General features: G+C 36.4%; 13 protein-coding genes, 2 long non-coding RNA genes, 1 other non-coding gene and 2 pseudogenes across 16 annotated transcripts in view; 8 read left to right on the top strand and 10 right to left on the bottom strand.

Annotated features, from left to right (window-relative positions):
* TT10 (Laccase/Diphenol oxidase family protein) overlaps positions 1-1,963 on the top strand; it is a 3,524-nt gene extending 1,561 nt beyond the window's left edge. Inside the window, exons 5-7 of the mRNA XM_089619625.1 lie at positions 57-474; positions 825-1,363; positions 1,830-1,963. Of these exons, the coding sequence (XP_089475751.1) occupies positions 57-474; positions 825-1,363; positions 1,830-1,963 (1,091 nt within the window). The remainder of the gene's footprint in view (positions 1-56; positions 475-824; positions 1,364-1,829) is intronic.
* A 5,527-nt stretch (positions 1,964-7,490) lies between these two features.
* On the top strand, positions 7,491-7,575 carry TRNAM-CAU (transfer RNA methionine (anticodon CAU)). The gene is given in 2 exon segments: positions 7,491-7,528; positions 7,540-7,575. It is a non-coding gene; the product is annotated as a tRNA-Met (tRNA).
* Positions 7,576-31,581: 24,006 nt separating this feature from the next.
* Positions 31,582-36,997, top strand: LOC149391225 (gibberellin 20 oxidase 2-like). Its single transcript, XM_089621348.1, has 3 exons — positions 31,582-32,242; positions 34,437-34,758; positions 36,391-36,997. The coding sequence occupies exons 1-3, from the start codon at positions 31,683-31,685 to the stop codon at positions 36,667-36,669; spliced, it is 1,161 nt and encodes a 386-aa protein (XP_089477474.1). The 5' UTR covers positions 31,582-31,682; the 3' UTR covers positions 36,670-36,997.
* A 14,088-nt stretch (positions 36,998-51,085) lies between these two features.
* Positions 51,086-54,246, top strand: PDIL5-2 (PDI-like 5-2). Its single transcript, XM_089618962.1, has 5 exons — positions 51,086-51,364; positions 51,688-51,791; positions 51,889-52,259; positions 52,732-53,036; positions 53,674-54,246. The coding sequence occupies exons 1-5, from the start codon at positions 51,146-51,148 to the stop codon at positions 54,016-54,018; spliced, it is 1,344 nt and encodes a 447-aa protein (XP_089475088.1). The 5' UTR covers positions 51,086-51,145; the 3' UTR covers positions 54,019-54,246.
* A 123-nt stretch (positions 54,247-54,369) lies between these two features.
* On the bottom strand, positions 54,370-57,345 carry LOC149391223 (Protease-associated (PA) RING/U-box zinc finger family protein). Its single transcript, XM_089618963.1, has 4 exons — positions 56,895-57,345; positions 56,331-56,558; positions 55,568-55,972; positions 54,370-55,190 (listed from the first exon to the last, which is right to left on the bottom strand). The coding sequence occupies exons 1-4, from the start codon at positions 57,022-57,024 to the stop codon at positions 54,625-54,627; spliced, it is 1,329 nt and encodes a 442-aa protein (XP_089475089.1). The 5' UTR covers positions 57,025-57,345; the 3' UTR covers positions 54,370-54,624.
* An 11,147-nt stretch (positions 57,346-68,492) lies between these two features.
* LOC149391222 (secreted RxLR effector protein 161 pseudogene) lies at positions 68,493-69,218 on the bottom strand (annotated as a pseudogene).
* Positions 69,219-69,258: 40 nt separating this feature from the next.
* LOC149391221 (uncharacterized) lies at positions 69,259-72,330 on the bottom strand. Its single transcript, XM_089619959.1, has 5 exons — positions 71,304-72,330; positions 71,086-71,201; positions 70,854-70,980; positions 70,405-70,504; positions 69,259-70,288 (listed from the first exon to the last, which is right to left on the bottom strand). The coding sequence occupies exons 1-5, from the start codon at positions 72,328-72,330 to the stop codon at positions 69,259-69,261; spliced, it is 2,400 nt and encodes a 799-aa protein (XP_089476085.1).
* A 1,746-nt stretch (positions 72,331-74,076) lies between these two features.
* LOC149391220 (uncharacterized) lies at positions 74,077-75,106 on the bottom strand. Its single transcript, XR_016300311.1, has 3 exons — positions 75,041-75,106; positions 74,619-74,953; positions 74,077-74,516 (listed from the first exon to the last, which is right to left on the bottom strand). It is a non-coding gene; the product is annotated as an uncharacterized LOC149391220 (long non-coding RNA).
* Positions 75,107-79,885: 4,779 nt separating this feature from the next.
* Positions 79,886-80,779, top strand: LOC149391219 (uncharacterized). Its single transcript, XM_089619958.1, has one exon. It carries the CDS (start codon positions 79,886-79,888, stop codon positions 80,777-80,779), a length of 894 nt encoding a protein of 297 aa, XP_089476084.1.
* A 4,224-nt stretch (positions 80,780-85,003) lies between these two features.
* On the bottom strand, positions 85,004-87,411 carry FUT13 (fucosyltransferase 13). The gene is made up of 3 exons (XM_089618508.1): positions 86,789-87,411; positions 85,959-86,132; positions 85,004-85,693 (listed from the first exon to the last, which is right to left on the bottom strand). The coding sequence occupies exons 1-3, from the start codon at positions 87,263-87,265 to the stop codon at positions 85,124-85,126; spliced, it is 1,221 nt and encodes a 406-aa protein (XP_089474634.1). The 5' UTR covers positions 87,266-87,411; the 3' UTR covers positions 85,004-85,123.
* Positions 87,412-87,674: 263 nt separating this feature from the next.
* Positions 87,675-90,255, bottom strand: LOC149391217 (Intron maturase, type II family protein). The gene has a single exon (XM_089621368.1). The coding sequence runs from the start codon at positions 89,996-89,998 to the stop codon at positions 87,857-87,859; it is 2,142 nt and encodes a 713-aa protein (XP_089477494.1). The 5' UTR covers positions 89,999-90,255; the 3' UTR covers positions 87,675-87,856.
* Positions 90,256-90,924: 669 nt separating this feature from the next.
* On the top strand, positions 90,925-93,289 carry LOC149391216 (E3 ubiquitin-protein ligase RNF170-like protein). The gene is made up of 5 exons (XM_089618945.1): positions 90,925-91,216; positions 91,936-92,138; positions 92,230-92,331; positions 92,693-92,744; positions 92,835-93,289. The coding sequence occupies exons 1-5, from the start codon at positions 91,126-91,128 to the stop codon at positions 92,954-92,956; spliced, it is 570 nt and encodes a 189-aa protein (XP_089475071.1). The 5' UTR covers positions 90,925-91,125; the 3' UTR covers positions 92,957-93,289.
* LOC149391215 (uncharacterized) lies at positions 93,162-98,915 on the bottom strand. Its single transcript, XM_089618944.1, has 11 exons — positions 98,466-98,915; positions 98,245-98,366; positions 97,471-97,864; positions 97,240-97,346; positions 96,080-96,851; positions 95,504-95,962; positions 95,231-95,419; positions 94,876-95,103; positions 94,468-94,798; positions 94,195-94,393; positions 93,162-94,111 (listed from the first exon to the last, which is right to left on the bottom strand). Exons 1-11 carry the CDS (start codon positions 98,649-98,651, stop codon positions 93,637-93,639), a joined length of 3,462 nt encoding a protein of 1,153 aa, XP_089475070.1. The 5' UTR covers positions 98,652-98,915; the 3' UTR covers positions 93,162-93,636.
* A 1,912-nt stretch (positions 98,916-100,827) lies between these two features.
* On the top strand, positions 100,828-102,923 carry LOC149391214 (L-gulonolactone oxidase 3 pseudogene; annotated as a pseudogene).
* Positions 102,924-107,749: 4,826 nt separating this feature from the next.
* LOC149391213 (plant UBX domain-containing protein 7-like) lies at positions 107,750-109,500 on the bottom strand. The gene is made up of 5 exons (XM_089621386.1): positions 109,424-109,500; positions 109,244-109,312; positions 108,835-108,980; positions 108,304-108,406; positions 107,750-108,019 (listed from the first exon to the last, which is right to left on the bottom strand). The coding sequence occupies exons 3-5, from the start codon at positions 108,877-108,879 to the stop codon at positions 107,904-107,906; spliced, it is 264 nt and encodes an 87-aa protein (XP_089477512.1). The 5' UTR covers positions 108,880-108,980; positions 109,244-109,312; positions 109,424-109,500; the 3' UTR covers positions 107,750-107,903.
* Positions 109,501-127,144: 17,644 nt separating this feature from the next.
* On the bottom strand, positions 127,145-128,122 carry LOC149391212 (uncharacterized). Its single transcript, XM_089618748.1, has one exon. The coding sequence runs from the start codon at positions 128,077-128,079 to the stop codon at positions 127,348-127,350; it is 732 nt and encodes a 243-aa protein (XP_089474874.1). The 5' UTR covers positions 128,080-128,122; the 3' UTR covers positions 127,145-127,347.
* Positions 128,123-139,598: 11,476 nt separating this feature from the next.
* Positions 139,599-140,507, top strand: LOC149391211 (uncharacterized). The gene is made up of 3 exons (XR_016300339.1): positions 139,599-139,880; positions 140,148-140,272; positions 140,372-140,507. It is a non-coding gene; the product is annotated as an uncharacterized LOC149391211 (long non-coding RNA).
* A 2,489-nt stretch (positions 140,508-142,996) lies between these two features.
* The window catches only part of ABCG25 (ATP-binding cassette family G25), a 6,374-nt gene continuing 5,191 nt past the window's right edge, over positions 142,997-144,179 (bottom strand). Inside the window, exon 3 of the mRNA XM_089620757.1 lies at positions 142,997-144,179. This exon is cut by the window's right edge and continues 438 nt beyond it. Within this exon, the coding sequence (XP_089476883.1) occupies positions 143,578-144,179 (602 nt within the window). The 3' untranslated portion in view covers positions 142,997-143,577.

Below are 144,179 nucleotides of genomic sequence, written 5' to 3'. Positions count from 1 at the left end.
TTTAGGCTCTCACGTATAACCTTTTTAAAGCATACTTCTAAGATTTCTTGTTGCAGACACTTTCAGGCTACAAGTCGATCCCAACAAAACCTATTTGTTCAGAATGATCAACGCAGCGGTGAACACCATTCTCTTCTTCGCCGTCGCCGGACACAACCTCACGGTGGTCGGAGCTGACGCAAGCTACACCAAGCCGTTGACTTCACGTTACGTTACGATAGCCCCGGGACAGACGATAGACGCCCTTTTGACCACCGACCAAACCTCCGGGCTCTACTATATGGCAGCTAGGGCTTATTCTAGCGGAGCCAACGTTCCCTTTGATAACACCACCACAACGGCTATATTGGAATACAAATCAGGACCGCCAAAGCAAGCCCTAGCAACTCCATCGTTACCGTATCTTCCTTTCTACAACGACACAAAATCGGCCTTCGACTTTGTCACACAACTCAGAGGCAAAGGCAAAGGGAGGTGGGGATCGCCCCCTCGAACTTTTAAATAATTAAAACTCATTGATATTTTATAGAGGAAATGACGGTATAAATACTTAATAATATCTTTTATTTTATAAAAAAATAGCAAAATAGCCAACACAAATATATTCATTCTTTTTTTTTTCAAAAATAGTTCACGTTTGAATCGTGGTAGCTGCAAACAAAAAACGAGCATATAAGTGTATAAAATCGAAAACATTTAAATTTTATGTCGTAATTTACTATGAAGTGCCTTTAAGCATTTAAAATTTATGCCTGACTCCGTTTTAACCGAAAGTATTAAGTGTGTAAATACCTTTTTTTTTTAATATAATTTGTGACCGTCAGGATCAAAGTGCCTTTAAACTTGACGACGAAGATATTCTCCACCGTGTCGATAAACACGTTTCCATGCCCTAGAAACCGCACGTGCCAGGGACCCAATGGAACTCGTTTGGCCGCGAGTATGAACAACGTGAGCTTTACGCAACCCATGTCCGTGGACGTCTTGGAGGCTTACTATTACCACATCAATGGCGTTTTCAAGAAGAATTTCCCGAGATTCCCGCCATATTTGTTCAACTTCACAGGTGATTTTCTGCCTTTGGAGCTTCAGATACCGGAACGAGAGAGGAAAACTAGGGTTTTGGGTTTACAATACGGATCGGCTGTGGAGATTGTGTTTCAAGGGACGAATTTGGTGGCTGCGCTTGACCATCCCATGCATCTCCATGGATTCAGCTTCTTTGTGGTTGGTTATGGGTTCCGTAATTTTGATGAAGAGAGGGACACATTAGGGTACAATCTTGTTGATCCTCCAATGTTGAACACTGTGATTGTACCTATAAAGGGCTGGGCAGCAGTGAGATTCGTTGCTCACAATCCAGGTAAATAATCAAACTCTTTAACTGATTTTCAAAGATATATGTGATTGGGTGTTCTTTTAATTATATATACCTCTTAATTTTGAATTATTTTTAAAAAAATATTGACTATATTTACAATTTATCAGTTTTCAAATAATCATATTTACATACGTTGGCCGACCTTCAATGCAAGGAAGGAAATCATAGCATTTTTACTGTTTTAATATTTAAATTTCCATAGTCTTTTTCTTCAAACTTGTTATACTTGTCCAACCAAGGATAGATCAATCAATAAAGAACTTACATTTATTTTTCCTGCGTCTCAAACATATAATAAATAAATTTGATATTTTTGACGTATTTTTTCTCACCACTTTTTTTTATTTCCCTCATAAAACTACGTATCAAACTAGCTGGCTAGCTATATCAAATGTATGAACATTACTCATAACTGGTTTTTTTTTTTTTCAACCCAACATCTTATTAGGAGTTTGGTTTATGCATTGCCACTTAGAGCGCCATGTTACTTGGGGAATGGATACTGTTTTCATTGTGAAGAATGGAAAACATCCCAACGCCAAGCTATTACCTCCTCCTCCAGATATGCCACCGTGTTATTAGCTATATATACGTATATATATATATATATATATATATATATATATATATAAATATGTGTGTGTATGTGTGTGTCAACATTCTATTATATAGTATACAAAAGAGAACTGCATGTGAAGTTTTTGGTAAGTAGCAGTTGATTATGCTTCTCAGCTGCCTCACTTATTAAGGTCCGTCTAAGGTATGAACTTTACGCAGTGGCGAATATATTTAATATCATTTAAGACCAATAGCAAGTTAGAGGAAATGTGATAATAAGTTAAAATGTTGTTTCCCGCTGTGTGTGTATATATATATATATATATATATATATATATATATATATATATATATATATATATATAAAATAATATTATATTACCCATATTATTAAGCATATACCGTTGGATACAAGTTACAATGTTGGCTCAATCTCTCTCTACTTTTCTCTCTCTCTCTAGTTTGTTACGTTTGGTATGGTATCAGTGCGAGTTTCTTGAAATCGAGCTTCGAGCAACAATGGCGTTTTCGACTGGATCTCCAATCTCCAACGATCCTCATGGACAAGCTTCCTCAACAAAGATACAGATCTATCAGAATCTCGTTCCACACATCATTAATCCGCTCAGTCTCCGACTAGATCGGAACAATTTCCAGTTTTTTAGTACTCAAGTAGTCTCCACAGCTCGAGCTCATGGACTTGAAGGCTTCCTTCTCGGAACTCTTCCATGTCCTCCTCAGTCTCTGCAAGTCACCAACGTCAATGGCGATTCGACCTCAGCGTCAAATCCAGAGTATGTCATCTGGCTTCGACACGACCAATTCCTTCTCAGCTGGCTTTTCGCATCGATTTCGGAGAGCATGCTAGGTCATGTCAAATGATGTGTCAATTCAGCGTCATGGTTTGGTCCACACTTGGCCAAATCTTTCAGACGACTTCAAGGCACGAGTTATGCAATTGCGATTCGCATCGCAAACAATGAAGAAAGGAAATCTGAGTATCGATGAGTATATACTCAAAATGAAGACGACCGTTGACAATCTGAGCTGTGCTGGCTTAGTAATCAGAGATGATGATCTGATCATCTATGTGCTTAGAGGATTAGGATCGGAGTACAAATCAGTAGTTGTGAATCTCACGAGTAGATCTGATTTCCTGTCACTACCTGAAGTTCAATTTGCACTCCAGTCACATGATATGCGAATCGAAACACAAAACTCTGCAGTCTCAACAAATCCTTTTGGAGCTCCAATGGGGAATGTGGCTCAGAGATGAGGTCGAGGTAACTATACTGGCCAGAACAACCGAGGACGTGGCCGTGGGAGATCTGGAGGATGCGACTACAATTGATCTATACCTACTTTTCAGCTGTGTGGCAGAGTTGGTCATCTAGTGGTGAAGTGCTTTCATCGTTTTTACCTGGCTTTCCAAGGCCCGACTCCACAAGGATCCTCATCTAAAGGCATGTATTCACAAGGCCATAATGGCTCCCAAGCACGAGGAACGTCTCCAACACAGGCATACGTGGCAACAAGTCAAGATGATCAAGCCAACCAGGAGTGGTTCCTTGACAGTGGAGCCACAAACCATGTGACCTCAGACCTCTCCAACATCAATCTTCAGGCTGCCTACAAGGGTAAGAACAAGTTCATAGTAGGTAATGGCTCGTCTTTAGCTATCTTACATACAGGAGATTCAACTTTAAAGGTCAATCAAAACAATTTACTGCTAAAAAAACATCCTACATGTCCCTAACATCACAAAGAACCTTTTAAGTATCTCTCAATTCACAAAACACAACAATGTGCCGATTGAGTTCTATGATGATAAATGTCTTATTAAGGACAAGGATTCGAGGAGAGTCTTGCTGGTAGCAGCGCTTAAAAAGATGGCATGTATCAGCTTGATCTCTCACAACTGGATGTCCCTCTCAAGCCAAATCTTCATGCCTTTGTTACTTCTCTCAATGGAAGCCTGTTTTCTGATTGTAGTCATGTCTCAAAACATTCAAAATCTCATGTGTGTAATCATTCTAGTGTATGGAATTGTACAAATAAAAATAGGTCTACAACAAAGTCAGAGTCTAGGTTTGAGTCAAATGTGTGCAATACCTCAAATAATTCTAGTGTCACTGATGTAAACACTTGGCATAAACGTCTTGGTCACACATCAAAACCTATTCTTTGTACTGTTCTCAAAGCTATAAATTGCAACACGGATGTCAATAAACTCTTATTTTGTTCTGATTGTGCTATTGGCAATCTTCACCAATTTCATTTTTCCAAAGTTGAAACACATACACAAGCACCTTTTGATCTCATTCACTCTGATTTGTGGGTTCCTTCACCTGATATGTCTTTAGATGGTTACAAATATTACATCCATTTTGTAGATGACTACACAAGATTTACCCTGATTTTTCGCATAAAAACCAAAAATGAAACCTGTGCCATAGTTACCAGATTCAACTCCTACATAGAAAGACATTTCAATACCAAAATCAAAGCCATACAGACTGACTGAGGTGAGGAATACAGATCCCTCGTACCTATCCTTCAAAAACTTGGCTTAACATTTAGACACCCATGCCCACACACACATCAACAACATGGAAAAGCTGAAAGAAAACACCAACACATTACTGAAATGGGTCTCACTTTCCTTGCCACAGCCCAAGTTTTATATAAATTCTAGTGGGATGCATTTGTCACATCACTCTACACCATAAACAGGCTACCATCAAAATCCTTACACAACAAGTCTCCCTTTGAACTTCTCCATAAACACAAACCATGCTATAATTTTCTGAAGGTTTTTGGATGTGCATGCTATCCATATTTGAGACCCTACAACCAAAATAAATTCAGGTTTAAGTCAGCAATGTGTGTGTTCCTTGGGTACAATCATTTTCACAAAGGGTACAGGTGTCTTCATGCTTCTGGGAGATTGTATATTGCTCATTGTGTGCTTTTTGATGAGTCAAATTTTCCTTATAATGATTAGTTTTCACAGCAAGTAACTAGAACCAGCTGAGTGTCCACTGGTTCAATACCTGATCCCATTTTTGTTGCTCCAAACAGGTCAAGTCCTTTTCAGAAAGTCACAAGTCCTGATCATACCCAGAGTCCAATACAATCTCCCTTAGTCACATGCCAACAACACACCACATACAATACCTCAAATAGTCACACCTGACACCTCTCAGACACACCACACTCAAGACACCCTGAACACATCTGATAACACTTTACAAATTGTTCTACCTTTTACCACATCCACTGCCCTACCCCACCTACACACATAACCATTACTCACAATGTCCCTCAACAATCACACACACAACCAAATTCACACCACATGCTCACTCGAACAAAAATTAGATCTCTAAAACTAAGAATCTTTAATGTTGAATCATCTATGTGTGATATAGTTGAAGAACCCATTACTGTTTATGATGCTTTGACTAACCCTCAGTGGAAAGCTGCTATGGATGTTGAGTTCAATGCCTTGTAGAAGAATCAGACCTTGTCTCTAGTACCTGCAGATCAAGCAACATTGTCTCTAACAAATGGATCTTCAAAGTGAAGCATAATTCAGATGGGTCGTTGAACAAACTAAACGCACATCTAGTGGCTAGAGGCTTTGAGCAAACTGCTGGTGTGGATTTCTTTGAGACTTATAGACCGGTGGTGAAGCCATCTACGCTGAAAATAATTTTCAGTCTAGATGTGACTTATGGCTGGGATATCAAGCAGTTAGATGTTAACAATGCATTCCTCAATGGCATTCTACATGAAGAGGTGTTCACCTATCAACCAGATGGCTTCATTGACAAGTCAAAGCCAGATCATATTTGCAAGCTTCACAAAGCTCTATATGGGCTAAAACAGACATCAAGAGCTTGGTATGATCAACTCAACACAGCTTTACTGGAATGGGGCTTCAAAAATTCAGTTTCAGACATATCACTCTTCATATACAAGAAAGATAAAATCTGCATTTATCTACTTGTATATGTTGATGATATACTGGTAACTAGCAATGATCAAGATCTAATAGCCAAGGCCATCTCAGACCTCGACAAGTCATTCAAACTGAAGAGTCTTGAGTCAGTTAGATTCTTTCTTGGATTTGAAGCAACAGAGATGACACAGGCCTCAACCTAACTCAAAAGAAGTACCTCATAGATCTCTTGGCAAGGACAAACATGAGTGGTGCAAATCCAAGTCCTACACATATGTTTTCAAGTGCCAAACTCTATAAAGAAGATGGAGAGCTGTTTGAACATCCATCTCTGTACAGAAGCACCATTGTCTCATTGCATTACCTGACCATGACAAGGCCAGACATCTCGTTTGCTGTAAACAAGCTGAGCCAATACCTTCAAGCTCCCACAGTAACACCTTAGGTAGCATGCAAGAGGCTACTCAGGTACTTGGCTGGCACTCCAACACAGGGTCTACGTTTCACAATAACTCCAACTCTGAATCTCACACCTTCGCTGATGCTGACTATGCATCCAACCTTGACGATAGAAGGTCAACAACTGGAGTGTGTGTATTCCTTGGCCCAAACCTCATCTCATGGTTCTCGAAGAAGCAAGAGGTAGTGTCAAGAAATTCTACAGAGTCAGAGTATCGTGCCTTAGCAACAACAACAACATAAATTATATGGCTTCAGTCACTCTTCAAAGAGCTTGGAGTCCAACTTGATCAAGGTCTTGCGGTGATCTGGTATGACAACATGGGAGCTAAGTCTTTGGCTGCAAATTCTGTGTTTCATGCCGGGACAAAACAACATCGAAGTCGACGTCCATTTCATCAGAGAAAAGGTGGCGTCTAGTGTAGTTGAAGTTCGATATGTCCCCACAATTGAGCAGATAGTTGACATCTTCACAAAACCACTTACCATACCTCAGTTTGCTTTCTTGTCTGACAAACTAAACATGATCTTGCACCATGTATAGTTTGAGGGGGTGTATTAAGCATATATCATAGGATACAAGTTAGTTAGAGTTGGACGGCTGAGATTAGACTAAGCTGTTTGTATTTATATCGAACAGTGTATGTGCAATCAATCAAGTCAAGTCAATACAATTCAGTTGGCTCTCTCTCTCGTCACTTTGTTACATATATATATATATATATATATATATATATATATATATATATATATATATATATATATATATAACATTGTTTTGGCGCATCAAATTTGATCATGATCAGCACTAGTCTTTTGGAACAAATAAAAAATAAATGATCATGATCAGCTCGTCCGTTCATCAAATTATACACCTCATGAAATGTTTTTTTTAATAAAGAAGATACTCTTTTTTTCTCTTATATAGTCACCGTATGTTTTTTTTACAAACTAAATTATTAATTATTATGATATATACCTAACAGATCCTCACTTTCAGTGATTTAGTCACTATTGTATTTATGTTATGATAAAATGTTTGTCACTACTTACGGGAAGTTTGAACTGTTAATAAAATGCGTTTATATTTGGTAAACCTATAAAAATATTACTAAAAACAACAAGAGCGGGGTGGTGGCGCAGTTGGTTAGCGCGTAGGTCTCATAGCTACTGAGTTATCCTGAGGTCGAGAGTTCGAGCCTCTCTCACCCCAATGAAACTTTTACATTTTACTTTTTGTTTTCTATATACGGTGTAAGGATTGGGCTTGATCTCCAAGCTTTTGGCTATATTATATTCAAAACAAATTTAGTTATATAAATATATGGGTTTTTCTTAAAATTCTTACACTTGCGTCTAAAATAGTTCAAATCCTAGAAATGTTATCTCTCAAGAGTCTCTTACTCAGGTCCAATCCCACAAATTAAAGACACTTGTCGTGTAAACAATAATAATAATATGAAAATTTTACATTTTACTTTTTGTTTGCTATCTGAATTTGTATTGCCACTAATTGTTTTGAGTTGATTTCGCATTGATATATTGTAATTTTGTAAGTCTCGGTAAAATATAAATTATAAATTGGTTCATTAATAAAATCAAATGATTACCATCGCACGGTATTTACATCTACACGACATAATACGAAGTGATAATAAATAAATAAAAATCGAAATTTCTTACCATAAAGTACCAGCGATTCACTAGCAAATCTCACAAAGTCGATCTCATAAAAAAATCAACGAATAACTTTATTATCACGCCCCGACGAGTCATTTATTTACCATGCAAACTTGTGGTCAATAGAAAGCTAACTCCTGAAAGATTATATGTCAAGTAGTAGTTATAAAATAACTGCCCACTAACATGAATCAAGCAGTAGTTACAAAATAACATGATCTTTAAACTCGCTTCTATAAAAGACAATATGAAACAACTAAAAAAATGGACGATCTCACAACGTTAAAAGTTTCACCAATCACACAACCCATCAACCGATTTTTCTCTAATTTATATTCATTTACGTTTATAGACAATATTTCTTATATATTCGATGTGTTTGACCCTTTTTGTTCTCGATACTTGTGATATGACAAGTGTTCTAACATTTTTGCATGTTAACATTCGGTGATTATTTTTGTACAAGTTTTATTTTTTATTTTTTTAATCTTTATTTAACAAGGGGTATAATTCATGTCCCTAAAATAAAATGCTCGTCTCTAGTATTTTTATTCGTTAATTTTGGTAAATAGCGGTAAATAACTAATTTATTAAAATTAACGAAATATCGACTAATTATTTAAAATCAAGTTTACAATTGATTAAATAGAAACATTTCCCAAAAAAAAAAATGGTTTTCTTTCTGCAGATCTAGATCTAGATCTACTATTTTTTTCCCCTTGACCGATTCCGGCGACGATTCCGGTCGCAGCTGGACGTCTCTCGGTCCCGGGGGAGGAGGTGCGAATCGTTACCGGAGGTAGAAAGACGACAACGGAGCTTGGCAGTGTTGCTGCAGGTTTGTCGACGATGGTTTCGTGTCGTGGCTCGTCAGCTATGGCAGTTGTGCGGTGTGGGTCTTTGGTGACGGCGCCGACGATGCCGCTGCATGATTCCTCGATGACGGCATCGGTGCGGCGATAATCCTCGGTGGCGGAGCTGTGGCGTAGCTTCCCGGAGCCGGCGACGGGGACTCTGCGGTGTGGTTTCGATGATGCTGTGGCGAGGCTTCTCGGCAACGGGGACAATGTTGATAAGCTTTTCAAGGTTGTCTATCAAACTTCGGTGACGTATTTCATTTTTATTTCGAGTTTTTTTGTTTTAAAAGGATTTGTGACTCTTTTATTTTGTTGTTGCATTTTGTTTGGTTTGGTTTATTTTGGAGACGGATTAGCCGTCGTCTACTATCCCGTTGTGGATTTCCTGTTAGGTTTTGTTCTATACAGGTTGAAGATGCATCTTCTTCGTGGTCATCGGACCGAGATTGAGTGGATCTTTCCATCAACCAATTTTGGTTTTGTTGAAAAAGCCCTATGTGTGCTCGATTATTGTGCTCGTCGTTCTTCCTCTTGTCGGAAGCATGCACAAAACGTGCGATTACTGGAACTTAGTGTTAGTTTCACTTCGACTTAGGTTTGAGGTGTTTCATATACTAAGATATTCTTCTCTTGTATTGATAAGTTTTTACCAAATTTTAATGAAAAATCCGTGACATTCAAAAAAATAGAAAGCCCAACATTTAATGGGCAATGGGGAGGGAAAATGAAACTGTAGAACTGAGTATAAAATTCAAAAATGTATTGATAGGCATAGGATATATGGAAATTAGAAATACGAGTCAGCCGTATTTATGGAAATAATGTAGGCTGGTCCCATAGCTAATTTTGGTGAATTTTCCATGACATGATAACGAGCCGCTACGTGTTAAGGGGCATATTACAATCAGTCCCTATCTGTCGTACTTTAGGAAAACAACAAAATAACATACTTTCCATTTTAAGATAAATATACATTATATATATAGCTGGCACCTATGCTAGCCATCAAATTAATTGGTCCCACTTTACAAATTAATTATAATATTTTTTTTAGTAATGAACAGAGAGATTTTATTTCATCTAAATATTTTTTGTATTATTAATAAAAAATAATAGTTTTTGTATATTAATAAGAAAGATTTTTATTCTCTTAATTTTTTTTTTATAAAATGATATAATTAGTATTTGATTATTTAAAATAAATATATATATTAATTTTTTTTATTAAATCTGAGGCTGCCGCATATTTTTCAGCAAATACAACAATCTAAATACCGTCGGTGGAACTAAAATATATTATTAGATATTGTTGTCGTCGTTTAAATTATAAGTATGATTTCAAAAGATATTAAATATTTATACCCTCCACTTCCTCCTAATTTTATGACTAAATAATTTTTTTATATGACGTTTTCTTTGTAATATATAGTTCATAAACTAACTAATTAAGAAAATCTTACTCTATGATGTTGAGTATATATCTTGAAATCTTATTCTAATAAAATTTGTAGGTCATGACGTCCAGATAATAATAATAATAATAATAATAATAATAATAATAATAATAATAATAATAATAATAATAATAATAATAATAATAATAATAATAATAATCTCATGTTTTGGAAATAGCAAACATTTACAAACTTTTGGAAAAATAGCCAAACAGCCTATGTGAAATAAGTGATAGCTAATAAAAATTACTTTTATGATATTAGTTTTTTAAATTCGTCACTTTATCTCTCTTGGTTTTGAATTCGTCACTTTCTCTCTCTCACTTTCTTTCCTACATTTTTTTTTCATAAAAACTTCAAAAATCCAAATATATCTCATATGAAGTCGAAATTGAGTGATTTCAAATCCTACGGATTCGGGGCGTCGAGATCTTCAAAAATAGATCCATTGTGTTTGATAAAAAAAAATCATATTTAATGCGTCATGTTTACGTGTGTTTGTAATGACTTTTCCAGAAATATTCAATAAATTTCCATTTATTTTCAGATGATTTCCGAAAATTTTCAGTTATTTCCATATCTAAGATAGTAACGTGACTTTTCTATATCTATGGCATTAAAAATAATTTTCATCCAACACAATGGGTGGTATTTTTGAAGATCTCGGCGCCACACTCAATTTCGAGTTCATATGAGATAGATATGTATTTTTGAAGTTTGGATGGAAAAAAAATGTTTGAAAAAAGTAGGAGAGAGAAAGCGACGAATTCAAAAACAAAAGAGAGAGAGAAAGTGACGAATCTAAAAAAATCGTTAAATTGATTTAAGGACACTTTTGGAATTTTAACCAACTACCCAAATTGCCACTCCATACATTTGACTATTTTCACATAACTTTCTAAACGTTGGCTAAATCTTAAACGTTAAGATTAAGATAGCTTAGTCGGTTACAAATTTCTAATAATAAATTAAGCGAAGTGCTTTTAAGGGATTAACACTTGTATATCGTGGAATGTCCACTAGCATCCTGAAAGGCATTTTGGTGGGAAACTTGAAATTCCTTGATGGACGATGAAACAACTCTCTTCTTAGGTAGGTTTGACCTCGATGATGATCGTGAGATTATGAAAATTTCATTCTGCTCCTACTCGTCAAAGATCCTATATTGGCATTATACGAAGAATGGCAAGTTCTCAGTGAAAAATGGATACCAGGTGATTAGTGATTGGTTCGAAAGAAGGCGAGTGATTAGTGAGTGGAGTTGTGGTGTAAGGACGTTTGGAGACTAAAGACCGAACCAAAGATTCACCTTTTTTTCTATAGCGGGTATGGCTAGAATCGGTTCGGTTCGATTTAAATTTAGCCCGTTTTAATAATCGAAACTAATTTTTAATTTTCAAATTTGTTGACCAATAATTACACTGAATTGGTACAAAACCAAAATTCGGTTATCCAAATTTTTAGTTAACTGATTTAAAAAAACCGATATCCAATTTAAAAATCGGTTATACAAAAATTTGGTTATTCGGTTCAAAAAATTTATTTTCTTACAAATTTGTATAAAGTTAGAAAACAAATATAGTTAATAACTTACATAAGTGTATCTGGTTGAAAAAGGTTTTAGGTTATACGTTTCAAAACTAGTTATCCGACTTTAAAACTCGTTCTCCGATTTATTAAAAAAACTCTTGGCTATATAACCGAAAACTAAATTTTTGGATATTCAAAATTGATAATCGATCCAGTTTCATAAATCGGATTCGGTTAACCTTACCAAATTAACTGTTCGATGACATGACATTGTATTTTTGATGACGTGAAATAGAATTTTGGTTCCAGATCCTTTTGTTATTAGTATAATCGATTTTTGGTTAATTTGTGTACACCCTTAATGAAAGGTGTGTAGAAATTGGGTCCATCCCCTTGAAAATCTTCAATAGCTTGGAAGAAACCTGTACGTACGTATGAACTCCTTTTTTGTGATAATGTTCGCGATTGCTTCAGGTGTCTAGACCGCAAAAGACCTAAGATTCTAGAAGATCATGGTTCAATCATATTGTATGTCGGTGGTTGAGCTGATCAAGAATCCGACCCCTCGGTTCAACGAGGCTGGCTTCTTGATCGACATGATACATCCTTGAGGAGTTTTTTTCCCTTATTTTATTGACTTTTATTACATACCGCATTTATTGTAATTGTATTGATTATACTCTTGCTAAGAGAGCCCTATTGTTTGATGAATTTGTGGTCCGGGAAGAGGTTGTTCCCAAATATTGTGTTGATTTTGTTTTGGCTGAGGTGTCTAGTTGATGTTTCTCCTTGGTTTTGTCCACATACCATAAATAACAACTTCTGCAATAAATTCAAATTTAGGCTTATATGTGATGTCTATTAAATCGATATCAACCTTTGTCCAAGTAACTAATAGTTACCACCGGAAACTGGAAATGGTCGCCGAAGGAACTTGTAGAGTGGACCAGAGAGTTCCTTGAAACTTATGGGAATGCCAACTTCGAAGGACAACGGGCACATGGCTTCGGAGTGGTCTCCGCCGAAACACGGGATCACCACCAGTGACGGAGCCAGCTAAGGCCTAAGCCTCCCCTCAAATTTTTTTTTTTCACTTTTTGCCCATTTTAAAAAAAAAATTACATTTTTTTCCCTTGAAAATTTATACTTTTGGCCCAATTTTTATAAATTTTTTACAATCAAGCCCCCCTGAATTTTTTTTTTCAAATTAGCCCCCCTTATGGGCTTTTCTGGCTCCGTCACTGATTAGTGTCGACGCATGCATTGATATGAGAAGAAGGCGCTTTCGCACTAGGTGTGTACTTTAGAAAATTGTTTAGAAAACTTGGAGGAATTTTTAAAAAAAAATCACATCGATTCATGCGAACTAAAATTTTGAAGATTTTAAAAAGAAACAAAAGCATTTAAGAAAAATATGAAGATTGCATATTGAACACTTCATGAGAAGTACTTAACCAAAATTGAAAATACGAATTTAAAACAAAACATAACAGCAAATATACTAAAACATAATCCAAAATATCTAAATCTCAACCAAAATATAAAACTCTTTGAAACTTCGAAGTAAATGAAAATAAAAACCTTTAAAAATTATTTCTTAATAACTCGTAGCGGAAGACTTATTTCTTAATAACGAAAACAAAACTTTAAACTTTATTTCTTAATAACTTGTAGCGGAAGACTTAATTCGTGAATGGAAACCATGACCCAACCCTCTCGCTATCGACGCCGCTAGTCCGTCCTGCTCAGTTCCTTGTAAGATATTTACCTACAACACAAACGTATATTTTTTTTCGAAGAGATGAGCTTACGCTCAGCGAGAATAATATAAAGCTCACAAAATAAAAAGAGTAATGCAATGCATGAACCGGTTATTAGTATTTAAAAACTAAACGGTGACCTGATCTTTCTTTTCTTGATTCTATCAACTTTTAATTCGGGGTGCCCCTAGGTTAGTCGTACCTATTTCAGTGCACACTTTAGAGACGAAGATATGGGGTTGCAAGGTCCCACACTTCGCTCTATCTTATAAACTTATTAAGGCCTTGGCCCGAGAAATTTCTCCATTTGGGCCCGTAAGTCGGCTCGAGAAATTCTCCTTAAGACCTCCGTAGCTCGAGGCGGTACGACTCCCTTGCTTATCTTTATCTTTTCACTTTTTATTTTCGTTACATGCACGAATGACGTGAGACATAAAATATACATGATAACATGACTAGAAAAATAACATGATATAAGTATTCTAATTTATAACATATCATACTATATCATATCATCACATAGCATACCATACTATATCATATCATAAACTCAGCATATCATAACATATCGTTCATAAATTTTCATACCATACCATATCATATCATATCATTACATAACATACTATACTATATCATATCATAAACTCCGCATACATAACATATCATTCATAATTTATCATATCATGCCATACCACACATATGTCAACAATCAAACAATAACAATTTCAAAAAATATTATAAACTCATTCAGATCGTATAATACTTAATATATTTTTGAACTAATCTGTGTTGCAATGAGATTATTCTCACCTTGACAAAACGGGAATAAAGCTCTTTGGGTCGAAGACGGATTGGAAGCTCTACTTGACTCGAAACCTAATCGGGGATCAGCTAAGAAAAGGATTCAAGACATACTTTAGATTCTGGAAGTTTTCAGAAACGACATTCAACGTGAAATAACGAAAATACCCTTGGTTATTAGGGTTTCGGTGAAAAACTAAAACTCTGAGAAAACTTATGTGAAAATTTCAGTACGTATAAAACATAATTTTGATCACTTTTTGTAAAGGAACCACGACCAAAATAATATTTTAACTATTTATTAAAAATAAAATAAGTGCTAAAATCTAATTTTAAAATTTTTGCCAAAAACTGTCTGCGCACCGTTTTTAAAATAATCATAAAATATTATGTATTTCATAAAAAATATTTTCCGATTAAAGGTTTAGATAAAAGACATTTAAACCTAGTTTTTCAATAAAGAATCAACTCAAAACCAAATTTGTTGAATAAACAGTAAGCGTTTAAAGTCTGAAAATCAAAAATAGGTCTCAGGTCTGTGCACTGATTTGAAAATAATCGGAAAATATTATGTATTTCATGAAAATATTTTTCGATTAAAGATTTAGATAGAAGACACTTAAATCTAACATTTCCAAAAAGAATCAACGCAAAACCATTTTTGTTGAAACCAGGGCAAGTGTTTTAAAAAACCGTTTTCAATAAATCCGAACCAGATAGAAGAGAAAGCATACCTAATTAGGGCTACGAATTTCCAAACAGAGAGAGTAATAAGGGAGGGAGAGCAGAGAAGAAGCGTTAAAAAAAAGGATGAGATGCTTATATATGGTTTAATTAAACCCTAAAAGCCCAAACCATAAAAGTTCAAACCCTAATCCTATTTCTAAACATAATTTATTAAATATTACTTTATATATATATATATATAAACACACACGTATATAAACCATATATAATATATAATCTATAATTTTTATATAATTTATACATAAATAACCTATATTATAAACATATTCCCAATATACCAACTCTTCACTAATTATATATTATATATAACTATATAACAATTATATATACATATCACAAGCCCATACTATATATATATATATATATATATATATATATATATATCACAACCGCACTATCTTTATATATATAAATAAAAGAGATATATATTAAATCTACTAAAATACTAAAAAGAAGATTTCAACAATATTTAAAAAAATTCCGGGGTTTCACACTCTCCTCCTCTCGTTGAAGCGTTTGCCGATTTCCTCGAAGTGGTTCGTGCGGTCAAGAGAGGGGTTATTCCTATGCCGGAGCTTGGTACAATCTTGAACCATATTAAGGCAAGACTTTTGTACTTTCTACATTTTTGTATTATTTTTCTTCCTCGATCTTGTAATGTTGTCGCCCACAATTTGGCTCGTTCGACTTTTAATGTCGACTAGGGTGTACGTTGGATGGGGCTTGTCCCACCTTTTGCCATGCAAGAGGTTTTACGAGATCAAAAAGCTTTGTTGTAACATTTAAATGAGGGTTTTAATGTATTTGCTCGTGGAGCCGCCCACATTTACTAAAAAAAACCAATAGTCGAACTTTGTCCAAGTAACTAATAGTCTAATAGTGATACAAAGCAAAACTTAAAAAAAAAATTGAACATTCTCACTGAAAAATGACATTAATTGTTTTTTTTTTTAGATTGGTAGGTCTTCTATGTCCTTATCAATTTTTTTTTTTTTTTTATTTTAGGAATGCCTCATATTTAACACACAAAACTAGCATTGATTAAGACAAAAACATATACAGGAGTAGGGATGGCAATTTGACCCGTTACCCGCGTTCCGGCCCGTTACCCGATTTATTCGGGTCGGGTAATACCCGTTCTTTTTGGGTAAACGGGTGATACCCGTTAAGGTTTTAACGGGTCCGGGTACGGGTAACGGAATAGCCATCCCGTACCCGGTTACCCGGGACCCGACCCGTTAACTTTTAAATATTTAAAAATATAATAAATCATATGTTTACATAATTAGATGATATATTTTAAACATTGTTTTTAAAAATATAATAAATCATATGTTTACCTAAAGATGATATATTATTTTTAAACTTTATATTATTGATAGATTTTTATTTTATAAACGGGTAAGCGGGTCTACCTGACCCGCTACCCTTTTTTTAAACCGGGTAAACGGGTAACGGGTCTAACATTTTTAACCCGTTTACCTGGCGGGTATCCCCGTTACCCGGCCCGTTTCAAAATCCGGGTAAACGGGTCCGGGTAACGGGTAAAAAATTATAGCGGGTACGGATAACGGAATAGGTGTACCCGATCTTACCCGTACCCGTTGCCATCCCTATACAGGAGCATAGATGTCTACGCTAAAAAAATGGAGCAAACGTATCAATTTTTCATTCTAATTGGAACTTTTATTATAAAAATATATCAATATTGATATATTACACATTTTTTAGTTAAATATAGGACGGATTAAGTGTATAGCTTATATTAATCTATCTCTTTTACACTTTTGGCCTTATTATTATTTTATTTGAAAAACTAGTCAATTTCAAATGACAACATTTCAATATTCCTAAAATACACATTACCTAAAACTAAAACCTAAACTGAACTAAGCAAATGTAATTCGCTCAGACATAAACTAAAACCTAAAAGGCATTTAATGTTCGATTCCAAAGAGATGTTACAAAGTATTTGTTCTTGCGTTTTTGTAATAGTTCATATTATCAATTGTAATAGTAAATACTACTAACAGTAATAGTTAATGATATGAACCATAATAGTATTATTAACCGTAATGGCCGATATAATATTAACAAAAAATAATTAATACTATTAACGGTTTGTGGTATATTTTGTTCTTTAGCAAATTGTTTCATCTCTCGCGTTTTTGTTATGATTTATATTTATTAATCACGGTGATAGTTAATATATGGTTAAGAGTTTGTTATCTATTATTTTGTTTTGCACATTGTTTATGTGAGAAAATGGCAAGCTAATATTTTAATTAAGGGCTACAAAGCTGTTATCAACATTTGATACATTGAAAAAAAATTAATTAAGAAAATAGCTAACTTAAATGTTTGACAATGCTAAATAGCCAATGTTTGGTAAATCTTAGGTAAATAGCCACTGCATTTTATTTACAAGCGCAATTTTACAAGATACCCATATATATTATTCTCGCCCAAACGTTGGCTATTTAAATGAATTTGATAAATCATCACTTTTAACACGATTAAGTCAACTAAATAATTAATTTCTAAATGTAAACACATACACAATTCAAATTTAAATTAATGATTGACAAAAATATTCAAATAAAAACGTAGAATAAATGTGTTAATATATGTTAATTTGTGTCAATAATTGTAAATATTATGTAAATATCTGTAAACACGTATAAATGTAAACTGCGATTATTTAAAGAACACAAAATCAGAAAAATAACTGTTCTGTATATTTTGGACATTGATATGCTAACAGGAATCCACGAAATAATGTAGAAATAACTGTTTTCTATATTTTTGAAAATATAAGAGAGAATTTAAAATTCAAATTTAAAAAAAATTGCCTTAAATAAATTGCTGAATTAATAATCAAAATTTAAATGAAAATTCGGAAATAAAAAAGAGGGACAAACATGAAAAACATAAAATTTCCTGATAGGACCACGTCATCTTTGTGGTTATTTATCTAAGAATTACGAAACGTTGACTATTTAACAATGTCAAACATTTAAGCTGACTATTTTCCTAATAGACCCTTAAAAAACATTCGCTACATAAAATATGAGATTCACAATAATGACACAAAGAGTAACACATAGTGGTTAATATTATTAAATGTAACCAAAATGCTTAATAATATTAACTATGCAATTTTACAATTCATTGGATTTAGTAGAATTATTTTGTTTGGTGTTAATAATTTTTTCAAGCACCAAAGTATATATTGGATAAAGAAGAGAATGTAAGTAAAGCACCAAAATAATAACTCAAAAGGCATTTTGGAAATATAATATAACATAATTAGCTATACACTTAAAATAAAATTACGGTTAGACTATTGCCCCCTTAAAAAGTGACTAATCACCTATAATTCTCTTAAATATATTGTGTTGAAATAGTATATATATATATATATATATATATATATATATATATGTGGTACTGAAAATGATGTCCTAGTCTATTCTAATTTAATATTACATTAAGTACAATTATTCATATCCTAAGTGTCACTCTGCGTGTGTTCAATTTCGAGAAAAAAATATTACATCAATAATAAAATTATTTAGATACCCTTTATATATATATATATATATATATATATATATATATATATATATCTATATATATAACAAATATTTTACCATAACAAGCGAAATTTTGCCGTTCCAATTTAGCTTGCCGAGGGATATTAGGTTATGATGTATTGTTAGCCGTTTGTTTAGTTTTAGTTAAATTCGTTGCCCTTCCAACAGATCAATAGCCTACTTTATGTAAATACTATGTAAAACATACTCATAATAATCAGTTGAATCAATACGTCAAATATTTAACTCATCTCTTCATGATCTCTTTTCTCTATTTCCCTCTCAAGTGTGTTATTTCCGTTCATCTTAAGATCTTTATACAATGAATATCATGGTTACGTATAATTTAAATATTCTTAGCCGACATATTCATAGTTTAATTAGCGTAAAAAAAAAAACAGAATTGTTTCCGTACAAAAATACTTAATTATCATATATGTAGTCTTCTAAATTCTAACATAAAGCTTGAATAAAATAAAAATAGTAGTTGCTACTTACGAGCAATTGATTGAAATTGATAAAATATATCTGAACTCGTTTTAATTTTGAAACTTGTCGTAAACTCTGCGCAATGATCATATATGTACAAGTTCATTTTAATTTACGTCCTCGATAGGCGATATTCACCTCTCACAACTCTAATAACAAGAAGTGTACTATTCGAAACAGCCAATTTATGCCAGGCAAGTTGCATATGTGTGTGTGTGTGTGTATATATATATATCTATCGGTGGTTACAGATCGACGTCATAATGTCATTGGTGTGCGACTCGCACTTTATGGCATGATCATGACATTTTTCCTACGTCATTATATTAATGTATTGAGCCAAGTATTGTTTGACTAATTCGGAGACGGAAAATTATCCATATATACATGGGACCGAGACTCGTTTAAAAAAAAAAAATACATGGGACCGAGACTAGGGTCATGAGCAGTACTTGTTCACGTGCATGACACATGAATTCCCATTGGGGTTTGCATGCAATAACGGACGTAATAGTAGGGACGAGAGATCTTGAAGTAGACGCATAGGCCAATGAGAGGCGTTTCTTTTTGGGAAAACGATCAAAAGAGGAAAATCCAAACCCAACCCCACTCACATAGCCAAACTACTATTTTTATTTGGTCTAACAATAGTATTCCGGTGTGCTATTTTTGGGTATGGCATTTTGGCGGGGTTTGGTGTATTTTCAAGTTAAGTGTAATATATGGATATTCAACATTGTGTTGGGACAAGGAATTTAACAGGTTACGTTTTCAAATTCATTTATATATCTTGTCTCCTTCGAAGATTCTAGGCACCATATAATTTATTGCTGCCCCGCCTTGATTTGTCTAACTCCCTATCATGATATTAGTTTTAGCTAATAATTTCGGGTTTAATCAATTCCTCCCTCGATTATATTCACTAAGAGCTTGGCTGGCACATAAACAAATAGTATTATGTCGGGTAATTCAAAAGTAAACTATACATTGAGAAACTACGACCCGTCTATGCATGTATCTTCGCTGTACCAGTCTTCATGGGTGAGAGAGGAAAATTTTAGGAACGCTGGTTCGTTGAGAGAACTTTTGCGAAAAGAGAAAAAAAATAATTCCACGAAAAATATATACTTCTATTGAAACCTTAGTTAACAATATATTTGGCAAAGAACCATGGCTTATTTACTTTTAGCTCGATAGTATATATCAATCATTTGAACATACATATTCTTATTGCTTTTCTGAAATATCGTAAATTTTTTTTATATTATTTTATACTGCAAATCAGCTATATAAAAGTAATACTATGTGAAGACGATGATATTCTACATAACATTTATGATATCGCTCCAAAATAAACCAACTTTTTGCGCTTCTGCTTTTCTTCCACGAGGAAACGACACGTACATGTAACACTAGTACACGAGTCGAGTCTTACGTGTTATAATAATACACTTTGAAATTGTTTCCTCAATCATGAATACTATACAGTCAATCTTATCCCCTAGAATGTAAAGTTTTGTATAACGAACCTGTATTTAAAAAAAAAAATGATATTTTTAGAGATGACCAACTAGGTAAATTATATTATGATAATAAGATCATCATCAATTTCTTATAGGAATTTGACTTATATATAATATTTAAGGAATTCAAATTCTCATGGAATTTCGAGTTCGGATTAATTTGGAGTATAAACAGTAAGCAAATATAAACATCGACCTCAAATCAAATAGAGAATGTGAATGAACGGAAATAAAGAATGGAAAAAGAATTGAGCTCGATTAAAGTATTTACGTAAAAAATGATTAAATCAGATGCCGATTTAAACTTTACAAGCATGTATTTATTTTATACCACGATTATTAATAAAACAATCACACCATTCAAATCGTAAAGGGCTTGATCTTGTTACGTCTTTATTAATTTTGTTCGTTTCTTCTAGCTTGCGTGCTTTGAATCAAAGTTTCGCGCTTCAAGTCGAGTTTGGTTTGACCCAATTGAATTTTTTTCTTGGTCAATCTTCATCCTAGTGTAATTCGCCCAATGCCTTGTTTGAGACCCTTTTTGTTGATCAATGAGGAAGTCCTATACTAAAAAAATCTATGATATCATACTATCTTAACAATTTAGGTTAAGATAATTTCTAATAATTAACTTTAGAAACGGAATAACAACATCATATGCAACATTTGGGGCAACATTTTACAATATAACATGTCTAAATATTTTTTTCCAACTTAATTTGCATAAAATTCCAACATTATCGATTTTGGTGAAGTTGTACTAGTCCTACTTTTTCTCTTTATAAAATCATGATTGTTTAATTATTCTTAATTTTTTTCGCAATTGGTCATTTATATAGTTAAATTATTGTCATGAAAATCATATTCTCCCTTATTTTGGGTTCAATTCGAGAAATTAGTCCGGTTAGTGATCGAGTATTAATTTTAGTCCTTGCTGATATGAAAATTGAAATGATATGTACACTTGCATCGTGGAAAAATCTCTATACATCTTTATTTTTTTTTTTTTTTTTTTTTTTTATACAAGCTTGGTTAGTTAGGTTTTTAAATTAGTTAATTTAAGTTATGAATTAGGATTTTAAATCTTGCAATTAGTACTTTTAATCATATTTTTTCATAATTATGAATTTAAATTAAGTAATTAGGATTATATTATTTCATTAATTAGGAGTCCTACTAGGTTTAGATGTTAATTAGCTCGTTAAGAAAAGTCCGCTTTTAATCATTGGCCTACTCATGAATGAGAAAGCAGCTTTCAACCAAAATACTAGCTTTTCGGTGAAAATCTATTGCTCGTTGTTTTTAGCAAACACACGAATAAAACACTGCTCACGCAATTTAAACACACTATCAATTCCGAGAACACGGCTCTCAGATCCAAATCCCGGAATGTATCATATTTTCAGAGAGAGTGAGTATTTATTTCCACAGGTTTCAGAAGGTACAAGACATGAAGATGGTATGAAGAAGAAGCCGTACAGTCAAAATCCTTCTTAATCAGTTATTTATACTTAAACATGTTGTACACTACAAAAGCACAATTGATATTTAACAAGCTGTTAGCATATAGGTAGATCGGAAATGCTTTGTAAGAGCCAATTACGTTAGGGAGATAGATACATACGAATATGAAGCAAGATCACAGCAATCAAATTTGAATCTAGTGTGATCATGTAGGCCACTATCATATTGTAACCTAGCTCTCTCTCGTCCATCAATTCCAGCAATGTCGCATTCTTGTCCAAATTAATTTGCTCGCTCCACCTACACTAACAAGTCAATCACATCCACGTGGCCTCTATTTTGGTTTAATCTAGATACTAGCATCCACCAAATAAGACGCCAAATATGCCAGCGTGGATAATTTTTTTAAAAATTAAAAGAGTGCCAACGTGGATAATATATATGTTTATAAAGTGAAGATTTTCATTGACACATACGTCATTTAATTTGTCATTACCACTTATGTTGTGTTTCGACTTTCTATGCGATTCAAGTGATAATCTAGTTTAGCATTTGATGTTTGGTTGCGATTACCATAGATATAGAATAGAAAGCTATTCGTTCGGGAAAAAAATAGAGGGCTATTATATTAAAAGGTATTGTAGTAAATAGTCATTAGTGAATATTGATTTTCAAATTAGAGTTGATAAAGACCACATCACTTTCATGGTTACTATGTCACATTTTCAAAGTAGCAGAATACATAACAAAAACGGAATGAATGATTACTATCTCACAATGATACTAATTAATAATTGTGAAATCTCGCCCCCTCTTTCTCACATATATTCTTCGCCTCGGCCATGGCTAGGGTAGGCCAAAGTTCTCCACCAAGGCCCCCTAGCGGGGCTTAGGTTTTTGCCCATGCCCTTAGTCGGGCCTAGGTCTCCGCCCTGATCCAGTGTCGGGCCTGAGTCTCAGCCAAAGGCCCTGGTCAGCATCCATCTCTGCCCTACATGAGCTCCTTTCCCAATATGGCTCCGAGCCATCAATGGACCTCCCTTCGACCACAAATGGTTCACATGACCACCAAAACTGCCATAGCACTTTCAAAACACTATAAATACCATTCTTCCCACCCTTTAGAATTAGGTTAAAAAATTCACAAGAAAACCCATGCCAAACCACTCTCACATAATAAAGAAACACAAAAGAGGAACAATATTTTTCTTCTTTTCTCTCCAGAAATGAAGAAGAAACGTCTCCTCTCTCTCACGCAATCAATAGAAACTCTATCACCCCAAAACACAAAAGAGGAATAATTATCTTCATTTCTTTGTAAAATTGAAGGATAACTACTCTCTGCCTCTCTCTTTACATCTTCTCCAACGTACAAAGGCTAGAACTATGCTCCCTCTAATAAAATGTCCAATAATTTGAGAAATCTAATTTTCATGTTCATCACTTAGTAAGATGAACATATACACTCTCTCTATCTTTTATATCCATTTCAATCCAGGAAAAGGAACAACATGGAGGCCCATCACCACCACCGACTCGATTGAGCTTTCTAGAGGACCGTCGAAGGGCCTAGTCATTCGGGTCCAACCCTAGCTCGCTACGAATTTCTTGCTCTCGAAGAAGGCCAAATCCCCCATCTTTTTCCTTGTTACTTTTCTCAAGGACCGTTAGAGTTAGACGACCATTCGTCTTGGGACTGACAAGAAAAATGACTACCAACACTTCACCTTGACACGGGGGCTCGTAAATGTTACCCGGAAAATTACTTTAACATTTTTGCGCTAGAATGAGAGATTTCGAGAACAACCACACGAATTTTCCGCTGGCCACTATTTTCTCTCTGTGAGGAAAACTCAATACTCCATCGAAGGGATCCTCAAGAACTGCGTAACCTCAATGGGAAATTTCTACGTCGACGAGCCATATTCTCGCCTCGATAAGCCATGCCTCTGTTCGTAGTATTTTTTCAATTAATCAAAGAATTTTGAAAAACTTTTTATACGAGTTCATGAAGCTCGTAACGAAAAATTACCAAATACGCCATTTTCGTGTTTAATGTGGAAAATTACCACCACCTCCTTGGAGAAAAAGAGAGCCACCACCTCTAAAAAAAGAACAAGAAGCGACAAGTACTCAATGCAGTACTTGAAAAATGAATTTCCCTACCGAGCAAGGAGTCGAGGAAGCTCAAGGTACTCAGGCCCTCGCAAGATGTTGCTACACCGACTACCTCAAAGAAAGTCAAGGCCGACATTTTTTTGGGTAATGTTGGTCAGCACAGATTTCGATCCACGTCTACTGAGCCGATGAGCAATTGGACTAGGAGACGAAGTGGATGAGGTCATCTCAGATCCGAGGCACACAGAGAAGAAGTCCAGAGTCAAAAATTACCTAGAATCAGGTACCAAAAATGACATCATTTCTCTTCTTTCTAATAACTTAGACATCTTTGCATGATCTCAAGCCGATATGATAGGGATAGATCCTGAGCTAGCATGTCATAGGCTGAATATAGATACAAAAGAAAAACCCATTAGGCAAAAAAGAAGAGCATTAAACAATGAAAAATATACTGCTTTGAAAGAAGAAGTGGATAAGCTAATTTCGAATAGATCGATCGGGAAAACTAAATATCTGACCTAGGTAGCCAATAAGAAATCAAATGGCAAATGGAAAACTTGCATAGATTTCACAGGTCTAAATAAAGTTTACCCTAAAGATAGTTTCCCCATGTCGATGATAGACTAATTGGTCGACGCCACGACAAGGCACAGACTTCTTAGTTTTATGTATGCATATTCAGGCTGTAACCAAATGACCATGTATGATCCCGACCAAGATCACACAACATTCATAATGGATCGATGGCTATACTATTACATAGTGATGCCCTTAGAACTAAAGAACGCCGGAGCAACATATCAAAGATTAGTATATAGGATGTTCGCTGACCTTCTCGAGATCACGATGGAAGCATACATCGATGACCTATTAGTCAAAAGTTGAAAAATATGTGAACATACTGAGAATCTAAAAAGATGTTTCTATATATCACAACAATTTCACATGAAGTTTAATCCTTTAAAATGCACTTTCAACATTTCTGCACGAAAATTTTTAGGTTTCATTGTCCAAGAAAGAGGGATCAGGGTAAACCCCGACAAGATAACAACACTCCTGGATAAGAAGTCGCCCCGAAACATTAAGGAGGTACAAAAGTTGAGCGGCTGCATTGCAACTTTAAGTCGTTTCATATCCAGGTCAACTTATCGGAGCGTTCATTTCTTCAACGCCTTAAGAGGGTCAATTTTTTTTTAATGGAGCGAGCAATGCAACCAAGATTTCTAGGCATTAAAAGAACACCTCAGCTGGCCCCTAACCTTAAGAAAGGTTCAAGACGGAGAGCCCCTAGAAATCTACATGGAGGTCTCATAACACGCAGTAAGCTCGGCGCTCATCAAGATTGAGGGAAAACATCAACTACCAGTATATTATACCTCGAGGCGGCTAAATGATGCCGAGGAAAGATATCTAGAGCTTGAAAAGTTGGCCTTCACTCTTGTCACAACTTCTTGGAAGTTAAAACATCAATGTGCTCACAAATTTCTCACTCCGCCAAGTACTACAAAAGTTGGACGTCTCAGGAAGACTCATGAAGTGGACTATTGATCTGACTCAATATGACATACAATTTAAGCCCAGACCTTCCATCAAAGGCCAAACAGTGGTAAAATTCATAGCCGAGTTCACATATCAGCCCATGGAGTATCCAACATGAAATGCATGTAGATGGATAAGCTAATGTAAAAGGGGCGGGAGTCGAAATCACATTCTCGGAACCAGACGGTCATAAGGTAATATTTGCTTTAAAATTCACTTTCAATGCGTCGAATAATGAACCCGAGTACGAGGCTATGATACATGGTCTCTAGATTGCTAAAATTTAGAAATGAAAAATTAAAAAAACTACTCGAACTCCCAGCTCATAATTAATCAAATAAAAAACGAATTTCACGCAAAAGTCGAAAAGATGTCGCTTTACGATAAAAAAGATCAAAACCTCATCAAGGAGTTTGAGTTATGCTAGATTACCCAAATCCTGAGAGCCATGAACGAAGAGACCGATGCATTGGCAAAGCTTGCCACTCAAAGCTCCACCTCAGACTCCATACCGGTCATCTAGGTACAATACTCGAGCATAGAGGAAGACGACTTAGTGTTTCAGATAGGAAGAGAAAAGTCATGGAAGAATCCGATCAAAAAATATATGAAAAATGGCACACTAATGGATGACAAAGGAGAAACCCGATCACTCAAGTTTCGATCTGCGTGATATGCAGTGGATGAGGATACCCTCTACAAAAGAGGCTTGACAAGTCCGCTCCTCAGGTGTCTTGACAAAAATGAAGCATAGTATACACTCCGAGAAATCCATGAAGGAATTTGTGGAAGCCACATCGGAGCTAAGGCGCTAGCTTAGAAAATCCTCAGACAAGGCCTATATTGGCCAACCTTGAAAAATGATGCACGGGATATGGTACAAAGATGCACCAAATGCCAGAAAAGTTCTCAAAAATTCCGAGACTCCTTCTGTCACCACTCATCTCCTTAACTTTCTCTATGCCATTCGCTGGATGAGGATAGATCTCATCGCAGCATTACCAGCAAGAAAATGAGGATGCAGGTACACCATTGTATTTTTCAAAATGGGTCGCAGTCGATCCATTGAATAAAATAAATGCCTACTGCATTGAAAAATGTGTTGGAAAAATATCATAAGAAGATTCGGATCTCCAATCAAAATGATTCATTTCATATCTTTTGTGAAAAATATGATAATATCAAAGTTTTTTCTACACCAGTCCGATCACACTCCAACGGATTAGTGGAAGCAGTCAACAGAACCATCAAGCACGGTTTGAAGAACAAATTGTACGACCACAAATGAGAATGGGTAGAAATACTTCCAAAAGTGCTATGGTCATACCGAACCACAAGCCACTCCACAATTGGCAAAACACATTTCTCTCTTGTATACGGTTCCGACGCTGTTATTCCGACAGATGTCATAATTTAGACCATCCGAAGAGAAAATTACTTGACAGAAGTAAACATCCAAAACCTAAAAACTAATCTCGATCTACTAGAAAAAAAACTAGAAAAAACTCGACTAAGAAATCTAACTAACCAACAAAGAATTGCTCGGCCCTTTAACAAGTAAGTTCGACCCCGAAGGTTCACGGCTGGTGACAAAATCCTCAGTAAAGTCTTCCTACACACCAAAGTCCCACAAGATGGAGCACTTGGGGCTAATAGGGAAGGGCTATACGTCATCAAAGAAGATTTCGGGAACGTGGCATATCGACTACAAAGTCTGAACGGAGAAGAGGAAAAGAACCCTTGGAACGTCGAGCGCCTCCAAAAATTCTACATTTAAATAGGTCATAAATATTTGTCTTTCCCAAAGCAGCATGGCCGCAAGTTTGTTCTTCCTATACCAAAAACTGGCCTTGGCTGCAGCTTTGTTTGTTTTTCTTGTCATAACTATGTTACAAATCTTAATGAAGATGATATCAATCGTATTATTCCATAGTACGTGCGTTCTATTCATTCAAGAAAGTATTTCATTAAATTCTTTAATTTCAGCTTGTTTTACTGTTTACTTCTTAAAAAAATAAGTAAAACAAGAAGGGTGGAAACTATACCTCGGAACTTCCGATCCGAGTATTGGAATTTTTTTTAAACTTGTTTAGCCCGCTTGCTATCATTTAGATTTTTTAAATTTTTTTTTTTTCGCATCTTGGAATTTTAAATTCCATTTTTTCTAAGTATATTACGTTCACTCTAATTACCTTTATATAGTTTATTCATTATCTGAAACTTTCTCTTAGAATAAAGTAAGACTCTTCGAAACTCCCGATTAAAATAAGAGGTTATATTATCAAAATAAACTTAAAAGTCAAGGCTTGATTATAAAGTTAAATACCGAACAAAATAAGGATCCGCCAATGGATCAATTGTGATAAACTCGAGCGGGTTACAAAAATAATTATTAAAAAAAAAAGAGTCCGATCATGGACCTATTGCTTAAAACCCTTTCAAGTTAATTCAAAAACAAAATACCAAAAAAATACATAAACTTTCTCCAATCTTCATTCTGCCGCCGCCTCAGGCTCCTTCTATGGCACCTCATCGGTAGATTCAAACTCATCATCGGTAGAGTCTGACTGTTTCATTGATTTACGCCGTGAAGTGATCGTTGCGCATATTGTGATACTCCTCGGAGGTTGGTGTTCCTCCACGGCAACAGCCCGAGCAGATAGAAGGTCGGCCTGATGTTTCGCCTCGAGGTCCAAGCGAATCTTTGCCACCTCAGCCCGAGCAACATCTCTCTCCTTTAGGTAGCGATCGTTCTTGCTCCTCAGCAAGTTGAGCTCGATACCAACTGTGGTAGTCAAGCTCACTAAGTTGGCCTAGACCTGTAAACCAAAACCAGGTCAGATGATGATAAGATAAAAGCGAAATACAACGAAAATGAGAATACAAGGATTACTGAGGCCGAAGTCTCGGCAGCAGTGACCAAGCAGTCCACATGCATCTCAATGTCATCAGCTTACAGATGATCATTCAAAAACTTTCACGTCGGCACCAAGTGCTCTTTGACTCCGGAAGGCTCAAAAACCTCTTTTCCACGAGAAGGCTTGGAAGACTCCGCCGCTTTGGTCGGAGCCAAAGTCGCGGATTTAGACGGACGTTGGCGTTTGGGATTACTTAGAACCATGGCAGGAACATATCTCTTCTTCGTCATCTCTGCAAGAAGTCCAAAAAAAACCACATTAGGACGACAATGCTAATATATTCCAATAAGCAAAAGTGAAAAATCACGATCGAATAACACTTACTTGAATAAGGATAACATAAAGGTGGAATGCTCCTCTTCCGACAAATCAAAAATCTCGGAGAGATCTAGGATGTCTTTCTCGACGTATTGAGGTAGAGAACCTGCAATAAAAGACTCAAGTATAAATAAATGCCAAAAGTCGAACATTCAAAGCAAAAGAAAATCCTAGGGAGCAACAAGTTCAAAAAACTCGGAAACAATCGGGCATTGGTCAAAACCATAAGCTCTCTCTACCCAGAAGAAATAGTCCTTCCAATTCTTTTGACTACTGGGAAGGCGCTCCACTGTCTTCTCAGACTCCTGATGAGCACGAGCATAGTACCAGCCATGTTGGTTTGGGACTCGATTTCAGACTATAGAAAGAGAAAAAAATTCCAATCTCGGAGGCGTATCATAAAATTTTTCCCATAAATCCATCATCCCGACAAAGATCTTATAGACGTTGGACACGATCTGGGTTGGAGCACATCCAAGCTTGTTTGGGAACTGGGAAATCAGCGGATGCACATGCAGTCCCCCAATCACTTTTAAAATTGTTTTGTTAAAAGCAACTTTGCTTGGAAGGGGATTGCATGCCCTCTCATGCTCCTCAGGGATTGACAAAATGATATCGTCAGGAATGTCAAATTGCCACTGGATACCCTTGAGATATTTCTCATTGACCCTCGAAGTGGCAGGTCGTGGCCGACCACTGGCCCTCTTTCCTTTCAAATCACTCTTCCTTGGAACTCGTCCCATGAGTATCTATGCCAATACTGCAACAACTAGTCCTGACTTGTTCAAATTTCGGACACGCTCCATGAACAGGCTCCACTCATGTAGCCAGAATAGTCTCATTTCTCGGCAAGGTACTCGGAGGACTCTCGGACCTCGCCACAACGATAGATGTGCCAGACTCTAATGACATTTCTCTGTAATATAGCGAGGAAAGATATAAATCTTGTTCTAGAGCACTTTATTCATGAGCTCGGGATGTAATGGAGGCCGATGATACACTTCAGATAGGGCATTCGCAAAAGCACCGGGAAAATATCCCGGGGTCAGGATCCGTCCTTCGAACTACTCGAGGGTCAAATTTTAGGTTTGGACGTGCAAAAACCCCTCATTTCTTAGAAACTACTAATCAAAACTGCGACGCTTAAAAAATGGAAATTATATGGGATCCGAGAATCAAAATTACATATAATTTTTTTTTTATCCGTACGAATTTTCTAAGGAAAACCAAGCAAAGAACCAACAAGCAATGAACATAACGGTAAACTACAAGGAGTAGAAACTTACCCAGATAATTGCATGATGAATACAGGTCACAGATTCGTAGGTTCATAAAAAATCGCGACCGAGAAGCTCAAAGACGAAGCACATGCTCAAAATCCTAGAAAAGGCGAGAAATGATTTTAAAATTCTGAAGAAAGCTATATATACCCGAGATAGACGGTCAAGATTATAGTGTGTCAAAGAAGCCTTGTCAATCAAACGGTAAAGACAAAAGGTCACGATGATTCGAAAGCAAAATGAACAAAATGACGATGTGTCGTTCTCTCGACCTCAATAGGTACAAACAAACCATAGTCGAAATAAATCGGGAAGGAAAATAGTAAAAGTGTTCGAAATATAACTGAATTAAAAATCATACCATATAGTTCCTTACCATTTTTACTAATATACTAAGAAACTGGAAGTGTGCAGTTACTCATATAAATTGCATGAATCTGAACACCTGCTCGGCAGCACCGAGAACAGAAGGAATCCAGCCCCGAGCTCGAGTCAAATAGGCCCGAGAGCTTATGAAGGTTAAGGAACGATCCGTTCATCAGGCAAGAATGAACCCAATCGAGCAAAACTTCGAAGATAAGAGAAACTGATAGGTTAAAGACTAGTCAAAACAAAACAAACACATGTAAATAAATTAAAACCAAAGCAAATGGCACACCTCAACGGTTACATGCCGAGCAAAGAGGAATAACCACCCATTACACACGTACTCGACCCAAAATCCCTATAAATAGAGAAGAAGCTAGTTGAACAAAGGTCGGCACATTTTTACACACACACAAACACTTATCATAAACTTCACTTATCGTTCAGCATCCTCGTTTATTTTATCTCTTTTATTAGATTCGTCTGTATTTCGAGATAATCTTGTGTAAGACGCTCGGAGTTTTCGGAACTGTGTTATCGGAATCAAGTGCTCTTCATGAGACATTTGTTATAATAATTTTGTCTGTCAACAATAATATATATATATATATATATATATGTAGAGAGAGAGAGAGAGAGAGAGAGAGAGAATTATTCAATTGCTAATTACATGATCAAGGAATAGTATTAATTATTTGAATACAAGTACGACAACTAGCACTAATCAACCTTTTAAATTAACATGCAAAACAAAGCAACACTCATAACAATTTTCTTTTCCCCTTCTCTTCTATAAATATTTGCCTCTGTTTCCCAAACCAATTACCAACAATAACTCGAACAGATTTACATCTCCCAAAAAAAATAAAAGATAAAAATGTCTCTTCTCATGAGTCCCTCAACAACTACGGCAACGACGACTAACCCTTCTTCTTCTTCTTCTCCGGCAACTCAACTCGAAACCCAGTCTCTGGTGTTCGACTCAAACCTTCTCCAAAAACAGCACAGCCTCCCAAACCAGTTCGTGTGGCCGAACAGCGACCTGAGCTCCGACCGAGTGACTGACGAGCTCAACGAGCCCCTCGTCGACCTCCGCTCCGACGCCGCGCCGGAGCTAGTCCGCCGGGCGTGCCTCCGCCACGGCTTCTTCCAGGTGATCAACCACGGCGTTGACCAGGAACTCATCCGCGCCGCGCACAGAGAGATGGACGCCATTTTTGGGCTCCCTCTGAGCTCCAAGCTCGCCGCCCGACGCAAGCCCGGCAGCCTCGCCGGCTACTCCGGCGCCCACGCCGACCGCTACTCCACCAAGCTGCCATGGAAGGAGACCTTCTCGTTTCCGTACTTTCAAACTGACGCCGGAAAGGGTTCGGACCAATCCACGGAGGTTGTTGATTACTTCGACTCCGTTCTCGGCCAGGAGTTTGAAACTACCGGGTACGAGTTTACTTTTTTTTTTTTTTTTTTTTTTTTTTTTTTTTTTTTCACTTTCAGTTATATATTTTAACGTGCCTTGTATTAGTAATGATCGAGTAAAAATTAAGTTTTTTTTTTTAGAAATTACATAAATAAGAGTTGATGAGTATAGTCAAACTTAGGTGTCTATATATTACTTTATTAACAGGATAAGTTAAAAAGAGTGATTAATTAATTTAGATCCTTCCAAATTATGTTGAAGTTTGAAAAGATTTTAAAATATGTGGGATATGATATATTCACTAGGATGAAAATTATGTCACATATGTGTTGTTAAAAACTGCACCAACTTTTGGACTATACGTACACTTCATCATAACTTTTTTCAGAATTTTAATTATTCTTGATTAAATTTGATTTTAAATTTTTTTATTAAAATTAATTTTTAAACGAAATCCTAATATATTTTTTTTATTGACATTCGTTAAATTATTTAAAAAACCCTAAAAATACCCTACAAAAAACCTATAATATTAATGTACCTTATACTAGAGATATATATATATATATATATATATATATATATATATATGTGTGTATATTTATAATTTTGTGTAATGATATATTTTTATCAGCAGTATGATGTAAGAGCTGTTGATGTGAGTACAATTTATTTTTTTAGTAAAGTAAATTTTTTATTACTACATTAATCTTGAACACAATTTTTTTATTAGTGAGTAATTAATTAAGATCTTTCCCAATTGATACGTTTAAGTTTAAAAAAGACTAAAGAATATGCGATGATTAGTATATTCAGATGGATGATATTACGTCATAAAGACTAGAGAGTAAGTATGTGATGATTAGTATATTCACATGGACGATATTACGTCATATGTGTTGTTATAAATTGCACTTTGGGACTATATGTATAGATTAGTTATATTATTTAACCTTTTCAAAATATACATGGCTTTCCGTCCATTAAATATGGTATTTCGGTTAATCTTAATTAATTTCACTATTTAATTTTAGTTTAATATTGATTTTAACTGTAATAATTTAAAAAATGATATACATCGGTTAACCTATTTATTATTAGGACTATAAAATACTAAAAATACCCTACAATCCTATTATTGTAATGCGCCTTGTGTTTTGAATTTATATGTATAATAATTAGATCAGGAGAGTATATATATATATATATATATATATATATATATATATATATATTCAACAGTAAGATATTAGAGATGATAATTTGTGTATAATTAGATTTTTTTTTAAATTAATTACTTAATAATACAATAAGTAAAAAATGAGTGATTAATTAATTGAGCTCTTTCGAAACTCATTTGATGAAGTTTGAAAACATGTTACACATAATGTGTTGTTTTGAATTGCATCAATTTTTGGACTATATGTACATATTAGTTTATTAACTTTTCCAAAATGTACACGGTTTTCTTTCCAACGGGCTTTTCCTATAAATGGTTTCTGTCGAGTTATATTTTCTTTTTATGGGAAAATAATCACATGACATCTTACTCTGGTGTACAGTAAATTTTTTTTTTTTTTTTTTTTTTCCCCCCCAAAGAATCTGGTGTACTTCGATGTGGTTTTTTTTTTTTTTTTTCCTTACCATTAATTATTTTTTGTAGTGAAAGTTACCACCAAATTAGCTTAGGTTAGGTATACTGTGTAAGACTACTTATTCCAAGTTCCAACCAAACGACAAATATCACGTGATTGGACTATTTGGTGAAAGATGTTTTAACTGCTTTTACCTGGAAAATTGGCCCCATTTGGATTACATATTTCTGGACATGACTTGGGTCTTGATTCATTTCTTTATTTCTATCTTTATGTTTTTCGTAAGAGACAAATCATTCCCCCACTATCAAGTCCGACCCGCTTGTGGCTAGGCTGTTCCACAGTCCACTACAATATTAATCAATCAATGCGACAAATATATATTGTTAATTCATGATAATAATAATGAATAACTCGTAAACAAATGGGGACATTTTCCCAAACCATTAACCTAGTAATACCCTAATTTACATATATAGAGATTGGACACCTATCACGTGCTAAATGAATTAATAGCCTACATTAAATCATTCAGATAACTTGTGAACAAAAGAAAGATTATGAATGCTTTAATAATGAATTAATAGCCTATATTAAAGCATATGGAAAATTTCAACAGGAGGGTTTACCAAAAGTATTGCAAGGCAATGAGGGAATTGTCTTTGGTGATAATGGAAGTGTTGGGGGTGAGTTTGGGAGTGGATAGGCTCTTCTTCAGGAAGTTTTTCGAAGATAGCCACTCAATAATGAGATGCAATTTCTATCCGCCTTGCAACAACTCGGGCCTCACTCTCGGGACCGGGCCCCACTCTGACCCGACCTCGTTGACCATTCTTCACCAAGACCAAGTCGGAGGCCTCGAGGTCTTTGTCAACAACAAATGGAACTCCGTCCGCCCTAGGGCCGATGCTCTAGTCGTCAACATCGGCGACACTTTTGTGGTAATTCAAATACTTCAAATTGCATTCAAAAATTTTACATTTTGTATTATTATTATTACTTAAAACCATTTCCAGTGACTATAAAATTATGTTCATGTAGCATTTCAATCATAGATTAATTTTACTTACTATTATATGACCATCTCTACCTATAAAACTATGTTCATAAAGTATTTGATGAAAGGGGTACTATGTTGCAAATACATGATTCATCGCTGTTTAAAAAAAATAAATACAAAGTCATCAAACGTTTATGCGGAATATTGTCTCTCATTAAACACATAGACCAATAATATCATGGTTAAATAATTTACGTACTGTACTTTGATTATAATACGTCATCATACATTTACGCTAGCTATGAAAAAAAAGAGTTACGGATTAATATATAATATATTTCTCATCTTCCTGATGATCAATGTAGTGTTTGATGAAAGTATACTCTGGATCATATATAATCATATCATATATTTTGTTGCATTGGGCACAGTCAAATATACAAATCATGATAAAGAAAAAAAAATGAATAAATGTGAAAAAATATGGTCATGGTACGTACTTGTAGGTCCATGCACTTGTGAATGATTTCAAACTGATGAGATGAGTACTTAACTTTTATACTTTATAAAGCATTGAAAAGACTAAGTGATAAGTAATCACATATGTACAGTTGATGAACTCAAGTTAATTAGAGACTGTAGATGTTTAGAAAAAGATGAACAAAGGGTTTTACGAACGACAAAAATATTATGTCTTAAACTGATTCCCATCTCATTATGTCGTTTTTTGGCGCTTTTTGAATAGCTTATAGATATCCTCTACTTACTTTTTCTTGCTACAAGGACTTGCATATATGTTTCCATTTAGCTATTGGCTCTTTCTGAGTTGTAAATAGTATTTCTCAGATTTATTGTTGTTTTATTTTCTCTCCGCAACATTTTAGAAAAGGCTATATAAGAGATAGCCTGATCTTGTTTTTTTTTTTTTTGGAGTTTACTCTCATCAGTGCGATGACACAAATCATCTTTATTTCATGTAAACAAAATAATTAAATCAAATCAATCAAAAAGTTAATGAAATGAGCAAATTAATACATATAATAACTCAGTTGTAAAGAAAAATACTTGACTCAGGGTTTTTTTTTTTTAAACCTAAATAATCACCTTGCCGCCAAATAAAAAAATAATAAAAGTTAATTTAGCAAAATAGTCAATTTAAACGTTGAGAATTACTAAATAGCCAAGATTCGGTAAATATTAAGTAAATAACCAATTTTATATATTTACAAACGTAAATAATCACTGCCATATTAAGTCACGTCATCATTTATGGTTATTTACTTAATATTTACCAAACTTTGATTATTTAGCATTATCAAACGTTTAAGATGACTATTTTTTTAATTTTTTTAAATTATATAATATGATGTGACGTGCTTGAAGTAAACGTTTCGTTTTTACCATCACCGGTAACTATTAAATGATACATTAAATAGCATACACATCAAGGCCGCTTTTTACTCATTTTTATTCATCTAAAAGTACTTCAAAATTAGGTCAACTATTCATTTATGTTTAACGATCGTCTATAATCTTTTTTAACAGTTCAAAATTATAATATATGTATGCACAGGCTTTGTCAAACGGGAGGTACAAGAGTTGCTTACACAGAGCAGTGGTGAACCGGGAAAGAATTCGAAGGTCATTGGTGTTCTTTGTGAGCCCAAGAGAGGACAGAGTGGTGAGACCACCAAAAGACCTCGTTTCATGCAGCCAAAGGGTGTACCCTGATTTCACGTGGTCTGATTTGTTGCACTTCACTCAAAACCACTACAGAGCTGACGTGTCCACTCTCCAGACCTTCATCCATTGGCTCCGAACCTCCAAACCCTCCTCCCACGCCTCTACCTAATAATAATAATAATAATAATAATGGATCCTCTCTTTCTCTTCTATTATTGTTGCAATTATATGTATATCTAGTACTTCAACGTCCTACTACCACGTTTGTGCTGTCTATGGCCATAATAGTCCAATCTCATGTTACAACCTAGTTTCTCCGTTTTAGGCTCTTCTCACTTTGTCACCTTCATTTTGCATAGTTTAATTTTTTTTTGTTTTTTTTTTTGCACTGTTTCATTTTTGTCTTTATAATAAGAATATTGTTTTTTTTTTTTTTTTTGGGAAATAGTGATAAGAATATTGTTAGCTCTATATAATACATATCTATGTGGTCAAATCGAATGTGATGTTCTAAGGTTGAGAAAATAATAAAATGAATTCCTCTCTATGAACGCTAATTATAATAACATATTCTGGGATGAAACTCTATGCTGTTTAATATTCCCTAGCTTAAGTTATAAACTATGAGCAAAGCGGTCCGTGTTAAACCACCTCCAAATCCAAAATAATAATCAGGTACGTAAATCCTTTTTGAATGAATTTTATTGATAAATAATCAAATTAATTACGACGCTGTAATTTCGAGTCATATATAATGGACTAATAATATTAAGTCATTATACTTATATGATATATGTATTGGAAAAGAAATTAAGAGAGATTTTACTAGGGTTTTTGAAAGATATAGTATTGATTGCTTTCTATTAAAGAGCTGTGACTGTACTGGCCCCTGAACTTTTAAAATTATAATTTGTACTCTAAACTTAAAGAAAAAAAATATATATTTATATGGAGCAAAATTATATGAATCTTTTGTTTTCAATTTTACCACTTTAATTTTTAATTTTTTTTTTTTATCCATGAATGTAATTCTCAGTCCGCCACTTCAATTCCTGATGGCTGCTATATTTTGTTTGCACAATTATTGCTGCTAAACTATGTTCATACTTTGTAGGCGAAGTATTAATAATTGTTTGGAAGTGGAGTACTGTTTGGCGTTTGATTTTATTGGAGAGGACAAGAGAAGATATAATTATCTTTATGGCCAAAACAAATTGGTCTCAAACATGTCTCCTTTCTTTTAAGTCTATCCAAAACATATCTGTGATCATATCTAAATCAGATATGTGATAGGTGAAAAATGATTCACGGCAAAAGGAAATTACAAATTCAAAGATACTAGAATAAACTCCAGCTGGATAATGTTTTGGGAACATCAACAGCATAAAATATAAAATAAAACTTGATGGTGAGAGGGTTTTTAACCAAGTCCTTGGCCTTTTCTTGTGACTGAAGTCTTGTATGTTGGATTTGATCGTAATGGCCACGGGTAAGCATTTCACAACATTAAAAACCACTAAACTGTATTATAGCATGTCCAACTAAAAAAAAAGTCCTCATATTGCAATTACAACAATAAATCAAAATCTAATTTAATATTTCATGGGTTCAAAACGCTCCTAGACCCTGGAGCTTATATGGTTCCTAAAAACACCGCATTGTGTACGACAAATTTTGAAATCCGTAGTACAACCTTATAATTCATGATCTTGCACGACGGAGTTTATATGTAAAAATTGACGAGTTTAAATTTTTAAGTGATCCCCGTTGCAGCGGGACACGCTTGTATGATAATTTCACAAGTGTCGTACAAGAATTAGACATTATATGCCTCCCGACGCGGCAAGCTTATATTCTTCCATGGCCAAAATGACAAAGTTGTCAATATATATATAATATATATATATATATATATATATTGTTCGGTAAATTTCATAGATGATATCGAGGTTGGTTTTGCGCCCGTTTTGATATTCTAAGAAACTCTAATAATGAGCAAAAGAAAAACGGGAAAACAATCGCAAAGCATCGTATAATTAATTTCATTTAATTATAATAGTATGATTTTTCTCTGCGTCTTTCAAGCTTATATATTTAATTTCATTTGATCTCGTACAAGATTCCTACGTGGTGTTGAATAAGAAAATAGACAACAAGGAAAGAGAAGATTTGAGAGTAGAGAGAGATAGAGATTTGAGATAACTGAATTGAGATTGAACGAATCTAGTCTAAATCAGGAATGAATTCTCATTAGTCTGATCGTCGTTACAAACAATGTTATATATGGTTACAAGTAAAGCCTTAGCGTGCAAGTAACGTAAACTAAGTAACAAACTAGTAACAGAATAACTGCCTACTGCTGACTAGGCTTGTACACGTGGACTCTCGACTACGTGGACTCTCGACTTATGTTCACACGCCCCCGTGAACTGGACGGCCGTCGTGAAGACCAAGTCTGGTGCAGAGCATGTGAAAGCGACTTTCAGGAAGCGGTTTGGTGAAGAGATCGGCGAGTTGATCCTCAGTAGGGATGAAGCGAATCTCAACAGCTTTGGTGGACACCAAGTCACGAATGAAATGAACATCGACCTCTATATGCTTGGTGCGCTCATGGTACACAGGGTTTGAAGCTAACGAGCCAGCACCTTGGTTGTCACACCAGATGACTGCAGTAGGGGATGAGAGAGGGACGTGCAGCTCATTGAGAAGAGATGAAAGCCAGAGAATCTCGGTCGAGGTCTGAGCCAGTGCGCAATATTCAGACTCAGCACTGGAGCGAGAGACAACCTTTTGTTTGCGAGCCGACCAAACAACAAGATTGCCACCAAAGATGACTACATAGCCTGATGTGGACCGGCGATCATCAGGGCAGCCAGCATAATCAGCATCAAAGAAAGCTTCAAGGCACATGCGTGTTGAGGGAGTGAAAGACAAACCAACGTCCAGGGTGCCTTGGACATAACGCAGAACACGCTTACATGTCTTCCAATGAGCTGAGGTTGGAGCTTTCAAGTACTGACTGAGCTTGTTCACAGCAAAGGAGATGTCAGGTCTGGTCAGAGTCAGATACTGAAGTCCACATATGAGGCTTCGATAGGCCGTGATAGATTCACACTCAGGACTACCATCAGCAGCCACAAGCGATTTTGAGGACAGCATAAGTGTGGGGCAAGGTTTGCATGTTGTCATGTTGGCACGTGCAATGAGAGCTTGAGCATACTTGGATTGAGTGAGTCGAAGGCCAGACTGATCTCGTTTGGATTCAAAACCAAGGAAGTGGCTCGTGGACCTGAGGGAGCCAAGAGACTTGAGAGCAAAAACACCATTTAGGTCACTTATGACTTGCTCAATCACAGTGTTATCACTTCCTGTTATCAGTATATCATCAACATAAACCAGCAGATAAAGGACTACCTTGTCCGTGAAGTAATAGAATAGAGATGTGTCTGACTTGCTGTTTTGGAATCCCCAGCTGAGCAGATAGTCTCGAAGCTTGTCATACCAAGCCCTTGGAGCTTGTTTAAGACCATATAGTGCCTTGAGCAGTTTGCATACATGAGTTGGCCGTGACTGATCAGTGAATCATGCTGGTTGATACATATAAACAGTCTCATGTAAATCGCCATTTAAGAAGGCATTATTGACATCAATTTGTTGAATGTCCCAGTTATTCGAGACAGCTAAGGTTAGAATCACACGAACTGTAGGCTGTTTGATCACAGGACTGAAAGTCTCAAAGTAATCAATGCCTTCAGTCTGCTGAAAACCTTTAGCGACCAATCGAGCCTTGAACTTGTTGACTGATCCATCTGGTTTGAATTTGACCTTGAAGACCCATTGTTGTCCACTACAGACATGTGTGGTGAGGCATGGACTAGTACCCAGGTGTTGTTATTGGATAGTGCATGAAGTTCCTCATCCATGGCAGCTTTCCACTTGGGATCAGCAATAGCATCTGGGACTGTGGTAGGAGTGTCTAGAGAATCTGGGATAGGAGCTGGAATGAGTGCTTGGAAGGCTTTTGGTTTGAATATTGATGCTTTGGCTCTAGTGATCATAGGATGAGTGGAGTTTTCAGAGGCTCTAAAGATGGGAGGGATGGTTGGTGGCTGATAGAGAATGAGCTCTCTGTTGGTGTTTGAGGATAGGTCAGGGTCATCAAGATCTACATGGATTGAAGTTTGAGAGGTGTAGGTTGTTTGTGACTCAGGGGGCAATGGTGTTTCTGATGCATCTTGGTTTGTGTGTGATATCTGCTGACTTGGAGGGGGTGGTGTATAGGTGGGATATTGAGTGGTCAGTGATGGTGTGGGTATGGGGATTTGAACAGGATAGTTGTGGTTATTGGTATTTGTAGTAGGTTTGAGTTGGAGCTGTGGGAATCCTAGTGAGTAAGGGTAGCAGGTTTCATCAAAAACTACACTGCTTCCTATATACACACGTCCAGATTTGTGTAAGCATTTATATCCCTTGTGTTTGTCACTATAGCCAATAAAAACACACTGATCTGACCTGAAAGCCAACTTATGATTGTTGTAGTCTCTGAGATGAGGATAACATGCACAGCCATATATCTTCAGAGTGTTGATGTTGAACTGCTTGTGATGCACTAGCTCATAGGGAGTTTTGCAGCACTGAAGATGGTAGGCGATTGAGCAGAAATACAGCTGTTGAGAAGGCATTCCACCAGTGCTGAAGTGGCATTGAGCTTTCAGAGAGTAAGGTCAGTCCGAGCTCCACTATAAGTCTGTGTTTGCGCTCAACTCTTCCATTTTGAGGGTGAGTATGTGGACAGGGATGCCTGAACTGTATGCCAAGTTGTGTCAGCACTGATGAAAGGGATCTGAATTCTCCACCCCAGTCAGTTTGCAGGCATTTCAGTTTGGTTGAGAACTGTCTTTCAGCTAGTGTCAGAAAGTTGAGGAAGGCCTGCTTGGCATCAGCTTTTGTTTTCAGTGGATAAATCCAGGTATATCTTGTGCAGTCATCTACTACAGCCAGATAGTACTTGTATCCCTCAACAGATACCATTGGAGCTGGACCCCAGAGATCAGCATGAACCAGTTCTAAGACCTGTTGTGCATGTGAGTTTGATCTTGGATATGACAGATGATGAGACTTTCCAATATGACATGCTTTGCAAAAATCTGTATCTTTAACTTTGCAAATTGGAATTCCAGTCTGTTTTATTACATGATCAAACACTTTTAGACAGGGATGTCCTAGCCTCTTGTGCCATAGATTTGCTGCACTATTATTTGACTCCTTACTAGTTTGACTATCAGTACAAGGACTAGTTTCAGGATGACATATAACAGTATCTGCACTATCTATGATTTCAGCTACATTGCCTTGACATCTTGAACAGTTCTTCACTGGATGACCTTTGACTTGATTTTCTTCAAGCTTTGACAGATCCAAGCTGTAGAGATCATCCTTGAGAGTACCTGTGAGAAGTACTCGCTTCGAGCTCTTGTCCTTTATCCGACATCCATCACAGTAAAATTCAGCAACCACATCATTATCTCTTGTGAACTTTGAAACACTGACCAAATTATTAGTAATATGTGGAACATGTAGAATGTTTTTCAGTAACAGAGATTTTGCAGAATTAGTAGCAAGTTTTGAGTTACCAATATGCAGTATAGGGATTGAGTTTCCATTACCAACAACCACTTTCTCTTTGCCTTTGTAGCTCTCTGACACGGCAAGATTGTTGCGGTTGGAGGTGATGTGATTGGTAGCACCACTGTCTATGTACCAAGCTTGATCATCAGTCCCATTCTAAGTAGCAACCAAGGTTGTTGGCTCATTCTGAGTAGTCACACTGGTCTGAGAGTTTGGCTGGTATTCATGATCAAAGCGATACCAACACCAGAGGCAAGGTGACCTGTCCGAGCACAGATCTGACACGTTGGACGATTTCCTCTGCCTCCACGGCCTCGATTCATGAGGTTCCATCTCAAAACCAATTGGTAATGAGAGGAGTAACCCATGACCTTTATAAGCTCTTGTTATTTTCCATTCACTTTCGATGTGGGATTCCTAACACGCCCCCTCAAGATGGCGGCTCTTTGCGTTCGCTCATCTTGGGCCGAATCCCAACGATTGGATCGGATACCCGTTTGGGCTTAATGGGCTCTGATACCAAGAGAAGATTTGAGAGTAGAGAGAGAGAGAGAGATTTGAGAGAACTGAATTGAGATTGAACGAATCTAGTCTCAATCAGGAATGAATTCTCATTAGTCTGATCGTCGTTACAAACAATGTTATATATGGTTACAAGTAAAGCCTTAGCGTGCAAGTAATGCAAACTAAGTAACAAACTAGTAACAGAATAACTGCCTACTGCTGACTAGGCTTGTACACGTGGACTCTCGACTTATGTTCACAAGGAAGATGGTTGAGGAATAAAAGCATACACGAGCTAAAACAAGGGTCAACAATCCTTATGACACGATGCTTTTTAAGTCTATTGATGTATCAACATAAGCTATGAACGAAATAACTTTGATATTGTTTCAATATGCTTGATGACATCATAAAGAACTAAAGGAGGAATTTGTGTCAAGATCATATAATCAACAATTCAAGGGCATATAAAGTCGAATATCGAATGTTGATGAAGGTAAAAGAAGTGGATTTATTGGAAACAATGTGCAGCTAGCTCACTATATTGATTTGCACTACAATATGTTGAAAATCCGACGTGATTCTTTGTTGACAAGTCTTGACTAAGTTAAAATTTTAGTCGCAACATTTATAGAATTAGCCAAGCGCAATATTTATTGGGGCTAATCCGTAAATGGTTGGTGTTAAAAAAACCAGGAATACAAGATATACAAAAAAACGAATGGCTACTTCATTTCTAACATAAATAGTGCTCGATTTTTCATCTTTTTTAATCAACTTGCATACTTTGAGAAGATGGAGCTCTTATACAAATATATATATATATATATATATATATATATATATATATATATATAATAAATAAGTGGTCTGCCTAATTCCAAATACAAATAGAAGCAATAGTTATTTTTGTATACATGAAGATGTATGACATACAATGAGAAGTATGCAAATAAAATTTAAAATATATAAAGTATTTGGAGAATAGGATGATCTAAAAAAATCATGTTTTATTCCCAAACTTAATTATTTGTACTTCTAGAGTCCACTTCTTCCCTTTACTACGAGTGAACGGGAAAATGTAAAAACTACTATTAAAGCAGCCCAAGCGAGATTTACTATATATTCATGTGAGTTGTGCCATCAATCTCTTTAAATTAATAATTGTTCACTAATAATAGTAGAAATTTTACCGCGTAGACAAGGGAGGGGGGAGGGTTGATCAATTGATGAACGAATTCAAATACAATTGATACAAATGTTTTAATTAGAAAATTTATAGGAAAACTCACCTTATTATAAAAAAAAAACATAGGACGAAGAAAAACTTTAGAACATATGTAATAAAAAAAAGTCGCAACACATTTTGGGCACAAATGCCTTAGGGCGGCTGATTACCAAATACATGTTTTGACAAAAACTTTTTGCAGTACATGTTAAGAGTTATTCCAAAATATGACTGTTTATAAAGTTTTTTTTTTTTTTTTACCAAAATTCAATAAATGTTATTTTTTTTAATTTCAAAACTATGATTAAGTTTGTCAATAGATATCGATTTATTGTCAATAAATACACTTATTTATTGACAAGATTGTCAATAAATGATCATACTTTTGGAATAAAAATCATTTATTGGATTTTGGTCAAAAACTTTCTACATAGTCATAGTTTTGGAATAATCCCTACATGTTATGAGCAAAAAATTTGGGCTTGACAAATGGGGTATAAATTTGACCAATTGTGCATATCAAAGTTTGAAATTTCATTTTTGACGTCTTTTCGAACCTTCTGATTTACGAAAAACCGACACGTCGATGAAAAATCGAATGAAAAAAATGTGGAGAAAGACAACTGATATGCCATTTTCAAATTTCGTTTTCCATGAAAAACTGACACGCCGATAGAAAACCAAACGAAAATAATGGTTGTGTTTGGTTGAGATTAAAAACCCCTGTTTTTGTTTTTAGAAAAAACTAAACTGCTTATCCGGTGTTTGGTAAAACTGTTTTTACAAAAAACTTCGAAAGCGATTTTAGATTTTGTACATGAGATGAAAAAGCAAGGATTTTTAGCTTTTAAAAAAAGTGTTTTTAAGTTTGCTATATAAATTACTGTTATATCCTCGCACAAAATATTATTCATATATATATATAAATAAGCATATTAATAATTATTATTTAATTATTAAGAACATGTCTATTTTAGTCTTTTTACTATAATATATTTATTTTACCAAACGCTAAATCAGTTTTTGTTATCAGCAATAACTGTTTTATAAACAGTTTACCAAACACCTTGTCAGTTTTTGAAAAAAAACAGTTTTTTTCAAAAACCGAATCTAAAAGCACTTTTTTAAAAAATAAAGTTATGTCAAACGGGGTCAATGTTGATTTTTATATTAAAAATTCTCGATTTATAGATTTTATATTAAAACTATATTATAGGGAATTCCCTTCCGAATTTTTAGGCATTTGAGATCATGAAATTAATACATAATATTATAGGCTACTTTGATGTGGCCCAAAAAAAAAATTGGGCCCATGGATTTGAGACATAAAAAATTTATTAAAAGAAGATAAAAACCCATACATGAGGAAGTTTTTAATTTTGGACACCGTGAGAGCAAAGGGAAGGAAGACAAAGTCTTCACCTGCTCCATCACCTTCTCTCTCGAGCAGAGAGCCACGTAGATAGATAGAATAGAAGAGAACAATAAAATTTCGTCCTGACGCATATGACATATACATTCACACGGCAAAGAGACCAAAAGGATGAATATGAAACTTCATGCTCTCTCTCTGGTTGGAGCCACACAAAAAAAAAAAAAAAAGAGAACAAATTTATTACTCTTCTTCAACACGAGCCCAGCACTGGAAGAAGAGGAAAAAAAAGCTTATTTTACTCCATTCATATACAAACACTCACAAAAGCACAAAAAAGAGAAAAGGGAAAGTCTTCTCTCACACATTTCTCTCCAGCAAAGCAAGACAAAAAACCACAAAAAGGTTTCCTCAAGAAAGACACATGCGTACAGGAAGGAAATTGAAAGTCGCTCAAGCCCTCCGTTTTCTCCGATTTTCTTTGATGTTCGACGAAACAGAAGAGTTTTGTTTTTGCTTTTAATGAAACGAAAAAGACCAGTCGTTTTTCACTCGAGCGACGTGTCGTTTCTCCGAAATTTGAACGAAAAATGGCGGCGAAACAAGAAATGGTCTATTCGTCGGCCGCCAGTTCGGCGCCGGAGAAATTCGCTGGAGATAAACAAAAATATCACTAGTAATAATCAAACTATCCATATAAATGATAACGACTTGTGTTCTAAAAATCACAATTTGTAAATCCCTGATTTTATACTTGTTGATATATGAAAATTATACACTTGATTAAAAAAATGGGCTGATTTTGGCGAAAGCATGTCCAGATGAAAGAAATATTTGTATTGGAGTGAAGTGCTTTAATATAATCTATAAAATATAATAAGTGCAAATCCGAAAACACTGTTCATAAGGTTTTACCCAATTAAAAGAGGACACGTCAGCCACCTCGAATTTACTTTTCACAACTTTTATCCACAGTTTCAATACGAATCGTTTTATTTGTAACCGTGTTTGTACGGTTTCGTTGCAAACATCGCTTCACCTCTTTCTTTCTCGTCTCTTTCTTCTTCGATGCTCCTCGCCGGCAGCGAAACTGTAGCGACTCGAAATTTAAACTTAATGTTGTAAATTAAGTTGATCAAAATGACGAGAAAATTATGGCATTAATTTTCTAAGAATCATTTCCATCATTTTTGGGTTGGAATAACACATTAGTTTAAATATATTAAGGTAAGGAGAAATCTCGGAATGAAAGGAAGGATTTATCGAGTTCATCTCGAGTAATAAATTATTTTTTTGAGGAAATATTCCGGAGATAATTTAAGAAGATAAATTCTCAAAGACGAGAATTATTTTCGAGAAACCTTAAATATATTTGAATTAATCGAGAACGTACGAGAAAATTCTCGGTTTGAAGCTCTAAATTAAATGTTCGTTCAGTTACGGTTGAAGTCACAAAGTTTTGTGACAAGGATGTAATCGTCATGTTTTTCTGGGCTCATTTGAAAGAAAACTTGAGTTCTGGGCCAGTTTAATGGAAAAGGAAAGTACAAGGGGTTTATTTGCAAAAACAATTTGAAGAATTCTTCTACATTCTTCTTCTCCTTTCCTTTTTCTTCTTCTTCGATTCACTTCTTCTCCTCCTCATTTTCGCTCACGCCACCTGCAAAAGAGAGCAGAGAAAAGAAGAAAAAAAAACACCACCGAGAAACCTTATCATCCCGTCCACCATCACCCTTCCCTCATCTTCTTCTTCACTCTTCTTCCTCAGCTCTTCCTCGCGCGACCCAGCCCCGACACCGAGCATCGCCCCGCCGAGGAAAGGAAATCGCCGCGAGCTCACCGTGGCCGCCGCCCGAGAAAGAACCACCGGGATAGAGAGAACACACCCCGGAGAGTCCAAATCCACGAAAGAATTGGGTAAGAAATCAAAACCCAAGATTGATTTTGTGAAATCTAGGGTTTGAAAGTGAATTTGGGATTTTTGAGTTTCTTGAGTGATTTCGGGAAATTAACTGGTTTTGGATATTGATTAGACTCGGTTGGTAATGTTTATTGCTTAAAGTTATGAATTTGAGATGGATTGATTGGAATTTTCTTTGGATTTTTGGACGTGACGTGGTTTGGCCGTGAGTTTTGGCCGTGTGATGTTGATCTGATATTCTGATTTTGGGTAGTTAATGATTCGAGAATGAGAATGAATGTTATGGATTATTGTTTATCTGAGTTGAGTTTCAAGTTTGTATAGGAATTTTGGTTTGATGAATCGTTTGGCTTTCGTTTGTGAGTCTTATTTGTCAAGGGTCTAGGGTCGTCTTAGGCGGGCTACGCAGAGCCCACAACGGCTGGTCGAGACGGCGAGGACGTGGCCGAGAAACGACGGAGCTATAGCGCGAGTGTCGACGAGGCGAGAACGAACAAGACCGGGAGAACGTCGAGTGGATACGGCGTTTCGGTTTTGGCTCGGAGGCTCGCGAAGCATCCGTTTAGGATTAGCGAGTTATTTATTTATTATGTTGTAATTTACAGAGTTAAAGTTATTTTGTACGAATCGGTTCGAGTTAGTACGTTAGTACGTTTTATTTGTTTGAAAGTCGGTTTCGATGCAAGTTGGAAAGAGGAAAAAATAGTAGATTATTCGTTATTATTATTAAGCTCGTTTAAGGATTTTAAGAGTTAAGACTCGATTGTGATTTAACGTTTGATTTCTCGGTTACTCGAGCTTAGTAATAATAAGATTTGATATTTCGTTTGGAATTCGGAAAAGAGAAGAACGAGGCTTGCTTATTGGGATTATTTCTCGGTTTTGAGATTGATCGTAGTTTCTCGTTCGAGTTTACACTTTCTCGTATCGTTTGAAGTTTTGTTCTAAGAACTTGGTTTCCTTATAAGTGGATATGTCTTTGGGTTATACGATTATTAAATCGTACGTTTGAGTTTGAGTATTGTGGATTACTCGTAGGATTCTGATTCAAGATCGGTTTGATTTATCGTGATAGGACTCGAGACTGAAAGTCGTTTAGAGGGTTCACGGAGTAAGTGAACGTCTGGATTCTCGGTATTAGTGAACGTTCAGGTTCACAGGACGAGCGAACGTCTCGTGGAAGAGCGACATTGACGCTTACTCTCGAGGTAGGTTATTATAACCCTTCTCTCCTGATTTTATGGTTTGGCCTCAAGTATATATTATTTTCGAAATGAAAATGTTTGTGAACGTGCCACGTAACCTAGAACCGTTTTTAGAAAATGTGGCGGAACTTCAACTCGGGATATCCGATTATGAAGTTGAGAATATTTTCGATATTATACATATATCCCGTATTTACGAAAGAAAAGTTTCGTATATCCTGGACAAGCCGGTTTCACACACATGTTTACGGTGCGGAGAGTGCACCTTGTTCTGATCAGAGGACTGCCACGGGTTAAGTTGGCAGGCGGCTCAGGAGATAGTACACGTTTTAGAAGTATCCAGGGACACATTTAAATTTCTGTCATTTACATTTCTGCAATTTACATTTCTGCAAGGTATACTTGTACGTGTATGGTGATTTACACGTGACAAGAATATTATTATTATACCGTAAGTATTATTTTCGAAAATCATTTTAAAAATCAAACCATTACTATAGCACCTACTGGGTCTCAGGCTCATCCCTATTTCTTCAAATTTTTCTTATAATCAGGATGTGAGAAGGAGAAGGGTTAGGAAGACCTCGGGATTAAGTGTGGTCGAGAGTTTGAAGGTTTTCGCTGGATAGTCTATCAAGTGTCGAAGGTTGGTTTTATATTTCCGTTTTCTTTCTTTTATCTTTGGACTTGTAAAGTAATCAACTGAGTATGCACCGTGGGTTAGTTATGTAAAGTTTATTAGTGTTTCATTTTTATATTCAATAATCACGCCTCATCTTTTCCCGGGGCGTGACAGAAACATTTTATCATATATAATTATATACCTAATTCGAATCGGAACTGTACGCCAATCCTGTGTGTGTGATAGGCTCCCGCTTTTGTGTTTGTGGATGAAATCGATGCGATCGCGGGACGACATGCAAGGAAGGATCCACGAAGACGGGCTACATTCGAGGCTTTGACAGCACAAATCGACGGAGAGTAAGTGTACCACTGTAAAAATAAATCGAAATTCTGAAGTCTATTGATACATAAAAGAAAAGATTAGAAAATTGTAATTAATTTTTATCTATAAGAAAAATGGAAACTTCACCATGTACAAAACAAGAACAAGAACATTACTTGAAAACGAACATAGAGAATTCCAATAAAATCTTTTTTTTAATATATTTTTTTTATTAATAATTGGTTTTCTTCCTCTTATCTCAAATACTACACTAAATATTTGAGCCAAGAACTCACTAAGAACATAGAGGAAATGTTTGTAATAGTTGTGTAAGATATAGAGAAAATATCATATGTAACTCTTGTGTTTAATGTAATTGGACAACTATTCTCATAATTTCTAGAAATATCAGATGTATCTTTTAGTATCACTATCAATATCAAATCTATAGTAAAAAAATTTATTGACATAAATAGTAAATACCACTTTTTATAACTTTTTTTGTTTGTTTTTTTAATAATTTTTGTATGAAAGACCGAAATATTCTTAATGTAATATATCTTAATTTAAAATAATTTTAAAAAGATTACTTCTTATTTTGTGCTCATAAATTAACTTCTCCAAAGATATTTTTAGTCCTTTTCAAACAAAAATTTATTACAAAAATCAACAAAAAACTATAAAAAAAAAAGGGTGGTATCTGCGTCAATAATTTTTTTAAGGTATAAGTTTGATGTTATGGTTATGCTAAGTGATCTGATATTTGTAGAAAGTATGAGAATAGTCGTCGCATTTTAATTAAACGATAAATATGATATTTTCTTAAGATATTATCCTATGTTTATTTACAATTATGTCCTTACTCTTAATTAATCTAATTTGTACCCATGTATTTTTATTTTTCCAAATTTATAACATATTATGTTAGTTTTACTTAAGGGGCATGTTAGTTTTACTTAAGGGGCAATTAGACCAGTAACTCAATAGCTCACCCTTCTTTTTAAAAGTAGCCCAACTTTCATTTTATTATAAAAAAAAACCCACTAAGTCGAAATTAATTAATTAACTGAACATTTAATTTAATTACTTCGGCTTGGTGAACCATTTCTCTAATAAAATGAAACTTGAGATAATTCATTAAAAGGAGATAAAAGATTGGCTAGTTGCAACGAATACTTGTTTAATTAATGATTGCAGTGCCATTTTTAGAGAAATTATAAAATAATGTATAGATTGACATAAATTTGAAAAAAGAGAATATATTTTTTTTACAATTAATATTGTTTTGCATAAATTCAAAAGTTTTTATTTTACATGATTAAAAATTAATAAGATTATTTTGCAGAAAAAAGAAAGTAAAATGAAGATATTAATATTATTTGACTAGTATATTTCTAAACAAGCAGTATCCCGCGTATTATTGCGGAATAATTAGTATATTTTAATCTGGAGGAAGAAATATATGGAGACATGTTAAGAAATATTTAGGTTTGAAAAAAATAAATTAAATTTTTTTTGGAGATATTTTTATCTTTTTAATTTAAAAAAAAATTGGATAGAATGTATTTAGGGTCCAATTTTTTTAAAAAAATAAGTAAAAAAAAATACTATTTATTGAACAAGTATTTGTGTCAGAAGATCAATTCTCAACTTTATATAAATGTGCCATAAATAAATATGAAAAAAAGGTAAAATCAAAAGATTGTTGGAGGTTGAAAATGTCAAAACTAAGACTCAAAACTCAGGAGAGAGTTGTCGTTTTAGCGGGTAACAGAAATAGGAAGGAAATATAAATTGATAATTTATTACGGTCCTACAGAGAGTGAGAGGGAGAGAGAGAGATGAAGAAAAATGGAGTGTCACGGTGGTGGTGGTGTGTGCTTGTGGCAGTTATAATCCAAATCAACGGCGGTGCTTCGTCGGAGCATCAATGGACGGCGGATGGGAAGGTGTTGGAGCTGGACGATTCCAATTTCGATTCAGCGATCTCGTCCTTGGATTACGTCTTGGTCGATTTCTACGCTCCCTGGTGTGGTCATTGTAAACGCCTCTCTCCTCAGGTCCCTCTCTTTCTCTCGATCGATATCACTGTATTTTTCTTCCTAAAAATGCTTGTTTTAGGGTTTGTGTCACTGTTTTGGTCTCTTGATCCGTAAACATTCTCCAATTTTTAAATTTAGGCAATATAACCCAATATATTAAGAATAAAAATTGGCGGTATCTTAAGTTCGGCGTCGAAGTTCAAAACTTAATTCTAGTTCAGTGATATGATCCGATCTATTTCACAGTTGGTTGAATTCAAAAACTGTCTTCAAAACTTGCTTACTTCACAGATTAATTTTGTGCAATGATGTGTTGATGTTGGATTTATTTCTAATCGCAGTTAGATTTAGCAGCGCCTGCGTTAGCCGCTCTAAAGCAGCCAATAGTTATAGCAAAAGTAGACGCTGACAAATACTCCCGTTTCGCTAAGAAATACGAAATCGAGTATGTTCTTCATTTCCCAATCTCATTTGTATTGAGAAATTTTGATTGACTTTGATGGGAATTTATGTTACCTAATACTGAGATTTTCATGGAATAGTGGATTTCCTACCCTGAAGCTCTTCATACACGGCGTCCCGTTAGACTACAATGGTCCGAGGAAAGCGGATCTTCTTGTTCGTTATTTGAAGAAATTCGTGGCTCCGGATGTTTCCGTACTTGATTCGGACGCTGCCATCAGTAGCTTCGTCGAGGCAGCTGGAACTTCGTTTCCTATTTATGTTGGTTTTGGATTGGACGAGTCAGTGATATCGGATTCGGCCATGAAGTACAAGAAGAAGGCCTGGTTTGCGGTGGCAAAGGATTTCTCGGAAGACGCGATGCTTTTGTATGATTTCGACAAGTCTCCTGCTTTGCTGGTCCTTCATCCAAGTTACAAAGAGCAGCATGTTTTTTACGGTCCTTTTGAAGGTTTGTTTGGGTTTTTTTTTCATTGCCAGTCTTTGTTTCTTCAATCACTTTCATTCCCGTATTTGGAAACTCACGTTGGAATCACCACCTGCATATTAAGGATGATATAAGATATAAGTCCGATGAGCTTCTAGAGCAGATCTTAACTTCAACGAATCTTCATGTGCACAGTGTAATTATACCCTGAAAAGACCCAACCTTTAGCCAAAAAGGGGAGAAATAATAAATTAATGTACAAAAGAGTTGACAACTCTACTCTCTAAGTCTCGAAAGCATCTGACAGGAATTGTTCAGTGTGACCTCTGGTTATCTTTCTCCTAGCAAAATACTGCCGCTATTTATAAAGTAATGACAGCAAAAGTTATAGTTCTATGCAAACGCTTTGGCTAAAAATAATTATGTCCTCTGGATCAATGCCATTATCTAATTACATAGATTAGCAACTGCCGATAACTTTTTTCTTCATGTGCAGCGGAGTTTTTGGAAGGTTTTATAAAGCACAACCTTTTTCCTCTAGCTGTGCCCATAACTTTCGACACGTTAAAACTATTGGGTGACGATGAAAGGAAAATAGTTTTGACAATTGTGGAGGACGAGGAGGAAGAGAATACCAAGGTCCTTGTCAAGATATTGAAGTCCGCTGCTTCTGCAAATCAAGACCTTGTGTTTGGTTACGTAGGCATTAAACAGTGGGAACGATTCGCCGGTCCATTCGTGACTGATAAATCAAATCTGCCAAAGATGGTCGTTTGGGACCGAGAAGAAGAGTACCTTACTGTAAGTCCATTGATATTAATCACCACCATTGGCATTCCTTTTCTTATTTATATTCGTTATTATATGTCTCATGATCAGGGATATCTGAAACCTGTTTGCTTATATTAGGCTTCTCAAGACGTTAGGATTAGTAGCTGGTTGTAATCTGATACCAATACACTCTTTGGGCATAGAAGTTTCTTCATCTTATTTTTAACGGTGTTAGAAACTTAGATGTGGAGGATATTGTAGTAAAAAGTAGATAGTTAGGGGTCAAATTAAAATACTTAGAAGTTAAGTATAGCCTATAAACAAGAAGAATTAGTATAAAATAGAATCATCATGAAAATTGTTTTGAGAGATTAGTCGGAAGAAGAGATTCTTTAGAACACATACCCCTCTCGAATATCCCATATCTCCCTTGTGCTTTCTTTCGTTTATATTTTCAACAACACTAAATACACCAGTCAGCTGTAAGATTTTGTTAGTAGATATAAAATCTACACACTTTGTGTCACTCAATTGCTTTCCAGTCTGAACATCACATGGCTAAAGAGCCATTTTAGAGTGTCTCACTTGTTGCTCCGTATGTTCTCTCGTGATAGCATGAAGAGAAAAAGAAACTCGTCGTATCAACTAAGTTTTGGTTTCATTATAGGTCAACGGCACTGAAAGCTTGCGCGGCGATGATCAAGCAACACGAGTGTCACGTTTTCTCGAAGGTTACAGAGAAGGAAAAACGATCAAGGCAAAGATGGGCGGCCCATCAGTGCTCGGCTATATAAACTCACTGATTGGGCTGAGGAGTATATTTATCGTTGTTTTCATTATCGCAATGATCACGCTTATACAGACCATCAGAGGTGGTGGTGACGATAATGATGATGATGACAATGATGGTGAACCTCGGAGGTTCGAAACTCCAGCTCGGGCGGACCTATCGAGTGGTTTCATCTCCGGCCCTATCGCCAGCGAGCAGAGTTCTGGCTTGAAAGAAGACTGATTATAAGCCTTTTTCATGGAATTATCTGGCAGTTTGGAACCGGGAAAATACCTTACAAGAGCGTTCATACCAAGTTCACAATGCTGATTATCGTGTTTTTGCTTTCTCCAGATTATATATTTTTGTCTACTTTTGCTTGGCTTCGTTTATTTATGTATAGCATAGAATCATTTAACACCATGTTATCTCTTAGATGTCAATTTCATGTTTATTATCTTTGTTATTTCACCCTACGATTATGCCTCCTTATTAGTCCATAGAAATGGGTTGTAGAGTGTTGCAATAATAAATAAATAAATCGTCGAAGTCACAGAAATTACCTTTTAGGTTAGAAACTGAACTATATTCATGAAAAACGATCAAAACGACAACCACGTTACTCTAAAACTCCATCAAGCTTACATATACACACAACTTAAAGAGGAACCCAAAACTATGGCATTCTTACAGTGTAAATAATAATGTACACACGAGCAGGCACGTCAACTTTCTTTAAATCAATAAATTAAAAAAAAAAAACTTAAATCCAAACATCAATTTTCCTTAAAAGGGTTGAATCCATGTCAGTCCACTATATATATAACAGAGCTCTCGACTTATAACACCTCAAGGTTCGGGTAGAGAATGAGCTGAAGCAAAAGGAGAAAAACTCGCCGCGGACTCGCTGCACCGCAGCGGGTTTTGATGATGGCTTGAAGAGGCAGTGAAAGGCGGCGAGGCCTGGCTAGGGCTCGGGATGTACGGCGACAAGTATCTCGAGTTAAGAGGTGACAAAGAAGGGTATCCAATGGAATATCCCGAGACCAAATGAGATCCGCGTGATCTCTGTGACGACGCGTATTGGAGGTCCATCGAGTTTCGGCTTGCGTCCAAGTGAGGCGAGTTATGGTAGGACGACCTGAGAGACGACTGGTGAAGATAGGAAGTGCCCGCGAGGGACTGTGGACGGGAATGAGATGGCGAGCGTCCGATCTGTATGGCTGATGATGATGTCAGCGATCGGGCCGAAGACAAGAACGATGAGGACGCCAGAGAGGCTGGGGTGGATGAGAGCAGAGGGGTCGACTCTGAAGCCGGTGGGTCCCCCGTGACGGTCCTTGCGTCACGCTTGCACACTGGGCAAAACGTTCTCCATGATGTCAGCCACGAGTCCACGCACATAGCGTGGAATTCTGCAGAAAAAGTAAAAGAAAAACCCATAACTTATATTGATTAGACTGATATGAACCTTCAAAATTCATCGTTGAACCGATACAAAATACAAAGATAATTGGGTATTCGAGAGAATTTCGCCTCCCTAGTCCACCATAATTCTATCTATTTATAGACTAAGATATCATCAATTACGCACAAATCACCCCCCTTAACTAATCGCTAAGTATTACAATTAGCCCAGATCATGGTGTGAGTGAGCTCTAGCATCGAGTACACGACAGTGATGACATGTTCCGGGTCATATCTTTCTCTATATTTCATGGTACAGAATACGAAAAGGGTAACAAGTAGTGATACTGATAGAAAAGTCTCAAAAAGAACATGAAAAGCTTACTGTGACGACACGGGAGAATCCTGAGCTTCTCTCCAACACTGTAATCTTCAAGGCATATAGCACATGTCGATGATGTGCAATTATCTTCCAGAACAGCCGTGAATACAAGACTCGGCAGAGCTCCTACTAAGCGACTGCTCATCCCATGAAACTCACGAACGCGAGAAGCTCGAGGCCTCTCTCGTCGTATCCGATGCCTGCGAACGAAGAAGCATGTGGCGAGGACCGCGGACATGGCGAGCAAGGATATGAACGATATTGCCATGATCGACCACGCTGAGTTCTCAAAGCTCGGGACTAGCCACAGTTTAATGTCCGGGAGACCCGCGTACCTCTTTAGTCTGGATCCCGAAGCTCTGGATATGAAGACAGCATGTATTTTTATTCCAGCTGAACTTCCTGCCACTGAAGTCGCCACAAGATATATAAGATAATCATAATAGATTTCCATGTCCATGACGTGTACTAATTTTATGAACTTGAAACCTCTATTCAGTTGTTAATTTTAGTTATATCAAATATCAATAACCTCATTAAAAGCTAATCCTGGCTGTCAACTTTTTTTTTTTTTTAATCATAGGAAAGTAAAAACTTCAAGCATCTGGTAATATTCTAGGGCTTGATCCATTAAACTGATTTTGAGAACCGAAAGAATGCTTCTTCGATTGCTCATCTCTCATGATAACATAAAACTTCCAGCACTATAAGAGACCAAAAAACAAATAAATGGCACAATAATAAGCAAAAGAGTTTGTGTAATTACTTGAAACCAAGCTTCCATCGGCGTTGTCATATATAATTGCAGCTTTGAAGCCTGCGTTCTGTGCTATTCGAACTTTATCCTCGAAACTACACCCTCCTCTGCTTATCAATACAAAAGGCAAGCTTCCATTAATGACCAGCTTGTCTTCATTACTCAACGCCGAGCATGCATCGATAGGCTCGGCCAAATACAAAACCCCACACTCCCCCGAGCCTTTTATCGCCGGAGCTGAAACAATTAATAAAAACACCATTATTACCCTCAGAGATCAGTAACTTATAACACCGCAGACAAATTTTTCATTATTCAGCTATGTTTGAGCCAACAACCGAAGAAAAATAGCAAATTTCATAGAAATCTCGAGAGATACGCTTATACTTGTTCAAATAGTCCTGAATGAAACAAGCAAACAAAAAAAAAAACGAGAATTGAAGGATATTTCAAACACTTGTCCATCTCAATAAAAGATTTGAATTTTCTTCAAGTCCACCAGAGAATTCGTTGTCCAACAAGACGAATATCATCATCCTAAAGTGAAACAAGCTCAGCAGAACCAAAACTCACCGAAATTGGCTTCAGTGTCGTCGAAGGAGAGAGTGACATTGTTTCCCATCAACACGACATTCGAAAACGCCACCGAACAGACACTCAACAGAATCGTCAACGATAGAACGACCGAATCCATTCTTCCCATTCCTGTTAACTCTCTCGCGGAAAATAAGATAAAAATACCGAAAATAAAAGCAAAAAATATATATCTGAAGTATATCGAATCACGGATTCGATTCGCCGACAAAAAGAGAAAACTCTAGGGTTTCAGGCGGGGAATGGAAACATCAGCTTCCATCGCTCGAGGATTTTAGTTGATTCCAAATATCCTTTTTATTTGATTCCGAGACTTCCTAGCAATAGAATTCTAGATCTTTTTCCGCGAAATAATAAAGGGATAAGAAAGAAACTATTGGAGTAAATAATTGTTTTTTATATCACGTAATTATTAATACCCAAAGAGCTTTTTTTTTCTCAATGACACAATTTTAGGGCTATACCTATATTCCCTATTAATGCTGCGTTTATTCTCATATTTATTTAGAAATATTTTGTCTGAATTAAGTTTAATTATATCCAGTTGTGTCACACCGCCTTCCCGAAATAATATGATAATAATAACTAAAATTAAAAATATAACAGGTATGCATGTCCAGGAGAGATTTCTAAGGAAATCTTATCCCTGTGCTATTAAGATATTAATAATATGCAAATTATTGTATTGAGATATGAGTTGTTATTGCTTTGTAAAATATGATATAATATGACCAAGTTGACCGAGTGAAGACGGTGTGGTGAGAAACAAATAGCCTTCAATTTATGGACGATATTTGATCTTTAACTTCCTTTGGAGTTTATCATCCGATTATCTTTGATTTTTATTACTTTGGTCCCATTGCTTCTTTAAAGTTTAAACTGCGTATGGGGAAAGAGTCTCACGGTTACAAATATAATGCCAAAAAATAGATATATCAATGTGATTACTCTTAAATGATTACATTCTCAATACTTTAAATTAAAATTTAATAAATAAAAAATAATTAAAAAATATGACTTTTTACACATATTGGTACAAAAAATACTTCAATTGAAATATTTTTTGTATTTAATTTTTTTTTTTATAATTTAATGATCACAAAAACAAAGTTAAAAATCATTTTTCATTTGATCAGTGAAGTTATAAAAATTAAAATAGAAAGATAAAAAGTGAAAATTTTGAAAAGTTTGAAGTAGAAAAAAATTCGTTTGAAGGATTTGAAAAAATTATTGACATTCTCTCTTCTTTTTTACATGAATGCCGATAACATTTTGAATTTTTTTAAAAAAATTATTTAATAAATTTTCAAAGAATATTTCAAAATCGTTTGAAGGTTTATTGGTATTCATGTCAATAAAAAGACAATAAATCTTCAAACAAATTTTCAAACTTTTTTTTTTTGGCAGATTTCCGGAAGTATTAACTACATACGAAGTCTTGGAGGGAGTAGAATCCGAAAGAGCGTTGATATGGACATAAACATCTCGTTCTCTCTCTCTCTCTCTCTCTCTCTCTCTCTCTTCGTCTCCACGTAGATTCTTCTTCTTCTTCTTCATTATTTTTCGTTCTTCTCCACCATAAACCAAGGATTGAAATGCCGACGGCCGATTTCGTGCCGATGGCCTCAAAAAACGGAAATAGCGGTGATCGATGGGAATTGCGACGGAAAAAATGCGGAAATTTGCTTACAAAATGCCGACGGAAATTGCGGTGCCGACGGAAATTTCGATAAAATACGGAAATTGCCACGGAAATAATGTTGCAGGATAGTTTATAAAAATAACACATATGTTTTTAAATATGTTTGTTTGTTTAGAATAAAAAAAAATTAGCTGCATATAAATATATCTAAGATTTAGTTTTTCTTTGTATTATTGTGATTTTTTTATTGTATATAATAATTATATTTATATGATAATTATCATATGCTATTTATTAGGGACACTTATTTTTGCTTTCTTGTTTTTTTTTTTTCCTAACAATTAAGGTATGTATTTTACTATAGGTATAGGGTCATTGGGCTTTTATGATTATTATTATTATGGGATTATTCCTAAACTATGACCTTCACAATAGTTTTGGACCAAAATCCAATATCTCTAATTTAATCCAAAAACATGACTTGCTTTTTTACACAATTACGTTTTTATCCTTTTATTTCTTTCAATTTTTTCTCATTGATTCTCTATTTCTCCTTTCTCTCGCTCCACCATTTTTTTCCCTCTTCTACTCAGCCATCTTTGAAAACAACAGATGATTCACTTCACAAGCGTTGACGCGAAATCAAAAGAGGAAGAACACCGCCAAGAGGATTGAGCTCTCTCCGTCGAAGCTTATCGATGTCTCGAAATCGGAATCAAAGCTCGCAACTTTTGAAATCAGGATCGAAGCTCACCACGCCGCGGGAGAAAACGCATCACCATGTTCGTTTCGAAGCTCGCCGCGCCGTTGTACAACGATTTCTGTTCTTATTAGGGTTTTGATTTAGAGTTGGTCTCGTGAGATTTATGTATATTTATTTGTTTATTTATCTGAAATGGCTTTGATTTGTTGAATTCCTGTGGTCTTTGAAGTTAAAAAAACAATGAAAGAACGATTCTTGGAAGCATGGAAAATCTGGAAAAAAATTCTTAAAATTTCTGGGAATCGTTGAAGATTTATTGACATTGTTGCATTTTTATTGACATTAATGTCAATAAATCTTCAACGGTTCTGGGAAAATTCTTTGAAGATTTATTGACATCAATGTCAATAAAAATGCAATTTTATTGACACAATGTCAATAAATCTTCACAGTTTTTTTATTTTTTTTTTGTTATGATTTTAAATGTTTATAAAGGAATTTTAAACGTTTAAAATATGAAATTAACATCCCGATTACACTCTTTTTATGCAGTAATGGGTGATATTTTCGTGTATGTCAAGCAAAGTGGTACATGGGTTAAACCATGTGTATACAAGGAGGGTGCATCGTTTGTACTTGTGCTTTCGGATGGTTTTGAGTACAACCATCTCATGGATGCCGTGTATGCTGAGATGGGGCTCTTACCGTCCACTCATTCCATTGTGATCAAATATGAGACACCATTTTCGGCATTGCCAATAAAGATTACAAACGATAGCCACGTCAAATAAGTTCCAATGTGACTTTTTATTGACATTAATACAAATAAGTTCCAATGTTTATTGACATTAATATAAATAAAAAAAGAACAGGAATTAATTATTTTTCAATAACTCACTGTGACTTTTTATTGACATTAATACAAATAAGTTCCAATGTTTATTGACATTAATATAAATAAAAAAGAACATGAATTAATTATTTTTCAATAACTCACTGTGACTTTTTATTGACATTAATACAAATAAGTTCCATTTATTTATTGATATTAATATAAATAAATAAATAAGAACATGCTCATGTAAACATTGGAACTTATTTGTGTTAATGTCAATAAAAAGTCACAGTGAGTTATTGAAAAATAATTAATTCATGTTCTTTTTTATTTATATTAATGTCAATAAACATTGGAACTTATTTGTATTAATGTCAATAAAAATTCACAGTGAGTTATTGAAAAATAATTAATTCATGTTCTTTTTTTTTTTTATTTATATTAATGTCAATAAACTTTGGAACTTATTTGTATTAATGTCAATAAAAAGTCACAGTGAGTTATTGAAAAATAATTAATTCCTGTTCTTTTTTATTTATTTATATCAATGTCAATAAACATTGTTTGTTTATATTATTTATAACAAGATGATAATTTGACATGGAAATGTCTCGGCTCCTCAAATACAAGTAACTTTTGATGTGGCTATCGTTTGTAATCTTTATTGGCAATGCCGAAAATGGTGTCTCATATTTAACCACAATGGAATGAGTGGACGGTAAGAGCCCCATCTCAGCATACACGGCGTCCATGAGATGGTTGTACTCAAAACCATCCGAAAACACAAGTACAAACGATGCACCCTCCTTGTATACACATTGTTTAACCCATGTACCACTATGTTTGACATACACTAAAATATCACTCATTACTGCATAAAAAGAGTGTAATCGGGATGTTAATTTCATATTTTAAACGTTTAAAATTCCTTTATAAACATTTAAAATCATAACAAAAAAAAAATAAAAAAACTGTGAAGATTTATTGACATTGATGTCAATAAAATTTCATTTTTATTGACATTGATTCAATAAATCTTCAAAGAATTTTCCCAGAACCGTTGAAGATTTATTGACATTAATGTCAATAAAAATGCAACAATGTCAATAAATCTTCAACGAATCCCAGAAATTTTAAGAATTTTTTCCAGATTTTCCATGCTTCCAAGAATCGTTCTTTCATTGTTTTAACTTCAAAGACCACAGGAAGTTCAACAAATCAAAGCCATTTCAGATAAATAAACAAATAAATATACATAAATCTCACGAGACCAACTCTAAATAAAAACCCTAATAAGAACAGAAATCGTTGTACAAGGCGCGGCGAGCTTCGAAACGAACATGGTGATGCGTTTTCTCCCGCGGCGTGGTGAGCTTCGATCCTGATTTCAAAAGTTGCGAGCTTTGATTCCGATTTCGAGACATCGATAAGCTTCGACGGAGAGAGCTCAATCCTCTTGGCGGTGTTCTTCCTCTTTTGATTTCGCGTCAACGCTTGTGAAGTGAATCATCTGTTGTTTTCAAAGATGGCTGAGTAGAAGAGGGAAAAAAATGTTGGAGCGAGAGAAAGGAGAAATAGAGAATCAATGAGAAATAATTGAAAGAAATAAAAGGATAAAAACGTAATTGTGTAAAAAAGCAAGTCATGTTTTTTGATTAAATTAGAGATATTGGATTTTGGTCCAAAACTATTGTGAATGTCATAGTTTAGGAATAATCCCTATTATTATTGGACATTTTCATTTGGGCTTTTACTTAAGCCCTTTATGCTTTATTAGATTGTAGGGTTTGTATATCTTCTTCTTCTTCAATACAGAGCTGCCATTTCAAATAACGCAGGTCGACACCAAGGTATGGACAAACTTCGGACATGCCGGAAAAGTGGCGCCGAAATCGCCGAAATTTTGTTGAATCTTCACTGCGATGGTCGTCAAATGGACGGCGTGACGGGAAAATCGTCGATGTTGCGCGAGTCGCCTCTTCGGTCCACGGCGAGTTTTTTTAGAGTTTCTGTTCTGAATATGTTGCCGAAATGACGAGACGCAATTTATACGACATGCCCACGCATTTTCGACGACAAAATTACCCGAAACGACAAAACGTAATTTTTTTTCCAGACTCCTCCAAATCTCGCGAGGCCGACGTCATTTCGCCATCATTTCTCGGCAATTTAAACCTTGCCAAAAACGACGAAAAAACCCCAAAACTCAATCTCAAACCCTAAAACTAAAGTCATGACCAATAAACCTAAATAGTCGTCGGTAAATGGAGAGAAGCTCGTAATTGTTGATATTCGTTTTGCTTTGAATTTTGAATCCATATCCAAATTTTCCAAGTAAAAAAAAAACGTAATTTCGACAATGTAAATTAATCAAATAGATTATTGACGACCACGTAAATAAACTAAACAGACGAAATATAAATATAAAAATAAAAAGGTATTCCATTGAGGGTAATTTTGTTCCAACAAATATAAAGAGGTCATACTTTTGGATTCATTTTGAAATATTGGATTTTGGTCTAAAAAAATTAAGGATGACATAATTTAGGAATAATTTTTATATCAATTGTTTCGGTACTCACAAGAATATGCCGAACAGACTCGGTAAATATAGCGATCATGAAAGCCAAATTATTCTTATATTAGACAAATCTCAATACAAGAAGTATAAATTATAGAATTTTCAATATAAAAGTGAAATAAAGATGAAAAGCATATGCAGCGTAAGTGTAGCAAATGAGTGTATTATTTTCTTGTTGAGATCCTATGGTTTTTTTTTTTTTTTTTTTTTTTTTTTATAGAAGGATGACATGTTTAGACGTGAGTTGATCAGTTTTCACGTATTTGAAGTTTATTTCGTAGATGTTTACATAGTGTGTGAGAGGTAACCACTCTGATCTTCTTGCATATCTAATAACCGGTCATTCGGACCTTAACGTATGGTCCCGCTCGTTCTCTGCTTATTTGCACCTCAAACGATCTTGCTCGATGCTTTGTGGTTGTTCGGTGTTCCAAATGAGGACGATAATATTTCTCCTCACAACAATATACATATTAATTTCAAATAAAATAAAATAAAAAATTGAAAGTATCACTAATTATGGTTAATACTTACTAATGATGAACATGCACAATAAAAAATAACAACAAAAAAATAACAAAAATTGAATACGATGATCCTATGTCAGATCATATTTAACACCATATACATGTGTTTTTTGAATGTGTGGTTGATTTCGAATAGTGGAAGGACAAAAAAACACTTTATACTTGGAGCAATTATTTGACTTTTTTTAAAATACTCACAATGATTCATGGAGAGATCCGTGGAATCGCAACCCATTGATTATAAATTATTTAACTTTTTTCAATTCGTTTATTTTTAACCTCTTCATTTCCTATATTTGAGGAATGAATATATACAGATGGTTTTAAATGCTATATATGTGATTAGTCCAGTTGACTTTAATCCCTGAAGGTACGAAGGGCTTTCAAAGATGTGCGAATTTAGCTATCAAAGATGTTTATAATTGCAGTATTGATTTTTTTTCGGGCGTGATTTTGCTGGAGTGTTGGGTATATTCGGACTTCTCGATGATATTCTTGTTCTGCTGATATTCTTCCTTCACATTGCTACCGTTTATCGTTCTTTCCTCCATCGACTTCACGGTTCTTTCACAATCCAATTTCCTTTTAGTTGAGTGTTATTGTAGTGCTTAGTATTATTCACTCGAATAAGCACACTTTCCAAGTATATTAAAATTTGTCACTTACATTAAACAGAACAGAAGTGCAGTCTAATACTTAAACAAAGCAAATCACAACAAAAAAAACACTAAAACACTAAAACAAACCGACGACAACATTGTAGTCTCATTTTATATATACAAGTATACCACACAAAATCATGCCACAAATAAGAATCAATAAATCTATACACAGTGAATAAATCAAGACAATATTGATGAGTTCCTAGTACCAGGGTCTATGAACATGAGCAAGAAGAGCTGCCCCGATCCGCTGCGGAGATGTCTCAGCAAGTTCTCTTCCTTTGATTCCGTTTCCTCCGAGAAAGACTCCTCTCACGGCCAAATACACCGTGTGAGAAACCCTTTTGCAAATGGGGTCATTGGCTTGCAAGCTTTTTCCATCGTATTCGCCTATATATGCATCTTCCCGCGTAGCTTTTCCACTTACTTATCGTCCTCTATGGAGCTCATAATTGTTTTAACGATTTCTGATAAACCAGCATCTTCAACTGTGTCTACTAGGATAGATATGCGCTTTGTGCATCCTGATGTTCTTTCATCCATTTATTGTGGACACGCTATCAAGTTCTCACTGACGAGCATTTGACGAAGGATCGCATAAAAACTAGAATAAGCACAATCGCATTGCATAAGGAGGTAATTTCACGAATAGTATACATGCTATAAGCTTACCATGTAGAAAAGACAATATTCTTCTGAAGCTGATGTTGGACACCTCTTAGCCTAGCAAGATTGAGTTCAAGAGTCCCGGGAAGGAATTCCAAGCTCATCCCAACTACTTCACTAACTAGCTTTAGCAAATCTAGCCTAATCAACAGGAATATCTATTAATGAGATTCTTAGCCGAATTCGTGTTATTTCCATTAGAGAAATCGAGGGAATAGAACTTTAGCCCACTCAACCGACTTTATTGATTTTTTTGGAAATTTCTTGGAAAGCCAACCATTGGCTCTTCACTCCATCGGTCTGCACAACCATATTCAACAATTCAGCTTTATTTTCTTGTTCACACAACTTTTTGCCCTTAATGAGTCAGTTACCAGTTGTGTTGGTCGCAAAGAATATTCGTGAGCTTGTTTTTCCACCGACTAAGAAGCTGCATCCAGTTCAGAGAGTGATAGGTAGAGCCTCCGAGGAGATTTCATCACTTGTCACAGAAGAGAGTAAATTTGCGTGGCCGTGTCACTTATCCTCTGCCATTGCCTTCACTCTCGAAATCCATTCCTTCATGATTGGAAGGGAGGTCGGAGCATTACTGGAGATCCATGCCTGTTTGAGAAGGCATTTTTCAAGTACTCCAACCCCGCATTTCCCTTGATCAGTGGCTCTATCATTCTAAGATGAGCTTTGCTGATTTCTACCTTAAGTTTCTGTTTAGAGAATATGGGGTCAATTATAATAAAATGTAATGCTTCAACAATGAGAAATTCTACGAAAAGAGAATCACAGGAATCTATTCTAGAACAAAGTGTAGACCCTTAGTTATTGCGAGGGCACGCGAAGCTTTTGATTCATCTTCAACTTGAAGAATATCTCCAAGCTCTTTCAAAAACTTATTGTGGCTAGTCCTTATATCAATGTTGACTAGGTAAGCAAACTTTTATTTTGTAGACCTAAAAATTATCAAAATATCAAGACTAGACCCATTAGTTTAATAATATCCGAAATTGGAATTTTGGACACTTTTCAAACAAAAATGCCCCTAAAAGTCCATATATATATATATATATATATATATATATATATATATATATATATATATATAAAGCATCGGATTTTGGCGAATTTCATCGGATTTTGGCAGAGATCTTGGGCTGAACATGAGCCAGAAGAGCTGCCCCCAATCCGCCGCAGAGATGTCTAAGCAAGTTCTCTTCCTTTGATTTCGTTTCCTCCGAGAAAGACTCTTCTCGCGGCCAAATACACCGTGTGAGAAACCCTTTTGAAAATGGGGTCATTGGCTTGCAGGCTTTTTCCATCATATTCGCCTATATATGCATCTTCTCGCGTAGCTTTTCCACGTACTTATTGTCCTCTATGGAGCTTATAATTGTTTCAAAAGATTTCTGATAAACCAACATCTACTAGGAAAGAGAGGCGCTTTGTGCATCCTGATGTTCTTTCATCCATTTCTTGTGGACACGTTATCAAGTTCTCTCTGACGAGCATTTGACGAAGGATCGCATAAAAACTTGAATAAGCACAATCGCATTGCATAAGGAGGTAATTTCACAAATGGTGTACATGCTATAAGCTTACCATGTAGAAACAACAATATTCTTCTGAAGCTGATGTTGGACACCTCTTAGCCTAGCAAGATTGAGTTCAAGAGCCCCGTGAAGGAATTCCAAGCTCAGCCCAACTACTTCACTAACTAGCTTTAGCAACTCAAGCCTAATCAACATGAATATCTAATAATGGAAGTCTTAGCGAATTCATGTTAGTTCAATAGACAAATCGAGGGAATACAATTTTAGCCCGCTCAACCGACTTTATTGATTCGTTTGGAAATTTCCTGGAAAGCTAATCATTGGTTCTTCTCTCCATCGATCTGCACAACCATATTCAAGAATTCAACTTTAGTTTCTTGTTCACACAACTTTTTGCCCTTAACGAGTCAGTTACCAACTGTGTTGGTCGAAAAGAATATCCGTGAGCTCGTTTTGCCACCGACTAAGAAGTTGCATCCAGTTCGGAGAGTGATGGGTAGAGCCTCCAAGGAGATTTCATCACTTGTCACAGAAGAGAGCAAATTTGCGTGGTCGTGTCACTCATCCTCTGCCATTGCCTTCACTCTCGAAATCCATTCCCTCATGATTGGAAGGGAGGTCGGAGCATTACTGGGAGATCTATGCATTTTTCAAGTACTCCAACTCCGCATTTCCCTTGATCAGTGGTTTCATCATTCTAAGACGAGCTTTGCTGATTTCCACCTTAAGTTTCTGTTTAGAGAATATGGGGTCAATTATAAGAAAATGTAATGCTTAAGCAATGAGAAATTCTACCAAAAGAGAATCACCTAAATCTGTTTTAGAACAAAGCGTAGACCCTTAGTTATTGTAAGGGCACGCGAAGCTTTTGATTCATCTTCAGCTTGAAGATTATCTCCCAACTCTTTCAAAAACTTATTGTGGCTAGTCCTTATATCAATGCTGACTAGGTAAGCAAAATTTCATTTTGTACACCTAAAAATTATCAAAATATCAAGACTAGACCCATTAGTTTAATAATATCCGAAATTAGAATTTTGGACACTTTACAAACAAAAATGCCCCTGAAAGTCTATATATATATAATATATATATAAAGCATTGGATTTCATCGGATTATATCGGATTTTGGCGGATTTCATCGGATTTTGGAGGAGATCTTGGGCTGAAGGTCGTCGAAAAAATCCGATGAATCTCATCGGAGATCATCGCATTTTATCGGATTCCGATGAAATCCGATGAGATTCATCGGATTTTTTCAAGTCTTTTTTAGAAACTCTAACAATGGAACCTTCCCAAAAACGATACGAAATTCCCTAAATCGAACCTTGTGATGAAGAGGGAGAGAGAGATGAAGAGGGTTTGAAATGAGAGAGGAAAAAGAGTTATTTGAATTTCAGGGGCATTTTTGTCTGAAAAGTGTCCAAAAATTCAATTTTAGATATTATTAAACTAATGAATCTAGTATTAGTATTGATATTTTGATAATTTTTAAGTCTACAAAATGAAATTTCTCTATTGTAAAGACCATTAAGGACAATTTTGTAATAAATAGAAAAAATTGTGGTGGTGGAGAATAAATTCCAAAAGATGAGATAAATGTGTCGTGGGTATTTCTGAGGCCGTGGCAAATATATAATGACTCAAATGAGCAAATAAGGATTTTTACTCATTAAAATTCCCTCAAATCAATCGTCCCTTTTTATTGGCGTTAAGTTAACACAACATTTATTTATTTATTTTCGCAAACCTAATCACAGGAACACGGATTTTGGCTTCGAAGAAAGTGATGGAATCAGAGAAAATGTGTATCGTTGTTTGTCCCGTATTTGAGGCCAAATACAGCTACTACGTTTACATGGTTGATGTTTCAGAAGAAGACGGGGTAGCTGAATGGCCTGAAATTGCCTCGGTACGGATTGACCGCTATGCTCCAGTTGATATGGCCTTCACCGTCAGCGACTCCACTCTTTACATGTTCGGTGGTATCGCCAACAACAGTTATCAAACCGAAGCATTTGCTTATCCTCTGTTGTTCGGCTCTTGCACCACCATCGAGCCCTTCGAAGCCGGTGTGCAACCCATATCGCCCATGCACTCGCTCAAGTGCGAACCTCGTGCGGTGACGATGGATGGAAAAATCTGCGTGTTCTTATTAAACCCTAGCTACGAGAGAGAGAACCAGAGGATTCGAGATTGGATCGAGAAGATGAAAAAGAAGAATGAATTTCATTAATTGAAAAGGAAGTACAACTGATACTTAAATAGTAGCGCATAACTAATTTTCCGACTAAAAAGAACAAAACAAACAAATGAAAACAATACACGTGTCCGCGTACAGTGTAAAGCAAAAGAAAACCGAGATTAATAAAACGACACCGTATAACAATAAATCCTCAAATCCTCAATACTCCCCCTCAAGCGAATACATCCTTGAGATGAAGCTTGGACAAGGACAAACGTAGTTGTGGAGAGGATAACGGCTTCGTAAACATATCAGCTAATTGAGGCTGAGACCTGACCGGCAAGAGCTTAAAAGTTCCTTCATTCACATGATCTCTGACAAAGTGCAAATCAATCTCCAAATGCTTTGTCCGCTCATGAAAAGAAGGATTCTCAGCAATATGAATAGCCGACTTGTTGTCACAATACAACACTGACTTAGGTGAAGCTTCAATTTGGAAATCTCTAAGCAGTTGATGCAGCCATATAATCTCGCTTGTAGCTGAAGCCATCGCCCTATACTCAGCCTCTGCAGAAGAGCGAGCCACCGTTGACTGTTTCTTAGCTTTCCAAGAGACCAAAGAATCTCTAATGAACATACAAAATCCTGTAACTGATCTCCGAGTGTCCTTGCATGTTCCCCAATCAGCATCCACAAAACCTCTCAATTGTGTTGAAGACTGAGAGGAGTAGAACAGACCAAGCCCTGGATTGGCTTTGATATATCTGAGCAAATGATGTGCAGCTCGAAGATGTTCATCAGTTGGAGCGTGAAGGAACTGACTCAAGGCATGCACGACAAAAGTAATATACGGTCTTGTAATGGTTAGGTATAAGAGTCGACCAACCAGACTTCTATAATGCTTTGAATCTGGCAAAGGAATGCCATTCTCAGCAATTAGAACATTCCTTGTATCCATCGGAGTATGCAGTGGCTTTGACTCTATGAACCCATAGTCTTCAAGTAACTGCAAGGGCTATCAGCATTTTCACTGTTACCAGTTTGGCAACTGGAGAAAATGTGTTGATAAAGTCTACTCCTTCTTTCTGGTTGTAGCCCTTAGCGACCAGTCTTGCTTTGTGTCTTGCAAGAGAACCATCGGCATTGAACTTGTTGGTGTAAATCCAACGACAACCAATAGCTTTCTTGTGTGCAGGCAATGGAACTATGGTCCAGGTGTTGTTGTCCTTCATCGCTTGAAGTTCCTCATTCATGGCATTCCTCCAATGTGCATGTGAAGCTGCTTGATGGTAAAACTTTGGTTCCGGACATGTTGAGACTGCCAAACAAAAAGCCAAATATGAAGGAGATAACTGATCATATGTTATAACCTTAGATATGTGATGAGGTGATGTTAGTTTGCCACCTGATTGAGTGATGGTAACACCACAGTGATAATCTTGTAAATATGTAGGTGGTTGTTTAACCCTTTGTGGTCTCATAGGAGCCAATTTGGTAGCAGGTGGACTCCTATGTGATGGACTGTGATGTGGTTGATCAGTGATAGTATCATCCTGGTCCAGTCCTCTATCATTATCTTCCAGTCCTTCATTATTATCACCAAGATCATCATCACCTTCATTATCTTCTGTGTGACTAATGGCAGGTTCACTGTGATCGTCTGCATTATCATACTCAATAGAAGGATTATAGACAGGACTAATGGAAGGTAAAACAAGATCAGGAAATGGATCAAATTGCTGGTCTTGTTCAGAGAGATTATGAAAGGGAAAAACATTTTCATGAAAGATAACATCACGAGAGATGAAAACACTTCTGGTTTTAATATCAAGCAAACGATAACCTTTGTAATCCGGAGGATAACCAATGAACACACATTGCCTTGCTCTAGGGGCAAACTTGGTTCTATGGTTTTTCAAAGTGGAAGCAAAAGCTAAACAACCAAACACACGCAGGAAATCATAGTTGACAGGGTGATTGTACAGCAATTCATAAGGAGTTTTATTATCTAACAAGGGAGTAGGAGTCCTATTGATGAGGAAAACAGAAGTCAAAACACAATCAGACCAAAAATCAGCAGGTAACTTGGATTGAAAATAAAGAGCACGAGAGACATTTAATAAATGTTGGTGCTTCCTTTCTACCACAGAATTCTGCTGAGGAGTCTCAATACAGGAATATTGGTGAAAAATTCCTTGTTTTGCAAAGTACTGTTCAAAGACCAATTCCTTTGCATTGTCAGACCTGAAATGTTTAATCTTGGCAGAAAATTGGTTATCAATCAAGGCACAAAAACGAGGCAAAATGATGTGAACATCTGATTTATTCCTCAACAAGAATATCCAACAGAATCTTGTACAATCATCAACAAGGGTAAGGAAAAATCTGTGGCCATTTCTAGAGATAACAGAATAGGGCCCCCAGATATCACAATGAACTAAATCAAAAGGCTTATCACAACGTTTATTATGAGAAACAAAAGGAAGCCTCTTCTGTTTAGCTTAAGGACAAACATAACAAGGTTCATTTCTGTCAGATGAAGAAAAAAGAAGTTTGTTCTTGATAGTATCAAGACATTTGTAGGAGAGATGACCAAGACGTCTATGCCACACTTGATCAGACACTTTGTTGATGAAGGCAATGGTATGGCTTTGATCAGTGAGAACATAGAGGTCTTGGTGATTTTCACCCCTGCCAATCGTCTTCTTGTGATACATATCCTGTATGGTGAAACCATGATCAGTAAAACAAACAGATAAATGAGTCTTGCTAGTCAAAGAACTGATGGATATAAGGTTGAATCTGAAACTAGGAACAAGAAGAACATCTCTTAGAATGAGATTATTGTTGATGCGGATATCACCATGAAAATGCACCGGGATAGAAGTATGGTTTGGTAGAGTGACATTGGAATTCTGTAAAGGCTTAAGGCTCATAAAAACTGAATGATCAGAACAAATATGTTTAGTAGCACCAGTATCAAGAATCCACATCTTGTGATATTTGTCAGAAGAAATTTGAGAACAACTGTGACAAAGATAACCTGGTGTGTAAGATGTCATGTTGACTTCTCCTGACTTAGACTGGGGCGTTGCCGAAGAGGTGAGCCTGGTTGAGAGAAGATTGATGAGCTGATGGCATTGGTCGCTTGAAAAACCTTCCATTGCCTTTGCTGCTTCATTCACGCTGTCATTCACTTGAACACCTTCAACCGAATTGGCTTGGCCTCTGACTCGTGGTTTGTACCCTGGTGGATAGCCGTGAAGCTTGTAACACTTGTCAGCGGTGTGTCCAATCATCTTACAGTGAGTGCAGGTAGGTTTCTCCTTCTTGTTGTTGAACTTCTTCTGGTCTTGGGCAACATTCATCGCCATGGTGCTTGATTGATCAAGATTTCCAACCATTTCTGTTTGGATTGACCTTTGCTTTTCCTCCTGAGTGATAAGTGCAAAGACTTTGTTGATTGGTGGAATAGGGTCCATTAGAAGAACTTGACCTCTTGCTTGAGCGTAATTCTCATTTAGCCCCATGAGAAATTGCATGACATATTCTGAGTGCAAGAAAGCCGCCAATTCTTTTGCTCCTCCACATTTGCATTCGCATTTGCAGCATGGTCTGAAATTACTCAGTTCTTCCCAAACAGATTTCAGTTTCGTGTAGTACAGGCCAACTGACTTCTGATCCTGAAGGCAATGTACAAATTCCCTTCGCAACTCAAAGATTCTCGGCGCATTGCTCTGAGAAAACCTTTCTTCCAGATCTTTCCATATTTCCATCGCTGTATCTGCAAACAACAAGCTTGATGAAATTTCTTTCGATACACAATTGAGAATCCATGAGAGGACAATCTTGTTGTTGCGATTCCACTGTTGATGAGCCTTCACTTCTTCCGGCGGTGGTCTGACGAGTGATCCGTCTATGAATCCGATCTTGTTCTTCACATCCAGCGCTATCTTCATCGATCTACTCCAAGAGATGTAGTTATCTCCAGTAAGAGCTTGTGATACGAGAACTGAGCTGGTAGTGTCAGAATGGTGGAGATAGTACGGATCTAAAAGATCGTCATCCATAGACCTATGAGGTACTTTCTTGGAATCTTCTCCAGTCGGCGTTGTTCTTTCGGACTCCATGAGAGCAGATCTTCAAAGAAAACTTGTGACCGATAATGGAGACGATCGTAGCTTGGATTGTCTGACTAATACGCGAATAGCTCTGATACCATATTAAACCCTAGCTACGAGAGAGAGAACCAGAGGATTCGAGATTGGATCGAGAAGATGAAAAAGAAGAATGAATTTCATTAATTGAAAAGGAAGTACAACTGATACTTAAATAGTAGCGCATAACTACTTTTCCGACTAAAAAGAACAAAACAAACAAATGAAAACAATACACGTGTCCGTGTACAGTGTAAAGCAAAAGAAAACCGAGATTAATAAAACGACACCGTATAACAATAAATCCTCAAATCCTCAATAGTTCTCCACCAAGATACAGCGCGACGCGTTGAATTTCGAGCTGTATAATCCCAAAACCGATGAATGGTTGACAATGCCCAATCCTCCGATCGTCACCCCTTCCTCGATCATTGATCTGACCTACTATTACACCGTGGGTTCGCAGCTGGTTATACGCGTCACGGACAGGGGTGTGGTAGTTTTACGTGGCAAGACTCGCACGCTCAAGAGCAGCGCGTACTCCTTCGATATTGGATCATTCGAGTGGCGCTCCTGCGATTTTCCTTCTCTCGGTGATGGGATCGGCCTTCCGTCCATCTGCGTCGAAGACCGCGGCTTGCTGATCTCGACGCGCTTGGAAATCTCCGACGCCGAGACGAAGGCCGAGGCACGAGTGGCATGGGAATTCTTCGATCAATGCGGGAAGGGTGAGAAAGAGTTTTATGGCGTTGAGCGTGATATCGTCGGATTGCGGAACAAGAAAAAGGAGGAGAGGCTGAAGGTGTGCGTGGTCGGAGTTGGAGGGCCTCCGATCACTGTTTATGATTCTCCCGAGCCCGAGCTCGACCCCGTTCCTCTTCTCGCCATTGATTTGGTATTGGTCGGTGCTGAAACCACCCTCACTGTCCTTAAATCACACGTCTTTCACTTGGATCCCACTATCTACACTTACGAGAGTCGCGTTCTCGGTGTTTTTCCTATCTAGTCTCATCGTCTAGCTTGCTTACTTTGCCTGTTTCTTGGGCTTGTCTGAGTGCCAAGCTTTAACATCTATATTGCTTGTAATTATGGAGAGTTTAGTTATGCTTTTTCATTTTGCCGAATTCAGTAGCAATTGATAGACCATCGGTAAACAAATATTTGACTGCAAGGCCAATTTTCACAAGGAAAGGTGCAGAACTGAGATCTTAAAAATCTATGGGTTTGAGAAATTCTGGATAAGCAATATCATTAGTTACTCTTCCAGATTTTAATTTAACTTGTTTTTACCCTTTTGAGTTCCTTCGTAGACTACATGTCTTGGCGGGAGGGTTCTGTGTACTTGAACCCTATACTGATTCAGAAGAGGGTGGTAGAGTCAGAGGAGGGAACTGATGATGATGATGATGATGAGTCCTCACAATAATACCAGATCTTACTTCTTGTGACATCACTTGTAAAATGTTTTGTAATTTATATACATGTAGCCCGTTTAAGCCTGATTATATTTATTTTCCCTTAGAAACTTTTGTGTTTCCTTTATTTTAATCTCAAGGATCTGCCACAAGCGTAGGAGGCTTATTCTCGTTTTGGTTGCTCTAGTCTGGTGTAGATTTTAACAGGTTAGATGGCACAAAGATCGAGAATGAGATTAAGGTCGAATCTATGTCCGAGTCGAATAAACACTCATTATGCAACATGGATTGTTCGATTGAGGCCTCAGTAGATTCATCAATTCCTAAGTCAGGTGTATCCAGACGTGTTAGTGCAATCGGACTGGTAACAAAGTTGAGGTGCGTTTTGTTCATTCTATACTGGATTCCGTTCGTCTCCAAAAACTTACTACAAAGTGAAAACTGGTTAACCGTATAAGCTGATTTGCCACACAAATTTTTCTTTGGCTATGTGCTAAGTTGTTTGGCTTGGTCAAGCCTATTGGATTATTTTCTTAACTTTGGAAAAAATAGGGACCTTTTTCCACAAAGGCGGCGCGAACGAAGTTGACAACCCCACTTAACTTTTTGAAGGAGTAGCGAAACTGAATCGCACACGACCTGCGAAATGTAGAAATCCGAGGCTCGCCCAGAGTTACTCAGAGCCTGGTGAAGGGCAGAGAATCGTTAAAAAAAAAAAAAAAAAAAAGACGAGTCTCAGATCAGCAATACATAGCACCAATATGTATTTGTGTAAGCGATGCATACTCGAAGAAGTGCAGGAAGTCACAGTGCAGCGAATGGCCACAGGAAGACAATTTACGGCCCGAGGAATGATGTGAGAAGCCGAGCTCCAGAAATTTTCCAAATGACAGACCACGAGCGGGACTGGAGATCAGCACTCTTTTTGTAGACTTTGCTGTCCCATTTTCGTCTTTACACTTTCCACACCGACCCCACATTCATATTTTCCCATCTGCTTCCCCGGGTAAGCACTTACCACTGGGAAGATGTTTCACTTTTATGGTCAGCTGCTTCTTATGATGCGCATAATAGTATAAATGAGCTTCTGGAAGGTCGCTACAAACACCACATTCAGTTTTCTGCATTGCACCGTCTCTATCAGTGATAAAGCTTCAAACATGTATCAAGTATTTACCCAAAAAGCATATTGAATAATGACTACAAACCTTATCGAGTAAGTTCTCCTGGAGGAATTTTCGGAAAGGGACCTCAAAATTCTTGTAAAACATAATGAGCAATTACAGTTTAGCTAGATCTTTTTCCACTTAACTATGTGTACTTCTTGGGATATCTTCGTCATGTTGAGTCCCACGTTGTTCTCCAACATCACCCAGTATTCTTTTTCTTTGTGAAGGAAAACGTGTAGTTTGTTTCATAGAGTCTTATATATTTCTTTTATTTCATTTACTTCAATTGTCTTGTTCACTAGCTCTATTGGAACTTACATGTTTCTAGAGCAATTTTTTTTAGTGGAACAATTGATTATTTAGGCATATATATGACCAAAAACTTGTATCAACTATCAGCTGAATGCAATATATACCATTTTTGGTTCTGAAGTATAATTATGAATCGTCGACTTATCATATTCTGTCTAAATCACACAGCACACAACTTCTCCTGTTGCTCACTCTCGAAGGGGAATCATCAAAGCCATTTGAAATTGAAATATCAACTTTTGGTGACTCGGTTTCACTAATATCATCCCCATAGCAGAGAGAATGGGTGCTCCCGGAATCAGAAGTGGCAGGTTGATGATCACCTAACAACATATTTTCGGCTTCCCTCAACGTGACACCTGTTACTCCAGTCTCTGAATCGTCGAAAACATTGCCTTCTGATCTACGAGGAAAGAAGTTTCGAGGAAATAACTGCACATTGTACCACACATTTGACTCTCTTCAACTCTTCACTGTGCAATCCTTTCAGCAAAATCTGGTATCCAATTATACAGAACTTAGTCACTTTGCATCAAATGTTAGGAAGTAAACATGACCCGAATAGTTAACAAGCACCTTTTGCAGGACTAAAAGGGAAAAATCGAAGAACAGTAATATACTACATATAGGCAATTAATAAACAGGAATATCTGTCATAACAAAATAAATTTCTGCAGTAGATAGGAAAGCAAAATTGGACTCTTCTTACCACTAGCAAACATAGGAGTCGAGGGGAAGGAAATCGATTTAAAATCTGAAGTTATCATGTTTAAAGAACCTTGTCCACATAAAACTAATAGGGTGTAGTATATAATGGAGAGGAATCTAAGAAATCTGAAATGGCTGTCCACAGAAAATTAGATAAAATATTCTTTAGACTTCATAATCCACAGTCCAAAAGAGTCGCCAAATCAGTTTTAGTTCAGTTTCCATTGTTCTTAACAGTCTGTTCACTTTATTATCTAATTTATTGATTCTTCACCTTCTCTGGTTTGTGTTTCTCTACATTCATTCAGATGTCAACTCTTCAGTTTTCCCATTAGAATAAGGAATACATTAGCTATGCTAGAAAGATATCAAGAGAAGATCCATTAGGGAAAAAGATCCTTTAAAGAAGGATGTAGAGTCTAAAGCAAAAATAAGTCCATGCCCAATCATCAACGCTTAGGGTTCAAGCAAAAAAACACAAACTAAATGAAACTGGTCAATAATTCATGGACTTACTTATGAAACCAGAAGAATGATATAAATATAAAATAAAATAATAACTAACCGTGCAACCCATCAGTGTAGGACATCCCTCAATAAACATCAGAGTTTTCCTGGGCTTCTTTCCTCCCTCAACGGCGAGTTCCTCGACAAATCTTTCAAAGTAAAAAGCATCGCACAGCTTAAGCTTTTGGACTTGCCAAAGAATCTGATGACAGAATAAGCGAACCAGTACAACGATCAACTCTCTCTAGCCGGTGGAGCTTCATATCAAAGACCAGAGTGATTCCTATGAATCAGTTTAATGCTGTCAGGACTCTCCAGCGGCTTTCTTGATGCATAAAATCTACAGGGTTTGTTGTCCTCTCTAAATAAATGTAAGTTCTAACTCAAACCAAAAATGCATATATTTAGATAGTGATACGTGCCTAAGGGCCCAGAGAAAGGAATAGATAAGATCAATGTTTGTACAGCCAGGTTTGAGTTCATACGCAGACTCTTTTACAGCGAGACTCAACCACATAAGGTCTGTGGACGTACCGGCACAAAGAGGAAAACTTCACACAAAACCAGACTTCTATGACTGATCCGAAATAATATATATAATCCGAGTTTTTTTTTTAAAAACGGGTCAAAAATGTTAACAAAAAAAAAAAAAGAGAAAAAAAAAAGAGGGGGCTTGAGCCCCTTGGACCTACATTGGATCCATCCCGGCTATAATGTCTATCCAAATAAAACATCAATAGTGGGTTTTGGATAATTGCGTTGGTAACTCAAATTGGCCGAAAGTTTGTACAGAATTGGATTTTGGATACATCATAACTCCTCTATCAAAACGTCCTACAGCACATATTTGAAGAACTTCTAGGACTTGTCTAAGTACCTGAAGGAGAAGAATGAACAGCGTTTCGGAACACCTAAATATATCATATTCCTTATAATTTAAAAATTACCCAAACATAACTGAATGCAGAAGCGTATATATCCAATTTTATAAAAGTTCTGTCCTATTCCAAAATAAAATAATATATGTGTCTATTTATATTAGTTTATCTAAAAATACATGTTACTATAAAGGAAAGTGCGTTTGATGTAGTAGTAGTAACGATTGGTTTTGCCACATTCACTGAATAGTTGAATGAATAAGATACACGTCGTGCTTTGATGTTGCCATGACAAATTCCTCAACTCAAGAAAAAAGAGCTAACGCACAAGTTTTCGACAGTGTGATCGTCGGGATCGTCGCAACGTCGAAAGAAGAATAAAATTGTGGGGCTGTTTGACGAACACCTACGCTGGTGGGCAGGCCAATAGACATAGAAGGTATCATCTCAAATTATTTTATCAATATTTTCTCGTCGACTAACCCTTCCCCGAGAAATATTGCGCTCGTTTCTCGCTGCCTAGATTCGTCTATTTCAGATGATACCAATCAATGGCTTTGCTCCCCCTTCACTTGCGACGAGGTCCGCTCGGCTTTCTTTGATATCCACCCTCACAAAGCCCCCGGGAAAGACGGATTCCCAAGCCTCTTCTTCCACAAATTCTGGGAGGTGGTCGGGCCTAGTGTTACCTCGGTCTGTCTTGGGGTCTTGAACGACAGGCATGATCTCGGGTCCCTCAACGAAACCATCATTGCCCTGATTCCCAAGATCAAGAAACCTACAAAGATGCAAGACTTCTGCCCCATCAGTCTCTGCAATGTCATATACAAGGCTATCTCCAAATGCATCGCCACACGTTTGAAGTGTACTATGGAGAGTGTGATTTCCGAGAACCAAAGCGCTTTCATTGGGGGCCGACAAATTTTCGACAATGTGATCGTCGGGATCGAAGGACTTCACACCATGAAACGCGGAAGGTTCGGCAATGGGAAGTGTGGAGCCCTAAAGTTAGACATGTCTAAGGCCTTCGATCGTGTGGAATGGGACTACCTCGAACAAGTCATGCTTTGTCTCGGATACAGCCCCCCTTGGGTAGATCTCATCATGAGATGTGTCCGCTCTGTCCGTTTCTCGTCATTCTCAACGGCGAGGTAAAGGGGGACATCATTCCGCACCGTGGTCTAAGACAAGGAGACCCGCTCTCCCCGTTTCTCTTTCTCCTTTGCTCGGAGGGGCTCTCCGCTTTGCTTCGGAATGCAGAGGGCTCGGGTACCATTGGCGGCCTAAAGTTTGGGAACCCGGGGATTTGTGTCTCGCACCTCTTCTTTGCGGACGACAGTTTGATCTTCTTCAAGTCCTCGGTCTCTGAAGGCCGTGCGGTCCGATCTTGTCTCGACATCTATGCCCGAGCCTCCGGCCAAGTCATCAACTTTGACAAATCTGAGGTTTGCTTCGGGAAATCGGTGAAAACGGAGCTTGGGGTCAATGTCGCTCGGGCTATTGGAGTCCGGCAAACTGAAGGCCACGACAAATATCTCGGCCTCCCCTTCGCCCTCGGCCGAAGCAAAGCGGAGGTCTTTGCTTTTATCCGCGAAAAGGTTTGGAACAAGATTAAAGGGTGGAAAAACAATTTTTTCTCGGCAGCGGGGAAAGAAATCCTCATCAAAGACGTGGTCCAAGCCATTCCTAGTTATATTATGCACTGTTTCTGCCTCCCGAAACTCCTCCTCAATGACATCCATAGAATCACGGCAAATTTTTGGTGGGGAAGAGAGGTGGAAAAGAAAAAAATTCATGGGGGCCGTTGGGAAAAACTTTGTACCCGGAAAGTGGTCGGTGGCATGGGGTTCCGGAACCTAGTGTGGACTAATCTTGCTCTCCTCGCTAAGACCGGTTGGAGAACTCTACGCCACCCATCCTTACTTGCATCACGGGTTCTTAAGCTCAGCTACTTCCCGGAAACTAACTTCCTTAATGCTTCCATGTCTCGCAATGCGTCGAGCCTTTGGAGAAGCCTTCTAAAGGGGAGAGAGATTATTGACAGAGGCTCGCGTTGGAGAGTGGGAAATGGGAAGGACATTGATTTTAGCCGTGACCGATGGCTGCCTCGAGCGGGGGATTTCAAGGTTCGGCATCATACGAGTCACTTAGGAGGGACAACGGTAGCGGACCTTGCCTTGCCGAATGGGGACTGGAATCTGCCCCTCATCAGCTCTATGTTCGGTGAAGACGACGTGAAGGCTATTAAAAAATCCCGGGAGTCTCCAGCTCCGTCGACGACTCCCTTTGTTGGCACTACACAAAGGATGGGGAATATTCGGTCAAAAATGGGTATAGGATTGCCTCGGAGATCCTTCCCGTAGCTGAATCTTCATCTTCTAGTGCCACGAATCGGTGGTGGAGTCATCTTTGGCGTCTACAAGTCCCTCCGAAGGTCCGCTCCTTCACTTGGAAACTATGCCGAGATTGGACTCCCACCATGGACAACCTTGCTCGCCGGGGATTGAATCTTGATAGAGGCTGCCCCCGTTGCGTTGCAGACCGGGAAACTGCCTTCCACGCCATATGGTCTTGTCCGGAGAGCAAGAAAATGTGGAAGCCGACGGAGTGGTGGCCTTTGATCAAATCGAGCTTCCACGGGGACATTATCAGCTTCCTTTCTCACATGAAGACTTCCTTAGCCAAGCGAGACTTTGATGCCTTCATCATGATCGCTTGGGCCTCGTGGAATCGCCGGAACGACACCATACACAATAAGAGGACGAGACCTGCGATCGACTCCGTCAACCACGCTCTCTACCACCTTGAGGACTACCGAGTCAGCTCGATCTCCGCCTCCCCGACCGCTGCTAGTACCGGTCACCCTTTCCGTCCTCAGCTTTGGCCGCCACCACCACCGGGCGTTGTAGCTGTCAGCACCGACGCCGCTTTCTCCGTCGAAAAACAGCGCTGTGGTCTCAGCGGGGTCTTCCGATCTTCCGACGGGGTTGTCCGAGGATCTTTTATTGATCAGGCCAGCCCTGACCTCTGCCCAACGGTCGCTGAAGCCCTCGCAGTCAAACGAAGCTTGCTGAACGCCAATCTCCTCGGCATCACTCACTTGCAAGTTCAAACCGATTGTGACACCATTCCTAAGCTGCTTGCCCTCAGCAAACTCCCAGTCACAGAAGTTGGAAGGATCCTCGAAGATGGTAGAGCCCTCGCCTTGGGTTTTTCTTCTTTTGCTGTTACTTATATTCCCAGACTTTGTAATATGGCGGCGCATGTGCTTGCCAAATTTGCTCTTAATTTCGATTCGGATGTACTGTGGCACAACTCGGTTCCTCCTATTCTGTGGGAGACCATTTCGGCTGATATGCCTATTAATCGATAGCCCTTGAGGCTGCCTTTCAGTAAAAAAAAAAAAAGTGCTAACGGTAATATTTAATCAATAAACATGACAGTATAATAAAGTGATATATTTGATGCTGCCCGTTACAAATTCCATAAGATACCGATAATATTTATGCAAGACTAAAACTGAGAGATTGATAAAGTGATCTGTTTCAGTAGAACCCAAAGTCCTAATTTTATTCTAATAATGGAATGTAACAGCTTTCAAGAATCCGGCTCCTAATCCCTGCTCCACCAAGAAATTCACCTGACCAGAATGCACGAACTTAAGTCTTTAGTTAGCATAAGAATTAGAAAGATTTTTTTTTTTTAGAATTTACTTGATACCTGAAGTGGTGTAAAATCTTAGAACTGTGCATTGCTTATTGAAGTTGCACAATGTACGCTCCAAACGCGCTCGACAACACGGTGTCAATGGCATAAATATCAAGAAGACCCTATAAAATATTAAAAATGTTATCATTTATTCAAATAAAAAACTATACCAAAAGATATACAATGTTCTTACCCCAAATCCACTACCATGGTTGTTTATGTGACATATGATATTTCTCATAAATCTGATGATCTGAGTACCTCCCTGCCGATATTGACTTGCCCGAGATGCATAAGCAAAGTACAACACCTCTGAATTGATCATTAGATGCCACGGACCCCATTGAGCAGTCCGCTAGCTTCAGAAAGGTGCTACGAACATTTGCTGGAATCATTGACTGGTTATCGATGAGATTCTTAAGAAACGCATTCCTCTCAGAAACTGGGAGGAGTGCATAATGGACTGATAGATAGCTCTCGTTATATCCGTATGGCAAGTTGCTTAAGGTCTATAACAACATTCTCATATCCAATGGAATCTTATCATATGAAAACCATCGCAAAAAAAAAGCACGCAATATGTCGTGTAGATTCTTGTAGTCCATGTGGACAGCGGAAACTGATGACGGGACGAATTCGATATTGAACAGCTTAGGAATATTATTTGCAACGAGTATGTTAATCGTGTCAAATGATCTAATGCATTTTATTTTGGTGCGAAGATAACACATCCCGTCTATCAATCCTCTGATAATCTTCTTGAACTCCTCATCAGGCACAATCAAGAAAATAGAATTAAAACGCTGTTGAACATAACCAAGATCGTTCTGATCGCATGTTGACGGCCATGGACTCGTACGATTCGGCATACTTAAGACGATTACCCACAAGAGCTGAAGTCAACCAGCTATCGATTAAAACACTCCCGGGCTCACGCTCATATACCAAATGCATATCGTTATACACGTAACCACGACATAAATTTAGGTGGTCTAAACCTATAAGAAAATAGTGTAAAATTAAAAACATAAAAACTAAATTAAAAACAATACTTATATTATTTAGAGATATAAAAGCTAGGGTTTTTGAAATTGTGGGATTTTTGTTATCTTCAAGGTTTCGGCGTAAGAGAAGGGAGATTAGCTCGTGCTATCATCTTCGCAATAAGGTAAACGAAAATCACACATTTATAAGGAGCACATTGCTCAAGTACCCAATTGATGTCGATGTGGGACATTCTAATACACCTTCATCACGCCCAGGATGGACAACTGCGGCGTGAAGTTTGTGAGAATGAACATTCAAGAGTGGTCTCACAATCGAAATTGGGTCCTGCTCTTATACCATGTTAGCGTATCATGGGGTTCCATCTTAAAACCAATTGGCAATAGGAAGAGTAACACATGACCTTTACAAGGAGCACAAAGGATACGTCCATAGTCGATGTGGGACTTCCTGATAATGTTAAAGTATTATGAGTTCCATTTTAAAACCAATTGGCAATAAGAGGAGTAACTCATGACATTTATAAAGAAGTCAAATGATACATCCTCAATCGATATGAAACTTCCTGATAGACCTTCCTTACGCCCATGATTGAATAAATGGTTCGTGAAGTTTACAGAAACGGGTAGCTCAACATCAAGAACGAGTTTGGCTTTGATATGTTAGAAGGGTGGGCCTAACTCAAATGGAGCACGTTGCTCAACTTACCAATCGACATGTAACATTCTAATAATCTTTGACACCGAGACGAAGCACGAAGGACGATTGGCATGGGAATTCTTCGAGCAATGCGGGAAGGGTGAGAAAGAGTTTTATGGCGTTGAGCGTGCTATCGTCGGATTGCGGAACAAGAAAAAGGAGGAGAGGCTGAAGGTGTGCGTGGTCAGAGTTGGAGGGCCTCCGATCATTGTTTATGATTCTCCCGAGCCCGAGTCCGACCCCGTTCCTCTTCTCGCCATCGATTTGGTATTGGTCGGTGCTGAAGCCACCCTCACTGTCCTCAAATAACACGTCTTTCACTTGGATCCCACTATCTACACTTACGAGAGTCGCGTTCTCGGTGTTTTTCCTATCTAGTCTCATCGTCTAGCTTATTTACTTTGCCTGCTTCTTGGGCTTGTCTGAGTGCCAAGCTTTAACATCTATATTGCTTATAATTATGAAGAGTTTAGTTGTGCTTTTTCATTTTGCCTAATTCAGTAGCAATTGATAGACCATCGGTAAACAAATATTTGACTGCAAGGCCAATTTTTTACAAGGAAAGGTGCAGAACTGAGATCTTAAAAATCTATGGGTTTGAGAAATTCTGGATAAGCAATATCATTTGTTACTCTTCCAGATTTTAATTTAACTTGTTTTTACCCTTTTGAGTTCCTTCATAGACTACATATCTTGGCGGGAGGGTTCTGTGTACGTGAACCCTATACTGATTTAGAAGAGGGTGGTAGAGTCAGAGGAGGGAACTGAGGATGATGATGAGTCCTCACAATAATACCAGATCTTACTTCTTGTGACATCACTTGTAAAATGTTACGTAATTTATGTACATGTAACCCGTTTAAGCCTGATTATATTTATTTTCCCTAAAACTTTTGTGTTTCCTTTATTTTAATCACAAGGAGCTGCCACAAGCATAGGAGGGTTATTCTTTTTTTCGTTGCTCTAGTCTGGTGTAGATTTTAAACAGGTTATTAAGTTATATTTCAGAAACGCAAACTATTTAAAAAAAAAAAAAAAAAAAAAAAACTGCAGTAATTGTGTGGCTCTATGATCTATCTCAACAGCGTGAACTACACCATGGTTCAGCGTTGAAAACAGGAAATCTGTCCCATGAAATTCGTGGTCTCAAATTAAACTGTAAGCTCTCATCTCATTGCCTAATCATTTTCTTACGTTTGAAGTTTTTCCAATACACAAGACGATGCATTTCAAATCCTTAGAATTATTTTGTTATATGAATAACGGATAATTAATCCGTTTGTTCACCCGACTTCTATATTTTCTTGTCATTTGCTCTACTCGTGAAATGTCAAGGAACAAGGTAAGCGGATTGCGTGGGCTGTTTCAGTTGACTAAGAATTTTATATCATACCTTTTCATCTGTTTTCTTGGCGATGTTGAGCTAACGCCACATAGTTTCTCATGTTTACAGAACATAAAATTTATTTTTTTGGCTGGATTGTAGATTGGGGATGGTGTAATAATAAGCTAGATAAGTTTTGGCCTTCTGTTTCATTTTGGCCTGTTGAATTAAAGACGTTAAAGGTCCATAAAAGCAACATTTCAAGGCCGAAAGTAATTTTCTTTTACTCGCATTAAGATCCTTTACCTTTTAACTTTCATGAAAAGCAAGCGACCTTTTAGCCCCATAATTAATTACGTACTAATTCATAGTATAAGTTCAATTTTTTATAAAAACTATACCTTATTTGTTTATTAAATAAGAAACAAAAATGTTTGATCCCTAAAAGCTTAAATGATGATGCATATCAAAAGGATGAGCATGGCTAAGTCAAACCCTCAGCTTCTAATGGTGAACTAAGTTTCGCAGCAAAGATAGCGTTGTAGACTTTAACGTTATAACCTCATGAAGACCACTGACAAAATGTACATCAATTTCTATTACTTTTTTCAGGATAATAACAAGACATTTTCATCATCCCTGACGATATTTATAAATCAGAAAAATACTGGACGTGCAATATTACGTTTCGTTATAAGAATTACCGAATTTCCAAAAAAAAAAAAAATTCAAATTTTTTAAATTTCGATTATATTTTATATTGGAATATCCGATTCGTGACGTAAAAAAATTTCGTCGGCCATTTGCATTCGTCGCCAACTTTTTTTTATTTTTTTATATTTTAAATTGCACCGGACAATCTCACCATATATATTTTGAACTATATTCGTATATACACTGTTCTCAACCTCACCATGTAAAAAAATGGGTCCTGAATAAACCCTAATAATAATTATAAAAAAAAAACATACATTAAAACGGTTAGGCATTTCTCCCACCTCTTGTGCCGACGGCTCGGCACAGACGACAAGGCAATGTGTCGAGGCTGACGGAGCGGGTCTTTCCGTAATTTCCCAAGACCCCACAGCGCCGCCAAGCGTGGAACTCGGCGTAGGCGATCGGGTCTTGGGCGAGAGCGGTGACGTAAGAGGCGAGCTCTTCCATGGACCCAAAGGCGTTGCCGTCGATGATGGAGCGCGGAGGCACAAAGTCCCACACATTGGGGGCCCCGAAATAGATGGGCACAGAGCCCGAGTCGAGGGCATAGAAGAGCTTCTCCGTGACGTAGCTCTCGGTCTCCGTGTTCTCGATCGCTAGGACAAACTTGTAGTGTGACATGGCGCAGTGGAGGTGGTCCCACCATTTCGGGGCCGCCGCCAATGGGTCGGCCATAGCCGAGCATTTCGGGTACATCGAGAGAGCCGCGTCCGGGCCGTCCACGTTGTTCAGGCACCGCCCGAATGAGTGGTGGGGCAACAAGCTGAGAAGCTTCTTCGCGAGCTTGTTTCTCCGAGGAAGGCAACGAGACGATGACCAGTAAACGAGTGTTCCCTTTAGCAATACAAACAAAATACACGCTGTCTTATTAAAACCGAGGAACAAAATCGTTGAGCCAGCGTAAGTGGTTTTTTTTTTTTTTTTGGAAATCCAAAAATCTGACAAAAAGTCGCCGAAACGAAATTTCACGGAAATACGGATTAAAACTGGCCGCGGCCGGCATTCCCGTAAATTAGTGGGAATCAGTCGCCCAATCATCGGAAACCAGAATTTTCGGACATTCATGGGTCGGGGAAAAAAGGGTATCGTTTCTTCTTACATTATTTTTATACGGAGAGACGTGATAGTTTCGACCGTTGTGAAAGAGAGCGCCGGCGTAAGTGGACTGAACATCGTCGTCGGCGTGATAACTGATGAATAGATCCTCGAGGCCCGATCTCTTCCTTCCCGGTTCCAGATCCATGTACACGCGAAGCGGCTCACCTCTGCGTCTCTGCACGCACACACACGCTAAACGAGCTTCCAAAAAGAAACAAATGGCTAACACTCCTTCTTGCTCATACTGTGTTTAGGACTAGGAATAACTTATTGATAACGAGAGTGTTTTTCTAAAATCCTCACACAAAAACAGCTAAAAACGAACTGGTATTTTGACTCTATTGATAAACTATTTAGTTGCGAAAAAACTTGCTTCAAACATCAATAAGTTGAGTACACAAAACTCCACAACGGTCTGAGATTGAGTTCGACTCTCTCTCTCTCTCTCTCTGCTACATCCCTTAAAGAACTTCTTTCTTCTAACAGAACAACTACCTAGAGACTCTATCTGATTTGGCCAAAAGAAGCACGGAGATTAAAGCCACAAGCTGAATAGATTACACTGTATATATGCTTCCATTTCAAAACCAGGGAATCTCTAAGCTTCAAAATGATAGACTAGTTTCCTTAGCTTTCGATGCTAACCTAGCTTTGAATTATTCACGGTATCACTACAATATAGCGCTTCGATGCTAAACTTAGCTTTAAAATATCTACATTCGTATCAAATCCAAGACAACTAACAAACCAGTTGTTACCTATGTATCCAAGCGTATGTTATGCTGATTCATAAGAACATACCAATGATCAATGAAAGCTGAAAGAAGTTACCCGAATCGGAGGCGTAGTGGTTTCAAACAACACAGCGTCGGGCTTGTCGGCGAGAACCGGGGATTTGGTCCAGAGACAAGTCAAGCCACAAGAGCAGGAATACAGATTATCCAGATTATCGGGAATCCAAGTCCAACCTTTGACCAGCACGCTGACGTGTCCCATTCTCAGCGCTCCGCACTTCGTCTCGCCCTCGCCTTCTTGCAACGAAGAAGAGGCGTTCGAAACCGGCATTGGAGAGTGCTTGAGCTTTTCACGGAAGCGATCGCAGCCGACCTGCGAGTCCCACGCCCTAAACGCCGCGCCCAGATCGGTGAACGGCTTCGCGGCGGCGAGCGAGACGCCGAGGGGATTCGCCGGAGCGGATAGGTTAGGGATTCGGGGAGATCCCGAGAAGAGGAAGAGGAGAGCGAAGAGGAATCCGAACATGATCACGATCGCGAAGGTGTTGGTGAGCCCAAGAGGCTTCAATTGCATGGTGAGAGAGAGAGAGACAGAGAGAGAGAGGGGAGGGATTTTTTCTTTTCACTGTTACGTTATATTAGTGTTTTTATTATTATTATTATTATCTCATTCTCTGCATAGGAAAAAAGAACATTGTTCCAAGATTGAAATTCAACTACGAGACCTGATAAAAGTCCAACCGCCTAGCTCCTACTCTAAATCTAAAGTAATCAAACTGCTTAAGTTAACTAATTTAATTAATTTTCATGGAATACCCGATCGCTTTATTTCCTCAGTTTTTAAAAGTTTTACTACTAAGCATCGTTTATATATCATATCGTAATTATATGCAATACAGCTACAAAATTAGATTGAAAAAACGGACCAATCTAAGTCCGATACCAAAATTCCTAGAATTTGAAGTTTGATCAACAAATAAGAAGAGTCAACTCTCGGAAACAAGAAAATGAAAAAAAAAAAGGAAAAAAAAAAGCAAATTACAAAGTGTAAAAAAAGAATGCATCTATGCTTTAAAAATCCAGATTGTATATACAGATGAACTTGAAACAAAACAAAAACCTTTTTTATTATCCCCTGATACAAGAATAACTTAAAACAAATACACTAAGACCCCTCCACAACAACATCAATATCTTGTTCTTCTGGTTGATCTTCCAAGTCCAACCCGAGTTTCTTATCCCTCTTCTCTCTGTCATTAACATGTTTGAAACCCGTGTCGAGACCCCTCACGAGAGGAAGCTCGTCGAAGGCGACGGCGTTCCTCTTGTAGTTCCAGACGAGGATCGAAACGAGCTCCTGAGGCAACACGAGACCCTCTTCCCTGATCGCGCTGCGCTGCTTCTCGAGCGTGTTTGGGTCGTCGAGCTTGACGTACTCGAGCAAGGCTCGCTCGTGCTCGGGCCTCCAGTTCCCGGGGAAAGGCGTGTAGTCGCAGTCGGGTACGAGTCCCATTCTGGTGAACAAAAGCCCGTCGATCGACTCAGCCAACCCCATCCGAAGCAGGTTCTGGTAATCCGGGGACTGCCCTTTCTTCTCCTTCAACGGGCGGCTCAGGTTGCGGGACCCGATCTTGTACACCTTGGCTCGGGAGCGGAGCTTGTACTTGGCCGCGTAGAGCTTCGCGAGCGAGCCTCGGAGGATGTAGGAGCAGAAATTCACGATCTTTTTTCGGTTGTCGGCGTAGCGGTACCACTCGACCATGGTGGACAAGAGCTTGTTCATCTGCGCGTTCGTGTGCGCCTGCGTGGCGTGGAACATCCGGAAGCAGGGCTGCGGGTCCGGGTCACGGTCGCCTTTGATGAACCCGAGCTTCCGGAAGCGCTTCATGCACTGCTTTAGGCTCGCGGTGACGGAGAGGAGAGTTCCGACGCCTTTCTCGCTGATGATTTTTCCTCCGGTGGCGGTGTAGCGTAGCGTCGGGTACACCACGCGGCGGCACAGCACGTGGTCCAGGAACATCACGCCTTTGGTGATGTGCTCGATCGGGACGGTCTCGCTGTCGAGCTTCAGCGAGTACTTGGCGTCGCAGAACTCGATCATGTCCTTCCTGAGCTGGGCCGCGTCGGATCGCGGCCCGCGGATCCCGATGAGGACGTGCCCGCCGTAGCGGACGTAGTCCATCTTGCGCGTCTTGTCGGGCCCGCTGGTCGGGACGAACTCCGGCCACGAGGTGTTCCCGCGGTCGCCGTCCACGTCGTTCCAGATCACGTCGCTCTTCGAGGGCTTGTAGAAAGCTTTGATCTTTTTGTCGATCCAGCGGTCGAGCTCGTCGAGGCAGACGTTGGAGAGCAGCGGGGTGAGAATCCCAAGGTGTCCCCAGGAGGGAAGCTTGCTAGCCTCGTCGGGTGCGAAGCCGAAGAAGGACTCGAGCCAGTAGGGGTCGGGTTTCGGCTCGTCCTCGGCGAGGACCCGCTTCTTCTGGTACTTCCTGCGCTGCTTCTTCTCGGGCTTCTCGGCCCCCTCGGGCGTGGTCACCACCGGGGTCGTCAGAGCCGACTTCACGAGCTCGACCACGGCTCGGTCCCTCACGTCCCTCATGAGCGCGCTCAGGACCGTGGACGGCGCGAGCCCGTCGAGGACGGTGCTGAGGTCGGCGCGGAGGTACCAGAGATGGCCGGCGAAGCTCCGGCGGACGACGCGGAGCGCGGTGTGGGCGGTGCGGCCGGGGCGGAAGGCGAAGGAGCGGGCGGAGAATCGGGGCTCGTAGATTGGCTCGAGGATCATGAGGAGGACCTCTTGGACGATGCGGTCTTGGAAAGGGACGGGCTGGGTGGTGGTGAGGAGGGCTCGGATCTTGCGCTTCGAGAGCGCGGAGTAGTCGGTGGAGTCGCGGGGCGATCGGAGGAAGTTGTCGAGGCGGGAGCCCCAGCGGAAGCGGGAGTCCAGGACGGCGTTGCGGAGGGCGAGGAGGGAGTCCAGGGCGGACCTGGGGATGGCGGAGCGTGGGAGGTACGCGCCGGTGTCGTCGGCGCAGGCCTTCTGGTAGGCGAGGACCCAGAGCTCGAAGCGGCGGAGGTGGCCGGAGAGGCCGGCGGTGGCGGTGGATTCCGGGTCCCTGTAGCCGGCGATCCAGAGGCGGGAGAGGACGGCCACGCCGTCTTCCTTCAGGAGGTTCGACGGGTGTTCCGGGTCCGGCGGAGGGAGCGGCCGGGGAAACGAGAGGAGCCGGACATCCACGTGGCGGGTTCTTCTAGGGTTCCGGAGATTGGGGAATCGGAGGCTCACATTGTGGATGCGACGAAGCATTTGATTGTAGAAAGAGAGAGTGAGTCAGAACTTACTTGTTTGCTTCGTTGCGTCTTGGACTGCGAAGGAAATGAAAGAAGAAGAAGAAGAAGAAGAAGGTGTTTGTTTGTAAGTAAAACCATAACCCTGCCTAAAACCCCCAAACCCGGGCTCTATCTGATTATGCTGATGATATCTCAATTTTGATATTTCTTAATTTTGTTATTTTACTGTTGTTATAATTATGTAGTAACTTTTTCAACGAAATAGCTTAGAGCATCTTTAATGGTTTAGCTTAGGTTATTGCTTAGCTAAATAGTATTTTTGCCACATAGATTTTTTAGAGCTAAATAGTTAAGCAACTAGCTTAAATTAGCCAATTTGCTTAGATTTGCTTAGCTAAATCAATAGCCAATATGCAAAACAATGGTTAAGCAACTAGCTAAACATTTTTGATATTTGCAAGCAAATCCCTACAATTCTTAAGCAATAAACCATTAAAGATGCTCTTAGATCAATTTTGTAAACTAAGTTAAAAAAAAAAAAAAAAAAGAGAGAAATAATTTTACAGCTTTGGTTTTTTTTTTTTTAAACTCGGAGAAGTAGAGAAAATGTTGAGGTGGAGTGATGTATTAATTTTTATTTTTGTTGGTAAAGTCAGCTCTAAAATATTGATTAGGTAAGGGGTAATGTCATAAACCATCCTTACGAAGGTCATCAATTGAGAAGAGACCCAACTAGCAGAAAACCCCGCCATTTGTTTTACTAAAGTTAGTAAAGCAATCACTATAATTATTTTTTAGTTTTTTTAATTTATGAAAAACCATATTTGAATAGACAAATTGATTAATTGAAAGTTACATTTCACATGGAATTACAATCGTAAATAATCTAATCTCTATATTGATGTAGTCTAAAAGAGTTAAGAAATAAAAGGAGAAAAGGAAGAAGATACTGCGACGTGTGTAATTTATAAAATAAATAAATAGACCATAAGATGTTTCTTTGAAGCTTCGGGTATGCTACAATTTTCTTAACAAGTAAATAAAAGAAACTTTGTTTTTTTTCTTCTAACAAAAGACAAAGGCGAATCAGAGAGAGAGAGAGAGAGAGAAGAGAGAGAGAAGAGGTGGATCGAGCGATCGGACATGGACGGTCCTCCGCAAAACGATTGCTGTTCAATCTGCCATGGCCATTTCAGCGTTCCTTGCCAGTCCAACTGCTCTCACTGGTTTTGCGGTCTCTCACTCTTACTCTTTCTTCTTTGTTATGATCTCATTCTTGACTATCTGGTCTGAGTTTGCCATAAACCCTTCTGTTTTCGAATTCTGTGTAACTTGAAGTTGTTGTAGTCTAGCTCCATTACGTTTCTCCTCTGATTAAATCATACTATCTTTGCCATATCTGTGGATTCTTGAATAAGGCACGAATCTTATTTCGACGGAATTTGGGCTCTAGGGTTGAATCTCCTGTGTTTCTTTATTTTCTCTTCTTTTATAAAGAAAGGTTCTCTTTTTGAACTCTAGTCTCTAGCACTCCAAAATGCCCAATTATGGTTTAGAGGAATAAAGTTCTGTGTTTGTTGTTAGGATAGTTTAAAACAAACTAAATAGTGATTGACACGCAATCGATTGTATAAATAGAGAGAAAGAAAGAGACAAAACGACGACAACAACAACAAAAAAGAACCGTAGTCATCTTTGATTCGTAGGTTCAGAGAATCTTTTGCTCTTTTAATTGATAGATATCCTTATGAGGAGAATCAAACAGGCATCGCAACACTATTGTGTAAAATTAAGCTGATTCAAGATGGTATCTTCCGTATATTATATTTCCAGCCCACTAAATAATCTTTAGTCCTTGACACTGTGTTGATGAAACGTTAAACCACACATGGAGACGAAATAAGCGACGGAAATGTATTAGTCTGAGTGTCTCACAATGCGTTCTTTCTTCAGGAAGCTGTATAATGCTCGTTTGGGATCACGGGTCACAGCTTCGCCCGTGTAGATGCCCTCTATGTCGTCGAGAAATCACTTTGCTCGTTCCGAGCGCGGCTTCAGTGAGACAGAGGCGCAGCGACGATGACGTCTCCGGGGTTCTTTCGAAGGTCGAAAGATACAATCGCACTTTTGCCGCGACTGATCGCGGGATTTTCCAGGTAATTGATCTTCACTTTATTGCCTGCCGTGAAAATTCTGTTGCGTTCTCTTTTTATCGTTTAACAAGAGAGAGTGTTTACCTTTATGCAGAGAGTTGCAGATCTGCCGTTCCTTCTACGCAGGTTGATGCGAGAGCTAATGGATCCCCAGAGATCTCTCCCTCTTGTCATTAGGGCTCGCATATATATCACGGTAAGTGAATTACTCGAATATTTAGTCTCCTTGGTTTTGTACCGTGGAGCTGGCTAATAATATTATAGGCACTTTGATTTTTGTTCAAATATTACTCTAATAGATATCAGATGATCCATTGTATGTTGAACCTGAATCTAGTAATGACGGTTTTTGTATTATAGTCTCAGCCAGTTTAGCAAGTATTTGCCTCAAACTAGAGTAATACTTTGGTAGCCTTATGCAAAAGCTTAGAGCTCCCAAGCCAAGAATGCATACATATAAAAACCATAGTTCAAGTTGTCCTCTTAATTCGGTTATTTTTAACCTCTTCGTGTCCTATCTTTGATGGATCGTTGTCCTCTTTAATGAATATATACAGATGGTTCTAAGCGCTATATACGTGATCAGTCCAGTTGACTTAATCCCTGAAGGTACGAAGAGCTTTCTTTACATGTGCGAATTTAGCTATCAAAGATGTTTATAATTGAAACCTAGTTTTTTTTTCGGGCGTGTTTCTGCAGGAGTGTTGGGTATATTCGGACTTCTGGATGATCTTCTCGTTCTGCTGATATTCTTCTTTCATATCGCTACCGTTTATCGTTCTTTCCTCCATCGACTTCACGGGGGTCGAGCATCCCAATGACCGCGACAGATTTAAAGAAGATTATTGGAACATCAAGCGCTAGGTCGAGAACCGCTGTAAAAATATCTTGTTAGACTCATCTTTCTTTTAGAAAGAACTTCTTCTCCACTGGTTCTGCTTTAAAGAGTACGAAGAGAACTCTTTGTAAATAGCTCTCGGGATATTGCCGACATAGTTCCAAGAGATTGTTTACCTCTGCTGGATGTTCTTTAAATTTTTTTTTCACAATCCAATTTCCTTTCAATGGAGTGTTATTGTACTCGGTTTAAACGTTTGATATTGCTAAATAGTCATCGTTTGATAAATCTTAGATAAATAATCATTTTTTGTGTATTTACGGACGTAAATTTTAGATAAATAACCACTTTCATATATTTACTCAAGATTTATCAAACGTTTGCTATTTAGCAATGTCAAACATTTAAGCAGGTTATTTTCCTAATTTTTTGTTTAATAAACATAACAGAAGTACATTGTAAAACTTCAACAAATGGACATTGTAGTCTCATTATATATATACGCGTATACTACACAAAATCACTTATATCATACAGAACAGAACAGAAGTACATTGTAAACCTTAAACAAATCAACAACATTGTAGTCTCATCATATATACACATATACTACACAAAATCACGCCACAATAAATATCAATGAATATTTACACAGTGAATGAATCAGACACTGCTGATGAGTTCCTGGTACCAGGGTGTATGAACATTACACGTCACTGTGGCCGCCACAATCAGTACTTCCACTGCCTTAACCAAATCATGAGCAAGAAGAGCTGCCCCGATCCGCCGCAGAGATGTCTCGGCAAGTTCTCTTCCTCTGACTCCGTTTCCACCGAAAACGACTCCTCTCGCGGCCAAATACACCGTGTGAGAAACCCTTTTGAAGACGGGGTCATTGGCTTGCAGGCTTTTTCCCATCATGTTCGCCAATATTTGCTTCTTTTCGCGCAGTTTTTCCACGCACTTCTCATCCTCTACGGAGCTTATAATCGTTTCAATGATTTCTGATAATCCGGCATCTTCAACTGTGTCGACTAGGACAGAGAGGCGCTTTGCGCATCCTGATGTTCTTTCATCCATTTCTTGTGGACTCGTTATCAAGTTCTCGCTTACGAGCATTTGACGAAGGATCAACAAACTGGAGAGCATTAAAACTTAATAAGCTCAATCGCATTGCATAAAGAGGTAGTTTCATAAATGGTGAATATGCTATAAGCTTACCATGTAGAAACGACAATAATCTTCTGAAGCTGATGCTGGACACCTCTTAACCTTGCGAGATTGAGTTCAAGAGTCTCGGGAAGGACTTCCAAGTTCAGCCCAACTACTTCACTAACTAGCTTTAGCAACCCAAGCCTAATCAACAAATCTATTCCCTCTCCTCCGCACTCTGGTAGTCTCTCACTAGGTTTCAACAAATCTGCACAACCACATTCAAGAATTCAGCTTTGTTTTCTTGTTCACACAACTTTTTACCCTTCACGAGTCAATTACCAGCTGTGCTGGTCGCAAAGGATGTCCGTGAGCTAGTTTTGCCACCGACTAAGAAGCTGCCTCCAGTGCGGAGAGTGATGGGTAGAGCCTCCGAGGAAAGTTCATCGCTTGTCACAGAAGAGAGCGAATTTACGTGGTCGTGCCACTCCTCCTCTGCCACTGCCTTCACTGTCGAAAGCCATTCCCTCGTAATTGGAAGGGAAGTTGGAGCATTAGTGGGAGATCCATGCCTATTTGAGAAAGCATTTCTCAAGTACTCTAACCCTGCGTTTCCCTTAATCAGTGGTTCTATCATTCTAAGACGAGCTTTGCTGATTTCCGCCTTAAGTTTCTGTTTAGAGAATACGGGGTCAAGTATAATCAAATGTAATGCTTTAGAAATGAGAAATTCTACCAATAGAGAACCACCTGAATCTGTTCCAGAACAAAGCGCAGACCCTTAGTTATTGCAAGGGCATGCGAAGCTTTTGATTCATCTTCAGCTTGAAGAATCTCTCCCAGCTCTTTCAAAAACTTATTGTGACTAGTCATTATATCATCGTCATTTGCAGGTGCAGAAAGTTTCCGCAGAGTAACTAATGCAAACTCTAGGATCTTCCCAAAATAAGCCATATCTAAATGTCCTGATGCGAGTGCCTTGCATCGATAGGAAAAAAGAAAAAAGAAAACTAAATTTTTTTCAGTAGATTATATTAAACCAAAGGGAAATGTTACTCGACCGCCTGGGAATGGCCAATAGACGATGCTATTTATTCATTGTTACCTGTGAAAGAATACCAACATCAATAGTATCAGTAATTTCTTGTTTCCAAGCCTGAGGAGATATGTCACATAGTTCATCTCTGACTTCTCCAACAAGTTTGAGAATCCAGCCAAAGTCGGGATCATTTTCTTTTAGAGATTCCATGACGCCATCCCAAAACGCTTTTTCCAACGTCTCTCTAAATTTTGCCTGCAATGGAAAGTACTATGATATTTGTTGTGTATGGACCCAAGTGGACATGTCATACTAAATAGAAGGGAAGTCGGTACCAACCTCAAGAATGGTTTGACCGTCATTGCCGACAGCAACACTATCAGAGGAACCATGCTGATGCTTATGAAGAATTTCGTTCACAAGAAGTTCGTTCTCAGCAATCACAGAAACAATGGAGTTCAAGCGATCATTCACAGTAGTTTCAGATGATGAAGTGGAATCTACTTGCTTGTCAAGATGAGGTTTATCGTTTTCATCTAAAGCAAGACTCTTTTGGATTGAATTGTTAAGACTCTCTTTAAGTTCACTTGTTTCTGCAGATTGCAAACCAGAAGAGTCATTTGATAGAGCAGGCTGACGCAAAGATGATATTGGTGAATCTGAGGATTCTAATGAAGTGTTGTTGAAATCAACGTATCGGGAACGGATTTCAGAGAGAGCAGCTTCCATTCGCTCAACTCCTGCATTACCACTTAGCTGCTTCAGTTTTTCTCTCAGTAGTTTGTGATTTTCTGAAACCTGCCATCAATAATATAAATCATGTTTACAATCAATAGCCCATAATTTGCAAGCGTTACCCATAAAAATAAAGAAAATATAAAAACCAGACAACAAATGGAAGTGTAATTTCCGTACCTGCTTGCTGAAACTATCATGCTCAGGATCAGCACTATCTCCATGTGGAGCCCTTCTATAACTTTTTCTCAAGGAAATCTCTAGTTCGCAAGCTGCTCTCACCAGCTCATCCTCTAAGAACTTGGAATCATTATCTTTCCAAGCTACAAAGCCCGACAAGTATGAACACCACGCTTTGTCAAAGATAACTATCTGGGATCTGAACGAAATTCTACTTGAATTCGAGGGATCTGTTTCTTTCTGGGCCACTTGAAGAGGGCCATCTTTTATAGTCTTCAGCAACAGCTCAAATTCTCGAACAAAATTACCCGCAGACATGGCCAGGGAATTCTCACACTCTGCTCTTCTATTAAATATTGCATCTGGATATCCCAAGATCACATAGCTGCAGAGCAATATTCTTACAGGGTACCTTGGACCCGTAAACAGACTTAGAGGAGCTTCCTCACTAGAAAGAAAATCCCTAGACACCTTCTTCTTTGTATTGGGATTTGGAGTTCCTTTTCTGATCGGCGAAGCAACACGCCTAAGAAGTTTATCAATGTTCTCCAGACTAGACAAATTTCCATTAGCCTTCAGCGAGTTCATATGCCAGCTCTCTAAACGGTTAACTAATGCTTTTGTAGTTTGAATTGTTGTGGGCAACTCAATCTTAAAAGCAAGCTGCTCAAATGACATTGATTTAACAGATTCTTCACTGATTCCTAGGGACTCGAAAGCATATGCTAAAGCAAAAGTAGTTCTTCGCAGTTGGACAAACCGTCTCCAACATCTGGAAATGCAAAGGAAATGAATAAATATCTAGTATAGATGTTTAACAGAAACTGAAACCTATGGTTTTCCATCGGATATGCACTGAAGTCCCAATGGCGTAGGCACTTTATTTATTTTGAGTTCTTCATTTCTTAAGCCATGCAGTGCAAAATTAGTCCATTCCTTTTTTTTGGGTCTTTAGCATATCACTTTCTTTATAATATTTCTTTTATTTTTTAATAATACTTATCGTTATCAGCTAGTCAGTTAATATTACAGGTGTGACGAATAACTGGATCCCACTGTAATAAGTGTATAAGTTCAGAAAGCTACACACTATCGAGTTATCCAACACATAAGTGATCCAAGGAAAAGCAGTGTTTGACCCTAAATAATTACATGTGCACCTTATTATCTTTGAAACGGCCTGCTCTTGAACCTTTCTTAAGTTTGACTGATCTGATAGGGGTAAAGTGGACTGCGGCTTTATGATCTCTACTTTTTCCTTCTCAGCCTAAAATTCAAAAAAAATAAGATGTAACCAAAGGGGAAACAGAAGTTATGCAATGAACTATGTACTTCATAATCCCATTTATTCTTTCATAATTATTATATAAAAAAATCTATCTATCCATTACCTGTTCGCTGCTTGCAGAGTTGACTGCCTGGCGCACTCTCAATATCATGGCACATGCCTTTGCTTTCTCTTCCTCCAAGAACCTCGATCTTTTTCTCACAGCCGCGGCACGTTTTTGACATATAGAAGCGCGTACACGATCTCTATATTTTCTCTCCTTGATTGTCTTTTGTGTTATTAGCTGGGTGATTCGGTCTCTCCTCGCTGAACTCCGCTGCGAGCAAGCTTTGAGAAACCGGGACCTATTTTCTTCTGCTTGCTTAGCACGTGACTGGACCTTTGCACTTAGCTCATCACGTTCCCTCTCGAAACGTGTTTCCAAGTCAGCTTTGGCAGCTTTTCGCAACTCGTCTAACTTGGCCAGACGTGTCTGCGCCCTTTCAAGGATACTTGACCTGATGTTTCCGTATGAGCACTTATAGGTTAATGAAAATACCATGTGACATCTAGTCACTGAACAAAATATCAAATCAAGGGCTTCTTGTAATATGAATTGGTTGGGACACTTTTTTTTTCACCAATAAAGCTATTGATTTTCTCTCATAGCAGCCTTTTAAACTACGAAAATAAAGCTGAAAGAGTTATACAGCTAAAGTATATTTTCAAGCAGTTTTTCAATCTCACCTAGCCTAGACATGGAGGCATACAAACTAATAGTTGTACTTCAAATACGTATCATAAAATACCAAATATTTCATGTTTGGCCATTTCATTCACATAAAAAAATAAAAAAAAAAATAAAAAAAGTTCAGGCACACGAGAACGCATTGCTTACCTCTTCTGCTCTGCGGCGTTGAGTTTCGCCTCAAGTCGCTTATTCAGCTCTTCCTCCTTCGCCGGCAACGACGAAGCTCTCTCCCTAGTTCGCGCTCTACTCGAGAGCAGCTCGTACAGCCTCTGCAAAACGATTTCCGAAATTCGAACGCAGAAAACCAATTCAGTTTAAAGAAATTCGATTCTCGACACAACACAGCCTGTCCGAAACAAATGACCTACCTTCCGGCGAAGATGAGCTTGTTCGAGCTTGGCCTCGATGTGCTCGGCGGTTATGGGCGATTTCTGCGGCGTCGCCCCAACGCGGCGTCTCAGTCTCCGAGGAAGCCTCAGAGAAGACGCCGACGACGACGGCGTTTCAGCTCCGCCGTCTCCGGCGACTAAATTCAGTGCCTCCGAATCCGCCATTTCTTCGCTCGATTTGAATCAGATCTATGCGATCAATGGACTTCCCAAGCTTCTGTTCCGAATTTCAGTTTATGATCTTAGTGAGGCTCGTTGTGCGGTGTACTAAAAATAAAATTCTTTATTAATTTGAACCGATAATATTGAGAAGAATGTAGAATAAGCATTTCTAGAAGGTTCTTTGAAGTTTGAATATCTTGTTGGGTGTCATTGAAACAAAAAATAACTGCCAGCAGCTTCGGTTGCTCTGGTCGCGTTGTTTTCCAGTCGTGGAAGTTTAAGCTGCCAAATGGGCCTCTCGGGTTTAGCTTTTTTATTCAAACCCATTTATTGCTTTGGGCTTGTTCAATCTGATGGACCTGAATACGACCATTTTATTGAAATAGATGTGATAGTGCTTTTTATAGATTAATCACGAATATATAACTTTTACTACAAGCAAAATTAGTGCTTTACAGGTCGTAAACAGTTAATTTACATATATAGATTAATTTTGTTTACCGTTTAGAATTCTGAAAATAATCCCAAATAACTTTATACGGTTTGATAAACAGTTTTTTCTTTTAAAGTTGTAAAACAACTTTTATTTTGAAAACATTGCACTTCAAATAATACTTTTTCTTTAATTGTTTCGCTATTTTTAAGTACTATTCCTTGTTCTTTCAGTGAGTTGTGTGCATGAAATTACTTATATACTTTTTTTTTCTTTTTCGAGAAGTGACAATGTTGGTCAAGATTACATAATATATTATATCAGTGCAAGTGCATGTGTCATTATTGTCTAAAATTATATGATTTAGTACTGAAGTATTAAGCTGAAAGATGATAAATCATACACCTATAAATGTGAATGCATTTTTACAACACTGGAATTCAAACTCAAGACCTCTTCGTCGATGTATGTGTGAGATTACCACTAGATCAAACTAATTACCACATTTATATATTTATTTCGATAATCATTGAATAAGTTTATTAACTTTAAGCACAAGTGTAATTTTTTCAAATATATCATACAAAGAGTTCATTAAATTTTTTGTATAAGAATTCCTCTTGCCAATATATTTTCATATACATCAAATTTTCTAAAGAAGCATGAAATTTATGATCATAAAAGTCATACTACGTTCTATAACTTTTTTCTACCCACGTAAAATTTTATATTAAAAAGATATATATATATATATATATATATATATAATATATGTGTGTGAAATTTGTTGTAACTAGCCAATTTTGTCATTCTTATTGGGGGAATAGCCCAAGTTTCATTTTATTAAGCAAATAGCCCATATTTTCGGCTCAGACCATAATGCCCTTGGCAAATTCGCGAATTGGTTAATTTAATTAACCTACTGGAGTGAGTTAGGTTAATTAATTAACTTATTGGTTGAATATTATTTTAAGTTCTTATTTTTTTGTGAGTAAAGTTAATTTACTAAATGATTGAATTCGGAATTAGGTTAATTAATTGAATGCTTTGAATATCAATTGACTTAAGTTATGATTTTTGTAAATTTTTTGTGAATTTCAAATCATTCACGAATCAGTTAATTAATTAACCTAATTCACTTCATTAGGTTAATTAAATTAACCGATTCACGAATTTACAAAGTGCTTATCCTCAATCCCCTCCATCGCCGCCGATTTCCTCTCCGCCGCCGATTCCTCTGAATTTGGAATTAGGTTAATTAATTGAATGCTTTGAATATCAATTGACTTAAGTTATGATTTTTGTAAATTTCAAATCATTCACGAATCAGTTAATTAATTAACCTAACTCACTCCAGTAGGTTAATTAAAGGGTAATTTAGCAAAATAGCCAACTCAAACCTTTAAAATTGCTAAATAGCCAAGGTTTTGTAAATACTAAGTAAATAGCCACTCGGATGACGTGGCCCAATTATATATTTTTTCATATCCGAAAATTGCCCTTGTTCCGTTTGAATTTTGAATTTTATTTCAAATTTCGGATTATATAACTTCCCGAAATTTTTTGAAATTTATTTCCTTATATAAGTGTGAACAGGATTTAGTCTATTAATGATTCCCTTTATGTAGGAACTATTTTGGACATGGCAGTTGCAATTTATTTGTTTCCTATTATATATTATTTTCTTATATTTACTGCTTAATTTATCTTGTCTTGTTTAATATTAAAAAAAAAATTCCAGCGCACATGAATGAATCAGGTCTATATGCTTCTTTTTTTTTTGAAATTTTAGGCTATTTTCGCACAAGTTTTCATAAAATTAATATTGTATTTACGTATATTTACTACCACTGTTATGCTGCAGTTAAGCTTCTTGCACGTCAATGGCTGGAAAACCATAATCCATTGTCAGGTGGTGTAAATACAGAATGTAATCAACATGATTTACAAACTGTTTTTGGTAGACGGCGTTATTGTGAGCGTCTTATTTCTTACGGAAGTTATTTTTGTTCTCGCCGTCGTGGTTGAGTCATATTAACCCTGTTTGCAGTAAATACACGTTAATATTCTAATTTCATTAGATATAACAAATTCATAACTTGACATATTCAGCAGTAAATACATGGAAATATCTTCGTCACAACTTTTTAATGTATTTCGGCAACTTTGAAAGATTGACATATTCTGCAGTAAATATGTGTAAATAAAGATTTGGTCAAAAAAACCTTAGAGTGTCCGATATTTACTCAAATTTACTGCAGAATATGTCGACTCCTATTTTCTTCTAATATCCAAACACCCAAAATCTTCAAACGCATTCACAATAGTATTACCCATACACTAACACACTGAAACATGATTTCATTTCACTACGCATCAAGATCTAGATATAACACATCAAGATTTATACATCAAACCCGTTCCAACAACATTTAAACATTCAAAAGGATTTACAATAAACATTTAAATCACTTAATGACACATGCATTTTGTATTTAAATCACAATAGTCGGATCCCCCAAATTTCATTGTGATGAATAGGGTTTTGTGTAAATTTTGAATTAATGAACAATAATCCACGGATTCATTACACATAGGGAGAGGAATAAGCAATACCATATTTTTTCATAATCGATTAAAAAAAACATTTTTTTCCATATTTTAATATGTAAATCGAGGTTGAACATTAGTAAATAAGAGTTCCAATCGAAAAAAAATCACACATGCATACCTGTTACAGCCGGAGAGAGGAGCTGGTCTGAAAAATAGTTGCAGTTCGTCGGAAGTCGCCAAAATAATTGCAGTTCTTCGGAGAGAGGAGCTGGTTTATGAAAATATTTTTGGGAGCGATTTTTTTTTATTAATGGCAGAGTAAAATATCGGTGGGGGAGATGATCGGTTTTAAATGCAGTTATTACTTCCTCGATTCTCGGAATCACGTTACCTATTTAATTGTTTTTTTTAAGTCAACCGTGTGTTGTGGGCGGGAAAATCTGGGCGTTTTGGTAATTTTAGAAGTGTCTTAAATGATATCTGGTTATTTACTTAGTATTTACAAAACCTTGGCTATTTAGCAATTTTAAAGGTTTGATTTTGCTATTTTGCTAAGTAATTGTTAATTAAATTAACCGATTCGCGAATTTACAAAGTGCATTTCCTCAATCCCCTCCATCGCCGCCGATTTCCTCTCCGCCGCCGATTCCTCTCCCCCGCCGATTTTCGAGTCAATCTGAGCCGTCGTCGCCGTCGAGATCCGTACCTTCCCTGCGCCGCCAAGCAGCACACTCTCCAACGCGTACGGCCAATGGGGATCGGACCGCACCCAGTGCTGCGCGGCGGAGGTGACCTACCCTCGGACGGAGGAGCAGCTCGTGGCCGCGGTGGCGCGGGCCGCGAGGCTCGGACTGAAAGCCAAGGCCGCGTCGGGATTCATCCACAGCGTTCCCAAAACAATGTGCCCCGGGGCCGAGTGCGGCGTGGCGATCAGCACGCGGGATTACGGCACGGTCGAGGTCGATGCGGCAGAGATGACGGCCACGGCGGAGTCCGGCGCGGGGTTGAGGGCGGTGCTCGACAAGGCCGACGAGGCTGGCCTCAGCCTCGTTGCCGCTCCTTACTGGGAGGGCCTGAGCGTCGGCGGGATGATCGGGAGTGGGGCCCACGAGAGCTCTTGGTGGGGACGTGGCGGGTCTGTCCACGACCACGTCGTCGGGCTCAGTCTAGTGGTTCCGGCGCCGGCATCGGAGGTATTTGCGAAGGTGGTTTGGTTGGACAACAGTCCTTCTTCTCAGAATCTCTTTGACGCTGCTATACTCTCTCTTGGACAAGGACCGGACGAGTAAATTTAGTGCGAGGGTAATTTGAGTAGTCAATTATTAAATGGGCTATTCCCTTAATTTATTCAAACTTGAGCTATTATACTAATATTGATGGGCTGATTGGTATATATATATATATATAATAACCTAAACTACATGAAATATTTCAATTTTATTTTTAGTCAATGTTTCAATTTTTTTTAAATAGTCTTTAGACTGATGTGATAATTATTTTCTGCCAAAAATACCTTTATTGTTTAAACAATCATATTTAATTTCTAAATAAAAAAAATCTTAATTGATATTAAAAATTCCTAAACTTAAGGATCATATCACTCATTAAACACCAACTTATTGATTCTAATTTTAATTCTCTCTCTCTCTCTCTCTCTCTCTCTCTCTAATACTTTCGTCCACTTTCTTCTACTTTTTTTTCAAATATATTATTTATCTTCTTCTTAATCCCTAGCCAACAACACTCCACACCCTCAAACTGTTCTTATCTGCCTCAACGGTCTCAACAATATGTCGTACATCGGCGCCCTAATCACCACGTGAAAATTTATACGGGGTTGGAGTTCGGCAGCGGGACATAGGCAGCTATCATCTATATTTGGAGAGCAATTGACAAAAAGAATCCGTTAATACAATTATTGACAACACTCAATCTCCCAAAATAATTTTATGGTGTTTAACCACTAGAAGATAGTTCTCAAATGAAATCAATCCACCCAAATGAACAAAGTATAGGATTAAACTAGCTTATCTAAATTATTTCAAGTTTCAAACGATATTTCAATTCAAATTGCATTCATGTTACATCTCAAATACTATTTAAGAATTCCAAGTTTAAATGACGAATTCAATATATGAATTCGCAACTATTGTTTATAATTAAATCAATATAGAAAATGGTAGGATGGCACAGAAAAACAGTTGAAACCGTAAACCGGATCGTACCACTAGTTTTTAGACCAACGATCCGGTTTTAAATAGTTTAAAATTTCACCGGTCTTTTAAATGGAATAATTGATCTATCTCTATACGAGTTGAACTTGAAGGATTGAGCTCATGAAGTGACTATATCAATGGACGCTCATAACATCGAGTAGAATATAATTCTAGTAACAAGAAAAGTGTAGTCTCGGCTCATCTGGTGGTGTGATGCCGAGATTGACGAATCGAATGAATAAGAGAAAATAGAGGTTTCGTTTTATTATTCAGATTCGTGGGAGCTTCGGTTACCGGGTTCATAGTCCCCAAGGTGGCTCTGATAAAGATATATAGAGATGCTCCTAATAATTAGATAATTGATTACACACACTACTACAAATAAACCTTTCTGGTGCGGAGGGGCATTAGGTGCGACTTGTCGCACCTAAAAGTCGCACCTAATTGGGCATCAGGTGCGACTTGTCGCACCCAAAGGGCTCCAGAAAAAAAAAAAATTTCGCTGATTTTAAGTGGTATTGGGTGCAACTAGTCGCACCCAATAGTTTTGAAAACTTTCAGGTGCGACAAGTCGCACCTGAAAGTCCAAAAAAAATTCGGCGCTCAACTTCTCCCCCTCATTTTTTTTATTTGTCTGACGTGGAATTAATTTTTAAGTGTTTTTTTTTACTATCAGGTGCGACTTACTAGGGTTAGTTTATAAACTCAGCTTCGTCTTCTTCACTTCTCCAGCCTCTTTCTCTCTCTCAAACTCCGACTCTCCCTCCCTCTCTCCTTCCCTCTGCGAGCCACCACAAAATATCTCACTCCCTCTCTCTTCTCCAAGCCACCACCATCCCTCCCTCTCTCTTCTCCGAGCCACCACGGTGCTCGTCCGAGTTTTTCGAGCCTTCTCCGACGTCCAAGTCCGCGCGCTGCTCGTCCTCAAACCGGTCTTCTTCTCTCTCTCCTGTGCCGAGCGCTGGACACCGCGCGTGCGCGCGCCTCCGCTGGTTCGTGCGACCAGCCACCGCCACCGCTCCCTTTCTCTCTCTCTAGCCTGGTTCTCCCCGCCCCGCGCCACCTCAGCGTGCGCCCCTGACGCGAGCACTGCGCGAGGCCTCGACCTGAGCTCTACGTGGCTCGACGAGCCTCCGAGCCTCATTCCCGAGCCCCGACACCTGCAACGAGCCGTGCTCCGTCTCCGAAGACGAGCTGAGAACCGAAAGAGGTATGATTTCTCGTCACCTCTGTTGAACGCTCATGGGTTGGTTTTAGATATTTGGTCGGGCTCGTTGCTCGTGTGGCTGAGAATTTTGATTTGGGGATTTTGATTGTAATTGTATGCTTAGGTTAATGGTTTAGTATGCTTAGGTTAAGAAAAAAAAACTTTAGTATGCTTAAGTGGTTTGTATGCTTAATTGTAATTGTATGTAATTGAAATTAAATGGTTTAGTATGCTTAGGTTAATGGTTTAGTATGCTTAGTTGATCTTTGGACCGGATTATTGATGTTGAGGACTTGAAATTGGTGATTGGTTTCGGATTTCTTGGTTGTGGTTTGAATTTGGCCGAATTTTTTAAAAAGAAAAACTGTATGAGCTTTCTAAAATGATCAAGAACATGTAAATCCATTGAGTATTGAATGAGTTATGAATTTCCAAAGTTTGTGTTTCGCAGCAGTAAAACGGGATTTCCAGAATTGTAACAGTGAATTACGAGCTGTTTTTGAGATAGCTATTCTTGTCGTATATATGCTTGTAATATCTCGTTAGAAAGCTACATGAGTCTACTTTCATTTTCCGCTAGAATCAATCAATTTCAAGTTTTGTAGCTCGAGTTATGATGGCTTAAGCGCTAGTGAGTCAGGCTGTCGGGAATTCTTTTGACTTGTTTATGTTTGTCGAGCGGTCGATTCTTGTGAGACCGATGAGTAAAGAAACATTGAGTTTATTCTGATTTTTTCTGAAGTCCCAGACTTACATGATCACGTTTTTTCTGAATTAAAGAGTTTGGTACATGACATATTGTATTTTATAATTTCTCATACAATTACTAATAGTATATTTCTTTGACGAGGTATATGGAGGGACTTTTGTCCACACTGACGATTGAGCTCATGAGATTGGGCATGTGGTTTCTTAGAAGGGATTAGCCAAAAAGATTGAATCATCTTGCACTTTCTACAGACCCAGCAGGAGTACATCGATAACGAAAGAAAAATTTCTTTGATCGAAGTCATTGTGAAAACAACACAAGCCCTGGAAGACTTGACGGGATATCCTCATAAAACGCTATTTTACTTGTTGAGCTGTGAAATATAATTCAATTTGGGCAAAAATACTTGAAAAATATTTCATCCATGATTTAAATAGACCCGTGTGATTTTTTTAATTTATCATAAGTTGCATGTACTCTATCTTCTTTTGTGAAATCAATTTCTGAAATCTAGATTTATAAGGAAAAGTTTTGATTAAATCTTGGCTGATTTTTTTTTTTTTTCAAAAACGAAATAAGAAATTAAGTCACTTTTAAATAAACTGACATCCAAAAAACTGCTCTTTTAAAAGATTTGGCGTCGCTTTTTTAAAAAGCGACGTCTAAACCACTGTTTGGTGTTTTGGCGGGAAGACTATTGGGTGCGACATGTCGCACCCAAAAGTCAAATTCCCGCCTTATTCTTGATTTCCCACGGAAAAATAGGTCCGACTTCAGGTGCGATAAGTCGCACCCAATAGTGTCGCACCTAATAGTATATACTATTGGGTGCGACATGTCGCACCCAATAGTATTAGCTGCGGACTATTAGGTGTGACTTAGTCGCACCTAAAGTCGCACCTGATAGTATTATCGGGTGCGACTTTGTGGGCATCAGGTGCGACTTTTGTCGCACCTGATGCCCATATTTGTAGTAGTGACATTCACTACTGCAACTTGGTTGCAATATATAGACTAAGCCACTTGAAACGTAGAAATTGCAATCTAGCCAACGTTTCATCTAAGTTTCAAACATAGTCACAATTGATGACGTGGTTTTTATTAGTCATTTTACAATTTACATGTTTATCCTTTGTTTAAAAGTCGGCTGAATATCTCGCCTATTTATTTTGGTTTATTTTCGTTTATTTATTACATGCATAAATAAAAATTAACGAAAATTTATTGACGATTCACAAGTTACTTATTTTAATCAATATTTAATTTGTTTCTTATATTATATTCATTAATGATTTTCCTTTTAAATATTCTAATTTGAATCCAAGCGTGTACTAAGCCTGATGATGTTGTTGACTTTCTTATTAGTAGGACTCAAACGTTTGCTACTGTTTTATTTTCACTCATTTAAACCACACAAGGGTATATTCGATATTTCATAATCGTAAATTTCAGTAAATGGCTAGATTACAAAATATACTAAACGTGAGCTAGATCTTAAATACCACGTTTCAAAAAGGCTACGTTGCTGGTTTGCTCTTTTTTATAATAATGTCTTCATTGAATACCCCTCGGTAAATCCGGTATTTATCGGTAAATCACGTCGGCAATGATAATTTCATCGGTAAATTTTTCCCTTATACCCTCACTGGATATCCCGGTAAACCATTAGTATCTCCCAGCAGCCCAGCAAAATATGAGTCTCGATGCAGTATCGATGACGGTATTTCGATCCTTGATTTTAATGACTTTGAAGAAATTCCTTTAATATCAATCTGAAATCACGCAAACTATACCTCCGTAGCTGAAGTCGTCGAAATTTGTCTAACTTGATTACAATTATTATCATATTCTTGTTATTGCTGGATTGGGTATTTTCAATATAGCTAAAAATGGATCGCATTTTAAATTCATATTAAAATGTGTATAACTATAAGCCTATTCACATTTAATCACTCAGGAAACTAAAGTTTAAGTATTCACATTTACTATTTCTTACTAAGTTCTTACCTGAATCGGATCAGTTCGGAAGAAATTCCGCCGAACCCTTCGGCCATCTGGAAGACGATCTCCAACCCTACATAGAAGGGTTGGGTTCTTCCGGGCATTCTCTCTTATCCCTTTCCACACAATTTACAACTTAGTCCTTGGCATTTGATTCTTCACCAGTTTCCTTTACGGACATTGCCAACGCTCGCAACATTTCCTCGTCTTCTTCACTTGTCTTATTTTCTGCAACTACTGGGACATCCGAAGCTGTATAACAGTTTAATATATGAGAATCAGTGATTTTCTTTTTCACAACCGTGGTGTCCGGATTAAACCCAATTTAACCTTAATCTAAATCCCAAAAAAAAAATATCAATAAGGTTAACCTCTAGTATGAAGGCATTAACTTCTTCATACATAAACAAAATAAATAATAAAAAAAATAAAAAAATAACCTTCTGACATTCACATTGCGTCGATAAAAAGACTTAATAGGACAGAGGAAGAAAAAAAAAATTGAATTAAAGGAATTAAAAAAAATAAATAATAACCTTTTGTCTTTTGAGGCTGACTTGAAGGACTTTCTCGGGGAAGTTTGTGTGACAAAGTCACATGATGATCCCTTGGGCCACTCTCCATATAATGCAACAAATCCTAAAGGAAAACATGAAAAATCACATGTATGACCACATGAACGTTTGATGTCTTTAGTCCAAGACCCCGGGCAGATCCTTGAACTAGCAAAGCTCAGTTAGGGTTACAATCTAGGCCATTTGATTGGGGATTTGGAAACAACGGACTGATGTATATATAACGATAAATAATTCAATCTGAAGAGCTTTAAGAAATTATTTTCAGGCGTATAGGTATTTTCACTCCTGATAGCCTGACTGATATCATTCGAGATTAGTCAAGTTTTCTGTAGTATGTATTTTGCTTCTTTCTAGATGGAGCTTTCTTTTTCTATTTTTAATCTATTATGTTTCTTCTATATATGATAAGTATAGTAACCACAACAAAATTTGAGTATCTATCCCTTTAGAGTTACAGAAAATAAAATAAATAAAATTATCATGATTTACCTCTAGAAGGCGTTCTGGTTGAACCATTCCATTCCACGACCGCATATTTTTTTACCAGTGATGGGATCAATAGCCAGCACTACAGGGATCGAGCTCAATTTGTAGTATGTGCAGAGTTTTCGGCCTTCAGTTGTATCATCATAAACCTAATTTCAAAGACTGATGTCAAAACAATATGTGATACTAAATAGATTAGTATAAAATGTTGAACAAAACCAGAGTTAGCGTACTGTTATTGAATTTGCATCAGATGTGATCCACAAGTTAGAACAGTGTGTGTATATATATATATCTGCCATGTTATTCGATTATATTGAACATATTTCTCACACAAAATATAACACATCTGTATTAACCGTTGCAATTAACACATGGGAAAACTCGACACTCGAGTAAATAGGATACAAACCTGCCAGAAAATGAAATTAGTACCGATAGTTTGAGAGACAGCTTCGTTCGCCCATGTATCTCGATTAAGCTTCAAATAAATAAATAAATAAATACATAAAAATGTCATAAATCTACTGTACGTTTTCATAAGAATTGTTTTCGGCTAAAATCACAAAATAAAGTAGCCAAATGAAGTTACCGTATGTGAACTGAACTCGGTAGTAGATTACAAGTTCACGAGAAGCCATTTGTCCTGAGAATAGGCGGCGCCTTTTGCCTGCAAAAATACAATCTGGTTTAGTTTACATAAGATAGGCAATACACATTCATATTCAATGCAATTTAGATTCCATCATTTTTCATCCATGAAAATATGGTTGGATATTTGTAAGGTATAATATCCACAACATATTTTAAAGTAAAATTACTAATTTATACATATTTTGAGAGTAGGAAAACATACTTTAATTCTCTCCTTCTACCATATGAAACAACAAAAGGGTAAAATCAATTATAGTGTACCCTTCATAAAATTTCATTCCTGTTTCAAACATGAAGCCCTTCTGAAAAAAAAAAATAATAATTCGGAAAACCTGCTCCAAAACAAAACACTAATCTAATCGATGACTTAAGTGTATTGTAATATTATCAAAATACGTGTTTTTGTCATAAAACAAGCAGTCCAATTTGAAGTAAATCCTATTTGATTCAATTTATATATTCGAGATGATTTGGCTAAATAACTGATTTAAAGTTAAAGATTTACAAAATGGTCAAATTTTGCCTAAAATTAGAAAAATAGCCAAAATGTACAAGAATTAGGCTTTAAAACCAAATTAATCTTAGAATTATTATTTTTGAAAGTGATAAATTGTTAATAATAATTGTAAAGAATTTAATCTTGGTGTCAAAAAATATTTGACAACGTATTATTTTGCTGAAAATTTAAAATTTTGACTATTTTGCTAATCAATTAGTTTCAAATGGTTGTTTTGTGTAATTTTTCTTTAATTTAAATAAATATAGCTACACAAAACAAAAATCTGGTGGTAAAAAACAAAATATAAATTTGGATTAATGAAACATAAATAAAAATATAAAAAAATATAAAATATATTTCCTTGGTGTCGTACATAATGAGTATGTCACGAAGACTTACAAGAAGAAAAAAAATATTCATCGAACATTTCTTAGGTTGAAGAGCATCACTATTTGTGGTTTTAACATGCCAAAAGAGACAACGGATAAAACGACATCCTAGAATTAGTTTTCTTAGAGAAAATTTATTAGTGTTTTTTTTCAAAATATATAAATTTATAATGAAGTTGCTTTTTATACCTAATTTTAACATATTAAAATTGAAATTCTATTCAAACTGAGACAAGATGTCACACGCAATGTAAAAGTAATGTATGTGACAATTTGTTCTGGAGACATATATAAATAATATAAAGCATTATGTAAAATAAATAACACAAACAATTCTTAACTCAGTTCGGTGTGACGTTACATATTCCATTGAAGTTTGCCAATTGAAAAAGAAATTCACGATATGAAATAGTCAATATTACACGATAGTCTTATAAGAATGATTGTCATTTCAAGGTCATTTTTCTATTACCACATGTGAATTACAACTCTGAGCTCCCCTTTCATCTGACCTTCCACTATTTTCACTTAAATACTCCCCAAGTGTTTGTTTATTTCGATTACAACGAGCATGAATACAAATCACAAAATATGAAACTCAAACAATTAACCCTATCACTCACTGATTTGTGGAATAACAAAATAGAGTTTACAAGCATATAGCACACACATTGTTTATCAAGCCGCAAGTCTTGCACGTCTAAGAACCCAAAATGTATGAATATATGCTTCAAGGACCATCGAGGGCAAAATATTTATTTTATAGTGATCAACATGTCGAAATAAAGTTTTCTTACCCATTCAAGTGTAGAAAATATCCATAGATGATCTTACGTGCGGACAATTTAGGTGAAACTGGAAACTTCCTAAAAATAGTGATATTGCGTGATTATGCATATACAGCGTCGAAGATGTCTAAAAATATTACGGAGCATGTTGCAAGACATATTGCCAAGACAGATTTACCGAAAAAAAAGCCACCAACACATTTAATAATAAAAATATGAGAAAAACAACATGATTTTAACTTTATTATATGGGTCTATTAGGAAAATAGCCAATTTAAACGTTTGACATTGCTAAATAGCCAATGTTTGATAAATTTTAGGTAAATAGTCACGTTCAGACGTAAATCTTAGGTAAATAGCCAATGTTTCAGACGTTTTACCTAAGATTTACATCTGAAAGTGGTTATTTACCCAAAATTTGCCAAACATCGACTATTTAGCAATGTCAAACGTTTAAGTTGGCTATTTTCCTAATTTTCTGTTATTATATTTTATCTATCCACTTAAGGTCATGTTTTAATTCGTTTATTTTCTTATTTTAGTTAAGTAAAATTGTACTTATTAAAATTAAAAACTAACCATCTTACTATTTTTTAAAATAAAAAATTAGGAAAATAACTAATTTAAATATTTGACATTGCTATAAATAGCCAAATTTTAGGTAAATAACCATTTTCAGATGTAAATTTTAGATAAATAGCCAACGTTTGGTATCTGAAAGTGGTTATTTCCCTGAAATTTACGTCTGAAAGCGATTATTTACTTAAGATTTAACGTTAAGTATTTAGCAATGTCAAACGTTTAAATGTACTATTTTCTTATGTTTTTAAAATGTTAAAGAAATGTTTCCTTTTAGTGGAATTCAAGCTACCATACTTGGTCTAGTGTAAAACAACGTTCGAAGAACTAAAATTATAAAATTCTTATAGAAATTAATACCTTAGTTGTTAGAGATATACGAATTTTTGAGCATTAAATTCCAAATAGTCAAGGTGACAAATACAATATCACACAGAAATTACACCGACAGAACTGTCGGTACTTAAATTTTGATACGTAATGAAATGAAATTGGAAGCCAAAAACAGCATAGTCGCATTTAAATTTTCAATCTGATTTGATTCTTCTCATATGAAACGTGTAAAAGTCAGAGTGACAGTACTATTATCATGATTCTACGCTTGAATAATAATAATAATAATAATAATAATAATTGGATATATATAGTGATATTTTCGTACTGAATGAATGGCTTCTTTATACGTGTTCTATGGTTATTACATATAAATATATCAGAATTGTTATTGCAATACCAAAGTAGGAGAGAGAAGTAAGTGGAGTGAGAGATTCCTGTTTTTTGCTTTCATGATGTGCATGCGGTACCATATCAGATCAGAATTATAAACTTACTAGTTGAATATACACGTTTGTGCGCGTTGGAAAGAGAGATAAGATAAAAGAGAGAGAGAAAGAAAAAAGGGAGTAAAAAAAAGGGTAAAAAAAGCGTGGAGAGAGTGAGAAAAAGGAATGAGAAAAAAAAAATCGCCACGTGTCGTCGCCTGACGAAACCACGTGGCAGCTTCTGGATGAAAGTGGGAGAAAAGTTCTCTTTATTATCAATGCTATAGAAATTTGGATAAATTGCTCTAAAAAAATGTGAATAAATTGCCAAATATAAATACAAATAGGGGAAATAAGGCTCATTCGGTTTCTTAGGGTTATGCGTGCATTTAACGTTGAAATCGTTAACAATTTGGTTTTATAACGTTAAAATTTGTAATAGTAAAATATTGAGATATCAACGGTTTTCTATAATGTTAATATGGTATTTTGTTCTCCTACATATACCTTCTTAATATAATTGAATTTACAATATTCAAAATCCACAAAAAAAAAAAAAAAAATTGTCTCCTATTTATATCTTTATAATATAATTGATTTTACAATATCCAAATTATAAAAAAGTGATTACAAGTTCAAGAGAAAAAAAAAGTACAGAGAGATATCGAAGAAAATGAAGTTATATTTGAAGATATGCGTCTTGAGCGAACAATTTTCCGGTTTATCTTTCTTTTAATTATTATTTTTATTAATTTTTGTTTTCCATTTGTTTTAAAATTTTACTTTATAAAAAAATTTCGTCTAAATTTGTTTTCTTAATTTTTTCAACATATTAATATTTAGTAAAACGTTATAATTAGTAAAAGAAAATACCCATCTGGGAATATGAAAAAAAAAAAGATAAAAAAACAAAAAAAAGTAAAAAATTATGTTAAAACACTAAAAAAGAGCAATTAAAGAACTTATTTACCTAATGATAATTTTTTTTTACTAATTTGATATTATTCTGAAAAAATAAATAAATAAATAAATAAAACCGCCACGTGTACTAATTTGATATTATTCTGAACAAAAAATATTCTGAAAAAATCTATTAATTATTCTAGAAAAAAAATTATAAAAAAAATATTCCGAAAAAAGAAATAAATAAAAAATAATAAAAAAATAAGCCGCCACGTGTCGCTGCCTGGCGAAACCACGTGGTGGCCTGGGGATGAAAGTGGGGAGAAAGGTTCTCTTTATTATTTATGTTATAGATATTCTATATTTTAACTCAGAATTATAGATCAATAATATAACAAAAAAATTAATTAAATAGCAAACATAAACTTGGACATTTTTTAAGTGGCCAACATTTAGTAAGTTTTTGGTAAATTAATTTAACGGCAGCTTTGTTTGAATTTGAATTTTATAATTTTCGACAGTAAATGATAATAATATTTTCGGCAGTTTAGTTGTATACTTGAATTATGCAATCAATCTAAAGAATAATTTCCTATTGATTCGCATTTTGTTATGGGATTACATGGATTTAGTTTTTAATGGTATATAATATTTGATTGAATATTGGTATATTACGTGTATTAGGCAGTTAAGCCATTCAAATCCTTTTATCACAGTCACAATTTGAATTCTCACATAATTGGTAGGTTCATCCAAAAATTTTGTAATTTTAAAGTAAATGAGGGTTAATTATATAAAAGTTTTCAGTAAATACTTTGTACATAACACAAATTTTAAACATCATTTTAAAGTAAATGATCATAAATTAGAGTTAACTATATGTAAGTTTGCAGTAAAAACTGTGTAAATACAACGCCACAAGTTTACAAAACGTAGGGACACAAAATTTAGTGATTAGTATGTCTTTATATCTACTGAAGTGTTTCTGTAATTTTTGACCGGTGATTTCTTTGGTTTCTTCTGGTCGACTTTTCTCGTTATATTAACAGTTTGTGTACACGAGAAAATGAAAGGTGTGTAAATAATTGTAAATAAAATATATGTCTATGGTAGTGTTCAAGATATACAATCAATCACAATTTACAATATGCGCACACGCATACAATTTTCTCTAATTTACAAAAATTGCAAACAAAAAAATTTCAGATCGAGTTTGCATGCATATCGAATTTTAGAAAACCCTAGTTTTTCGAAATCGCAAAACAATAAAACCCCAAAAAAAAAAGTTTTTCCTTAGTCACAAATTGTTAATATTGAGGAATACTAACATAAATCGCCAAAAAAAAAAAAACAAAGCCAGAGCCAGAAAATCTTAATTTTTAAAAAAATATATTTACAAAATCATCAACGGAAACCAATCGAAGAACAACAACTTGAAATCTGAAAATATGAAATATACGACATTTACCTATTTCGTCGATTTCACAGAGATTTGAAATGGGTTGTTTTTTTTTCTCTCTCTCTTGTAGTGGTCTTTCCTTTTTTTTTGTGAATTGGGAAATCGAGTAATGGTTATCGTGTTAAGCAATTTTCTCTTCTCGATTGACGCAATCAATAACTGCATGAATTAATAGTCATTTAATTAATAATATATAATGATGCTGGTGGGAAGTTGGATAGGGTATTTCTGTCAATTTATACGTGTAAATAATAGTTTATGATGATTTATAAAAATTTACCAAAAGTTGATTAAATGACAAAATGTAAATGTAAATATAGTTGGATCCATAATATAATATGTAGCTTGTTTATCAAGTAAATAATATGATATTGATTAATTACATAGTTGTCATATTCGTGTGCTATAAATAAATAAATCTACGTCAATGATTTTTTTTACAGAATTTGTGCTGATCCAAATCATAGTGACTACGATGCTTGATACTTCCAACAATATACCTGGAATTAAAAAAAAATACATGACTAAATTATATCATCGTCGACTGACCAGCTATATATGGACTGTATACTTTTAAATATTATTATAAAGTCAGCTAAAAATCTTTGAATTTACGATTGTGTGATATTTCACAAGGTTAAAAAACACAGATACATATGGTGACTATCTTAAAAGGAAAGCAAGTTTCATTTACGCTTCTGAATTTGACATTTGTGCCTTTTTTTATATTGATTCAACAACGCTCAAGTTTTTTTTTATATATTATATTTGTAAATTAATGTTAAAGGATAAGATATTTGTAAAAGCTGTTTTTGTAAGCTTCTGGTTGCTACTTTGACTTAGACTTGACTTAGTTGCCGACTAAACATAAAAGGAAAAATAAACTATAAAGAAATAAAAAATTAAATCAAGTTAATAAGCTTATAAAAACAGCTAAACAAGTATCAATTTGGAGCACCAACCAGAAAGTTTATGGCTCGAGAAATTAGGTTTTTAAACATAATGAAATCCTCATTTTTTTTAATTCTTTTGTGTAGCTATATTACTTGTGGTTTCGAAAACGAGAAGGAAGGAAAATGGTTCCCCGTCAAGTTTACACTATGATGATATAGTTATATAAATATTTACCACCAAGAAAAAAAAAAGAAAAGGAACCAAACAAAAAAGTCAATTGGGCTACCAAGGTTACTCTTTTTGTGTTGACTTGGAATCTCGTATGCTTTATCCTTTTTAATCATATCTTATAATACCACTCATATATAATCATGATAACTAGCTCATGCCCACTTAACCAAATGATATTGTATTATAAACATAAACACTCAAGACCTTGCCTATTTATAAAGACAAAAAAAAAACGTCACCTATTTCAAAGTGGACACCTATCATATTATGCATAGAGTTTGTTAGTTATGTTTTACTTTCCTAAAGTATTCCATATAAATATAATGGATATAGCTTTGTTTATATTTTTCTGAAAATTCCTACTCGTTTTAAAATTTTAGAAATATATATATTTGACATTGAATATGCTTACTACCTAGTGTGACGATATATAAATTCCCATAGATTCCATTTGTATAAAATTAGGCAAATAAACAAAATTTTGCAGAGATACTATGAACTATATAATACTCCCGTGTATCTCCAACGGTAATATCAAATTTTTACGGCATATATAATGTAACTTTTACATCATTTTTTTTCTCCAATGTACTACATCTCACACTAAAAGAAATATTCTAATATGTTTTTTTATTAGGCTTTTTAATCTAAGATGCTTTTAGTTGATTATTAATTTTTTTTAGGTAATGAATAGACAAATTAATTTAAAGATCAATCGAACCATAAATGTTTAACAACAAGCATTAAACCACCGAGTACGTACCTAATTATACTTTTGTAGGACCGTGTTTATTCTTGGGTATAAAGAGTAAATTAGTTTCTAATTTTATTTCTAATGTCCTTATTTTATTTTCAAAATGATATATATATATATATATATATATATATAGCCCCTCCACATAAATGCATGTTTTGTAGCTTTCAGTATGTGCAACAAAGGGAAAGTTTGCAGAATAGGATCTATCAATAATTAAGAGAGGACCTCAAACCAACATTTATTACTTTCATGAATCAATGAAGAAAAAGAAAGATTTGGAAAATTTCATAAACTTTACATGACATTTAACAAACCAATATATAGGGAAAATTTTGGGAAATGCTTATTTTACAAAAGGCCGTATTTTTTTAGAGAGTATGTTTCAGTTAAACATAAATTAAAAATTGAACACAATATTACTCTTCTTTTCTCTCTCTTCTAAGGGTTATTCAATGACATTTAACAAACCTTTCCGAATGAAGGTTTCTCTCCTTAAGATAAAGAGTTTTTTTTTTCATGGTTGACGCTCAGCCTCGAAAGACTGTTTAAGTCTAGGAGGGAGGAGCTCATTCTCTTCATCTTGACCTTTACCAGCTTAAAGTTTCATCTTTGAAGTCCGTTATCAAGCTTTAGCAACTACGTACTTTAACCCGTGTTCTCCATTGCCCTCTTATGTTTAGGTTGGCATCTTGAAGTCTCACTGTCTAAGTTGAATTGGATCAATCATCTCCTAGTATGAAATACGAATAAGAAATAAGATTTTCAAAAAAAAAAAGACGAAAAAATTGCAGACCCAAGAAAGAAAAAAAGCCCATTGAAATCATATGATATCATATCAGAGAGACCACCACGACAAAATCTCCAATTCACACTCTGTCTCTAAAATACCACAGATAAGATTGACCCATTACCCATTGCAAATTATGTAAAGGAAATTCGATAAATTACGTAAACGGAATTCCCCAATTCAACACAGATAGAAGGAGAGATCACATCGAGGAGCGCGGAGCGGCGACCGAAATCGCGCGGGGCAGAGATAATTTGGATTTTTGGGAATCGCTGGACCTGAGAGAGTGACAGTGAAGGAATCCAGAGTCTCAATCCAAAACTCATGGCAAAACAGAGATTTCAGCAACCAAAATTCATCAAGAAAGGGGTTTCAAACCCTAGAAAATCTTGAAGGAATTTCAGAGACCAATTGAGGAAATTGAACGCAATTCTTATCTCTTAAAGCTTCACCGATGTCCACTCTTTCTTCTCCGGTGACTTTCCTCGGTCCACCGTCCTCTAGCTCGCAGCGATTTTCTTGTTCTCAGCTGGAGCGCGCGCAAGCTTGAGACGGGTCTTGGGGGTTTATGGCCGCGAGCGGGAGGAAGAAGAAGATGGTAGGAGAAGAAGATCATGAGTCGGTGATGTTGTTGTGGTCTGTGGTTGTGTGTGGTAGAGAGAAGGGTCGAGAGAACCAAGGCGGGACAGAGACGGCCTTGAGACGGGTCTTGGGGGTTTATGGCCGCGCGCGGGAGGAAGAAGAAGATGGTAGGAGAAGAAGATTATGAGTCGGTGATGTTGTTGTGGTCTGTGGTTGTGTGTGGTAGAGAGAATGGTCGAGAGAACCAAGGCGGGACAGAGACGGCCATCAATTTCTGGGAAACTGGCTCGCGCACGGATCGATCGAAAGGAGTTGATCGAGGGAGTGGAAATCGTGGGAGAGAAGTCTGGTTAATTTAAAACTGGGTATCGAAATCTTTTTATATATTTCTTCTTTACCCTACAGACGCGACTTCTCGCGTCTCTATCTTTAGCGACAAATAAATATAGACGCAAAATTTTCTCAATATTTCTACCAAAGTTTAGGTATTCAGTTGAGTTATCATACAGACGCGACATGTCGCGTCTATTACCTTTGCGACAAAAAATATAGAGGCAAAAATTCCAAAATTATTTCACCCGATTTTTACATAATCAATCGTGTCTATTTATATATTTTTTGTTTACCGACAGACGCGACTTCTCGCGTCTCATACTCAGATTTTAAGCCTGCCGCGACATGTCGCGTCTGTAACCAAAATAAAATTAATAAAAAGCGGGATAAACATCGCGCTAAAATTTTTAGTGAAATTAGTTATCAGACGCGACAAATCGCGTCTGTAGTACCAAAAGTAGCGTCTATTTAGACGCGACAAGTCGCGTCTGAAACTTGTCGTGTCTGAAGCTTCACTTTGTACTAGTGTCTGATTAGATCTCGGGGATCGAAATGTGACAGTGAAAGTATCTTCGTCTTTGCAGCATCATCAATATCGACTACATGCTTCATTTTAACGGAATTTTTTTCACAAATGAGCTTGGCATAGAAGAAGTCGTGTGGTTGCATATTCGTTGGTGGAGGTTGTTTGAGTGTTTGGAATGGGAAATATGAGTTGTGTTTTATTTTGTTGTTGTCTTTAGGGTTCTATATTTATATAACCGTTTAGAAACTTTAAGTTTGCATAATTAATTGTTATTAATAAACTCAGTGCCTAATTAACTATAACTAACCAAACGTTGATTATTTAGAGAAAAATTAAGTTTGATGTGGGTTAGTTGCTTATAAATTTCTTTTCATTTATTTATTTATTTATATTATGCCCTTTAGAATATTGTGGTTGGCTCTTAGTTTGATCTTGGTTTTTAGTATCCACATTTTTATTGTGGTTTTTATTTCAAATAATTGGCTGCGTAGCCATCTTAAACACTAGCAATTTTTTTAGCCAATCTTTCGTTAATTTCCTGTAAATAGCCATATTGCTTACGTGGCAGCTTATTAATTAAATTAGGTTTACACTTTTGCCCTTATTTAATTCGCAGATTTTTTTAATTAGGCAGTTTTTTTTTTCAAATTTCGAATCAAATAATGAAACCGAATAAGGAAGTTTTCAAATTTGAAATTTGAAATTTCATGCAGATTTTGAAAGTTAATAGCCCATTTATTGTTATGTATTTGGAAGTTTTTAGCGTTGACTTTAGGTAATTAGTATCTATTTTCGTGGCAATTTATATGGATAAAATCTGTAAATATATTCTTCATTTATTGATATTATTTTGTCTTTCATATATTCATAATTTCCAGAATTTTCGTACCCAAAATATTTCCAGAATTTTTTTCAGTTTGTTTACACGAATATACTGTAAATATGCTTTGTATTTATAGTGAATATACTGTAAATATGCTTTGTATTTACAATGAATATACTATAAATATGCTTCGTATTTACACAAATATACTGTAAATATGTTTTCTATTTACACGAACATACTGTAACTGTAATCCAACAACAACACTGTCACTATAATCCAACATTTATCCCAAGCCAAGCCAACCTAAACCAAAGCTTAAATCAAAATGTGAGCAACAACCAAAAAAAAAAAAAAAAAAAAAACTGTTCTTCGCGGAGTCCATGATTCCGATCGGGACCTTTGGACGCAGATCGCGGAAAGGAGGACGAAGTGAGAGGCGCCGGAGTTTTTCCCAGCGACGAGGCTGTTCTTCGTCGTAGATCTGCCTCTCAGCGTGGACGACGGACGGGCCCTCGCGAAGTTCCAAGTCGGCGCCCATTCTTCTCGTGGAACGTCGAGAAGAGCACGAAGAACGAGAAGAGGACGAAAGCGAGGTTCCAGATCACATCCAGGACCATGATCGGCTGCGAGTACGCGCAACTCTCTCCTTCGTCGGAGATTTGTTCTTCTCCGTCGTCTTCGTCATCGTCGTCGGCGAGGATGGCGGCGGCGAGGAGGCGGAGAGAGAAGGAGGAGGGTGTTGATGGAGTGGTGTGGTGGCTTCGGAGGGGAGGGTGGGTTGTGGAGAGAGTGATCGCAGCCAATTATTTCTGCATTTTTTTTTTCCTTTTGGATTGTGTTTCGTTCGGTTACTTGTGGTGGTTTTAATTTGGTTTAAATGAATATCCCTCGAAATCCGCGCCAGGAAATTTGGTTTAATACCGAAATCTGATTTATTTTTTTAATTAAATGAATATATTTCTTGGGCGGGAAACTGTTGGACATATGCGTCATTTCGTCTGCTGTAAATAAATGACACTTGCTATTTACAATATATTAACGAAATGTGAGCTAAAAAAAATTGCTTATTTTTGGGAGGTCATTTAACTTAAGTACCCTTTTTATTTTTTGTCCTTAAGATGTTGTAATCATCTTTCCAGTTTCAATGTATCAGTTAGAGTTTTGGCGCTACAAATACTCGAATTTTTTTTTTCATGATCAGTGGTCTTAAAGTATTTTGGTTCATACATTAACATTCAATACCATTCATAAAATTTCTATAATGTTAGTGTCATCCTATATTAGCTCATTTGACGAAAGCATAAAACATGACAGGAAATTGTTAGATGCTGGTTTTGAATCATTTATGTCTTGAAGTTTCTTCTTTCTCTGTTAAAATATGAATTTGATGTTTGTAATTTTAGATATTATACATTTTTCTAATGAAAAGGCATTACTGATATTGTTATCAAAAGAATAAAAATTACAACCTAATGTATAATTATTTCGTAAAAACGTTCTTATTTAGATTCTTCATACTCTATCAAAATAAAAATATATAATATATGAAAAAACACAAAGAATGTAAAAACAATATAGAGAAATACGATTTGGAAATGATTTAACCATATAAAATAAAAACTAAATATGTGATAAAAATTAATAATAAAATCAATTTAAATTAATTATGATCTCAATTTTTAAATCTAAAATGCCAATATTTTGTTAAAATGTCAAATATTTCCTAGTTTGCTTAAAAAAAACTCATATTCTTGGTTAAAAATCTTAAAATCTTTTTTATTTTCATAATTAATTAGTTGTTTCATTTCTTTTTAAAATTCAAAAAATTATTTTTATAATTCAAACACTATTGAATTTTAAATTTAAACACAATGAATTGAGTAAACACTAACAATTTAATTATTAACAGAATAACGACATAAAATACAAAGAAAGAGTCATCTTCGTTGAAAAAATTACAAAAAGTATTTTTAAACTGTAATATCTCAATAGAGGTTCTTTTGAATCTTTTTAAACTGTAACCAATTATTTGAGATTATATTTTTAATTAATGAAACTGCAAGTAGTAAATAAAGTTAAATAAATCTCAAAACAGTAAATAAATTAAAAAAGTATACATATTAAGAAAAAAAATATTGCTTACAATATTATTTTCACGATAATTATTTTTGACATACAATTAGTTTAAAAAACATGACCATTATATGCGATTTCCACTTTTTATTTTAGTAATTTACATAAGGATTTTCTATATAGAAAAATTGAAAATCTGTAAGCACAAAAATGAGTTGCATAAATGTAAGATAATATCGACCGTAGAGGATGTGTCTTCTTGGTGGGCCATACTCGTGGCCATGACTTTCCGATACGAATTACAATATAGAAGATTCGGTCACGTCAATTATGATGAACTTAAAAATAATATATTGACTAGCAATGTTTATCTTGTGGCCAGATTTTTTTTTCCTTACAAATAAATATCTCTTTCCACAAAAAATTATTATTATAACAGTAAAAAAAAAAATTGTTTAATTTTAGAGAACGTATTTGGTATAAGATCTACTCATGCCAGTACTAGTCGTTTCAACTTTGAAGGTTAGAAATGTTGACTAAATATATACATATCAGCTGAGGTTACACTCATTTAATGCTCTTCTTCAATAGCAATAGTTCACCAAACGCGTGCTACTTTTTAGTTTTTAGATTTAGATGGGGTTGTTTGAGAAAATATATATTATTGTCTCTTAGTGGTTGCTCTTTCATTAAATGCACCGTCTCGCTAAAAGGGCCTATTTTCATAAAGTCAAAATTAATACTCATTAAGTCTCATGCGTGAAATAAGCAAAAATAAGATAAAATTCCAACTACAACAAAAAGATGCGCCAAAGGCATCGGAAGGTGAGTCAATGCTAGCAAAAATATATTTTCATATTTTAGACCAAAAATGAATTAAAAAAAAATATATATATATATTTTAGACCAAAAATCTATTTATTTATTTTATACTTAGTCATACTCGTATATAGCAGACAGACACCAAAGAAAATATTAATTATATGTTTGCACCAAACAATCTAATGTGTAAAATATATATATGCAAGTATATTTATGTCACCGATTGGTATGTCACGTGCATGTCCCTACTCTCAATTTTATTATTATTTTTTTTTAAAAGGGTGCTCCTAACTTATTACTTTATATCTCCTTAAATTTATTTCACATTTTTGCAATTGATGAATATATAAATTTCTCATAAAACTCAGAAATATTCAAAACTTCTTACAAAAAAGAAGAGAGTCACAAAAATAATCCAATTACAATTATAAAAGTGTTGTTCATGAATATACTTGTATTCACTATTCACTACTGTGGTTTTGCAACTCTAGAGTAATTAATAGAGTTGTCCGTTTGTTGGTTTTGTTTTTACTCGATAATTAGTTTAGTATTGGTGTAAGTGAGTATTGTATTGGGATCAAGGATTTAAATACCGTTACCGTTACCGTTCCGAGGTTCAGAATTTACTGGTAACCGCTGGTACCGTAAAGGAATATCGGAGAAAGCAGGAAAAAAAAGAGAAACCGGTACCGTTGAACTTACCGTTACCGTTGAAGAATACCGTCAAATACCGTATTTACCGAGAGGAATCCAGAAAAAAATATACAAAAAACATACATAGTACGTAGGATAAAATTCATACAATTAAAAATAGTGTATAATATTTCAATACATTACCAAATTACAAATACAAAGTTCAATAGTATAAACCAAAATGATAAAGTTCAATAGTACAAACCAAAATGATAAAATTCAACACAATTAACTAAATACCATAGTTCAAATTCAATATAAAAGAAATAATTTGAACTAAATCATCAAAAACTAACGATAAATTTCGTGAAAAACACTAAATATCATTAGATTTTAAGAATTATCGGTATTTGACCGGTATTTGACCACTTACCGGTAAGTTTCCGTCGGTATGCGTAAAAATTGCCTAAAGACTGTCGGAAAGTGGACGGTTTCCCCGGAATTCAAGAAAAAACGGAAAGTGAACGGTTTTGTACATACCGGTACCGGGACTTTGAAAAAAACGGTTTTCGGACTGGTTTCCGTCTGGTTTCCCCGGAATTTCAAACCATGATTGGGATAATTCTAAAAGTGACGGTTTAATAATGTTTTTTTTTTCGTTCTATTATCTACCATTTATTTCAAAAGTATGTCAAGAAATATCATTAAAACAGTTATTTAATGATATAATGTCGTTAAAAAACTATTTTTAATGAAATTTATTATCATATTTTTGGAATAAATAACTTATATTGGATAATGAGAAAAATATACCAAATTTTCATATATTGGAGTACTCCCTATTATATATCCTTGCGTGTAAAATGATATATCTCCCAGTTTTTGTACTAGAGAGCTGAGAGAAAAAAATAGTTAGACTTGCTCAATGGAAAAATAGATCTTGATTTGTAAGAATCCCTCCAAAACGCTAATGATCAAGAAAATGTAACACAAGATTGACGTAGCGAAGAAGAAGAAGAAGAAGAAGAAGAAGAAGAAGAAGAAGAAGAAGAAGAAGAAGAAGAAGAAGAAGAAGAAGAAGTCAACTCTCTCCCCAGTCAGAACGTATATCGATTTGATCAAACTTGAATATATCTTATATTTTGTGTCTGAGTTGTGCATGCCTGCATATCTTGCTATAAAGACGATTCTGAAGAACTCGACTTGAATTCTGTAACTATTGGTATCAGAGCCTCATATTTCTCAATTCAAAAATGGGCATTACAAAGAGTGACCTAGACACGTTCGATGGAAATGGGATTTCAATCTTTAGTACTAAAGGACGCGAGCGATTGTGGTACATTTGAAGGTGACAACGACACTCAAAGGAAAAGATAAACTATTGGCGACGATTACTCTTGAGCGGAGTGATTCTTCACCTCGATGATCGAGTTCTTTGCAAAGTAGCCAAATAGAGAACCACCACAAATGTTTGCAAGAAAATAGAAAGCTTGTACATGAAAAATAGTGAATTTACCTCAAAGGAAAGCTCTTCGATTCAAGATGAACGCAGACGAATTGTTCAACGACAATATGAAAAAATTCAATCGCATCGTTATCGATCTGGAAAACATCGATGTTGGTATCAAAGACGAAGATCAAAGGGCACTAATCTTAAATTATTTACCTAAATTGTTATCTATCTTTATGCTTTACCTAAAAATACAAAAGTAATATTTTTAGTGATGAGTTAAAACTTGACACCCCCATACATTGAAGTCATGTTTATATGTACCAATGACTTTTTACTCTTATGTTTGTGTGTGTATTATACACTTAAAAAATTTAGTCGATATTTTAGATGGAAGAAGACATGACACATGAAGATATAAAAGATTAAGTTTAATCTAAAGTAGAAACTATTAACTAGAGGTTAACTACAGTCCCACCTTGACGACAAACTAAAACGCTTATGCTGCAGGTTTAAGATCATGTATTCGAGCTGAGAGACATTTCGCCTAAGAGAAAAGAAAAAGCGAAGTTGTCTAGCTGCCACACCCACGTGTGGACAATATATTCCAAGTTAAAAATAGGGTTAATGACGACAAAAATAATTAATGTTAAGTTTTAGTTGTGCCGTACGTATTTCCTCCATTAACTTGAATGGGAAAACACATTATAGCTTCAAGTTCAATGAAAATTAATATTTTTTCTTAAAATTAATTAAACATTAAATGTATCATTTTATAATCTAAAAATTAAAAAAAAACCATTCTCCTAATTAAGATACAAAGTTATTGATTTTTAAAAACACTAAATAAATTTATATTACATTATATTATAATGCAAAAAAATTTAAAATGTTGAATTTAATAAAATTGTGGCCGTTTTGAAACAAAGCAAGCGAGGGATGGCCTTTCTTTTATAGGGATAGCCTAAAAGAAATTATGATAATTAATATTTTATTATTGTATTATAGAATAATATAATTACTATTAGTTTTTATAAAAATAATTATTTAATATTTTGTATTATAGACTAATATAATTAATTTGAAGAAAATAAAATAAATTTTGGGTATACATTAAGTATAAAATATTATTCAAAGATTTTTTTTTATTATAAAATGATATAATTAATATTGAACTAATTTTAAGAAAAAATATTAATTTTTCATTAAATATGTGACTGACACGTGCTTTTCCATTTAAGTTAACGGATGAAGTACCCACGGCGCAACTAAAACATAATAACACTAGGTATTATTGTCAACGCAAAAAAAAAAAAAAAATACATAAAAATAATTTTGAGTAAACATTAGATATTTTAGCCGCTATTAACCCTTCAAAATATGTACTATACGGCTCACTGTCACTACTGATCTCCTAGATTATTATTACCTTTTAAAGAAACATATTCATAGCTCATACTTCCTAGTCCATCCTAATGCTCTAGAAAATTTATCAAAAGATGCGGAGCAAGGAAAAATAGCGCAGTGTTTTTGTTTACACTCAGGACTACTGAGGAAAAAAATAGTTCAGTGGGGCATATGAGATGACATAGTTAGGTGAAACAAACCATGGAAATAAATGTTGGAAAAATATGTACTGAAAATCTGTTTTTGGAAAAATTAAAAAGAAAATTTATGGAGAACGGATTTCTTAGAAAGAATTCGTTTTTGTGAGCTATGCGAAATGTCTTACTTATTAATTTGTTTTTAATTATCATGCAGTTGATTTTTTAGCTTGGTTAAGGTTATCTATGTTCCTAGTCTGTCCGTTATCAAGTTTATGAATCATTGTAAAAATATGCAAAATAAATATGTCAGATATATACTCAGATCGAATATAAAACGCATATGGTAGCTCAACAACCATTACCCACCAATATGTATATTAATTTTGTTATGAAGTGAAAAACTATCTGCGTACCCATAGGGAAATTGGGACCATAAAAGAACATTACAAAGTCGGCCTAAATGATAATTCGTATCATCTTTTGATCAATTAGTGGCTTACTAGTGGTCCTCCAAAACACCCTTTATTTGTCACATGGCTTATATACGTAACAATCACTCATATATATATACACACAAACCACACCACATGTATAACAGCGGAGAACGTTTATTCGTACCACAAAATTGTTAAAAAAAAATGAAATAATAAATATCAAATCGAACATTAACAGTTCACTGATTATGATAATTAATTATAAAAAAAAATTTATAAATATTTTTCAATCTTAGGTCACTATACAATAAATCACATATGGAAAATAAAAAAAAAACTCATAGCAGGGGGTCTTCTCTATGATTGTGACATTTAATTAAGCCGGCAATAATAATTAAGCTCTCTTAACAGCACATAATATTAAGAGAACAAAAATCACGTAAGTTTTAAATATTAATTACAGATTAATTATCACCTTTTGTAATCTCAACTGGCGAACAGCAATAGAGGAATTAAGTACGTACGTACATTTTCAAGAGCAAATAGATATATATCTGATCCCAATATAATTGAGGCCTCTAATAATCAATCAACGAGATCGTTGGTTAAGTAGATCGTAAGAGCCTCTGGCTGACCTCGCCGGAAGATGCCTGATCGACTCGGCGACGCCGCAAGTCCGCTTGCAAGAAGAGTAAACTCCGGCGAAGCCGACGAACCTGTCGCTCAAGCTTCTCGACACAACTTTCGCCGACGCAATGCTCCAGAACTTGGCGTTGCCAAAGCTCTTGCTATTATTATTTTCGGAATCTTCTCGATCTTCGTCTTTGGAGCACTCGACTAGGGCGGCGAAGAACGGGTCGTCGGTCTCGGCGAAGCTGTGATGATCGCTGTGGGTCCTGTAACTGAAACTCGAGCTCTTCTTGTGGTGATCGAGGCTCGTTAATATTGTTGTTGGTGGAGGCATTAGTGGGAGGAGATTATTCGTCTTGGTGGATTTGTTGATTTTCTTGGAGAGCTGTTTTTTGGGGATTCCGGGCAAGTGTTCCCAGGAGAACGGAACGCCGCCGGAGAATCTCCCCGGAGTTGAGGCTGGGGTGGTCAACGGGGAATAGTTGATGACGTAGTCGTTTGACGATATCGAGGATGAGGAGGAGAGAGACGAGGATGAAGAGAAAGATGGGGTTCTGATTCTGCACGAGTGCTGTTTCATGGCTCGTTGATGAATAATGTTGTTGTGAATTTCTGGGTTTTGATGATCAGGATCTTTATTGGGGATTTGGGGAGAGTTTTTGTGAGTGTTTTCTTGGTGTGAGAAATCCATGATTTATATAACCTAGTCATGTAGTGGATTAGTGGTGCTACACTTTTTGTTATTTATTTATTTATTTTTTATTTTTGTGTATTGTAGAACTTACGGTATTGCTGTTTTTATTATATACGTGTAGAGTATAGTAGAAATAGAGAAAAACGATTTTTATTTATTTATTTTGTTCTCTATGTCCCTCTCATCAGTTTTTAGCTTTTATTTTATTTTATAACTAAATCTCGAGTGCGTGTCAGCTTTATTTTATTTGTCAAGATCTATTTTATTTGGATTTTGGGTTTTTTTTTTAAAGACAAATTGTAATGATTTTTGTGTTTCGCTTTCATGTAAAGGGAAAATGTGTGCTAATCTAGGATCGAGTAAATATTAAAATTAACTTTATTGTTATAAATATTAAATACAACAAGTCATACTCAGTAAATTAGTGACCGGGTCAGCAGCAGTAACAGCTAATGTCTATATATTTTATCGAAGACGTACTCTACGAAAATCAAATTAATTAATATGATGATAATTATTTAATAATATGGTTGAGAAACACTAACTTATATGGCAAGTTCTTGTAGTCATCTCACTAATAAAGGAGCCCCCCTATTTCTTTTCTGTGCTCTTTAAATTGACAATTATTGAAGGGGAAACATGTTGTTTTTATTCATTTTGGCGTTATGAATAAAAAAAAGATAAGATTAATTATCAAATGTTGACCCCATTGCATTGATGGCCTATGCACTAGGACTTGGGACACAATGTAATTGCATTGGTGGTGGAGATAAAGCCATGTTTGAGAAGCTATTGTGGATTCTGGTCCATTTTCAATACGATCATTTAAATCACACCTCTTGCTCTCACTTGCACATTTCCAACTTAATTACTCAGCCAATGAGGATATATAAGGTTTAAATTAATTAAAAAAAAAAGAAAGTTATCTCTCGTACCTTGTTTCCAAAGTTAATTTGATAAATAACTTCTTAACTATTCTTATTTCATAATTATCCATTTTCACTCTATTTTTATTATATACGGTTTTATTTTACTCATTCTTTTTAATTGTTTACCGTTTTAATTTTACTTTTATTATGTGTACTGTTTTTTAGAATAAAAAGGAACGAAGATTTCTATTGAAAGTTTGAAAATACAAGATATTTTGTATAACTCTCCATGCAATATTTTGCGTCTTCGTTCAGAAAAGGTAAATAGTTTTTATCTTCTTACATATTTTTCACCATGGGGCCCAATTATATTGTGAAAAAAAAAATCTAGAAGCAGCCCCGTAATGTACGAATATCTACTACCCAACCATTACACTTGAATGTCATTTATTAGATCGTGCAATAAATTAACTCATGACAAAATACATATTATATCATTATTATTATATAATCACCACTGTTATTTTTCTTAGTATATATTGTTCCATGTCCAAATAATTGTAGTAAACTATAATGGTGTTTTGGATTCATCTAGAGGTACTGTTTTGCTAACATGATGACGAAGAGAGGTCACCGTTGAAAAAGAACAAATTAAGATAGGGTCATGTTCTTTTCTTTCATTTGTTTTGTGGCGCTTTATAGTTTCCTTCTATTATTTCCAAATTTGTCTTCTTCTTTCGTTTTTGTGAAAATAGAAGTTCGTGTTGCATAAAAATTTGCAGCAATCATGCATTCAAAGAAATTACTCAAGCAAGTAGAGTCTAGCACAGCATAAGTTAATGGTCAACTTAAAAATTTAATAATAATAATTATAATAATTCTAGTCTGTGTAGTATTTTTATAGTATATTTTACACTATTAAAGTAATAATCACAATTTATTCTTTAGTCATTTGTGATTCCAGATGTCTCGAGTCGAATACTTGTGGATTACATATAATATTTTTGCACAAATATATAGCATCGGTAGTTTTCAAAATTTTGGAATAAAATATTAAAAACAAAAATTTATACCGAAGCTCGGACCATATAAACCTCATACCTTATATATTTTAGAGTGTAGTTCTACTAATAAATTATTACAAATTCTCAGTTTTCTTTTTTCATATTTGATTTTCTCTCAATTTTGTTGTTCCTTTTTCTTTCTTCGGACACACACAAACAACAACAACAAAAAAAACAAAAAAAAAAAAAATTAAAAACACGTGATGTGGGGAGTGTCGTGACTATGAAAGCCACGCTCACAGTTATTTTTGCATGACATAATAACTTCTTGTGAGGTTAAACATATACTTTATTTTTGGAATTGGTTAAACTGATGAGCCACAATTCCATCCCTTATAATTATAACCAAGTTTTACGGATTGGTTTTAAGTTTTAACATGATCTCATTGAAGAAACACGGCAAGATCAACGTAATGGAAAGCCCCTGAAAACAACCATTTATATGATTTTAGACACATGTTTTTTTTATTGTTGTCTTGTGAATAAAATGTTGATGTTCTTTTATTAGTGTGTAATGACTTTGTATTTAAATCGGCATAGTTTCTTTCGGCTCAATTGTACGTGAAAGGCAATTCTTTAATTGCATGCTGATAAAGACACAACCCAACTGCCTAATCTGGAAATTTAAGTATTTGAGAGAGAGAGAGAGAGAATTAAAATGGTTTGTTTCTTATTCTTATTAAATTTCTTGGACGTTCTACTTCTAACTAATGTAAATAAAATATTAAAATTATGTACGTGACAGGAACGGAATGTAGTAGCTTTCCGTTGCAAGTTGTTAATCTCACGATTGTGAAATAGTTACGTCTCTTAATCCTATCCTACGGTTTTTCTTTCTCCTAATGTTCCCACCAATAGTTGGAAATATTAATTTTGGGATTTTCTAAAAATACGACTAGATTAAATACTTGTTATCATCATTTATTAGCAAGATTGTTTTTCACTTTTTTTAGAACAAAATTTTATTATTGATGATATTTATAAAGTATGAATGCATAATTTAGATTGTGTTTGTTTGGGAGTAATGTTAATCCGTTAGCCTTAGTTTTTAATTGTTAGTGTTACCGGTCCGTCCCGGCCCGATGAAACGACAACGGCCACGATAGCGGCCGTCCTTGGAACTCCGTTCGGCGCTCGGCCGGCCCAGGGCCGGCTCTCGGCCATTGGCCGGGCTTGGGAAGTCGCTCGGCCTGCCCTGGGCCGTCACTCGGCCAATGGCCGGCCCTGGGCCGTCACTCGGCCAATGGCTGGCCCAGGACCGGCACTCGGCCATCGGCCGGGCCTGGGATGTCGCTCGGCCGGCCCTGGGCCGTCACTCGGCCAATGGCCGGCCCAGGACCGGCACTCGGCCATCGGCCGGGCCTGGGACGTCGCTCGGCCGGCCCTGGGCCGTCACTCGGCCAATGGCCGGCCCAAGACCGGCACTCGGCCATTGGCCGGGCCTGGGACGTCGCTCGGCCGGCCCTGGGCCGTCACTTGGCCAATGGCCGACCCAAGGGCCGGCACTCGGCCGGTCTCGAACCTTTACTCGGCCAAGGGACTTCCAAAGCGTCCCTAGGTCGCTTATAAATACGAGGCTCGACCCCTCGAATCAGGTAATCCGAATTTGAGTACTGAAACGCTGCTGAATTCATAACTCACTCGTTTCTCTCAAGTCTCGGCTCTCTAAACACCTAACCTCTTTTACCCATCTCAATCCTACTAATGTTGAGCGTCGGAGAGGTAAACAAAGGCATCCCCTCTGTTTCCCATTTGTAGTTCACGTATTCTTTACTGCTTTTTAGGTGTTGAGACGAGGCGAACTTCATTCACAGCTAAGGGACGACTTGGGATACCAAGTCCGACACGCTAGAGCCCGAACGCGATCACTCGGTCCGGCCTTAGGTCGAACCGTTTGGGGCTCCTAAATCGTTGTCCGAAAACGAGCGACAACAGTTAGTTACTCTATCATTTCAGTATAACTATTTTGTTCCTGTACTTTAGATGATTAATGAAGATTACTCTTTCAAATCCTTCATTCTTGAGTTCATCGTTCTCCTATGAACTTTTTCATGGTATCAGAGTCCACTAAGCTCAAACGGGTAACCGGTCTAATCGTTGGGATTCGGTCTAAAATGATGAGCCAATGATTAAAGAGCCATCAATCTTGAGGGAGACTATTAGGAATCCTACATGGAAAAGAGAATGAGAACTAATAAGATTTATAATGATCATGAGTTACTCCTCTCATTACCAATTTGTTTTGAGATGGAACCTCGTGATACTTTCGCAAGTACATTGATAAGAGGTCCGGGTCCGGCCAGGTCCACTTGTTCCATTACCCGGACTCGGTTAAAAAATAGTCTCGTTACCCGAACCCATTTACCCGATTTTTGAAGCGGACCGGATAACGGGTATATCCGTCGGCTAAACGAGTAGAAAAGTGTCCGACCAGATACCCGTCTAATATTTAAGGATATCAGATCGGGTAAACTCGTTTTCCCATTTACCCGCTTGTATTACCCAACTAAATGCCATTTAAAAAAAATTCCTACACGGTCAAAGGTCAAACGTACATAATCAAAATGCACCATACTATATATATATATATATATATATATATATATATATATATATATATATATATATATATATATATATTATATCATGACAAAAGATACGGGAACAATATTATATTACTACTAACAATAATCCTGCCATGATTATTATATAATGTTACTTCTATCAATTGTCTTAGATTATCTTCAATATATTAAACAAAACTTTTATATTAGCTTCAAAAAATTAAACACTAAGAATTAACAAAATAGGGACAACGTCGGACTTGGAAATTGTGGTCGTGTTATATTTAGTTTGTTAAATTAATTTATTATATATGATATTATCTATATAATTTTATATATGCATTAAATTTAAAAATCTATTATATACATAAATCATTAATAATTATATATTATATTTTTAATTAAATTTATTATGTACATAGACTGAATATAAATTTTATATCGATACTATAGATCCATAATAAATAAGTTTTTTTTATTTTTATTATTTTTATTTTAAATATATATAATAATACATTATGCCGCAATTCTAATGCCAATCTCATTTTTTCGCACATTTAATATGTGTGTAATTATTGATTTTTTATTTTTCATTATATTTCCATGAATTTTATTGAAGCTTAAATTGTAAAACCAAAGAGTGTAATCTCACATTCTTGAGAATGTGATTGCTTTAATGAGGTTTACAGGAATCTGATTACATTTCACTACTTCAAACCAAACACCCCTTTAAAGTGGAGGTGTACTCTTATTACAATTGAGACTTTTAAGGAAAGAGCATGAAATAATTAAAAGACAGTATAACTCTTGAGAATTAAATAGTAACAAAGATGCCAAGATGCATTTGACGGAATTACTGTCTCGCCCACTAAAGAAGTGAACTAATCATTTTGGCGGGTCGTTGGGTCCTACGGGACGTTTATGTTAATTTCCAGAGATTCATCGCTTTTAATAAGGGTATTAATCCTTGGCGAATCAAAGACTATTATTTCGACGAGGTTATTTCTTGACTTGAGGTCTTCATGTTTACCTTTCCTACCTTTAATTTTTTATTGGGTTCGAATTGTTTTACCTTGGTCGAGTTGATTGCATGTCTTAGAGTCGGTATTCCACGTTTATGACAAACATATAATAACAAAATATGTTATGAAAATCGTATTTAATGATGTTTATAGTCATATGTGGAATAAATTTTCTCTGATAAATAATAATAATAATAAAAACTTTCTTTTAGAATAAGGTCAATAATTTTAAGGGCAATGTTATAAAATACCAAAACAAAGATTTTAATTTAAACGCATTGTTGAGATGCAATTCCAGAAACACCAAGAATGTTTGGCTTTGACGTTTGAATCCTACTTTCCCGTTCAGCGAAATAACGTAATAATTCTTAAATAAAAAAATATTATTAACGTAATAAGCTCAACTCCAACATCCAATTTACAAAATATTCGAATAAAATGTTTAAAGATAATAGATGTTGCAGTGAGAATGTGGCACCCCATTATTATTGTTATGAAATATTATACAGTATACACCCACATTCCAGTACGGAAACTTCTCATTAAAGTGTATATAGCTTTTAAAATAAATTGCTCTTTTTTCTTTTCTCTTATTATTGAATTATTGAGAGAGCCCAAATCTTAGCCATCTTGATCTCTCCCTCCAAAAATCAAGACTAGTGCTTTTAATTTTCGATGTCATCATTTTTTCTTTATACAAATACTTCGGTGATCTCAACCAATAAAGCACTCTTAAAAAAAGTATTTTTTTTATCTTTATTTTCTTTTTCATGTTTTGAATTCTCTTTTGATTATATTTCCATAATCCAGAATTAGATCTTGCTTTTGTACTGTCTGATTTTTAATCGGAGTGGTTTTGAATATTTTTTCATATATGAATTTCATATGTAAGATTTTTTTTTTGTGTGAATCTCAATCGGACATGATCTCTAAAATCGCAATTTGCAATAAGCGAAGATCGGCGTTTTTTCTTGTGATTTGTGTAGTAATCTGATAATGACTGATTACTTACATAGACGGGTAATTCACATACTATTTTATTGTATTTGTGATTGTTTGTGCTCCAATTTTTATCTTTTTCATGTAAAAAGTTTTAAATTTGCGTTATTCTTGTAATATAAACCTTTGACTTTTATTAATACATCCCTTCCTTTAAAGAGCGCTTTACAAAATAAAAAATTTGCAATTACATTTCTTAGTCTTATTCAGAAAATTCGTGAATACAATAACTAAAAGAACAATATGTTCATTTACATGTTACAACTAGTAGACACTATTTATTAACTAACAAGCTTGTGAATTTGAATTTGGCAACACCGAATGGACATATTATTTTATTAAAGTATTCAAAATATATTATTTAAAATTGAGAAAATATCAATAATTTTAATCAAAATGCGCGATTTATCTCCCAAAGATATCAAGCATTTTTATTCAGTTTAATATAAATGACATATATCTCCCATAAAAATATGTTATATAATAACTACCATTTTTTGTTTATTTTTTACAAAAATAAAAAATTGAACTTTATATTTCATTTAATTTTTTTTATAAAATAGTAAATAAAGAGTTATTTCATTAAGAGAATTTTAGAGAGTTTAATTTTTTTTTAATACATAAATAAATGAAAAGGTGGTATTTGAGATATAACATTTTTAAGGAAGATATGTGTCACTAAAATTTACACCCACTTTAATATATTTTTGATATAACTAAGAATATCCTATTATATTATTAATTAAATTTTATATAAAGAATTATTAATTACAAATATTATTATATATTTTATACTAAATCTGCTTCCACCAAAAGCTACAGTTTTTTTTACAACCGTCCACCTATCTGCTTTTGAAAACATCAGGTTTTTTTAAAAGCAAAATTTAAAAGCATTTTTTCTGAAAGTACATCAACGGTAAACGGAGCCACTATATAGCTTGAAGTAGTATATATACAATTCATAATTTGTATTTATCTAATATAGGCTAAGTTGTTAGTTTGTTAGAGTTTGTTTCCTTATTTTTAAGGATTAGTTATATTTATTTATTTTGTATATATCATAAATATCTTTGAGATATTATTAATATAAATAATATTATTAATATCTTTGTATATATCATAATATATATATATATATATATATATATGTGTGTGTGTGTGTAAATATTTTTGATACTGTTGTCGGTTGTTTTCGAAAATTATTAAATTTTTATGGCTTATAAAGAACTCCACGTCAAAGTTCACTAAGAAGCCTGATCCGAGCTCACAAAGGCTAAAAAAATCCACTCAAGTGGAAAAACATAGAAAAAGGTCAAAAAGACCACGGCGCACCGAACCTTGCGTTCGGCTTGTCGCACTATGGGCAAACGCGCCGCTCCAGTGTGAACACAAAGCACGCGCGCACCCGGCCTTCGCCCAATCCGACTTTTAGGGTTCTTTTTAGCTCGTCAACCACTATAAATACCCCTCTCCTCAGAGCGAAAAATGTACTCAATTCTCTCTCTCACAATCACTCGATTCCAGAGTCGTGAAACATAGCCGAGGACTATCCGCACATAGTTTCAATCTGATGGAGCCTGATTCTCTCTAATATTCTCAAAGAATAATGGCACCCCCACCTCACGCACATATCAACGAGACTAATGTTAAGCGTCGAAGCACGCGCTAGAGGCACCGCCTCTGCGCCCCCTTTAAGCTTATTTTCTTATTTTTCTTACTCTAAGATCTCTGCGGCGTACGAAAATCGTTCTTAAGCCAGGAGAGGGAACCCGTGACTTTCGAGTTTCTACAGCCCGGCTCGGGTGCGGACACTTGATCCGACCTTGGGTCGAACCGCCTGAAGTCTTCCACGTTGTCCAATTTTCATCGACAACAAAGACATTATTATTATATATATTTATTTATATTTTATTATATTATAAATTTCTTTCCACCACCGGACGTATCAGCTCTCCTGAGTAGCTGCTTTATCACCAAACAAAGTTACCAATTCCGTGTGTCTTTTATTACTTTGATTGATTGTTTGATTGTTGATTTAATTAATGCTGCTAAAATCAATCAGTTGTCCAGCAAGTAGTTTCACCAACATAGTTGAGCAACTTTATCAGGTAGTAATTTCAATTGGTATCAGAGCGGGTCACTCAATGTATGGACTGTGACCTGTTTGTGTCTACTAACGTGTGTTTAAAGATGAACATGAAGGACAGACATAGCATTGGTCGACCTCCACTTTTGCAAGGACCAAACTATGGCTATTGAAAGGCCAGAATGAAAGCATTTCTCAAGACGATTGATGAGAAAGTTTAGAGAACGGTTGAGAAAGCTTGGACTGCTTCCATGGTTACTTATGATGATGGAACAACGACCATGTTGATGCAAGATAAGTGGTCAGCAGATCAACAGAGATATGCCATGGGAAATTCGAGAGCTATGAACGCTATATTTTTTTGCTGTTGATAGGAATATATTACAGCTGATCTCTAACTGCGAAATTGACAAGGAAGCATGAGATATTTTGCAAGTTGCTGATGAGGGTACAAATATAGTCAGATGTCAACAACTTCGGATGCTAACCACCAGGTTTGAGAATCTTATATGAAGGAAAATGAAACTATTGCTGAATTCAGTGCTAGAATTTATGATATCTCTAATGAATATTTTGTTTTGGGAGAACTTATTAAAGATGCAAAACTTGTGAGAAACGTATTGAGATCCCTTCTAGAACGATTTGATATGAAGGTGGTTGCTATAGAAGAATTTCATGATGTGAAGAACATGAGGCTGGATGAGCTTATGAGGTCCCTCAGAACTTTTGAGATGCACTTAGATGAAAAAGGAGGTAGAGAAGAGAAACAGAAGTGTAGGTCTCAAAGAAGAATATGTTGCAGAATCTGAAGATGATCTTGACATGTCATAGCAAATTGCTTATCTTACCAAGGACCTTGGTAAATTTATAAAGGAGCATCAGTCTACACCGGATGTGCACAACAAACAAGGCAACGACCTCAAGAGAAGAAGCATATTTGATGACCATGGCCAAGATAACCAATATGTAGTCAGTGGAAGCGATGATGACTGTGATAGCAAGAAACAAGTTGATGAGACTACTTATTCTCGTGCTTTCAATGTTGTTACATATGTGAAAGAAAATGGGAAAGTTGTTTCTAGCCCAAACAAGAAGTTTCTTGAACATCTTCCTGATGACTGAGCAGTGATGACGAACTTGATGTTACTGAGGCAGACATTATCAAGAACTACTCCTTGTTGCATGATAAGTGGCTCCTTGTTATTGAAAACAACAAGAAGCTGAGTCAGAACATTGTCAATCTGAAGCTTGAGAAAAGTACTCTTGGGAAGAAGGTAACTTGTTTGATCACTGAGAATCATGAATTATATGATACTGTGCTTATGTTGAAGGATAAGGTAACACGAGCTAATAAAGCCTAGTCTGAGACTTCAGAAGACTTGATTCAACTAAGAGAGAATGTGAAGATGCTGAATTCTGGCTCCAACAACCTTAACTTCATCCTTGCTTTACAGAAGATGAGTAGTGGCAACAGGGGACTTGGACTCCATGGCAAGTCATGATCACAGACTGAAACCAAGTTCGTGAAAGCTGGTAAAAGCATGAAGAACTCTACGACCATGAACTGTGATGAGGCATTCCAAACTGAGCCTAGTTCTTCTACGAGTGTTTTCATGAATACATTCAAGATAAATTTCCTGGCTCATCTGATGATGAATCTGTTCAGAACTTGAACAATGATTAGTATGTACCCTACTTCTCCAAGCCTACATACTTGTCAATCCACACATGGATTTCATAAAGAATTATGTGAGTTGTATCAAGTGCTTCACATGTGGTATGAGAAGCTTACCGTATTTCTAATCGACAATGGCTATGTTCGGGGGGGGGAGGGGGGAGAAAACAAGAATAATCTGGTTTTGAAACACATGAGGTTAGACTTTATTATTGCTCATATCTATTATGATGACAGTTTGCATAAGTTGGTGGAACAAATTCTAAAACAGATGGATGATGAGTTCATAATGAGAATTGTGGGTGAGATGAAAGCCGATGAAGTCGTCATCTCTCAGAGTAAGCTTGTTCTTGTAAGGAGAATCACCAGGTATGTGGGTGGCTCAATTGATGAAGGAATCTGGTACATAAGATACACTAGTTTCAGCCTTGTGGGGTGTTGTGATGTTGTCTGGGAAAACTGTGCTGAAGTTCAAAAGAGCATTATTGATCCTTGTTTTTTCTTAGAAAATAATCTGGTGTCGTGATTTAGCAAGAAGCAAAGCATTATGTTATTCTTCTACACAACTGGAGCTGAGTATACAGTTGCTGGGAGTAGTCATGCGCATATGACATTTATGAAGTAGATGTATGATGCTTAAGAAGATGGTTTAACTTCTTACTGCGACAACATGTGTGCGATCAGTGTTCTCATGAAACTTCTCGGCGCTGTGCAATTTGAAACAATTGGGTCATCCCTGGATCTTTGTGATATTGAGAATTCATTTTCTCATTGCATGTCCGTCAACTAGGTGCTAATACAAGATTTGGTTTCTTGTGGTTAACGAGGAATTAAGAGGGAGTGACACGATGTTTATTATTGATGATATATGTAAATATTACTCGTTCATCGAAGCTCGCCTGTGCACCTGCTCCTCACTACTACAAATACAGTTTTTCGGTGCGGATGACTTTTGGGTGCGACTTTTCGCACCTAAAAGTCGCACCAAAAATTACTTTCGGGTGCGACTTTTCGCACCCAAAAGTCACTGAAGTAACCAAAAAATTTCGCTGATTTTTTTTAAATTTGGGTGCGAAAATTCGCACCCAAAAGTTTATCATACCTTGTCGCACCCAAAAGTCCAAAACATTTGTCTAAAAAATTTGCGGGATTTTGTTCCCTCTTATTTCTCTTCTAAAATTTCTGCCAAAGAAACGTGAAAGGAAAAAAAAGAAGAAAAGAAAAGAAAAGAAAAGAAAGAAGAGAGAAAGGAAAAGAGAGAGACAGAGAGAAAGAGAGAGAGAGAGAGACAGAGAGCCGAGAGAGAGGAAGAGAGAGCGAGAGAGCGAGATAGAGGAAGAGAGCGAGAGAGTGAGACGGATTCGAGCTCGCGGAGGAAGACGTCGGCCGACAGCAGCCACCGAGACCGAGCATCACCTCGTGCGCGCGGCCGAGAAGGAGCGAGTGCCGCCGCGAGCACGCCGAGGACGCCGGGAAAAGAGGGAGACGACGCCGAGGAGACTGGATTTCGGGAAGCAAGGTAAATAAAATCTTCTTCCCCACTTCTTAATTCGGATTCTAGGGTTCGTTTTAGGAATTTGGGGGTTTTTTTTTATTTTAATTGAGTTTGAGATAGAGGCTTGGCTTGTTCTTCTCTCTCAGCCATGGGAAAATGAAAACCAGAGGAAATGAGTATACCAAAAAAAAAAAAATTGAAAAAGCAAAAAATTGGGTTATGTTTATATGGTGGTGTGGGATTTTATATAAGTGTGTTGTAAAATGCTCAACGGTGTGTGTGTGTGTTCAGATTGGATTGCCTTTGATTCGGCGCGATGACGACCGGACAGCTGTTCTCGCGTACGACTCAAGCTCTGTTTTACAACTACAAGCAGCTTCCGATCCAGCGAATGCTTGATTTTGACTTCCTTTGCGGTACGAGAAGCTTTATGACGAGTATCGATTATTTGCATGAAGTTCGATTCTTTTTGGTGAAAATGTGTAATAGTGACGTTACTTGTGTTGTGTGTGCAGGGAGGGACACGCCGTCAGTCGCCGGAATCATCAGCCCCGGCTCAGAGGGATTTCAGAAGCTCTTTTACGGCCAAGAGGAAATAGCAATCCCAGTTCATTCGACGTGAGTCGTGTGTAGATAGTTCAGATATAGATTCAATATAATTAACTTGCTTGGTGTGTAATTCTTGGGAGCAAATTCTAGGGCTGTGAGAGAGATGATATAGTTATGCTACTGTCGTATTGTTATGAATTTGATCTGATTTGGTTGATGAAACAGTAAAGCATTTGATAAAAGTAAGAACAGAATATACAGATGAACAGTTGGTAGTATTGATAGGAATATATGGGGTTCGGGTAATGTTAGAGACCTGTGGCTCTTCTCTATTCTTTCACAAGAATATTTCCCGAAATGATTCGATGCCTTTCTCCAATAATTCTCTCCTAAAAAGACTAACATAGCTTCTGATTTTTGCCTTATATGCAACATCCTAACAGAAATCAACATTGCTAAAACGCTTTTGGGTGTGATGTGTATTCCCTCCTTTTATTTCTAAAACTCAAGAGTTCTGTGGATTTTGAAAGTGTTTTTGGCTAAGACACTTCTATCAAAGCAGAGCACATCGTTGTTGACTTTTTTGAGTTTAGAATTTGTCTGACATTCTAATCTGCAAATTATTTGATTCAAATATTATCTTACTGTTTAATTTTTGTAAAAAAAAAAAAAGGATCAAGAGAGGGGACAATAGAGACAAAAGAGTGGAGCTTCTTCAGAAGTTTGCTATAACAATTTTTTTTATTCTGTGTATTATGTGTATTATGGACCATTTAAGTATAATTTTTATTTTTCAATTAAGCAATTCAATATAACAAGTTTCATTCAGCCTTTTATTTTTAATTGCTTATAACAGGTTTCATTAAATTAAATCAAGTAATGTCATTTAATTGCTTTTTATTTTATAAATAAATTAAGAATCAAAGTCACTTTCAAATCAGATGACAACTAAATCACAATTAACAATTACATTTTTCAAAGATTTAAAGTCACTTTATAATAGAGCGACGTCTAAAGTACTATTTTTTTCCCCAAAACTGACTATCGGGTGCGACAAAGTCGCACCCAATGCTCTTTTACCCGCCTTTTCAATGGATTTTTATGACATTTTAGGTGCGACTTTAGGTGCGACTTTAGGTGCGACAAGTCGCACCTAAATGTCGCACCCGAAAGTCATGACTTTTGGGTGCGACTTTTCGCACCCAAGGCCTTTAGGTGCGGACTTTCAGGTGCGGAAAAGTCGCACCCAAAGGTATCTTTGGGTGCGAAAATTGACTTTTGGGTGCGAAAAAAGTCGCACCCAAAGGTCTTTTTTGTACTAGTGCCTGTTCCTTTAGAGTCTCAACCCGTTCAGAAGCTTATGATGAATCCTCTGAGTATTATCGCCATCGCCGCCATAGAGAATATTGAGGAGACTTTTCATAATCCTTTTTCGTCAAAGAGGATATTGCTGCGAATGTGGATCAGGTTAGCCCTAATCTTAGTCTCCATTTTATTGATGGTTCTATTGTTATCTCTGAACTTGTGATGGGTTCAAAGACTGTTGAGGAAGTGTGAAATCAAACACATGCAACTCAAGGGAGGAGAGGGGTTATTTTGAGAACCCTAACTCTTTTGAAGTACCTGAACCATCATTGAAGATTTATCATATGAAAAAGAAGAATAAAAATTCCAAGAATTCTACTCCGACGAAAAAGATGGTTGAACAAGTTCTTACTGTAGAAGATAGTCCTGAAGTTCAAGAGAATGTTGCTCATGCTGAAGAAGATGGAGATTCTAATGAAGCAACTGTTTCTTACTCTAAGTCGGTCACTGTGGCTCAGCCCTCTGTAGGTGATGTTGCTCAGTCAAAGCATATACCAGAATAGGCCCCCTCTAGGCTCTCGTATATTGTTGATCCCAACAAAGGTCACAGTGTGGAGAGCAATGGAACATTGCGGAGCTTATTAAGAAGATGTTCTCTGCAAAGGGGAAGGTCATTGAAAGATTTGTTTGGAGGTTATGTGCCTGAGCTAAATCATATTCCTTCTATGTCATTTGGATTACCAATTCCGTGTGTCATTTATTACTTTCTGTTTGATTGATTTTTTGAATGTCGATTTAATTAATCCTGCTAAAATCAATTAGTTGTTCAAAATGTAGTTTCACCAACATAGTTGAACAACCTTCTTAGGACACGTTTAGTAATTTCATTGCTGTTTTAAAATATCTCGGGAATAATCTTAGAAGAATATAAAATGCACAATGAAATCAAATAGGTCATTCTATCCCATTAATACATACATACACATTTGAACTTTTTATATGACCTCCCATGTGTTGATACATGATATATTATTGTAATATATATATATATATATATATATATATATATATATATATATATATATATATATTGATTTTCTTAAAGAATCCCTCGTTTACCCAGATATCTCGTTGGAAGATGATTATTCTTTGAATATCTCAAAATTTCAAACATTCTATAAATACATTGTTTTTTTTTATATTTAGACAATAAAAACTGAAATGAATCTGTAAAAATTAAAAAAGATAACTCTAATAGAACTTTAAACAACAATAATCTTTTGTTTTATAAAAATAAGGTATTTTCAGAATATAACGACATTCTCAGAATAAACATGAGAAACGAGGTGTTCTAAAAAAAACATTGTTTTACAATGGGCGGCTCAGGTAATTTCGCGCAAATACCTTATCTTCCATACACTCGTGGGCTCAATTAAGCCACAGATGAGCCCAATTATAACTGGGTTTGATATTCGATAGTCTGATAAAATAAGCCCAGTTGTAAATAACCATCCCTGCTTGACTATGGCTTATCGTAATTGGTAATCTACACTCGGAAACTTAACACACTAGGACTAGATTAATGATCAGTAGCTGAATCTGCTATATATGCAAAACAAACTTATACATCTCATAAATATAATATGTACTGGTGTGGTACCTTTTTTTTTTTTCTCCTTTCATCATCAGTTCCATATTTCGGAATTAATAGTAATAATAATAATAATACAATTGCGAGAGCCGGTAAGGAAAAAAAAAAAAAAAAAAAAACAAATGGTGTGTCGCCGTACTCGTGTTTACGTACGTACGTGTAAGTAAGCCAAAGTAAAATTAGGGTTTCACACAATCATCCTCCTCCTCATCACCATCACTTAACTCTCCTCAACGCAAGATAAGCCAAGATCCTGTAACCAAAGAACATGGCGGCGAGAGCCCCGACACACGCGGCGGCCCCGATCTGCCCTTCCACGTCATCCTCAACGAACTTACACGCTCCGGCGTTCCTTCCGCCGCCGGAGCAACCAAGCGCCGCCGCGATCTCCCGCCCGTCCCCGTACTGCACCGCCACGAGAAGCCTGTACGCGTAGAAAGTCGTGGAGGCGTACTTGAGCCACGCGAGGCAGTACGGGACGCGGTGGACGTAAAACCCTCCGGTGAGCACGAAGGCGAGCATGGTGACGGTGACGAGCGTCGAGGCTTTCTTCGCGTCCATGAGCGCCGCCCCGAGGGCGAGCCCGAGCCCCTGGGAGACGAGGACGTAGGCGAGCAGGACCAGGAGAGTCGCGAGAAACGCGCCCGGCTCGGGCCTCAGGCCCGCCATGAAGTAGGCGAGGCCCAAGAAGGCGGTCGGAAGGACGAGCTCGACCGGGGCGTCTCCGGCGGCGCGGGCCATGAAGTAGGCCGAGGCCGGGTACATCCCCGAGGCTCGCTCCTTGATCAAGATCGCGCGCTCTTGAGGGAACGCGAACA

This window comes from Urtica dioica, chromosome 7, assembly GCF_054948205.1.
Source record: "Urtica dioica subsp. dioica isolate 48M chromosome 7, U.dioica_male_clone48M_v1_H2, whole genome shotgun sequence".
NCBI lineage: Eukaryota > Viridiplantae > Streptophyta > Magnoliopsida > Rosales > Urticaceae > Urtica > Urtica dioica.
The sequence above is the reverse complement of the archived record's forward strand: the minus strand, read 5'-3'. Positions and strand labels throughout refer to the sequence as shown.

Bases quoted from the DNA above. Each gene is read 5' to 3' on its own strand.
- LOC149391217 (XM_089621368.1), bottom strand. From the start codon at position 89,998: ATGCTTCGTCGCATCCACAATGTGAGCCTCCGATTCCCCAATCTCCGG.
- LOC149391216 (XM_089618945.1), top strand. From the start codon at position 91,126: ATGGACGGTCCTCCGCAAAACGATTGCTGTTCAATCTGCCATGGCCAT. The intron at 91,217-91,935 runs GTCTCTCACTCT...TTCTTTCTTCAG, and splicing joins CTGCTCTCACTGGTTTTGCG to GAAGCTGTATAATGCTCGTT. The intron at 92,139-92,229 runs GTAATTGATCTT...ACCTTTATGCAG, and splicing joins CTGATCGCGGGATTTTCCAG to AGAGTTGCAGATCTGCCGTT.
- LOC149391225 (XM_089621348.1), top strand. From the start codon at position 31,683: ATGTCTCTTCTCATGAGTCCCTCAACAACTACGGCAACGACGACTAAC. The intron at 32,243-34,436 runs GTACGAGTTTAC...AAATTTCAACAG, and splicing joins CAGGAGTTTGAAACTACCGG to GAGGGTTTACCAAAAGTATT. The intron at 34,759-36,390 runs GTAATTCAAATA...ATGTATGCACAG, and splicing joins ACATCGGCGACACTTTTGTG to GCTTTGTCAAACGGGAGGTA.
- LOC149391221 (XM_089619959.1), bottom strand. From the start codon at position 72,330: ATGGATGACGATCTTTTAGATCCGTACTATCTCCACCATTCTGACACT. The intron at 70,981-71,085 runs GTTCTTCTTGTT...TTCACCATACAG, and splicing joins ATAATCTCATTCTAAGAGAT to GATATGTATCACAAGAAGAC. The intron at 70,289-70,404 runs GTAGAAAGGAAG...CCTCATCAATAG, and splicing joins CTCCTCAGCAGAATTCTGTG to GACTCCTACTCCCTTGTTAG.
- LOC149391219 (XM_089619958.1), top strand. From the start codon at position 79,886: ATGGACAACCTTGCTCGCCGGGGATTGAATCTTGATAGAGGCTGCCCC.
- LOC149391215 (XM_089618944.1), bottom strand. From the start codon at position 98,651: ATGGCGGATTCGGAGGCACTGAATTTAGTCGCCGGAGACGGCGGAGCT. The intron at 95,963-96,079 runs GTACGGAAATTA...TATTGATGGCAG, and splicing joins ATGATAGTTTCAGCAAGCAG to GTTTCAGAAAATCACAAACT. The intron at 95,104-95,230 runs GTAACAATGAAT...TATCGATGCAAG, and splicing joins ATGTTGGTATTCTTTCACAG to GCACTCGCATCAGGACATTT.
- LOC149391212 (XM_089618748.1), bottom strand. From the start codon at position 128,079: ATGGATTTCTCACACCAAGAAAACACTCACAAAAACTCTCCCCAAATC.
- LOC149391213 (XM_089621386.1), bottom strand. From the start codon at position 108,879: ATGCGGTCGTGGAATGGAATGGTTCAACCAGAACGCCTTCTAGAG. The intron at 108,407-108,834 runs GTAAATCATGAT...GTTTTCCTTTAG, and splicing joins AACCAGAACGCCTTCTAGAG to GATTTGTTGCATTATATGGA. The intron at 108,020-108,303 runs GTTATTATTTAT...ACTGTTATACAG, and splicing joins TCAGCCTCAAAAGACAAAAG to CTTCGGATGTCCCAGTAGTT.
- PDIL5-2 (XM_089618962.1), top strand. From the start codon at position 51,146: ATGAAGAAAAATGGAGTGTCACGGTGGTGGTGGTGTGTGCTTGTGGCA. The intron at 51,792-51,888 runs GTATGTTCTTCA...TTCATGGAATAG, and splicing joins GCTAAGAAATACGAAATCGA to TGGATTTCCTACCCTGAAGC. The intron at 52,260-52,731 runs GTTTGTTTGGGT...CTTCATGTGCAG, and splicing joins TTTTTACGGTCCTTTTGAAG to CGGAGTTTTTGGAAGGTTTT.
- FUT13 (XM_089618508.1), bottom strand. From the start codon at position 87,265: ATGCAATTGAAGCCTCTTGGGCTCACCAACACCTTCGCGATCGTGATC. The intron at 86,133-86,788 runs GTAACTTCTTTC...GTGTGCGTGCAG, and splicing joins CCACTACGCCTCCGATTCGG to AGACGCAGAGGTGAGCCGCT. The intron at 85,694-85,958 runs GTAAGAAGAAAC...GTATTGCTAAAG, and splicing joins TCTCTCCGTATAAAAATAAT to GGAACACTCGTTTACTGGTC.
- LOC149391223 (XM_089618963.1), bottom strand. From the start codon at position 57,024: ATGGGAAGAATGGATTCGGTCGTTCTATCGTTGACGATTCTGTTGAGT. The intron at 56,559-56,894 runs GTGAGTTTTGGT...TAATTGTTTCAG, and splicing joins CGACACTGAAGCCAATTTCG to CTCCGGCGATAAAAGGCTCG. The intron at 55,973-56,330 runs GTAATTACACAA...TGGCGACTTCAG, and splicing joins CGATGGAAGCTTGGTTTCAA to TGGCAGGAAGTTCAGCTGGA.